Raw genomic sequence first — 127,123 nt, forward strand, 5'->3', positions numbered from 1 at the left:
CGACCGACGGACGGACGGCCCACCAGCGGGCGCGCACACGCGCGTGCGCGAGGTAAACACACCCACCCGCGCCGGCGAGAGCGGAAGGCGCGCGCACGCCGGAGCGGGGTGGTGCGCGCGCGCTCTCCAGGTGCGAGGAGAGGCTGCGCGGCACTCCGATGGCGCTATAGGAACTTTGCTGCTGATGGCTCTCCGCCCGGAGTAAACCCTCGCCCTCCGAGGCGGTGCATGGACCTCCCGCGTCCCGAACCAAAGATCATGATCTTTGCCCCCGAAGTGTCAGGGATTAACACTCCCTCTCCTGACCTACCTCGGACCAAAGATCTTATAGCGGGTTTAAGAAGGAACTGCAGATGCTGGAAAATCGAAGGTACACAAAAATGCTGGAGAAACTCAGCGGGTGCAGCAGCATCTATGGAGCGAAGGAAATAGGCAACGTTTCGGGCCGAAACCCTTCTTCAGACTTATAGCGGGCTCCGCTATAAGATCTTTGCCTCGGACGGCGCTCGCATCTCTCTGCGAAAAGCCATCACTATATGGTTAATAAAAATGCCACAAGAAAGAAGGTTTGACTTCCAGTTCATTGGTTTTAGTTTAGGCCGCCTAGGACCAAGGAACACACAGCGAATTGGTGATATTTTAAAGGTTTGTTGCAGGTTTAAAATGGCCTATGTGTTGGGATTTTTTTTTAATCGAATGGGCTCATTAAACTACAACAGCACCTGAAATCCGTAACTCATTCATGCAGAGCAACGTTTACAACGCGATAATTATGAGATAATGTGTTTTAATTACAACCACGAGAACCTAGTATAAATTTGGGCAACATGGATAATTCCTTTATTCATTTTAAAATGAGGAATGGGATTTCTATGCACATTTGAAAGTTATCATTTATGCCATCATCAGCAATGTTTGAAACTGGAAGAGCAGTCGTATTCCGCATGGTTAGCCTACAACCCAGCGGTATTTACATTGAATTCTCTATAATTGGAAGCAAACCCCTATTCCACCATCTCACCTACCCACTCACCCACCTCTCCGGCCCCGCACTGCTTCCATTCTCCTGCCCTCATTATCCAGTTATTTCCCCCTTCATTCATTTCCCAATGTTCTGTCGACTCTGGATCTGTGCCTGTGGACTGGAGGGTAGCCAATGTAACCCACTTTTTAAGAAAGGAGGGAGAAAGAAAACTGAATTATAGACCAGTTAGCCTTATATCAGAAGTGAGGAAGATGCTTGAGTAGGATATTAAAGATGTAATAGTAGCGCATTTGGAAAGCAGTTACAGGATCAGTCAGCATGGATTTATGAAATCATGCTTGACTAATCTTCTGCAATTTTTTTGAAGATGTAACAAGTAGAATGGATAAGGGAGAGCCAGTGGATGAGGTGTATCTGGACTTTCAAAAAGCCTTTGACATGGTCCCACACAAGAGATTATTATGCAAAATTAGAGCACATGGTATTGGGGTTAGGGTATAGGGTGATTTCACGAAAGGTCACTGGAGCGTAGATCCGCACCCACGTGACCGAAAATTTTAACTGGGGGACAAGCGTCACTTCCGGTACATGTTAGTGAATGGGAAAACACGCACTTTCACACCCGTTAAAAACATCGAAAACGGCCCGTTTTTGAGCTGCAATTAACTGTACTAGTCGGGGTGACCGTGAGGAACAGCTACCTAAATTTACAGTTAAAAAAAATGATAGAAACTAAGGTAAATTCAAAAGGGCGCTGAAGGTGTAAATACAGCGGAAGTGCTTAGCGGACATTTGCCGTGGAGATTTAAAGATCCAAAATATCGGGAATTATCGCGTTTGCTCGCTGCATTTCATCAAAAGTAAGGCATTATTGACTTTTTATCTTTATTCATTTGTTATATGAAAAGTATTAAAAGTTAAAAATCCGTCAGTAAAATTGCAAAATCTCCCCTAGTCCCATACACCTGCGTTCAGACCATAACCCTCCATTCCTTTCCCGTCCATATAACTATCCAATTTATTTTTAAATGATAAAAACGAACCTGCCTCCACCACCTTCACTGGAAGCTCATTCCACACAGCCACCACTCTCTGAGTAAAGAAGTTCCCTCTCATGTTACCCCTAAACTTCTGTCCCTTAATTCTCAAGTCATGTCCCCTTGTTTGAATCTTCCCTACTCTCAGTGGGAAAAGCTTATCCACGTCAACTCTGTCTATCCCTCTCATCATTTTAAAGACCTCTATCAAGTCCCCCCCTAACCTTCTGCGCTCCAAAGAATAAAGCCCTAACTTGTTCAACCTTTCTCTGTAACTTAGTTGCTGAAACCCAGGCAACATTCTAGTAAATCTCCTCTGTAATCTCTCTATTTTGTTGACATCCTTCCTATAATTAGGCGACCAAAATTGTACCCCACACTCCAGAATTGGCCTCACCAATGCCTTGTACAATTTTAACATTACATCCCAACTTCTATACTCAATGCTCTGATTTATAAAGGCCAGCACACCAAAAGCTTTCTTTACCACCCTATCTACATGAGATTCCACTTTCAGGGAACTGTGCAGTTATTCCCAGAACCCTCTGTTCACCTGCATTCTTCAATTCCCTACCATTTACCATGTACGTCCTATTTTGATTTGTCCTGCCAAGATGTAGCACCTCACACTTATCAGCATTAAACTCCATCTGCCATCTTTCAGCCCACTCTTCCAACTGGCATAAATCTCTCTGTAGACTTTGAAAATCTACTTCATTATCCACAACCCCACCTATCTTAGTATCATCTGCATACTTACTAATCCAATTTACCACACCATCATCCAGATAATTGATGTACATGACAAACAACAGTGGACCCAACACAGATCCCTGTGGCACCCCACTAGTCACTGGCCTCCAACCTGACAAACAACCATCCACCATTACTCTCTGGCATCTCCCATTCAGCCACTGTTGAATCCATCTTGCTACTCCACCATTAATACCCAACCATTGAACCTTCTTAACCAACCTTCCGTGAGGAACCTTGTCAAAGGCCTTACTGAAGTCCATATATACAACATCCACTGCTTTACCCCCATCAATTTCCCGAGTAACCTCTTCAAAAAATTCAAGAAGATTAGTCAAACATGACCTTCCAGGCACAAATCCATGTTGACTGTTCCTAATCAGACCCTGTTTATCCAGATGCTTATATATATAATCTCTAAGTATCCTTTCCATTAATTTGCCCACCACTGACGTCAAACTAACAGGTCTATAATTGCTAGGTTTACTCTTAGACCCCTTTTTAAACAATGGAACAACATGCGCAGTACGCCAATCCTCCGGCACTATTCACGTTTTTAATGACATTTGAAATATTTCTGTCATAGCCCCTGTTATTTCTACACTAACTTCCCTCAATGTCCTAGGGAATATCCTGTCCGGACCTGGAGACTTATCCACTTTTATATTTCTCAAAAGTGTCAGTACTTCCTCTTCTTTGATCCTCATAGTTTCCATAGCTACTCTACTTGTTTCCCTTACCTCACATAATTCAATATCCTTCTCCTTGGTGAATACCGAAGAAAAGAAATTGTTCAATATCTCCCCCATCTCTTTTGGCTCTGCAGATAGCTGTCCACTCGGACTCTCTAATGGACCAATTTTATCCCTCGTTATCCTTTTGCTATTAATATAGCTGTAGAAACCCTTTGGATTTACTTTCACCTTACTTGCCAAAGCAACCTCATATCTTCTTTTAGCTTTTCTAATTTATTTCTTAAGATTCTTTTTACATTCTTTATACTCCTCCAGCACCTCATTTACTCCATGCTGCCTATAATTATTGTAGATCTCTCTCTTTTTCCGAACCGTGTCTAATTTCCCTTGAAAACCATGGCTCTTTCCAATTTTTACTATTTCCTTTCAACCGAACAGGGATATAAAGATTCTGCACTCTTAAAATTTCACCTTTAAATGTCCTCCATTTCTCTTCCACATCTTTCCCATAAAACAAACTGTCCCAATTTACTCCTTTTAAATCCTTTCGCATCTCCTCAAAGTTAGCCTTTCTCCAATCAAAAATCTCAACCCTAGGTCCAGTTCTGACCCTCTCCATAATTATATTGAAACTAATGGTATTGTGATCACTGGTCCCGAACTGTTCCCCAACGCATACCTCTGCCACCTGACCCGTCTCATTTCCTAACAGGAGGTCCAGCACCGCCCCATCTCTAGTAGGTACTTCTATGTATTGCTGCAAAAAACTATCCTGCACACATTTTACAAACTCCAACCCATCCAGCCCATTTACAGAATGTGTTTCCCAGTCTATGTGTGGAAAATTGAAATCTCCCACAATCACTACCTTGTGCTTACTACTAATATCTGCAATCTCCTTACATATTTGCTCTTCCAATTCTCGCTCCCCATTTGGCGGTCTATAATACACCCCTATAAGTGTTGCTACCCCTTTCCCATTTCTCAGTTCCACCCAAATGGCCTCCCTAGACGAGCCCTCTAATCTATCCTGCCAAAGCACTGCTGTAATATCTTCCCTGATAAGCAATGCAACACCTCCACCTCTTGCCCCTCCAATTCTATCACACCTGAAGCAACGAAATCCTGGAATATTTAGTTTCCAATCACAGCCCTCCTGCAACCATGTTTCACTGATCGCCACAACATCATACTTCCAGGTGTCAATCCAGGCTCTAAGTTCATCCACCTTTCTTACAATGCTCCTAGCATTAAAATATACACATTTAAGAAACCCACCATCTCTTATTCTCTGTTTATTGTCTTTTTCTTCTCTCTCCCCTACATTTTGGGTCAGAGTGCTACCATTCTCTGCCTCCTGCCTTACACACTGACTGCTAGCTTTCCCAATTTGAGTCCCTCCCCCCAGCCATACTAGTTTAAAGTCTCCCCAGTAGCCTTTGCAAATCTCCCCGCCAGGATATTGGTCCCCCTCGAGTTCAAGTGCAACCCGTCCTTTCTGTACAGGTCGCACCTTCCCCAAAAGAGGTCCCAATGATCCAGAAACTTGAATCCATACCCACTGCACCAGTCCCTCATCCACGCATTTATTCTCCACCTCGCTCCATTCCTACTCTCACTGTCGCGTGGCACAGGCAGTAATCCTGAGATTGTTACCTTTGCAGTCCTTCTCCTTAACTCTCTACCTAACTCCCTAAATTCTTCTTTCAGGACCTCTTCTCTTTTTTTACCGATGTCGTTGGTACCTATATGTACCACAACCTCAGGCTCCTCTCCCTCCCATTTCAGGATTTCTTGGACACGTTCAGACACATCCCTGACCCTGGCACCAGGGAGGCAAACTACCATCCGGGTCTCCTGTCTACGTCCACAGAATCGCCTATCCGACCCCCTGACTATAGAGTCCCCTATTACAATTGCCCTCCTCTTCTTTTCCTTACCCTTCTGAGCAACAGGACCGGTCTTTGTGCCAGAGGCCCGGCCGCTGTCGCTGCCCCCAGGTAGGCTGTCTCCCCCACCCTTACTCAAACATGAGTACTTATTTTCAAGGTGTACAGCCACCGGGGTACTCACCAGTCCCTGCCTCTGCCCATTGCCCTTCCTAACTGTGACCCAGTTTTCTGTCTCCCGTGGTCTTGGAGTGACCACCTCCCTGTAACTCCTTTCTATGACCTCCTCGCTCTCCCTGAGCAGACAGAGGTCATCGAGTTGCTGCTCCAGGTTCCTAACACGGTCCCTTAGGAGCCCCATCTCGACGCACCTGGCGCAGATGTGGACGTCTGGAGAGCACTCAGACTCCATGACCTCCCACATCTGACATCCAGAACAGTAAACTGCCCTGGCCCTCATTCTCCCCCTTATCCGAATACAATAAAGCCTTACCCGGGATACAAGCCAATCCCGGGCTAATTAACGGGTCATTTTCAGAATGGCAGGCAGTGACTAGTGGGGTGCCACACAAGGCTCAGTGCTGGGACCCCAGTTACTTACAATATATATTAACGATTTAGATGAGGGAATTAAATGTGACATCTCCAAGACACAAAGCTGGGTGGCAGTGTGAGCTGCAATGAGGATGCGATGAGGCTGCAGGATGACTTGGATAGGTTGGGTGAGTGGGCAGACACATGGAGCATGCAGTATAATGTGGATAAATGTGAGGTTATCCACTTTGGTGGCAATAACAGGAAGGCAGATTATTATCGGAATGGTGTCAGATTAGGAAAAGGGGAGGTGCAACGAGACCAGGGTGTGCTTGTAAGCATGCAGGTACAACAGGCAGTGAAGAATGCTAATGGCATGTTGGCCTTCATTGCGAGAGGATTTGAGTTTAGGAGCAAGGAGGTCCTACTGCAGTTGTACAGGGCCCTGGTGAGACCGCACCTGGAGTGTTGTGTGCAATTTTGGTCTCCTAATTTGAGGAAGGACATTATTGCTATTGAGGGAGTGCAGCGTAGGTTCACCAGGTTAATTCCAGGTAGGGTGGACCGACATATTAAAGAATGGTTCAACCAGGCTTGCATTCACATGAATTTAGAAGGATGAGATCTTATAGAAACATATAAAATTCTTAAAGGATTGGACAGGCTAAATGCAGGAAAAATGTTTCCAATGTTGGGGCGGGGCGGGTGGGAGTCCAGAACCAGGGGGTCACAATTTAAGACTAAGGGGTGGACCATTTAGGACTGAGATAAGGAAAAACCTTTTCACCCAGTTGTGAATCTGCGGAATTCTCTGCCACAGAATGCAGTGGAGGCCAATTCACTGGATGTTTAAGAGTTTGATTTAGCTCTTAATGCTAAAGGAATCAAGGGATATGGGGGAAAAGCAGGAATGGGGTACAGATTTTATATGATCAGCCACGATCATAATGAATGGCCGTGCTCGAAAGGTCGAATGGCCTACTCCTGCACCTGTTTCTCCATCCACCCTTATCCTACTCTCTATCCCGAGATCCCCATTTTTCTTTTCTCACTGTTTCCTTCTATCCACCATCCCTCCTTCCTATTTCACTCCCCATCTTCCTTATCAGATTCTATATCTGTATCATTTTGTCCCCAGCTTTGGTTGCTATCTCTACCTATCTGCCAATTACTCCTACTCACCTGAAGGCACCTATCACTTGCCAGTTCTTGCATCAACTGTTTCCCTCGACTCCCTCCAGGCTTTCCCCCTCCATCAGTCTGAAGCGTCCAGATCTGTAATATTTTGCTGTCTTTTTCCCCTCGCAGATGCTGTCAGCCCCACCAAATTGCTCCAACATTGTTCTTTCTTGAGCACACCTGTGAGTAGTGCTACATTTTGAATAAAATTAAACTAAGCGATGAGTCAAGTGAACGGAAAAAAACCCTACGCATATCTTTCCAAATGTGAGCAGAAAGGTTGTTTCTGGAACCTGGCTAACATTCTTCACTCATTGACCATTAGTAAAATGGATATGTTTATTGTCACAAAGCTTTTTGTGGGAATGAGGTGCATAAATTGGCTGCCATATCAGTGACACATCAGCGATTTATCTACAAAACACTCAGTCAGTAAAGCAGTTCATGATGTCCTGAGATTAAAAAACACTGCATAAACCAATCCCTTTTGTGTTGGGAATTTTTGTTCAGTTTGCCATAATCCTTAATATGGCATTATCAGCAAAATTCATAATCACTTGTGTTATGCTAATATCCAAATCCATCGATTAGGTTCGATAATTTGAATGCTCGAAAACGAAGGAGGCTGCAGAAAGTGGTGGACATTGCCTGGTCCATCACAGATACTGATCCCCCCCCACTATGGAAAGGATCTAGAAGTGCTGACTCAAGAAGGCAGCTAATATCAACAAAAGCCCACACCTCCTTGGCCACATTCCTTCTCATTGCTACTATCGGGAAGAAGATACATGAGCTAGAGAAGTTAACTCAAGGTTCCAGAACAGCTTTTTCCTTTCAACCATCAGGTTCTTGAACCATCCAAACACAACCCTACCTCAGCAACAAACTAGACTTTCCACGAGTGGTTGCTCTTCGTACGTTGGTTTCTGCACTATCATTATCTAGTTTACTTTCAATCATTGTAAATATACAATATTATTTTGGTTTCTCTTAATATCTTGAAAACTTTAAATAACTCACCTCTTTCTAAATTCTAGGGATTTCAATCTGAGTTTGTAATCTTTCTGTGTAAACCCATGGAATTCAAATAAAGTTCTGCAAGATCTACATTACACTTTTCCCTAAAGATATACCAATGAAAAGAATAGCAAAAGTTATGGTCCTTTTCAGCTTGAGAAGGGAGAAATTATGTTACGGAATAAGTCAGAGCTACACCGAATGGAAACAGCCCCTTCCACCCACCTTGTCCATGTTGATTGAGTTTGCATTATGGGCTAAATCCCATATCCGTATAAAACTTCCCATCCATATCTGACCAAATGTCTTGAAAATCTTAATTATATCTGCTTTCATAGCTTCCTCTGGCAGCTCCTTCCAGATATGACTACCCACAGAGTAAAAAAGTTGCTGCAGAGGCTTTCCTTAAATCTCTCACCTTAAGCCTATGCCCTCTAGTTTTTAAATTATTCTACGTCTAGTTTAGATACAGCGCGGAAACATGCCCTTCGGTCCGCACCAACCAGCATCCCCGTATATTAACACTATCCTACACACACTAGGGACAATTTACATTTTTATAGAAAGCCAATTAACCTGCAAACCTGTACACCTTTGGAGCGTGGGAGGAAGCCGAAGATCTTGGAGAAAATCCATGTAGTCACGCGGAGAACATTCAAACTCTGTACAGACAGCAGACGTAGTGCTGATAATGATGTAAGGCAGCAACTCTGCTGCTGCGCCACCGTGCCACCCCTACTCTGGGGGGGTGGGGGAGGGAGACTGGACATTCACTTTATTTATCCATGACCCTCAGGATTTTATACACATTGGCAAAGTCACCCCTCGGCCTATGTTCCAAAGAAAAAGCTTCCCACCTGTCCAGCCTCTCCCTATATCTGAAGCCTGCAAGTCCCAGTAACATCCTGGTGAGTCTCCTCTGCATCCTTTCCAGCTACTCACATAATTCCTGTACCCAAGTGGCCAGAACTACACACTATAATTCAAGTGTGGTGTCGCCAACAACGTACAGATGTAACATAATGTCCCATCTTTTGTACTCAATACCCTTACCAATAAAGGCAAGCATGCCAAATGCCTTTTCCACCACCATGTCCACCTCAACCATTCACCTGTACTCACACATCTATCTGTTCCAAAACACTCTATAGGGCTGTACCATTTATTATGCAAGTCCAGCCCTGATTTAACATACCAAAGTGCACTACTTCACACATAAAAATTAAATATAATTTGCTATTTTTGGCCCATTCCAACTGATCTGGATCCTGCAGTAGACTTGGATAACCTTTCTCTGTCTGCTTTACCATCAATTTTGGGGTCATCTGCAAATTTACCAATGTTAATTTTCAATACCTAATCATGGAATTTGCATAAGGTCTAAGACATCGCAACTCATATGCCTCAATTCCTTAGCTTCCATGATTTTCTCTAAAAACAGATGAGATCTCCCCACCCCCCACCCATCACTTGTGATACACAAAGACTGTCATGCTAGTCTTTATGGGGATATATTCTTCCCCGAGCTACCCTTTTAACCTTGATATACCTGTAGATCTTGGGGTTTTCTCATAGCTTACCTACCAGATCCATTTCATGTCCTCTTCTTGCCCTCTTGATTAACATCTTGAATGTACTCCTTATACTCGCAGAGATGTGATTGCTTCCAACATCCTTAAACTGACCCATGCCTCTTCAACATCTCTTATCAACCGGGGCTTCCTAAACTAGCCAGCCATAGCCTTCACCCGAATAGGAATACAATGCCCTGTACTCTTTTTGTTATTTCACTTTTCAAAGTCTCCCACTTGATGGCTATCCTTTCAAATGAAAAATGGCACGAAAACATGGCGACTCTTGTATACTGTCTCAGTTTACTATTCCTATACACTTGTACTTAACGATGATTGTGCTTAAGCATAGTAACACTTTTACTGAATGATATGCAAAAAAGTTATTTCACTGTAACTAGGTACATGTGACAAAGTACCATTGGACCAAGTCCACACTGGCCATCGATCACCCGTTTCACTAGTTCAATGTTATCCCACTTTCACATTCATTCCCTGTACACCAGGGGCGATTTACATGAGCCAATTAGCCTACAACCCACGAGTCTTTGGGATGTTAGAAAAAAACGAGACCACCCAGAGGAAACCCATGCATGGAGAACATGCAAACTCCACATTCACCAGAGGTCAAGATCGAACCCAGTTTCAGCCCTGAGGTAGCAGCTCTACAAGCTGCACTACTGGACCACCCACTTGGGTCTTGCCCCAATTTAATACCATAAGTAGTCCTATCCTTCTCCATATTACTTGAAAACAAATAGTATTATGGTCATTGGTCCCAAGGTGCTACTATTGTCTTTGTAGGCCCATTATTTCTGCCTGCTCTTGCCCAATGAATTTCTCTAATTGCCCTGCATTAAATGTTGTCCTTGCCAATACCAATAGACTGCATATGAATAGTTAAAACCGACATATCTAGAGGCTCTTAAGACCAACATGATGGACCAAAGAACCCATTTCTGTGTTGTACAACTCTATCCAATCTGATTTGTCTGCCAATTTTAAATCTTTGCCCTCTGGTAACCAAACATTCCATCAAGTGAAATTTGTCTCAATTTATTCAAGCATATTTTTTAAAACTTGAGATTAACTCAGCTTCTCCAACCTTTCTGCATACAATGAATACTCTTCATACTGATAGGGAGGGAGAAGCAGAATTATCTGAACTTCAACATGAAGTCACAATGTTGCAGTTAAGCTTTTAAAAGATTTACAACCACATACTGTTGTTACCTTGTGAGCAGATGCCAAACCATTGCGATTTCCACATTGCCCGATAGTTGATTATTGGAATTTTACTGTATTAGATTATCACCAAGTTTTACCCCCAAAACCACTTGATTTGTCAATGTCACCATTACTCACTGCCAACCAGATTGTGGACCAACAGCAGAGGCCAGGTTTTGTGCTTTGATGTGTACCTCACAATATTAAATGAATCGAAGTGAATAATTTTGTACAGAAATCATTTGATACATAAAAATGCCTCTAAAATGGCTCCGAGTCAGGTGAAGTGATGGAAACACAAGTTTGGGAATGATCTACTGTCAATTTTCAGAGTGGAGGTTTACAGAACACCACTTTGCACATGATCTACTCTTCAAGACCTGAGGTCTACCCTACCACACTGGTGTTAAGATTTTTGTACGCATCAGCAAAATTATAAGCCCAGCCAAAATTAGGATCATGTCAAGGGAAATTGCATTGAGGCAAATCATACTCATTTCAAATAGGAACGTCACCGCCAGTGGCAATTTATTCACCAGACAGAACTAGATTAAATTCAAGTACCTGGAGACAAGCCAGGTGTTAAGTATTTTTTTTAGTGCTTAAAAATAAAGATGCCAATATTGTGTTCAGACAAAAAAAAATTACGATAATAAAGCTTTGTAAAAAGCCTTTATTGTAGTTAACACTGAAACATTATGAATCCCAGGAACATTCAGCAAATCAGCTCTATGTCAAAGGTACCTGATGCAAGACTGGGGCTTACAATTCATTTTGACTCAAAGTGATACAAGGGAAACTTGAGTCATAGGCTGTAAATAAGAGGTCAATTGCAAAGGTTACCAGTGTAAAATATGAATTGTGGTTATACACTGGTTCTATAGTGAATTAATAGAACAGAAAGAGAACAACATGATAAACCCCAGCTGATTGGCAGAGGGGAATGAGCAATAGTCTTGTCAATTACACTGCAACCCGTCTCGGGCTGTGCTGCTCTCCAAAACTGGTTTTATTTTTCTTGGAACAAATTAGCTCAGGAGTTGAAGGAACAGAGCAAGACACAAGAAGAGGTAGTGATACATCCCCTTGGGTCTCACAAACAGTGAACCAGCACAAGATCTGCACCACCAGATCCGTGGACAGGAGGGTGCAGAAGGAAACAGCACCAGTATCCAATAGATGAACCTTCCCACACACCCCTCCTGAAGCCACATTTCTAATTATTTTTTTAAGTCGTAGCTTCTGATTTGGAATCAACACATGGCACACTGGAGGAATTTAAAAGGCCTTGAAAAGTGAACAGAACTGAGCCTCATTGTTCTCAGTTTTGGTTTATTTGATACTATATTCCCAGATCCGTTTCTGCCAGCAAAGATATTTTAGGGAAATGGGCAAAAGACACCAGCAATTATTGATAGTTCGTTTCCAGACAGGCTGTGCTGAGAGTAAAACTGAGCTGTGAACCACTCTTCATTATACCACTGCCCTCTCTGCCTATTTCAACTCGACAGCACAAAAGAAATCCACCAGAAAAACAAAAAGAAAAATCAATTGGGCATGAACCGTTTCTGATCTCTTCCATGTTAAAATATAAACAACATGTGCAGAATAGGCGACTGCTTTTGCCCTACTGAAAGTACTGAGGCCAATTATGAATTCCAAACAGTAACCTTCTATTCCTCAAACACAATTTTCCACCCTGCCATTTCTCCAGCTTTGGAGGATGAACACTAATTGATCATTAAATGGTGACCACTGGCTAGCTCTGAAGCTTCCAAGCAAAATTCCTCCTTTAATTGTTAACCAATCAGGCAACTGGCTGTTTCAGGTCCAACAACCTCAACAATGCAAGGCTCTCCAAACTGAAAATTGCACTGCATTTTTAAAATATTGTTTGATGCAGACTTCATATAGAAAATAAAATCAACTTTAGTGCTCAAAATATTCTGTTTTCTTACTTCTGAATTCCTGAGGCACAAGTCAAATAAAAACAGTGAGATGGCAAGGGAAATTATAAATCACCTACCAGACGAGATGCAATGACATTTTTACTTCCGCCTCAATCTGCCAATATTATTTGAAGACAACTGAAATCAACAGTGCCTCGTGAAATTCTGCACAAATAACTGTGTCAATGATTCAAATTGTGAGTGTTAACATTCAGCTACCACATTCAGTGGGAAAAGATGCAGATGTGGTGACACATGGCTGCTCAGGACGGTGCTAAGCACAGCAACTGTTTAGGGATGCAGAAATAAAATCTACTTTTCAGAAGAACCTAAAAGCTACATTTTTCAAATGATCATACATTGCAAATTGGAAATTAATACGATGAAAACATTTCCAGTTGTATTGTATTTTGCAGTGAATAACTAATGGTATTGTTTTTAGGCTCCTCAGACCTCAGTGTTATAATCTTTCACCAGATTAAGAATAAGCAAAGCATACATCATGCATGAACCACAGGACCGTAGAAAAAAATACATCAAAATATTCATCCCCTGAACCAAATTATGACCAACCCTTCTGTATCTGCTCAGAAATGGTGACTCATGGTGGCAAAGGTCCTTCAGCACATCTTGAAAATAGCTATTCAACATTTCCAAGCAGTTTAAAATGATACTTAACATCTATTCAGGACAAGTACAGATTAATTTTCCACATCTCATCTTGGGGACAGCCAGTCTCTTCCTCTCACATTACCTACCCACATTAATTTAACAGCTGAAATTGAATATGTTAATCTGTGGGATGCATCAGTACCATGTAGGCTCAGTTTCTGAACATCTTTTCATGCCTATTGCCATGAAATAACTGTCCTTGGTCAAGCCTGTGGATGCTCCATTTGACTCTCTAAACTGGGGCCAGTTAGCACTATTAATAATATCGATGCCAAGGTAGTATAATATTAAGAAACAGTGGCGTGCTGTACTCGAGAGTGAGGTTAACTAACAAACTTAAACTGCTGCTACTTATTCAGACAAGATAAAGATTCCTGCAGTGATTGCAAGCTGCTGTTTAATATCGTGCTTCAATTTTGTTTTAAATAAAGATACAGATCGCAATACACTTCCTAAACAGCAATGCAAGACAGGCGGCTTTTTTAAAATACAGCAGTTTTCAACATGGGAAACTTTAGATTTTATTTAAAATAAAATATTTTGCTGCCTTACTATGGGTATGGTTGCATTTCCAGTAGTTGGCAGAGACAATTCAAACAATATCTTATTGGGCATTACATCTGCTGCCAGCTTCATTCCAGAATGGCAATCTCACATCTGCTATTACTACTTAAATGATTGTACATTTCTTTCCAATAGCCCATCTTCCCCCCACCCACCATAAACAGAAAAAAAAAAACTACTGAAAGTTCTGATTATAGGCAAGTTTGAAACATTATGCTGCAAAGTACTTTGACCTTCGGTTTCTCCCACCACATCCACGCCCATATTCACAAAAGGCACAAATGCAAAACTGTTTTCTCTAATATTTAGGGGCTAGGAAATCTTTGATGCACACTGCATAAACTTTTGTGAATACAGGCTCCTCTCCCACCCATCACCAAGGTTCCCCCCCCCCCCCTCCCCCAACCCCACCATTGGCTACTTGTCATGAACTGTCAAATGTCACCTAGTATAGACAGACCAAAGGAATACGGCTTCTGATTGTTTAAATGTGCTTTCCAGTGCTGCACCTCAATGTTGATACAGCCAGGTAACCCCACTTTGCCTGGCCTTACCAAAACATCCAATTATATAGAAAGTGAACCGTTTTGTTAAAAAGAATGAGGGGGGTGGGATGCAGAGGAAGAAAGGGAGGGAGGGAAGAAAGGAGGGAAAGAAAAATCATTCATCATCAAAGTTCTGCTGGAGAAGAAAGTTTGCGGCGAGATTTTCATTCTTCTCGCAGGCGAAGTAGGCTTGAATGACCAGTCCCTCAGGGAAGCCCAACGCCTTTAACTGAAACAAAACAAAAATTAAATTGAGTTATTGGTCTTTTTCCCCCACTTTGCTTCTGATACATATCTAGAATTAAGCACCCACTGGAATGAGAGCATAAACGAGCAATACATTTGAAAAACAGATACATCATGAAAAGTGGAGGGGTTTGGAAGTTCCGCTAAAAGTCAAATAGTTTGCTATGTTATTAGAGAGAAATTAGATGAATTTGTTTAAAAATTCATTTTGGAATACAGCATACAAATAATCTTGCAAATGGAGTATGTGATGAAAATGTCAGTGCTTTTGGCAGAAAATTGCATATTATCTAAATGGTGAGAGACTGCAGAATACATTTGTCATCGTGTCAGAGCAATACAGCACAGAATCAGGCCCGTCAGCCCATCTTGTCCAAGATGGCAAACTAGGATAACCCCATTTCAAAAAGGCTACTATTCAGTATGATTTTTTTCCTTTACAAATCTCAAATTGTGGAATACAGAGGCAAAAAAAATAAATGATGGGCCTGGTCCCAAACATTATGGAGGGCACTGTAGTTAGGTCAAAATGTATGACCCGAACAATCTGCCAAGAATTGAATTCTCCTCTCTTTTTCCAATTTGCTAGGATACACAGGGTCTGAGTGGGACAGTATTTCAGCACGTCACCAACTGCAAGGGCTTTCAATAGCTTTGGAATATTTTGGAAAACAGTCCTTCCCTGCTGAAGATCAGGTAAATTCTGCTCCGCAACTTCACATCAGGGAACAAGTGAAGGCAAATAATGGATTGCTTTTGTAAGACTTGCATGACAGAGTTCCTTGCCACAATTAGTTAATTCTGGGTTTATTATATGATAATAATAATAATAATGCATTTTATTTGCTGGCGCCTTTCTGGACACCCAAGGACACCTTACAGGACATAAAATCACAATACATTTATCAATATTAAAATCAAGTTGATTAAACACAACAAAAAAACAACAACAAAAAAATACACAAAACATTTTAAGTCATTAAAATCAGGGTGAACATGGTGGAAGTTATGTCGGGTATGCTAATCTAAACAGGTGTGTTTTGAGTTGTGATTTGAATTGATCGATAGTGTCCAGGTGACGGATGGGAGGTGGGAGAGTGTTCCAGAGACGTGAGGCAGAGCAGCTGAAGACTCTGGCACCCATGGTGCTGAGTCTAAATGTGGGGACAGTTAAAATTGCAGCTGAGGAGGAACGAAGTGTATGGTAGCAGCTGGTCAGAGAGGTATTGGGGAGCAAGGTGGTGTAGGGCTTTGAAGGTCAGCAGTAAAATCTTGTAGTTAATCCGGTAGTGCACAGGGAGCCAGTGGAGCTGAGTGAGGATGGGTGTGATGTGGTCCGATGATCTGGTGCGGGTGATGATCCGGGCTGCAGAGTTCTGAATGCATTGGAGGCGATGAAGAAGTTTATTGGAGGTGCAAGTGAGGAGGGCGTTGCAGTAATCGATGCGGGATGTGACCAGAGCGTGGATGAGGACTTTTGTATTGTCTTTGGCGAGGGAGGGGCGGAGTCTGGAGATGTTGCGGAGATTAAAGTATGCAGAGCGTGTGATATTGCTGATGTGGGGGCCAAAGGAAAGTGTACTGTCCAGAATGACGCCGAGGCTTTTGACATGGGAGGAGGTGGGTATGGGTGAGCCATCAACTGAAATGGTGAACGGGTGGGTTTTGGAGAGTATGGACTTTGAGCCAATTAGCATGATTTCTGTTTTATTTCCATTGAGTTTTAGAAGGTTGAGTGACATCCAGTTGCTGATAGCTTGAAGACAGGTGGTGAGGGCAGTTGGGGGAATGGAGGTGTTTGGTTTTGTGGAGAGGTAAAGTTGTGTATCATCAGCGTAGCAGTGAAAATTGATTCCAAAATGACAGAGAATATTGCCAAGAGGTTGAATATAGATGATAAAAAGCAGTGGCCCCAGCACCGATCCCTGAGGAACACCATGGGTGACTGTGGCAGTTGTGGATGTGACTTTATTTCCCTGGATGAACTGTTTTCTGTCGTGTAGATAGGACCTGAACCAAAGTAGTGCATTGTTGTTGATGCCGGTGGCAGATAGACGTTCCAGAAGAATTGGGTGGGAGATGGTGTCAAAGGCTGCTGTGAGGTCGAGGAGGATCAGAATGGATAAGTGTCAGCTGCGAGAAGGAGATCATTTGTAATTTTTACCAAGGCTGTTTCAGTGCTGTGATTGTGGCGAAAACCAGACTGAAATGGTTCATAGAGGTTATTGTTTTGAAGGTGGACTTGAAGTTGTGTCGCTACTGTCCTTTCCAGAAGTTTAGTGATGTATGGGAGGTTGGAGATGGGGCGGTAGTTATTTGGATTGTTTGGATCAGAACCTGGTTTTTATATGATAGATATTTATGTTTTAAAACTATAAACTCTAGTACCGGAGTGAAAGGAAAAGTAATGGATTTTATACAAGCTAAAAGTAATAATTATTTTAGTATTACAGTAAACGTTGACCTGAAAACAAATTTATTCTTTTCATAAATTCTGCCCGATTCAGTGATTGCAACATTTTGTTTTTATTCTTCAATATTTATATTCTCAATCCCCATGAACATTTCAAAGTGTGCATGATGGACAGAAAAGTCAATATACTGAAAACAAAAAGTAAAAAGCAGAGTAAGCAAAACTATAGTAACTACTTATAAGCTGAGATAGGCACAAAGTGATGAAGTAACTCACAGCGGGACAGGCAGATCTCTGGAGAGAAGCAATGGGTGACATTTTGGGAAGAGATCCTCCGTCTGAAGAAGGGTCTCGACCCGAAACGTCACCCATTTCTTCTCTCCAGAGATGCTGCCTGTCCCGTTGAGTTACTCCAGCATTTTGGGTCTATCTTCGGTTTAAACCAGCACCTGCAGTTCCTTCCTACACTTAAAAGCGGAGGATCATTTCCAGAGGAAAAAAAATCAAGGATGGTTGCATATGAAGTATGTGTATAAAATCAATCATAATTACTAACAACAGTGTGGTCACCAAGCTGGATGAACTGGGAATTACCCGTTCAGCTTCACTCTGGGTGGCCAAATGTGGTCACAAAAGCAACTCAAATTGGCCAGTCATTGCCTTATGCCTACTCCCACTTCATTTTTTAAGATTATGAAATGGTGAAATTAAGGGACTTCATAACCATTAGGATATTAGTAGTTATCTTTCTTAGGCATATATGCCCTTGTCAAGCCACGTATGTTCTTGTCATATGTACCCAGAATGGGACAATGAAATTCTTACTTGCTGTAACTTTACAGGTCCATTCACACAAATAATACCTCAAATAAATATATGATAATCACTAACACAATATATTAATATTCAGTTTAACTAGGTAACCAGACCAAGCCAAGGTACATAGTGCAACCACACAAAGTCCATTGTAGATCACTGCTGAGATAGGGTTGTGCAGTGTGGCTGAAAAGCCTGATGGTAGCTGGGAAGCAGCTATTCTTGAACATGGGGTTCTCAGATTCCTGTACCACCTTCTTGGTGGTAGAAACCAGATCAGAGTATGGCCTGGGCAACATGAGTCTTTGATGATATCAGCTGCTTTTGAGGAGGACTATTAAAATTCAATTTGATCCTTTTACTAGATTGCTAAACTGTCTGCTCCATGTTATTCTTGCTTTTCAGCATTCACATATACACATAGCAGCGTTACAAGAATGGCACATTATTTTACTATACCTACTCTCAGGATGCCTTTTTGTATTATACTAAACCTTGCACGTTGAGTGTACCTGCCTCCACATCTTGTCAGGAAAGGGATTTAAAAAAAAGAGTAAGCATTCCAATGGCTGCCTCGCCAACAGTCTGTCCGTCCTTTCTTCTGTTTTTGATATTTTAAGTACATGTTAAAGAGTATGTTTTAGTGTTCCTTGGCTTGTTTTATGTGGGGGGGGAGGGGGGTGGCTGGTGGAAACTTTTTTTAATCTCTTACCTCGACAGAATTGCAATTTTTTCCCGTATCATATCTCCGTCCCCACTGCGGCCTAACATCGCGGAGACCTAACATTTCCTGGAGACCGACCCGGCGCTTCAACTACGGGTCGGACTTACCATCGTGGAGCTTGCAATCCCTTTGCCAGGGATCGACTGGAGAGCTCCAACCGCAGGCCTGTGGACTTTAACATCGTGGAGGCCGCAGTCCCTGGTTGGAGACCGATTCGGGAGCTCCAAGCCATGGCGAGTTTCAACCGTCCCGACGAGGGAGTTTCAATCACCTCGATGCAAGGGCTTTGGATCACCAGCTGTGGGAGCTTTGATGGCCCCGACTGCGGATGGTTCGACAGCCCCATTCCGCGGGAGAATAAAGAGGGAGAAGATTGAACTTTATTACCTTCTATCACAGTGAGGAATGTGGGGAGCCGCTATGGTGGATGTTTATGTTAACTTTTATTTTATGTGGCTGTGTGTCATGTTGCTTTTCACTTAGCATGGTTGTATGGCAACTCAAATTTCACTGTACCTTAATTGGTACATGTGACAATAAACTGACCTTGCACCTTGAAGGAACTGCACATGCTGGTTTAAATGAAGATTTACATAAAATGCTGGAGTAACTCAGGAAGGCAGGCAGCATCTCTGGAGAGAAGGAATTATCTCCAGAGATGCTGCCTGCCACTGAATTACTCCAGCATTTTGTGTCTATCTAGGATATCATAGTCCACAGATAGCTGAGAAATACACTGGAAGTTGATAATACATTTTTAGTAATACATTTTCCACCTAAACAAATCCATTATATTAATTGACAAATATCCTTGGATGAACAAAATGGTATTACCCTCTCTATTGCCTCTTTCTCCTGGGGTGTAACCTGGATGTAGTTAGTGTGTGGTGACCCTTGACCTTCTGCTCCTTCACTTCCAGCCTCTCCCAAAGGATCATTCAGCATTTGAACAAATTGCTCCTGGTGCTGAGTTATTTGCTGAAAGATAATCAAACACAAAATGGATATCAGAGGAAATGTGCAAGAAGGAACCGCAGATGTTGGTTTAAACCGAAGATAGACACAAAAAGCTGGAGTAGGCATCTCAAGACAATGTTCCAAACAATGAGTAACTCCTTAGCCTTGGAGGTTCTGTACAGGAGACATAGTATCTAAAGAACACAATCTAATAATTTAAAACATTTCAACAATGTTAAGAACATCCTACTATCTGACACTTTTGTTGTATTCATCATGGTGACAGATGTTGGTACTAGGAAACAAGTCCAAGCACTATTGGTCAGCATCAAGCATTCTTGCTCTGATATAGCGCGAATGGGTGGTAGGTAAACTACCTTTGATGTGCTGCAGAACCAACCACAAAGCACATCCCTTTTCGAACATTCAGATTCTGAAACTTTATGTGAACCAATTCACACTAAACAAGCAACATCACCGGAGAGTGGAATTAACAAAAAGTCCGTTTTTGGGCAGCATGGACCAAGATCTTTGGCATGGACATGGGCAGAGTGGATGTGTAGAATACACTGCCTTAGGCAGATAGGATAATGGCTTTTAAAGAGAGAAACATGAATATGCATGGAATGGGGAATATGGATCACATACAAAGCAGATTAGCTTAATTTAGCATCATGTTCAGTATAGACACGGTGGGAGAAAGGGCCTGTTCCTCTCTGTATTGTTGCAGTCCCTCTGCAGGATGTTGGCTGGCCTACCCAGTGTTTTTACCATTTTGTAATGTTGCTTCAGATTTTTAGCATCTACAAGGTTTTTTGTTCTTCAATAGTTGACCAGTTCTGATGTAGCTCAGTTTCTCTATCCAGTTACACTGCCCAACTAGTTGAGCTTTCCCAGCATTTTCCTTTATTTCAAATTTCCAGCATCTGCCATGGCCGATACTTCAGTTTCACTTTATTGGTTTCTCTCTTCCCCCTCTATTTACACCTTCTCCAAACACATTAACTTTCATTAACAAGTTTTCACTTTTCAGTTGACACTTTTCTTCTGGTAACATTACCATTTGTTGCCCCAAGCCTACCCCATCTCTGCTTCTTGAATTTGCGTGCTTTCTACAATGACCCCTTTCTAGAGTGTTTGCCATTCCTCTTCATATATGCTGGTACTGTCCACTACTTCCAGCATTTTGTGTTTTTATATCAGAAATAAACCCATTCTACTCGGTAAAATTTATAACTTAATATTAGAAACGGAAGAAAGAAAACACCACTGGATAAGCATATTTCTATCTCTTATAACCACCAATTTAGGTCACTTTCATGTTTTCATTACCTAGAAGGTTTAAGGTACCTAATTTTAGATTTAAATGAAATTTGCTTGAACGATGGCATTTAAAAAAAATAATAGAATAGCATGGTGTACAAATAACTCATTTGGTTAAAATAATCCCCACCCTTTATAGCCTTTTAAATTGTTTATACTCTTTTCCCATTTAGTGTCACTACAGCTGAACGGACATCCTAATCCTACTACAGGTGCACAACCTTTTATCCGAAAGCCTTGGGACCAGACACTTTTCGTAATTCGGAATTTGTCGGCCTTCGGAATGGAAATTTTTTAGCGTAGATTTTAATGGCTGGCTCAGTGGTAGAGTGCTCGGCTCATATCCGCAAGGTCGCGAGTTTGCGCCTCGATCCCGGCAGTTCCTCGGTCGCGAGTTTGAGTCTTCAATGTAGTTTTTTCTTGCAGAATAAATGTCTGTATGAATTCCTGAATTTGTAAATGTGACCGCAGCATTGAATCACCTCTCGCACTCATGTCACCCTGAATGGGGATTTAGTTCCCCTTTCTTCGAAGACCGACCGGAGGTTCCGCTGTCACCTCTGCGGGCCACCCTCGGTGAACGCTCACTCAACTTTGTCTTGGGATTCCTACTCTCCCGCGCAATGTACCCTCACCTTCTCTTTTATGAATGGGGATTTAGTTCCCCTTTCTTCGAAGACCGACCGGAGGTTCCGCTGTCACCTCTGCGGGCCGCCCTCGGTGAACGTCCTGTCTCCCTGTCCCTGGGATAGTAGGGGGCGATCAAACAGCACAATGCCCCCCTCCCCCTCCAACTCCAGAGGAATCCGCTCCCCGATGAGCCGCTACGGCGACAAGTGGCTGTTCGTCCACAGCCCGAGCTGCGCGACCCCAAGAACAAGACGTCCCTTGCACACCATCAGCTTCTGCCCGTGTTCCTCTGGAGTTGGAACGGGGCTGGGCTGGAGTTGCTGATCTGGGATCTCCGTGCTTGCAGTGGGCCTGGGGGTCGGTGTCCCGATGAGGGGGCACAGCTCGGGCTGTGGGCGAACTGCCACTTGTCGTCGTAGCGGCCCATCGGGGAACGGCTTCTGGTGGTCCTGACGTCTCCGGCCAGTTTGCTGTTTTCCTCTGGAGTTGGAACGGGGCTGGGCTGCTGCTGGCTGTGGGTCTCTGGGATCTCCGTGCTTGCAGTGGGCCTGGGGGTCGGTGTCCCGTTGGTCCTGACGTCTCCGGTGACTGGCACTGACCTGCTGGCATCGCCGACATGAAGACAGTGCAAAGCCCCCGCGCCGGTGCAATGGGCGGGGAGCTGGAGAGGGGAGGGAAGGGGTCACACACATGGCCGGGAAGCAGAGGGGTGTAGGTGGGGTGAAACTGAAGAGAGCGACAATCTGCTGCTGCCTGCCCGCTGAGTTAAAAAGTTCCCACGCAAGACTCACGATGCACTGTGTATCGTGACCGTGGGAACTTTTTAACTCAGCGGGCAGGCAGCAGCATATTGTCAATTATTAACCCTCCCGCGCAATATACCCTCACCTTCTCTTTTATGAATGGGGATTTAGTTCCCCTTTCTTCGAGGACCGACCGGAGGTTCCGCTGTCACCTCTGCGGGCCGCCCTCGGTGAACGTTTTCAAGGACCTTTCTTCAAGGACCGAAAAAATGTCCGCTATTCGGAGGTTTTCGTTATTTGGATCTTCGGATAAAAGGTTGTGCACCTGTATTGGGATGTCCTTAATAATAGTAACTTTCCAAGGCTTTTGGAGGAACTATAAATGCAGTTAGTAATCAGAAACTACAACCATGTCAGATTAATCAGCCATGCAGAAGACAACAGAATAAGCAGACTTTTGCAGATGGTTGTGGTTAGACAAATACTAGATGGGCAGCACAAGGTTGTCACACCTGTAGGAGTGTTGGGTTGTCTCTACCAAGTTGCTGGAGAAGGGCCGGCAGTAACGCTGGGTTCTGTTGTATTATCTGACGCATTTGCTGAAACTGGGGTTGAGTTCGCAGAAATTCCAGAGGATTACCTGGAACAGACATAAAATGTTATAACAATTGTAAGTAATTGCCTACCATTCCACTCAAACTATTAATTTGACAGCTCAAAACTACCTGCTACATTCCCCATATTAACAAGTTCCCAATTATTTTGATATACACACAAATTAATTGAACTCACTGGTTGGTGTGGACTGTGATGATGGCTGTGACGGTGGTTGCGTTGTGACTCGAGGTTGTGGCTCCTCTGGGACTTCTGGCTCTGCTGGGATTCCCTAATTGTAAAGCAAAACATACCTATTACACACTTTCCTTTGTATTCTTGTTGATGGAGGCAGAGAATGTAGGCAAAATTCTTATTGAAAGAGCACAGCTGGTGGAGCTGCTACCTCGCATCAGAAACTCAGGTTCAATCCTGAGCTCAGCTGCTGTGTGGAGTTTGCACATTCTTCCAACTACATGGTTTCAGGCAGGTGTCCTCTCACCCAAAGACAAGCATTGGTTGGCTAATTGGTCAATGTAAATTGCCCCTTGCATGCAAGTCAGTGGTACAATCTGATGAGTGAAGAGAACGTGGGGGATAATAATAAAAAAATAACAGGATTAGTACAAAACGGAGCATTGATGATCGGTGCCAATTCAATGGACTAAATGACCCATCTCCATGTGTGTCTATCTATGACAATGAATCCTATTGAATATTTTACCAACCATCTTCGCAAAAGAGCTGGATGATGCACACAAAGAGAATGAGAAATATTGATGGAGTAAACAGTGAAAAACATTTAAATATGCATATATAGCAAGGTGCAGGTGAAAGATATCCCAAAGCCATTAAACAAAACAAGGCAATTGCATATACTCTGATTACAGTTCCTCAATCCTCATTGACTACAGCAGGGGTGGAAGATTGCAACCTTCACGTGGTCTACCCTGTTTCGACGAATGCAATCAACCCGGCATGCACAATCAAATAAGATCAAATAGAACAAGTTGTCCTACAACTTTAGGCTGTGCACGCCATATGCAAGAAGAAGAAGATTGACTACAGCAGACATATTGGAGATTTGGAGATAGACACAAAATGGTGGAGTAACTCAGCGGGTCAGGCAGCATCTCTGCAGAAAAAGAACAGGTGACGTTTCGGGTCGAGACCTTCATCAGACTGAGGGTCTTGACCTGAAATATCACATATTCCCCACAGAGATGCTGCCTGACCCACTGAGTACTCCACCAGTTTGTCTATCTTCAGTATAAAGCAGCAATTGCAGTTCCTTTCTACACTGGTAAATTGGAGAACAGCTAACCCGCTTCTCTTTAAAAAGGAGAGTTGGGAATAAACAAATAATTATAGGCCATTTCATTTAACAACACAGATATGGAAGCAGAGAAATTTTTGGACATCAGGATGCTTTTCTGAACTCTGCTTGCCAAATGGTCAACCGCTACATTAATTATCCTTTCCATTATTGCATCTGTTGACAGATGAGTGGAGAACAGCTCAAATTGTGTTATTGTTAAAAAGGAAGGAAACTAGTAAACAATGTGCAGTCCAGTTAGTTTAACTTTGGTGGGAGAAAATCTATTAGAATCCATTCTAAGCATTGGAATGCATTCCAAGGGGCAGTACAAACTCTCATTTGAAAGGTATAGGCAAAAACTTGATATTGATATTGCAAACAGTATTTAGATATGCACCCAGGCATGGAGGGCTATGAACCAGTGGTGGGATTAAACCCATGCAATCTTTTTCAACCAGTCAAAAAATGCCAAATGGCATCCTCTCCTGTCAGTTTCCATGATTCTATGTTTAATTATGCAGATTTAAAAAAGCAATATAACACAACCCAAAATGTTGGGGTTAGAGGGAGAGAATGTTTTGCAAAACTAGGCATTCCCACTTCCTACTGAATGGTGAAAGTCAGAAACGGAAAAAATATCTCCAAAATATAAGCATTCATTTAAATGTAATCAAATCAAAACAAAATCTATTTGGCTAAATGCAATACATGCTTCACTCTAGACCAAGTGACTATACAATACAATGTTTTATTCGTGGGATTGTTGTTCCATGGCCCAGGCATAAAGATATACGCACGGATAATCTCTTAATTTTAGCACTGGATAATCTTAGCACTGGAATAGTTCTAAGATAGTTAAACTTGAATAAACCCAAATTCCAAAGTCAGTTTGCCATCGAGAAACCAGACAGAAATGTACATGTTGTTATTATTCAGTTTGCAGCAAGAAATCTCAATACCCGGCATTGCTCAGATACTGATTAATACCTTGGTAACAGTCAAACAGCAAATAATCTGGTGTGTAATTTATGACCATGCTGTGTAGTTCTGGAATTTACCTTGTCTACTTGTAATATTCAAGAAAGTGGTGGCATAGCGGGCAGTGAAGAAAGATGTTTAAGGTTAAAACAGGATATGTCAATTGATAAAAGTGGGCAACGGAAAGGGAGTTGCTGGAATTTAATTTGGACTAGTGTAGCACAAAATGTGCATTTTGAGAAGTTAAACCAGGGCAGGACATACATAGTGAATGATAAATTCCTGGGGCGTGTTTTTGAACAGAGATCTTAGGATACAAGTACATAGTTCCCCGAATGTGGGTGGTCAAGGCAGCACAGGGCACTTTTGCCCTATGTGCCAAGATGGTACATTATAATATAATTGTAAAGCTGATTAAGCCACATTTGAGAGTTGGCCACAGCAAAATGTGATTAAGCTAAAGGTGCAGAAAAGGTTCACAAGAAAGTTGCCTGAATTAACGGGTTAGAGTTATATGGAGCAATTAAATAGACTGAGATTGTTCTCACATGGTCAAGGAAGTGTCCTTGCAGAAGTTTATAAAATTCTGAGGAGCATAGATAATGCAGGCAAGTGGACAGGGATAGTGTTTAGCATAGATATGGTGATGTGAAGAACCCATTTCTATGCTGTACAAATGTGATTCTAAAGTCACGTTCCAAGATATGCACACTGTAGATGGAAAATAAGTCATTATCACTGCATGGCATACTGCATAGGCCAGTTCCACAACATTTTATTTGAATTGCTTTTCCTTTTACCAATCCCTCCTATGTGTGGTGTGGAGTTCAAAACATAATACCATGGACACCAGAAGAGGCCAAAGCTCAGTAAATGGAGCATTTCACTTGGCAACCAGAGATGCAAACACATAAGATTCATTTGGTCGTAATTACCAATAATAAACAATTTATTCGTGCATGCACAAACAAAGCATCTTTAGAAGTACACTGCAGCAAAGTTTGGCAGCAACATAAAAACGTAAATATACATTGTACAACTAATACCATCATCGAGAAGGGAGATTATCCTTGCTCTGATATTCACATCATGATAACATCAGATACATTGGAACTAAGCTACGTCTTCCATCCAAGAAGAGCATGGAAACTATAATACCCAGAATCCATTTGAAACTCACCGTGAGAAGATATTCCACGGCCCTGTCTGGGTTATTAAAGCTTGCTCGTAGTGCTGCAAGAACCTGCTCTCGATCATAGCCCATTGACATGATCTCTGCCACCAGGTTTTCATAAGCTTGTCCTGTAACTGAATGCATTGAAGATATTCAGCTAAACACAGGTAATGAAATTACTGACAAATTTTAGCAGACAAAACTAGCAAGTTGTTTTAACCAAAATGTAGGCAATTCCATTTAACATTTGGATAAATCAGTTAAGAATGATGGTAAATTCCAGTTTTTTTTTTGGGTCATAAACCTGTTTCTTTTTTCTTCATTCTGCAGCCAATACCAAGTAGACTTGATAGAATGAGTTAAAGTAGACTACTTTGTTTTTCAATAAGTTTGTTCCAGAGATCCAGAATTTTCTACTGTAAATTACAAAAAAACTGTCTACAACATGTAGACATCAGGATATTGAGAAAAATAAATTGGAAACATGATGAAAACTGTTAATTCTACAGTGATATGCAAAGATTTTCTTTCTCGCTATAGACCCACACAGGATCCACATTCCCAACTCAATCCATTGCATGTTCTCTATGGAGACACAAGAGACTGCAATTGCTGGAATCATGAACAATTAATAGCTGAGGAACTGAGCATCCGCGGTGCTCCTATGCTGAGCGTTTGCGGGTCCGAGATGTGCTTTCCCAGCCTTACATGCTGCTTCCTGTCTGTCAGGACGCTGGTGATCCACTGACAGAGGGGTTACGGCAGTCAACTCGGAAAGATTGGAGCGTAGTAGCTCTGGCACAATGGATTAGTTGAATGCAGAACTAAAATCAACAAACAGGATCCTCGCATGGGTCCCCTGGCAGTCTAGGTGCTGTAGGATGAAGTGGAGGCCCAGGTTGACTGCATCATCCACAGATCTATTGGCCTGATATGCAAACTGCAGAGGGTCCAGCAGGATAGTTTTCAGCTTGGCCAGCACAAGGGAAGGGGGGGGGGGGGGGGGGGGAGAGAGATAGGGGGAGAGAAAGAGAGGTAGGGGAGAGAAAGAGAAGGGGGGGGGGGAGAGAGGGAGGTGAGGGAGAGAGAGAGGGAGAGAGAGGGTGAGAGAGGGAGAGAGAGGGAGAGAGGGAGAGAGAGAGGGAGAGGGGGGGAGAGATGGGGAGAGCGGGGGAGAGGGGAGAGGGGGGAGGGGGAGGGGAGGGGGGGGGGGGGGAGGAGGGGAGGGGGGGAGGGGGAGAGAGGAAGAGAGAAAGGGAGAGGAGGAGAGAGAGGGGGGGGAGGGGGGGGGAGGGAGGGGGGAGAGAGAGGAGGAGAGGGAGAGGGAGAGGGGGAGGGAGAGGGGGAGAGGGAGAGATGGAGTGGGAGAGAGAGAGGGGGGAGAGAGAGGGAGAGATAGGGAGTGAGAGACGGAGAGAGAGAGGGAGAAGGAGAGGGAGTGAGGGAGAGGGAGAGGGAGAGAGAGAGGGAGGGAGAGGGAGAGGGAGAGAGGGAGGGAGGGAGAGAGAGAGAGAGAGAGAGAGAGGGAGGGAGGGGGGGGGGGGGGGGGGGGTCCGCAAGGTTTTTTTCAAAGCTCGCTTGCCTGCTCACAGGGTTTTTTAGCAGCGCGACTGACAGCGCGTTCGGTTTGCAACGGGAGGGAGGGGCGTGATTTCACTCGCTGCACCGGGAGCAGGTTTCCCAGAGGGAGTAATGGCCGCGAGGGCCACCTTCCCATCGTATGCCCCGCACGACGATAACAGTCGCCGCCATGTTCTACCATCGGGCGGGAGAGACGGAGAGGATTCAGAAACAAGCCAGTGGCCTCCGGTGACCTGCTGTGACCTCCGGATCTGCAGACCGCTCGTTATTTCTGCGCATTTTGAAGAACGGGGGGAGAGAGTGGTAACGTACCTCGTGGAAAACTGCGCATGCGCGTTGACAGCAGCTGCATTCATCCAGAGCCGGGGGGGGCATTAACAAGGGCATTGTGAGGTCAGCAGCTGGGCAACTGTTATGTTTTTTTTTTAAATTTCAGTCTGGTGATAAATTTTAGTAAATATCTCGGGAAATAATTGACCAAATTTATAGAGGATTGGATTTTTGAAATCATAAGGACAATTTCTACCAGAAGATGTACAATTTTCACTGTTATTGTAACGTCAGTAGCTGGGCAGCGGTCAGATTTTAAAAACAAGTCAGATTGGTCAACAATTTTAATTAAAAAGTCGGGAAAATAATGTACCAAATGTACAGGAGTGGATTTCTAAAATCACAAGGAAAATCTCTACTGAAATATGTAACAATTTCCCTGTTTCGGCGTCTGGTTTTCGAGGAGATACGTTTCAAAGGCAAAATTACACACACACACACGAGTTTTAAAAATATATAGATCCTAAGAAATCATATGAATAAATTCATTTGTAGGATAACTGACTATAAAAAAGTAATTATCATGGTCAAACATAAGGTTTAGCGCTACACACTACGAATCCCAGTTGTGGAGCGACAGGTAGCGTCGTTGTAGGACACTGATCTTTCTTTTTATTCTGGATTTTAAATCGTGTATTGTGTTTTTGTTTTGCATATAATTTATGATGTTTATGAAAGTAATATACTAAGCTTTTGTATGTATTTTATGGTGTTTTATTATGCAGTGTATTTTATGTAATGTCGTCTCTTAAAAGTCTACACCTCGAGTCTGAAATAAAGTTTAATAATAATATAGAAAATCTTTCCCCAAGTACACAATTCCAAGTGCATAACCATCAAGCCATCATGGTTAATATCATGCATGCAAAACATTGTAACCAAATGCCTACTATACATAAATAGAATGCTCAATAAAGCAGAACAATGCACTTATTATTTACATATTAAGCCTGATGACAAATACAAATGATCCCTATCCAATTAGATCAAACTTACCTAACGTAGATGACGCGGTTTCTACCAGATTCAAGTCGATTTCTTCAGCCAAAGATCTACAATAACATCACAATTTGGCAATGAAACAATTCATCATACTGGTACATTAGTATAGACATCAGACCACAGCGTTGTTCCAATATTACACCTTACTCACAATACTCAGAGATATTCTAGAAGGATCAGTCAATGAGGCCAAATGGCTCGAGCGTAGAGGATCAATCACTTGAGGTTATACTTGAGGCCTCAATAACGCGGAGAAGTAGTGGAACAAATGTCAGCAAATCAGACATACGAATAATATAATTGTGGTGGGCTTTCACTATTGTACTATTGCTTTAGTGCAAGGGGCTAAGATAGGGGGGAATTTGCTTAGAGCATCCATGAGTACTTAACGTTATTGTAGGAAAGGAAACTGGGCGGTAGTGGAAGTGTGGGTGAGGGAAACACTCAGAACACTGACCATAATTCTGTAAGCACCGAGGTGGTTGTGGAAAGGGATAAAAATGGTCCTGGGTCAAGGCTGATGGAGGACCCGACAATAGTAGACCAGGAGTGGACAGTTGCAGGTAAAACAACTGCCATCAATTGAGTCTTTTAAGCATTCAGGATCAGCATGTTCCAGTAAAATGGCAAGATTAGGAAACCTTGAATGACAATGGACATGAAATGTTTGGTCAGGAAAATAGAGATATATGACAGGGAAGCAAGAGAGGAGAAAGTTGGGGCCTTCAAGATTTTTGAATCTTTGTTATCCACAAGCAAGGTGCCAGAAGACTAGGGGAGAGCAAATGTCTTTTTTTTTTTTTTTTTTTAATTTTTTTTTTTTAAAGAGCTAGATGATACAAGCCTTATTAAAAATACTGGAGAAAATCTTAAAGGATATGATTTATGTATATTTGAAAGCTAAGTTAATGATCAGGGATAGTCAGTGTTGCTTTGTTCTGGGGAAATCTTGTCTCAGTAATTTAATTAGATGCCTTTCACATGGCAATAAAGAAAACTGAAGGCAGCAGGGCAGAAGATATTGTCTACTTCTATCTAATAATTTGGCATGGCCTTACAAAGCAGGTTGGCCCAGGGGTTACAGAACACAGGACCCATGGCAAACTGGTTAATTGGATCCAAAATTAGCCTGGTGAAAGGATAGGTGATAGCTAGAGGACAGTGGTGGAAGAAAGTTATTCTGATTGGAAGTTTGTGACACGTGGCATTTGTAATATATTAACAACTCATGTGAACATAAGAGAGATGATTAGTGAGCTTGCAGATGGCACGACGTTGGCGGACAGCAAAGAAAGTTGTCCAAAGCTGCAGGATGTAAATGAGATGGAAAAATTGGGCAAAGCTTTGGCAAATGAAATTTAATCCAGCTAATGTGAGTAGATGCAGTTCAGGAAGTCAAATAGGGGTAGGACATGTTCAGAAAATGAAACAGCACAAAGAATTAAAATTCACAGTCCTGAAAGAGGCAACACAGGTTGATAAGGCAATAAAGGAGATACATGGTATGCTTCCCTTCACACGTCAGGGCATACAAGGTAAAAGTCATGACATTAGGTTGCAACTCTACTAAACACTTGTTAGAAAGTACTTGTAATATTCGGTGCAGGTCTGGTCATCACATTAAAAGGAAGGATGTTACATTGGAGAGACTGCCTGGATGGAGAGACTGAAGTCATAGGGAATGACTGAACAAGCTGGGTCTGTTTCCTCTGGAGCAAATGAGGCTGAGGGGTGATCAGATCAAGGTATATAAAATTGTAAGAGGCACAGATAAATCAGAATATTTTTTACAGGAGTATCAAAAACAAGAGAGCATAGGTTTAAGTTAAGAGGTTGGGGTTTAAGGGGATTCGAGGGGAAAGGTTTGTTTAAAAAACAGAACGACTGGAACCTATTGCCCAAGTTGTCGGAATCATTATTTTACAGCCGCAAATGTTAGTGTATGTGTTCAATAATGAAGGAAAACTTATTAGTTGCTTCTAGTGGACGCACCCTGTAATATTTGTAATATAGACAGGAATTACTGAAAATTGAGCAAAATATTTTAAATTACCACCAATATAAAATATTAATATCTAAAATGCTCATGCAATACATTTTATTTCTTCACTACATGCAAAATTTATGGCAGAACAGCCTGTTCCTCAGCTGCTGCCATGTATTGACTTCAGATTTTGCATTTGAGTAACGCAGAGAAGCTGACAGCATTTTCCACCTTCCTGGATGTAACTTGAAAAAGTTACCCAATGTTTTCACCTGATAGCATAGTTGGCATGAAGAATTAAAGGAACAACACACTGGTTTAGCCATGACTGTACTTTTTTTAAACTGACTTCTGGAAAACAACAAGCTTGATAATGATAAGCTATTTAGTTTTAGGTGTTTCTGTAAATACAGCACTCAGTAGTGAAACTGAAGGTTTCTAAACTTCCAGGTTATTTTCCTGTTTTTATGTAATATTCCCATTGTTTCATATCCTGCATTTTAAGTAGTATAGATCATGGTGTATAGCTAAAATAATGAGATGAAGCAAAAATAAATATATCTATTTTTACAAAGACAAATATCAGATATGTCCCTGTGTTTTCATGCCTTTTTTTTGGTTACATTTTTCAAGCAGGATTTCATCAAATCATTAGGCTAATTTATACCAGAAAGATGATATTAATTTTGCAATTAAATATTGCAATTAAATAACCCTGTACAAGCCAAATTCTGATTTATGCTTATGATTTATATCATTTATCACCCAATAAGATGGTTTTCTGCCCCATGTTTTTGCAGCAGAACATGTGTAGCAGTGCCCCTTTGGTCACGTTGTGAAATGTGTGATTTATAAGCAGAGTAACCATTTTTATATTTGTTTCTTTTTTTATTGTTTATATTTTGTGTTTAAACTTTCCATTGAAATACTTAATGAATAGAACTTAAAATCATGAAATAAAAATCTAGTCTGCTCACCTATTTTAGCGATGTCTCATTCTGTAGTCCCTCCCATTGTCTAAGATTGTCAACGATATTTATACAGCCATAACTATTTTTTTTGCACTCGACGCGCTTTAAAAAAAATTTAAAACAACGCGATCATAATTACCCTGGAGTGAACTACGGGCGTCGTGGTGGATTATGTGCCAGCATTTTGTAAGGGAGCTTAGAAATCAGTAAGTATCCCTTATGTCTTATACATTTTTTTTAAATCTCGTCTTTTCCCTTCAAATGTTGAAAGTATTAAATTTAGGTCAAATTTTGGTCGGTTTTGATCACAAATTAGCTAAAAAATGATCATAAGTAGGCTCATTTTTAATGCTGTGGTATTTCATTATGATTTAATAACTTTCAAATTTGGCCCCCCATGTCACAGGTTGGTCCCTTATTTACGGAAACACCCACATATCAAAACCTCTTGACAGCAACATTAAGCAAATTCTAATGGTATTGATCATTGGGATAGTAAGAACATCGACTGAAAACTAAAGGCACAGGTGTTTAAGCTCCTCCACAGAATTGCCATGGGCTGCGAGTCCCCATGTACCTTTCCAATGAAATGGTAGATTAAGGACTAATTGCTCAGAACACTTAAGAATCAGAGTGATACAACGTGGAAACGGGCCCTTCGGCCCAACTTGCCCACACTGGCCAACATGTCATAGCTACATTAGTTTCACCTGCCTGTGTTTGGTCCATATCCCTCCACACCTGTCCTGTCCATGTACCTGTCTAACTGTTTCTTAAATGTTGGGATAGTCCAAACCTCACCTACCTCTGGCAGCTTGTTCCATACACCCACCACTCTTTGGTGTGAAAATGTTAGCCCCGGGTTTCCTATTAAATCTTTCCCCTTTCACCTTAAACCTATGCCCTCTGGTCCTCGATTCACCTACTTTGGCCAAAAGACTCTGTGCATTTACCTGATCTATTCCTCTCACGATTTTATACGCCTCCAAAAGATCACTCCTCATCTTCCTGCGCTCCAAGGAATAGAGTCCCAGCCTACCCAACCTCTCCCTATAGCTCAGATCCTCTAGTCCTAGCAACATCCACGTAAAATTTGACGTTCCCAATTTCCGCTATATCATTCTCTGATGAGCAGAGGCTGAAGAGCAGGCTACCTGTTGACCAGCACAGCTTTAAGTAACGTGAAAAGAAATTGTAGGATTAGTGCTACGAATAAAACGTAGTGGAATGCTGCACCTTCACTGAGAATACAAAATCCTAACCAAAAAACCTTTATCAAAAGTGTAGCCAAAAATGCTGGAGAAACTCAGCGGGTGAGGCAGTATCTATGGAGCAAAGGAAATAGGCGACGTTTCGGGTCAAGACCCTTCTTCACACTGATGTGAGGGTGGGGGGGGCAGGTAGACGAAAGGAAGAGGCGAAAACAGTGGGCTGTGTTCAATCTTTGTTCGAGGCGTGCCATGGCCCTATCCCCGAACTCTACCTCCGCTACCTCCTGCACCCATACAGAACTCACTCACTTCATCCATTTCACCACTAACTTCCATCCGGCACTCAAATAACCTGGACCATTTCCGACATCTCCCTACCGTTTCTAGACCTCACTATCTCCATCGCAGGTAACAGACTACTGGCCGACATCTACTATAAACCCACTGACTCCCATGGCTATCTGGACCATCCTGCTTCCTGTAAGGACTCCATCTCCTACTCCAAATTCCTCTGTCTACGCCGCATCTTCACCCAGGATGAGGTGTTCCAAACCAGAGCATCGGTGATGTCCCCATTCTTCAGGGTCGCTTCTAAATCCCGTAACTCTGCTCTCACTCCCCATCTCCCCCCCCCCCCCCCCCCCTCGTAACAAGGGCAGAGTCCCCCCAACCTTCCACCCTACCAGCTGTCAAATATGGTCAATTTGTCCCTTCCCACCCAAACCACCCCCTCTCCTGGCACTTTCCCTTGCAACTGCAGGAAATGCTACACTTGTTGCCTTACCTCCCCCCTTGATTCTATTCAAGGACCCAAGCAGTCTTTCCAGGTGCGGCAGAGGTTCACCTGCACCTCCTCCAACCTCATCTATTGCATCCACTACTCTAGGTGTCAGCTGCTCTACATCGGTGAGACCAAGCGTAGGCTTGGCAATCGCTTCGCTCAACACCTCCGCTCGGTTCGCAATAACCAACCTGATCTCCCAGTGGCTCAGCACTTCAACTACCCCTCCCATTCCGAAACCGATCATTCTGTCCTGGGCCTCCTCCATGGCCAGAGTGAGGCCCACTGTAAATTGGAGGAGCAGCCCCTCATATTTCGCTTGGGTAGTTTACACCCCAGCGGTATGAACACTGACTTCTCCAATTTCAGGTAGACCCTGCTTTCTCCTTCTTTCCCCTCCTTTTCCCAGCTCTCCCACAGCCCACTATTTCCGCCTCTTCCTTTCTTCTTGCCTCCCCACCCCACCCTCACATCAGTCTGAAGGGTCTCGACCCGAAACTTCACCTATTTCCTTCGCTCCATAGATGCTGCCTCACCCGCCGAGTTTCTCCAGCATTTTTGACTACCTTTGATTTTCCAGCATCTGCAGTTCCTTCTTAAACATTTTACCAAAAGTGTGGTAACTTTGAGTTCTGAAACGTGAATAACGAATTCAAATAATATATAAAGCGCAACTGTACATTCACATTCTGCAATTTAAAAGTAATTGTGAGGTTCGCAGTAGACTACCCAAAATATCTTAATGGAGTTGATCGAGTCTTTTGAAAAAAAAAATCAGATGCGTGAGAAAAATTGGAGCATTCGCTGGGTGCAGTCATTCTCTGATGAGCAGAGGCAGAAGAGCAGGCTACCTGTTGACCGGCATAGGTGGAAAGTCCCAGCGGGACTTTTTCTTCATCATGCCCAACTTCAGCAGTACAATTATCTTTGCAAAGTTCAGGCTCTACCCTACTCAACTTTATTATACCTTGGGTTTTGTCCTTCTGAAGCACCACTGGTGTCTTCTTTTGATTCTTCCTCCTTTGGCTTTTCCTCCGTGACTGTGCTAGTAGGATCAGATGCTGGAACTATAGCAGGTGGAGAGGCTGGGACAAGAGCGGTCACAGCTGAGGTTGGAGCGGGATTAGGAGTAGAAGCTTGATTTGAAGGAGAAATTGAATCTGCAATTAAGGTTGGAAACGAAGCTGGAATCGTTGAAGCTGGAGTTGCTGTTGTGGAGGCAGCTGCTGTGGTACTCACTGAAGCAGGTTGTGTTGTTTGTTGTGTTGATGCCGGAGCAGCTTTAGGCTGTTTTTAAAAATAAAGTATTAATAATTAGGTCAGCTGTACAGAATAATATGTAGACAATTAGCCAAGCACCTCTGCACATTCAATCAACTTAATCCTTGTATTAAATTAAACATGTTTTCAGCCATCCGAACGTACAGAATAGTGAAAGGCTTAGAGAGAGTGGATGTGAAGAGGGTTTCCACTAGTGGGAGAGTCTAGGACCAGCAGCGTCACAGGGGAGGGCTGGTCCCCGAATGCAATACTCCCACTACTCCACCACTCACCCATAGGTCCCAATACTTAGCACTCCCTAGAGAGGGAGGGGGGGCAGAGAGGGAGCAGGGTAGCGTGGAGAGGGGGGAAATTAGAGAGGGGGAGGGGTAGAGGAAGGGGGTGGAGGGGAGAGAGAGAGGGGGAGGGGGTTGTAGAGCAGCGCCAAGGCCTGGAACCCGGCCTGGTTCTCGTACTCAGCCCAGCCCTGGCCGTAGACTGCAGCCCTTAGCTCGGCCGCCGCATAGGCTCCAGTCCAGGCCCCGGCTTCATCTTCCGGCTCATCCCTGACCCCGGCTCATCCTTAGTTCCACCGGCGGCTTCTTTCTCAGCCTCAGTCACAGCCCCATCCCGAGAACCCGAGCGAGGCCGCAGGTGGACGTGGACCCGAGCTAGACCGCGGGCGGGCGTGGACCCGAGGACCCCGGGCGACGCTGCGGGCGGGCTTGTGCGAAATGGGCGCCGACCTGAGCCATGATGTCTGCCCACCTCATTGTGACGTTATATCTTTAAAGATCGAAGTCAGAATGAAGCATGAAGGAGTGCATCAAGCAGTGAGAATGAACCAGGTCGACCGTTGGGTAGGTGGTGAAGCGTTTGAGGAATGTTCTGGAAATGCGGCCCTCCCTGACTTCACTCGAAGCTCGTGGAATATTCTGTGTGTGAAATGGGCTCCATGTCACCCGAGCCATTGTGCCCACCCGCCTCATTGTGACGTCATCAGTGGAAGCTGGTCGTTTTAAAAGGACGTTTTGTTTTAACTTTAATCAGCAATAAGTCGTGAAATAAAGCATAAAATCTTCAATAAAGCTGTCACTGCTTAGTGGGGGAACACGTGTCAGAATATGTAAAAATGTTACTGTTACCTCGTTGTGTTTTTGCACACACACGCACACACGATGAGAGTTTTAAAGTTAGAGATTCTTTTAGGAAGGAATTTTAGTCAGAGAGTGGTGAATCTGTGGAATTATTTGCCACAGAAGGCTGTGGAGGCCAACTTAGTGGATATACTTAAAAGCAGAGATCGATAGATTCTTGATTAGTACAGGCGTCAGAGGTTATGGGGAGAAGGCAGGAGAATGGGGTTTGTAGGGAGAGATAGATCAGCCATGATTGAATGGTGGAGTAGACTTGATGGGCCGAATGGCCTAATTCTGCTCCTATCACATGATCTTCAGGATTCATATTTTCATATTTCATCCACTGTGTAAAGGGAATCTTCTAGCATAGTCATAGAGTCACGGCAAAATACAGACCATTCTGCCACCTTGTCCATGCTGACCAAGATGCCCTATCTAATCTAGTCCCATTTGCCACATATCTCTATAATCCTTTCCTCCCACTGTACCTGTCGAAGTGTCTTTTAAATCTTTCTCTTAAATGTTATTCTACATAACTCAACTACTTCTGCTGGCAGCGTTTTTTTATATACCTACTGTCCTCTGTGTGGAAAACGTCACCCTTCATGTTCCTATTAAATTTTTCTCTTTGTATCTTAAACTTGTGCCTCCCAGATCCCGATTTCCCTGCCCTGGGAAAAAGACTGTGCATTCACTCTATCTATTCCTTTCATACACATCTACAAGATAACTCCCCCTCCTCCACATTCTAGTACTTTCAAAACATGCACATTAAGCTCAAGGCGAGGCCATTTGACACCTTGACTCCAGTTCACCGCGTGACTGATCCAACTGCAATCTCATCTCTGCATTCCTGACTCATAAGCAATCTATCTGTTGCTACCTTAAATATATTCAATGACTTCCACTACCTCTTAAGGCCCAAAGATTCATCCCAGGAAAAAAAAACCCACGTTCCAAATAGTTGACCCCTAATTTTAAACAGTGACATTTAGTTCCAGATTCCATCACAGAAAATCCTTGAATAAGGAGAGTATTGTAAAATATTCCATTATCTCATCAACGCGCTATAGAACAAAACCTTGTAATTTTGATATTCAATTCCCAAAGCAATAAATTATATTATCAGTTTTTCTAATTATATGCTGCACCTGTATCAGAAACAAAAGGCAGCTGCCTTTCAATTGCTATCCATTTACTATCTAACACACCACAGATTAAGTTGAAACTCTTCATCAGGAACTCAAAATAAAATATGTTAATTTACATCCTTGCAATTTGAATGCAATTTACATCACTGATTCTGTGATTTTGCCCACTGAACCTCAAGGCTCTACCCAATGATTGACCCAAACTGGGTTGCAGCTGTGATCATCCACATATACAAATTACTAAACATACTACTGTGGTTTATGATGAGGGACTTATGAGATGCTACCCTCATCAAATTGCTTACCTTTGTTACCATAACCACCACAAAGTTCTTCTCATCTATTTTGTAATCTTTTAGTTGTGTGTCATCATTGAGGATTTTACCTGCAACAATCAGTCAAGTGAGCTTAAATATTAATTGACACAATATACAACCAAGACAGATTCATACATGCACAAACATACCACAATGTATGGTGTAGCTAAGTATAACTAAAGAGAGCAGAGACCTCAAAAGTAATGTAATGCACAGCAAAGAGTTCAAATCCCACCAATTTAATTTTAAATTAATTATATACTTGTAACATATCAGCATGGAAACATTAAAAAGACAAAACTGCTGGGTGGTCATAAACTTCAAAATGATTCATTGATGACCTCGTGTTATGGGATAAATATAATTTTTTGTGAAGCCTAGGACTAAACCCAAGTAAATGTAGTTTGGCTACAATCAGTATTGGGACTGAAGACAAAATGTAGAAACACTTAAAACATCACCAAAAGTCAAGAGAGATATTTCCTCTGAAGGCAAGCGTTTATCTACTTTACATAATTTGTTTTTGTTTCATATTCCTTACAATATGAAAATGCAACATTCAGCCCATCATGTCTGAGAGCAATATCATTGCCCCACTTTGTTCTAACTTTTTCTGTCATACATGTTTATTAAAAACAAACCCTGGCACCAATCACTTTTCCTACCATCATCTATAGAAGGGGTAACTTTAACATAATCCAAAAACTAGGGCATCTTCAAGAGGAAAGTGACCAGAGACACACCCACACAGTCAGTGAGAACAATCAAACTCTGCATAGTCAGCACCGGAGGTCAGAATTGAATTGGAGCTATGAGACAGTTGCACTACTAAAGAGGCACTGGATCTCCGTGCAACTCCCCTGCACTGTCCTTCCTTTTCCTGTTGTGAATCTATTGCTGTCAAGTAAATGTACACTACATGCAGTGTCATTTTATCTTGGCGACATTGTGCCAACTTGAAACTAAACGTGTTCCCAAAGCAACCACGGTATTCTGAGAGATTTCCAGACTGCCAAGATTCTCATGTCGAAATAGACATGTCAGTACAGAATGTGCAATCATTCACAAGCACCTTGTATTTAGTACCTCAGCCCCACATCTAGTTTTTCATCAATGTGAATACATTCTAAATAGCTAAGCATGTGAACACCCAGCCTTTTCAGGAACTAGAGAAGGTGCATCTTACCTGCATATATTAGCTTTTGCCCAGTAGCTGGGAAAGCATCATTTCCCTTCTCTGCTTCAATTTTTTCTTTCAGTGCCTTTACCTGAAGAAAAAATAGAAAAGGCGGTAAGAGATTGCTATGCAAGTTTCTTTGCCATTCATTATTGTCACTTTCAGCAAACCAAAACTAAAGACTGGCCTTCTCCAGTGCCAGAGTGAACCCATATACAAACTGGAGAAGCACCTCATTGTTCCTGGGTAGTTTACAACCTAACGGTATGAACATTGAATTCTCCAAGTTTAGGTAGCTACATAACACTCCTCCTCTTTCCTCATATATTGCCCCCTTCTCCCCTGCACCCCAGCTGGACTCACAACTATTTCTCCCTGCCCCTTCCCTTCCACCTACATTCCTTCTTCTAGCTTCACAACTTTTTATCTCATACCTATTTTCAGCTCTGGCCTTTGTCCAACCATCTAAATATCAAAAATCCCTCCTTACCCCTATTACCTGCCAGTAGGTATGTTACAATACTTACCTTCAGCAGCGCTGCAATTCTGCCACTGGCCGTGTGCGCGCTTTTGGCGCCTTTGAGGGGGGGGGGAGGAGGAGAGGGGGGGGAGGAGAGGAGAGGGGGGGGCTGCGACAGGAGAGGAGAGGGGGGGGGGGAGGAGAGGGGCGGAGAGAGAGGGGGGGGGGGAGGGGGGGGGGGGGAAGAGGGGAGAGAGGGGGAGGGGGGAGGGGGGGGAGGGGGGCGGGGGGGGGGGGGGGGGGGGGGGGGGAGGGAGGGAGGGGGGGAGGGGGGGGGGGGGGGAGGGGAGGGGAGGAGAGGGGGGGGGGGGAGAGGAGAGGGGGGGGAGGAGAGGGGGGGGAGGCGGGAGAGGATGAGGGAGGGGGGGGGGAGGAGAGGGGGAGGAGAGATGGGGGGGGTAGGAGAGAGGTGGGGAGGGGAGAGGTGGGGAGGGTGAGGGGGAGGGGGCAGGGGAGGGGGGGGAGGGAGAGGTGGGGAGGGGAGAGGTGGGGAGGGGAGAGAGGTGGGAGGGGAGAGGTGGGGAGGGGAGAGGGGGAGGGGAGAGGTGTGGGAGGGGGAGGTGGGGAGGGGAGGGGGGGAAGGAGAGGGGGGGAGGAGAGGGGGGGAGGAGAGGGGGGGCGGAGAGGAGCGGCGGGGGGGAGGAGAGGGGGCGGGGGGAGAGAGGTGGGGGGAGGAGGAGAGGTCTGGAGAGAGGAGGAAGAGGGGGGGAGGGGAGAGGGGGGGAGGGAGGCCGGGGGGGAGGGGAGAGGGAGATGGGGGGGGAGGGGGATTGGGGAGGAGGGGGGAGGGGAGAGGTGGGGGAGGGGAAGGAGAGGTGGGGTAGGGGAGAGGTGGGGAGGGGAGAGGGGGGAGGGAGAGGGGGGGAGGGGAGGGGGGGAGGAGAGGGGGGGAGGAGAGGGGGGAGGAGAGGGGGGGAGGAGAGGGGGGGAGGAGAGGGGGGAGGAGAGGGGGGGAGGGAGAGGGGGGGGAGGAGAGGGGGGGAGGGGAGGGCGGAGAGGAGGAGAGGAGAGGGGAGGAGGGGAGGAGGGGGAGAGAGGAGGGGAGGGGGGAGGGGAGGAGAGGAGAGGAGAGGGGGGGGAGAGGAGAGGAGAGGGGAGGGGGGGAGAGGAGAGGAGAGGGGGGGGAGAGGAGAGGGGAGAGGAGAGGGGGGGGAGAGGAGAGGGGGGGAGAGGAGAGGGGGGGGAGAGGAGAGGGGGGGGGAGAGGAGAGGGGGGGAGAGGAGAGGGGGGGAGAGGAGAGGGGGGGGAGAGGAGAGGGGGGGGAGAGGAGAGGGGGGGGAGAGGAGAGGGGGGGGGGGGAGAGGAGAGGGGGGGGGGAGAGGAGAGGGGGGGGGAGAGGAGAGGGGGGGGGAGGAGAGGGGGGGGGGAGAGGAGAGGGGGGGGGGAGAGGAGAGGGGGGGGGAGAGGAGAGGGGGGGGAGAGGAGAGGGGGGGGAGAGGAGAGGGGGGGGAGAGGAGAGGGGGGTGAGAGGAGAGGGGGGAGAGGAGAGGGGGGGAGAGGAGAGGGGGGGAGAGGAGAGGGGGGGAGAGGAGAGGGGGGGAGAGGAGAGGGGGGGGAGAGGAGAGGGGGAGAGGAGAGCGGGGGAGACAAGGGAGGGGGAGAGGAGAGAGGGGTGAGATGAGAGAGGGGGGAGCGGGGAGGAGAGAGGGGCAGATGAGAGAGGGGGAGAGGAGAGGGAGGGGAGGAGAGGGGGGGGAGGAGGAGAGGAAGGGGAGGAGGAGAGGGGGGGAGGAGAGGGGGGGGCAAGCTTTTGGTTGGAGTGCAAGCTTTTGCTGAAGAATCGTTCGGACGGTCGTTCTGTGTTTTTTTTTTTTTTTTTTTTTTTTTAAATAAATCGCCCGACAATTGCAGCGCTGGAGTAATTTTAAAATCAGCTTCTAAAGCCGTCAACGCCGACGGATTTCAGGTACGGGACAGGTAAAAGAAAGCCGTTTATTTTATGTATAAAAGTGGTCCTTAAAATGCCTGTAATTACAATTAAGCTGCGGAAACGGTGATTTAGTCCCCATACGAACCGGAGAGGAGAGGGGGGGGGGGGGGAGAGGAGTAGGAGAGGAGAGAGGAGGGGGGGGGGGGGAGAGGAGAGGGGGGGGGGAGGAGAGGGAGAGGGGGGGGAGAGGCGTGAGGGGGGGGAGAGAGGAGGGGGGAGAGGAGGGGGGGAGAGGAGGGGGGAGAGGAGGGGGGAGAGAGGAGAGGGGAGAGGAGAGGGGGGGGGAGAGGACGAGGGAGAGGGGAGGAGAGGGGGGGGAGGAGGAGAGAGGAGAGGAGAGGGGAGGGGGGGGAGAGAGGGGGGGAGAGGAGGAGGGAGGGGGGAGGGAAGGGGGGAGAGGGGAGGGGAAAGGGGGGGGGGGGGGGGGGGGGGGGGGGGGGAGGGGGGGAGGGGGAGGGAGGGAGGGGGAGGGGGGGAGGGGGGGGGGGACGAGGGGGGAGGAGAGGGGGCGAATGGAGAGGGGGGAGGAGAGGTGGGGGGGAGAGGAGGGGGGGGAGAGGGGGGGGGAGAGGGGGGGGGGAGAGGGGGGGGAGGAGGGGGGGGGGGGGTGGGGGAGGGGGGGGAGAGGGGGGGCGGAGAGGGGGGGGGAAGGGGGGGGGAGAAGCGAGGGGGGGGAGAGGGGGGGGGAGAGGGCGGGGGGGAGAGAGGGGGGGCGAGAGGGGGGGGAGAGGGGGGGGAGAGAGGGGGGGGGTGAGATGGGGGGGGAGAGAGGGGGGGGGAGGAGAGGGGGGGGAGTTAAGGAGGGGGGGGGAGGAAGAGGGGGGCGGGGAGGAGGGGGGGGAGGAGAGGGGGGAGGAGAGGGGGGAGGAGAGGGGGGGAGGAGAGGGTGGGGGGGGAGGAAGAGGGGGGGCGGGGGAGGGGGGGGGGAGGGGGGGGGGAGGGGGGGGGAGGCAGGGGGCGGGGGGGGAGGAGAGGGGGGGGGAGGAGAGGGGGGGGTGGGGAGAGGGGGGGGGAGAAGGGGGGGGGGGGAGAGGGGGGGAGGAGAGGGGGGGGGGGGGGGAGGGGGGGGGGAGGAGAGGGGGGGGGGGGGGAGAGGGGGGGGGGAGGAGAGGGGGGGAGGAGAGGGGGGGGGAGGAGGGGGGGGGGGGGGGAGAGGGGAGGGGGGGAGGAGAGGGGAGGGGGGGGGAGGAGAGGGGGGGGGAGGAAGAGGGGGGGAGGAGAGAGGGGGGGAGGGGAGAGGGGGGTGAGGAGGAGAGGGGAGAGGATGCGGGGGGAGAGGAGGGGAGGGGAGAGGAGGGGAGGGGAGAGTAGGAAGAGGGAGAGGGGGGAGGAGGCGAGAGGGGGGGAGGAGAGGGGGGGGGAGGAGGGGGGGGGGGGGGAGGGGGAGGGGAGAGGGGGGGGGAGGGGGAGAGAGAGAGGGGGAGAGAGAGGGAGGGGAGAGAGGAGGGAGGAGGGGAGAGAGGAGAGGGGGGGGGAGGAGAGGGGGGGAGGAGAGGGGGGGGAGGAGAGGGGGGGGAGGAGAGGGGGGGAGGAGAGGGAAGGGGGGAAGGAGAGGGAAGGGGGGAAGGAGAGGGAAGGGGGGAAGGAGAGGGAAGGGGGGGAGGAGAGGGAAGAGGGGGGGGAGGAGAGGGAGGGGGGGGAGGAGGAGGGCGGGGCGGGGGGGAGGAGAAGGGAGGGGGGAGGAGAGGGAGGAGAGGGAGGGGGGGAGGAGAGGGAGGGGGGGAGGAGAGGGAGGGGGGAGGAGAGGGAGGGGGGGAGGAGAGGGAGGAGGGGAGGAAGGGGGGAGGAGAGGGAGGAGAGGGAGGGGGGGAGGAGGAGGGAGGGGGGGAGGGAGGGGGGGGGGGAGGAAGAGGGGGGGGGAAATGGGGGGGGGAGGAGAGGGGGGGAGGAGAGAGGGGGGGGAGGAGAGGAGGGGGGGGAGGAGGAGGGGGGGGAGGAGAGGGGGGGGAGGAGGAGGGGGGGGGGAGGAGAGGGGGGGGAGGAGAGGGGGGGAGGGAGGAGAGGGGGGGAGGAGAGGGGGGGGAGGAGGAGGGGGGGGAGGAGAGGGGGGGAGGAAGAGGAGGGGGGGGGAGGGGGAGGGGGGGAGGGAGGGGGGGGAGAGGAGAGGGGGGAGAGGAGAGGGGGGGGAGAGGAGAGGGGTGGGGAGAGGATGAGGGGGGGAGAGGAGAGGGGGGAGGAGAGGGGGGGGGGAGGAGAGGGGGGAGAGGGGGGAGAGAGGGGGGGGGAGGGGGAGGGGGGGGGAGAGGGGGGGGGGAGAGGGGGGGGGGAGAGGGGGGGGGAGGAGAGGGGGGGGGGAGAGAGGGGGGGGGGAGGAGGAGGCGAGGGAAGGGGAGGAGGGGGGGAGGAGAGGGAGGGGAGAGAGAGAGGGGGGGGAGGGGAGGGGGGAGGGGGGAGAGAGGGGAGGGGGAGAGGGGAGGGGGGAGAGGGGGGAGAGGGGGGAGGGGGGAGGAGGGGGGAAGGGGGGGAGGGGGAGAGGGGGAGGGGGGAGGGGGGAGGGGGGGGGGGGAGGGGGAGGGGGGAGGGGGGAGGGGGAGGGGGGAGGGGGGAGGGGGGGAGGGGGAGGGGGAGGGGGGAGGGGGGGAGGGGGGGGGGGGGGGGGAGAGGGGGGGAGGGGGGGGGAGGGGAGAGGAAGGGGGGGGGGGGGAGGGGAGGGGGGGGAGGGGAGAGGAGAGAAGGGGGGTGGGGGGGAGAGGAGAGGGGGGGGGGGAGAGGAGAGGGGGGGGGGGGAGAGGAGAGGGGGGGGGAGAGGAGAGGGGGGGGGAGAGGAGAGGGGGGGGAGAGGAGAGGGGGGGTGAGGAGAGGGGGGTGAGAGGAGGGGGGGAGAGGAGAGGGGGGGAGAGGAGAGGGGGGAGGGGAGAGGGGGGGAGAGGAGAGGGGGGGAGAGGAGAGGGGGGAGAGGAGAGGGGGGGAGAGGAGAGGGGGGAGAGGAGAGGGGGGGAGAGGAGAGGGGGGAGAGGAGAGGGGGGAGAGGAGAGGGGGGAGAGGAGAGGGGGGAGAGGAGAGGGGGGAGAGGAGAGGGGGGGAGAGGAGAGGGGGGGGGGAGAGGAGAGGGGGGGGGGAGAGGAGAGGGGGGGGGGGAGAGAGAGTGCCTTTTTACTTCAACCCAAACCCAAACAACCATTTGCAGGTAGTGCTTTTTTACTTCCAACTAACCATATATTCATTTTGGTGCTGTACCATCGAGAGCATCCTGACCACCTGCTTCACGGTATGGTACAGCAGCTGCACTGTGGCGGACAGGAAGGCACTACAACGGGTGGTGAAAACCGCGCAGCACATCATCGGTGCCCCGCTCCCTGCCATGGATGCCCTCCACCGAAAACGGTGTCTGAGACGGGCTGGGAAGATCATTAAAGGCCCCTCCCACCCCAACCATGGACTGTTTGCCCTCCTCCCATCAGGGAGGCGGTACAGGAGCCTCAGGTCTCGTACCAGTAGGATGAGGAACAGCTTCTACAATTATACCATCACATTGCTGAACTCGGAGTCCCGCCGATAGATTTCTCCGGTCCCTCCGTCCCCATTGTTTAATTATTCTGTATTTTTGATTATTCTGTATCTTTTTTTTTTTTTTTTTTTATATATGCACTACTACTACTACTGCTACTACGGACTGACGCAAAACTGCATTTCGTTGTACCCATACTTAGTATTTGTGCAATGACATTAAAGTTGAATTGAATTGAATTGAATTGAATTTTCAAACTACATTATGGGTACTCACAGCTGTGGAGACATTTGTTCAGTGTCATTCAGAGCTCTGATTGAGGCACACCACTTGCAGAGACTGATTGAGGCACACCACTTCCTGGTTTTATAGTCCCTGTCCCTCCCCCTCCCTCCAGCAGGGGCAGCAGAGAGAATGGGGAATTTTGTAAAAACATTAATATCTCTGTCATATTTCATCGATCGGAAAAATCCTCAGCACACATGCAGCGGAGGGGGGCTCTGAGCGATGTGGCCAAAAATGACGGCCGTAGGTGGCGGCGTTCTCTCGGAAATCGCAGCACAGATGGCCAGAACCGGTCAAGAACAGACTTTTAGTAATATAGATTGTGAATTCTTGTGTGAATGTTATTTGGACACTTAGGCTATTTAAAAATGTTAATCTATTCTTAAGAAATTGATAGATGTTTAGATCTAGTAATTGAATTTTGTAATTAGCTACAATTAGGTAACTAACTAATTATATGCTTTAATTTCAAGTTATCCAAGTAAGATTGTTTCATATTTGTTTCAGAATACTTCAATCTATAATAACTGAACATTTCTTTCAGTTCTCTTAATTTTTAAGAAAGTTATGGGCTTTTGACTGTCCTCGATCACAGCTTTTGTGTTAAGTCAATGGAAAAGCAATAGGGAACAAGATGCTAATTTCCGAGTATGAAAATGGCCATAACTTTTTTAATACTGAAGATAAGAAAGTGAATTAGGTGTCAAATTAAACTTATTTTTATGCTTTATCAGATGGGATAAATTAGAGACTAGATTTTTTTAATCTCAAAATTTTGTAACAAGGCTTTGTCCTGCCCCTCCCCTTTTCCAGCTTTTTCTCCCTCTCCCCTCCCTCCACGATGAGTCTGCAGAAAGGCCCAGGCCTGAAACGTCACCTACCAGTGTTCTCTGGAGATGCTGCCCGATCCACTGAGTTGCTCAAGCACTTTATGTCTGTTGTAAACCAGCACCTGCAGTCCCTTATTTCCACAAATCTATAGACTTGCCTTGTAAAGAGAGGATGAAATTGTGCCACAGCAACCACAACACACACTTGCTTTTGGTCTTTTGCCAACTACCCAGAAGATTTGAAACTTTTCATAAATGGATATAAAACTGGCATCAACACAATCATAACTGCTCAGATTAAACCACCCACGAGACAGCATTTCATCAGTCAACAATATTCTGCAAAATGTATCTCTTTTTTCCGGTGCTACTGACAGTTTAGCTTCATGCACAGGATAAATTAACTGCATCACTTGACCCATGATTACTAGCATATCTAGCAGTTCCACTCGCCTCTGAACCAATCAGTTCCCTACCAACACTGCAATTGAGGGTCACATGACAAACTGCAATAAAGAGGAAATAACTGAAGTGGCTCCTAGAGAAACATATTCTTACCCCTTTCATTCTGCTCCAACAGAAAATTTATAATTGCACAAAATTATGCAAAATATAGTTTTCAGCAATGGAGTGCACAGTTCCTGAAACAAAGTCCAATATCTGCTAAAGTAACAACTGTATTGTCCTAGCAGAAACATAGAAAAATAGGCACAGGAGGAGGCCATTCGGCCCTTCAAGCCAGCACCACCATTCAATATGATCATGACTGATGTAACCAATGGGGTTAAATCCTTTCTTCATTGTACGAGGAAGATATACGGTTGATGGCAAGACCCTTAACAGCATTAATGTGCAGAGGGATCTTGGGGTCCAGCTCCATAGCTCCCTGAAAGTGGCAACACAAGTAGGTTGAGTGATAAAGATGGATTGCCTTCATTGGTTGGGAATTGAGTAAGAGTCAGGACATCATGATGTAGCTCTAGAAGACTTTGGTTAGGTCGCAATTGGAACGTTCCATGGAGTTTGGTCACCCAATTACAGAAACGATATGGAGGTTTTGGAGAGGGTGCAGAAGAGATTTACTAGAATGCTGCCTGGATTAAGGGGTATTAGCTGCGAGGAGCAGCTGAACAAACTTGGATTATTTTGCTTGAAACCTCAGAGGTTGAAGGGAGACCTGATAGAAGTATATAAAATTATGAGAAGCACAGCTAGGGTAGTCAGTCAGAATCTTTTCCCCCAGGGTTAAAATGTCAAAGACGACAGGGCATACCTTTAGTGTAATCGAGGAAAAGAATAAAAGATGTGCGCAGTGTTTGTTTCTTGGGATAGTGATAGTGGCATTTAAGAGGCTTTTCGATAGACACAGATGTGCAGGAAATAGAGGTATATGGATCATGTGCATGCAGATGAAATTACATTACAGCACCGACATTGTGTGCAGATGGGTCTCTTCCCGAGTTGTACAGTCCTACGTGCTATGCTGTGCTAAATTGAATAGACTCAAGAACAGACATGTCAACTCAAAGATGGACACAAAAAGCTGGAGTAACTCCGCAGGACAGGCAGCATCCCTGGAGAGAAGGAATGGGTGACATTTTCGGTCGAGACCCCTCCTCAGGTCCAATTAGGGATAAGGGAAATGAGAGATATAGACGGTGATGTGGAGAGATAAAGAACAATGTTCTGAGTATATACAAGGACCAGCATGGAAGCATTAGAGACAATGGTGAAGCATTCGCAAGCACATTCAGGCAAAAATGCTCAAAAGATGAGCCAGCTCCACTTCCTCCTGAGATTGTAATCATCACAGAAACCAGCCAGGCCTATGCATTTCACTAACACCAAGAAGTAAAGGCAGACCACAATGGCACAGTATAGAACATGACATCCCAGCTGCAGTGTCCAAGATCCAAGTTCTAGAATGATCTGCCTCTCCGACTCGTTAAGGTACAACATATGAAAAATGTGGAACAGTATAGATCATGCATTTCAAGTGTAGATATTAGATGAGAACCAAGATTATCAACATAGGTGATAAACATTATCGTCCCAAAGTAATGATTGATTGCTTTCTCTACATACCCACTAGTCTTAAAAGGTGTTTCAAGTTAGTGAGTACATAATAATAATAATAATAAATTTTATATTTAATGGGCGCCTTTCATACAAAATCTCAAGGACACCTTACATAGTAATCGGAATAAAGACATATAATCGGAGTAAAACAAGTAATTAAAGACATCACAATGACACAAATTAAAAACAGAATTCAATCCAAAAACAGAAAATCAAAAACACAGTGTGAAGAGAGAGCAGCGGCAACCAATTCGTGCCAGCGTCCACTCTCCCTTCACGGCAGCCATCTTGGACACAGACCTACAAGACTAGTTAGACAAAAAAAATCATCCCCCCACAGTGGATAGCACTGTGGAGGAAGGCACAATGTCCAGTCCCCACCCCATGTTCACCCCAAAGTCAGGCCTATTGGGGCCACCGCAATTGCCTCTACGGAGGCCCGATGTCCCTGGCCGTTCTCACCGGGTGGTCTTGCCCCGGCGTCGGGAGAGTCCTTTCGGCGGCTGGGCCACTTGGAACGGCCGCTTCTTGGTTGGAGCCCGCGGCTGCCGAAGCCGACAAGGCCGCGCCGGTTTGGAGCTCCCAGGCTCCAGATGAAAAAGTCGGCGCCCCGTTCTCGTCACTGCCGCCTTGCCGCCTCTACGCACGCCGCCTCTCCGCTCCGCAAACCCGCAGCCCGGAGATGTTGCTCACGGCGGTCCAGCTCGCCAGAGCTCCAGCGCGACGACCCAGGCAAGGCATCGCCCGCTCCGCTCCGCTCCAGCGCTCCAATGCAGTGCCGCCACGCAGGCCGAGGTGCTGGGTGGTTCCCGCCAAGAAACGGCGCTCCAAGCCCGCTGGTAGGCCACGCCGACGGGTCGACGGGCAGCCCGGAAAAAAGGCTGCCACACCGACCAGGTAGGGACCTATAAATAGAGTAACACCTACCCCCCCACATTAAAAGACCATATCCCCTACAAACAAAAAAACAGGACTCACTAAAAACTAAAAAAAAACGAATTTAAGACGGACGGCTGCTGGCTAGCAGCCGTTCACCAAGATGGCTCCTCCTCCAGTGTGATCAGGTACATAGAGATCAGGTTTTCAATATCTGCAGTAAACTTACAGGGAAAAAGTCAAAGTCGGTGGGGGAGGAGCCATCTTGGTGAACGGCTGCTAGCCAGCAGCCGTCCATTTTAAATTCGTTTTTTTTTATAGTTTTTAGTGAGTCCTGTTTTTTGTTTGTAGGGGATATGGTCTTTTTAATGTGGGGGGTAGGTGTAAACTTTATTTCTAGGTCCCTACCTGGTCGGCGAGGCAGCCTTTTCTCCGGGCAGCCCGTCGACCCGTCCTCGTGGCCTACCAGCGGGCTTGGAGCGCCGTTTCCTGGCGGGGACCACCCAGCGCCTCGGCCTCGGCACAGCGCTGGAGCGCCACAGCGGAGCGGAGTGGAGCGGGCGATGCCTTGCCTGGGTCGCCACGCTGGAGCTCTGGCGAGCTGGACCGCCGAGAGCAACATCTCCGGGCTGCGGAGCGGAGAGGCGGCAGTGCGGAGAGGCGGCAGTGCGGAGAGGCGGCGCCGACTTTATCATCGGGAGCCTGGGAGCTCCAAACCGGCGCGGCCTTGTCGGCTTCGGCAGCCGCGGGCTCCAACCAGGAAGCGGCCGTTCCAGGTGACCCAGCCGCCGAAAGGACTCTCCCGACGCCGGGGCAAAACCACCCGGTGAGAACGGCCAGGGACATCGGGCCTCCGTAGAGGCAATTGCGGTGGCCTCAATAGGCCTGACTTTGGGGCGAACATGGGGCGGGGACTGGACATTGTGCCTTCCTCCACAGTGCTATCCACTGTGGGGGGATGATTTTTTTGTCTAATTGTAATCCTGTAAGTCTGTGTACAAGATGGCTGCCGTGAAGAGAGAGTGGACGCTGGCGCGCTTTGGCTGCCGCTGCTCTCTCTTCACACTGTGTTTTTGATTTTCTGTTTTTGGATTGAATTCTGTTTTTAATTTGTGTCTCTGATGTCTTTATTACTTATTTTATTCCGATTATATGTTTTTATTCCGATTACTATGTAAGGTGTCCTTGAGATGTCTGAAAGGCGCCCATTAAATAAAATTTATTATTATTATTATTAAAGTTAAAGCAACTGTTACGACATTTCCTTTTCACTTAAAAACTTTTCACTTAATTTTCAAACAAATGTTTGATTTGAACACGTCTGAATTTAAGAAGAAATATCAAACCATTATGGCAACTTTGTGGTGCAACATGAACTGGTCTGCTTTTTAAAACAAGCTTCCATGATTTTTCTAATGTCTGTCCCCAAAATTAACAGATTTACCAAATCTTCTCAGTGGTGTTAGTTTGAAATCACTTGTTTCTAGATCCGTACAAATATCAAATTAATTACGAAATTATTATTTGACTGGCCAAACACTTCATACTTGGTTGTTCCTACTGATGGTACATGATGGACCACGATATCAATAAATGCAAACCCCCGGTTTTGTCAAATTAGTGTATTTGATTCAACCACTCCTTGATAAAGTTAGATTTATTCAGCCAGTTTTTGTACTGCTTCTAGCTTAGATTCAATAAAATGGGTGCCACAATTGGAGTTTCATATCATCCAATGTAATTTGAATACCATCAGGCTACTTTTCCAATGGAAGTACTTGCTGTTTGCTTTAAATGTCTTGATTTAAAGAAATCAAGTAAATGTTCACATAATCTTTAACAAAACTCTGAACACGATAAATAGAAATACAAAATGATTCTGAACACAATTGGACAATTAGACTGGTCCAAATAATATACATGTAAAAACAAGCACAGAAATTTAAATAAGTCTAAAAAGTTGATCATCTGAGAGGTGCTGATTTATTTTATTTGTAAGATATGTATAGGTCATAGCACTATTTAACCACAACGTTCGGGTAGCAAATCCGTGTTCTAATGATGAATTGACAAATGCTGTACATCTACTCCCCGAAAAGCTATGGCACAACAAAAAACTTGACCAAAAAAGCACCAAGGAACACTCCACTTTCTGTATTCCTTTTCGTCTTCATCCCTCCTGCTGCAAAATTCCTGACATTTATCGATCACATCTCACAAATAGTTCTACCCTGACCAGACAGTCAACCAAACAAAGAGGGCTGTCACATATCAAGTCTGGTGTAACAGGGAAAGCAGCTGCAGTCAGATCACTAGGACAGCAGCTGATCCTAGTTTGTTCCTCAATGCACAGCAATTCTCACTCAAGAAAACTGGAGTGAAAGCATGCCGTCATCTATTGTATTCAACATGTACAAAAACATCTCTGTGGGAAAGTTCCTCATTAATGCCAAGATGACCCCAGCCCTTCTCTATTGCAAAACCACATCCCAAAGACATAGAAATTTGGTGCAGGAGGCGGCCATTCGAGACAGCACCGCCATTCATTGTGATCCTGGCTGATCGTCCCCATTCAATAACCAGTGCCTGCCTTCTCCCCATATCCCTTGATTCCACTTAGCCCCTAGAGCTCTATCTAACTCTCTCCTAAATCCATCCAGTGATTTGTCCTCCACTGCCCTCTGTAGCAGGGAATTCCACAAATTCACAACTCTGGGTGAAAAAGTTTCTCACCTCAGTCTTAAATGTGACAATAAATGAACCTTTGAAATGGCCTCCTCTTTAATCTAAGACTGTGGCCCCTGGTTCTGGACTCGCCCAACATTGGGAACATTTTTCCTGCATCTAGCTTGTCCAGTCCTTTTATAATTTTACATGTTTCTATAAGATCCCCTCATCCTTCTAAACTCCAGTGAATACAAGCATAGTCTTTTCAATCTTTCCTCATACGAGTCCTGCCATCCCAGGGATCAATCTCGTGAACCTACGCTACACTGCCTCAATCACAAGGATGCCCTTCCTCAAATTAGGAGACCAAAACTGTACACAATACTCCAGATGTGATCTTACCAGAGCCCAAAACAACTGCAGAAGAACCTCTTTACTCCTATACTGAAATCCTCTTGTTATGAAGGCCAACATTCCATTAACTTTCTTCACTGCCTGCTGTACCTGCATGCCAACTTTCAGTGACTGGTGTACAAGGACACCCAGGTCTCGCTGCACCTCCCCCTTACCTAATCTAACCCCATTGAGATAATAATCTGCTCCCTTGTTTTTGCCGCCAAAGTAACATGTTTTTTCATGTGTAGGAAGGAACAGCAGATACTGGTTTAAAAACATAGACACAAAATGGTGGAGTAACTCAGCAGGACAGGTAGCATCTCGGGAGAGACAGAATGGGTGACGTTACGGGTCAAGATCTTTCTTCAGTCTGAATAAGGGTTTCGACCCGAAACAGTCACCCATTCCTTCTATCCAGAGATGCTGCCTGTCCCGCTGAGTCACTCCAGCATTTTGTGTCCATGTTTTTTTCCATAGTGGACATTGGCTATTCAACAATAAGATTTTACCATTCAAAATACAATGCCTACAGCAGGTAAATTATTAATCAAATTAATGGGAAGTCAATATCTTACATTTATATATCACGTCTAACCAAGAAATGCTGCTCATAATTTAGGAATATCAGACATATGACTAAACTTGGTTGAAACGAAAAAAGGATGGTGTTTGATGATGGGAATAGAGATAGAAAAATCTGGTAATAAAAATGGAACACAGCATAAACCAAGTTATAACATTCAAAGGTACAGGTAAAGGAAGGGACAAATTTAGAAACAGTATAGGCAGAGATCAAGTCAATTTAATTTTTCATGAAGAGCAAGAGGTTGAAAACAATGGCATGTGTGTAAAACCTTTGGCAGTGGCCAAAGTGGGTTTAATCTATTACTTAACATATTCTGATCTTTCTCGGACATTTCCACAGTTACAACGCAATTTTACCACCTGTCACATCTACCCCTTCCCCAACTTTCTACCTTCTTCAGGAACCACTCTCCCCATGACTCCGATTCTTTCATTCCTCCTCACCCATCTCTCTGCCACCTCATGCAATCATAGGGAATGGAACGTTTGTCCCTACACCTTCACCCTCACTGCATTTCAGGGGACTAAACACCCCTTCTAAATGATGCAGAGATTCACATGCATCGCCATCCATCTCAGCCAATGTTTTAAGTGCTCTCGTTGTGGCCTCAACATTGGCAAGACCAAGCGCAGACTAGGCAACCTGTCCTCTTTCTGCCACGGTCACTTGGAGCTCCCGGTTGGTACCAATGTCAATTCTCATTGCATTCCCACCTATCTGCTCACTGCTTCCTCCAGTGCCAGATTGAGGCCAAATTCAAATTAGAAACAACACCTCATTATTCCAACATATAACTTGACAGCATGAACATTACATCCTCTAATTACAGATAACCTGCTCAGTCTCAGACCCTCGATCCAATTAGATCCACCCACTCACATCACCCCTCTCCCTTTCACTCACCCGAAAAAGGTTGGGAACGCCTGCACTAATGGGAGAGTCTAGGACTAGCAGTCATAGCTTCAGAATTAAAGGACGTTCTTTTAGGAAGGAGATGAGGAGGAATTTCTTTAATCAGAAGGTGGTGAGTATGTGGAATTATTTGCCACAGACGGCTGTGGAGGTAATGTCAATGGATATATTTAAGGCAGAAATAGATAAATTCTTGATTAGTACAGGTGTCAGAGGTTATGGGGAGAAGGCAGGAATGGGGTTCGGAGGGAGAGATAGGTCAGCCATGATTGAATGGCGGAGTAGGCTTGATGGACCAATGGCCTAATTCTACTCAATCACATGATCTTATGATAGGCAAATTGAAGCAGATCAGGGTCATTTTGGGGACAAGAGTTGATTCACATCATAACTAATCTCTTGAAGCACTCCCTTACAGCGAATGCAAGTGTTACTGGATGGTAGTCATTGATGGAGGTTATCTGACTTTTCTTGGGCACCAATACAAGTACAATCGATGCCCTCTTGAATCAGGTGAATTCTCAAATCACAAAAATGAGAAATTGAAGATTTCCATGAATCCAGTTGATCCGGACAGATCTTTAGCACTCGGTCGGGTATGCCATTTGTGCCAGATACTTTGCATGGAGGCATCCTCTTGAAAGGACTTGTAGAATTAGGGACATGCTTTTGCCATCATATTTATATAACTAACTCAAAAATCTGTTTCAATTTCACACGATATACTACAGATCTGAAGTTGAATATCTGGACTTTATCAAAAAGAGAAACAAATTGGCTACACCAGTGAACCACCTCTGCAGCAAGCCTTTATAGGATGTGTATATATTAAAAACAAGAACATAGTAGGAGGTCAACAGGAAGCCTTTCACATCTGTTAAATTCACACCAAGTACTATCTTCCTCTGGGGTCACTGAAATATTATGTACTTGAAGCTAATCTGACTGCACAGTTGAAACCAAGTTTAAATCTCAATGCTTTGGACAGTGAAGACTTATAAATTCTAAGACGAGAACTCACTAACCACCCACAAAATATAATCTAATTAATTTGCTTCATGCTCGCATTTAGTCATTCTTATTGGAGAAGAATTATTCAATTGCCCACTCTCAAAATTCACAATGAACTACATGCGCATCCTCTAGTAAGCACCGATAAGAAATAGCATTAACCCAGACATTTGAGCTTTCATAACCATTCCATAAGATAATGGCTAAAATTTTCCTTTAATGCAATTTTCATGTCTTATTCTCAACTCACATAATATCAAAAAATCTATTGCATCCCATCTTAAATATACTCAACAACATAGCCTCCACGGCCGTTTAATAGAGAATTCCAAAGATTCATCACCCTCTCAGAAGTTTCTTTACATCTCAGTGCTGAACTGCCTACCCTGAATATTGTGATTGTGACCCTTCTCTAGATAGCCAGGCAGGGGAAACAGCCCAAGCTAACTTTGTCAAGACCCATTAAAGTTTAGCATATTACAGTGAAATCATTTATCATTCTTGTAAACCCAAGGGAGTAAGCCCAGGCTGCTTTGTCACTCCCAACCGCCCTCTGAAATTCCAGGAACAAATCTGGTTAAATTTTCTCACTGTCACGTATATCTTTAGGTGAGGAACCAGACCTGCATACAATATTCTCGGTGTGATCTCATCAGGGACCCGTAAAATTACAGCAAGACATCTTTACCACGTTCACAATCCCCTTGCAATAAAGACCAATATAAAATTTGCCTTCCTAATTGTTTGCTGTATCTGCATTTCAATGATCTAAGAACACCTAGAAACCTCTAAATAGCACTTTTCAATCTGCCACTATTTAAAATTTACTCTGAGTGATCCACAAAGGGAGGTACATATGAAATACTCACCCCTCTCTACCTGCTAACCTTACGATTTATAAAGTTTAGAATGACATTCAAAATAGAAAGAATTCACACAAATGATAACAAGAGCGAGCTGAAGGTGTAAAAAAGGCGGAAGTGCTAGCGGACTTTTTTTCTTGGAGATTTAAAGATCCAAAATATCGGGAATTATCGCGTTTGCTCGCTGCATTTCATCAAAAGTGGCATTATTGACTTTTTATCTTTATTCATTTATTATATGAAAAGTATTAAAAGTTAGAAACCCGTCAGTAAAATTACAAAGGTACACAAAATTGCTGGAGGAACTCAGTGGGTGCAGCAGCATCTATGGAGCGAAGGAAATAGGCGACGTTTCGGGCCGAAACCCTTCTCGGGTTTCGGCCCGAAACGTCGCCTATTTCCTTCGCTCCATAGATGCTGCTGCACCCGCTGAGTTCCTCCAGCAATTTTGTGTACCTTCGATATTCCAGCATCTGCAGTTCCCTTTTGAACACAGTAAAATTACAAAATCGCCCATGGTTCTCGGGTGGGTTTTAACATGCAAAATGAACACGCTTCTGAAGCTCCATTTACCATTTAAATAATCGTAAACTCTCAATGCGTTTGGAAATCAATTTTACTGAGATGCAAGTTTACGATTATTTAAATGGTAAATGGAGCTTCAGAAGCGTGTTCATTTTGCATGTTAAAACCCACCCGAGAACCATGGGCGATTTTGTAATTTTACTGACGGGTTTCTAACTTTTAATACTTTTCATATAGTAAATGAATAAAGATAAAAAGTCAATAATGCCACTTTTGATGAAATGCAGCGAGCAAACGCGATAATTCCCAATATTTTGGATCTTTAAATCTCCAAGAAAAAAGTCCGCTAGCACTTCCGCCTTTTTTACACCTTCAGCTCGCTCTTGTATTTACCTTAGTTTCTATCTTTTTTTTGGACTGTAAATTTAGGTAGCTGTTCCTCACGATCACCCCGACTGGCACAGTTAATTGCAGCTCAAAACCTGGCCGTTTTCGATGTTTTTAACGGGTGTGAAATTGCGTGTTTTCCCATCCACTAACATGTACCGGAAGTGACGCTTGTCCCCCAGTTAAAATTTTCGGTCACGTGAGTGGGGATTTACGCTCCAGTGACCTTTCGTGAAATCACCCTATAGGTAACTATTCCAAAAACAATTCTCCAAGTTCAAGGAAAAACAGAAATAGTGTCTGAACAATATTATCAACTTGAGAAACGTATGATTCTGCATTTGGTAGAATTCTAGCCATCAACTATTCAAGTACCTGCTAATTCAAGTGCCATGATATCTAAACAAAAGGCAGGATCAATAGGCAAAGAACAACACAAGTACAATAAGGTAACATTAAAGTCAGTTTTTGTAAGAGTAATTTGATCAGAGTGAAAGAACCAACTCTCGCTGATATATGAACCTTTACCATATTAAAATGGTAATTCTCCATCACATGAGCCTCTATGGTGAAAGGCTGTGCCTATATCCTGTTGCCAGAGGCATAGTTTCCAGCAGGGGTCACTGGAGAGTAATAGAGAAGTGCTGCCTCAGATCTTCCCTTCCTATTTCTGATATCAATTGCAGGACTCCAAATGCTACACAAGTTGAGATAAGATACACCATAACCCGGGAATTGAACCATAAAGTGCTCCCTACTCAAAATGCTTTAATACAGCCACTGATCCAAATTATATTTTTTCAAACCACTTCAAAAAAGCTGTTTCTCAGGGAATGCAAATCAATAAAAGCCATTTACGCACAATGTATGGTCCAAGTCCTGCTCTTCCCTCCTTTAAAACCCACCTTCCTGACCAAGCCATTGGTAATCTGTCCTTGCATTTCATCTGGCTCAATAACAACATTTGCTGATTACATTCCTGTGAAGCATTATCACATTCTCACACAGAGCAGTGAATAAATGCAAGTTGTTATAAGAGCCAAGTTGAATGTATTAATAGGCCATTAGTAGAAACATAGATATGTTACTTCAAAGTTTGGTTTGACTTCAAATTTTTTTTAACGAGTTTTGAATTCACCTTTCCCCCAAACTCATTCATTCAGGCTTTATTATTTTCTCTTTCCTGATTAATATGGTTTCATACATGCCTCAAACAACTTCAATACTCATTTTGAAACACAACTTCCGTACTATACTTGTTCTGAACAATATGTTTATTCTGGGATCAGACTACCGACATTTAATCCCCACACAACCCTAATATTTTAAATACTGTAACATTGCATTAAAAAAACTTGCATGCTCTCAATAACGCCAAATATTTTAAGATAAAAAATGTGTTTTCAGTGGCAATAAACAAACAAAGCCTAAATTTAGTTCATTACATGTCTTTCAAACTGAAAGATTAACTATTTTATTTCCACTGATGCTGCCTGACCCACTGAGTATTTCCTGTTCTCCGTTATTATATTTGCAGTTCAGAAGACTAGGTTGGAGGTAGCAACAACTGTTTTTAGTAAGAATTCCCCATGTTTATTGTCAATGCAGTTATGTTGGCTTCAGATTCTGCTGGCCCCGCATACTTAACACCAAACCTGTGTCATTGCTGTGTCATGGTTGTTTCGGATCTGCTGCCAGTGTACGTTTAACGTTAGTCTTTCTAATTTGATGCATCATACAATCCCCCTATCCTTCACCTTCCGTGCTGAGCGCCAGACCGTCAAAAAGAGGTGTATTAACCCGCCAAAGCTGGAAAGTTTCTCCCCTCTACTCATGTTAAAGACTACTCGTATATCCATCACCACTCAGCAGATATATTGTCCCTGCAGCGAGGAAACAGACATTTTGTTGGCCGCATGGGCACGAGTATGTTGTCTGTTCTCAGAAAGCATCGCGGGGTAGGAAAGGGAGACTCGCATGGACCCATTAATGTTTGTGGCAGGGGGTGAAACAGTCTGCTTGACTTTCGAAGGCCTGGTGCCCCCAGAATCACCGAGGTTTCCTATGGATGCACGCGCCCCGAACCCCTGGTGAACGAAAGGTCCGATTTCAGCCAGCCGCTCCCACGGGCTGTAAGCCAGTCCAAGGCTTGCAGTCTTCTCCTCACTCCATCAATAGACTGGCCATTTTTGATCCAGGCCGAGGCCTACACCGCCGCTCTCCTATCTGCTACCGCGGCCTGGTCCGAATGCGCCGCGTCTCTTCTTGCACCCGCCCTCTACTCCGACTTCACGCGTCTTGAGGCCGAGAGGCAGGGCCTAGTGCAGACCACATGGACTCACCGTCTGCTCAGAGTCGATGTCTATGCGAAAGGTTTGCTGCTGGAGGGTCTTCAGCGTGATCTGCATCGTCTCCCTCTCCCGCTCTCGGTCCGTCTAACCCCTTGCAGCCGCTCAGTCACTCAGAGTGTCAACGTGCGCGCTCCCGATGCCACCACGCGTCCTCGCGCCCAAAATTCTGCGTCATCACGCTGGAACCGAGCGAGGGGGGGTAAGTGTCCTCGCGCCGCGGTGTGCGCGCCTCCGCCGCCACGAGAGCCGCACGTCGTCGGCGGGGAGCGAGCACGCACAGCGTCCAACGCGCTCTCAGCGCAACGTCACCTGTGACTCGCTGCTCCGCGGTCCGGACACAGCACGTGATCGACACACCGCCGCCATCTTGGAGACGGAGACCGTTAGTGCTTGGATAAGTATCTAGTCTTTCGGTCTTCCTGGCGCGGGACCGTAACGAGGTGTTTGTAAACCTTTCCTTGGCGTGTTGAAAAATTAAGCAAAAGTCTCCCATTCAACCGCCGAAACGAGAAGCTTTTACTTTTGGATAAACAGCCAGCACTCGGCCATTTTCTAGTTGTATTTTCGCGGCCGCCTGCCGGCAGATACCGGCATGACGTCACAAGTGGCTGGCGCTCTGGCGTCACCGAAGCGGGAAGGGAGGGGTTCCAGCGTGACGTCAGCAGCAGCCGGTGGTGCGAGGCCCCCTTGGATCAGCTATGATCCAACCTTATCTCCTTTCCTGCATTCAACCATTCTAACAGGAACTATTCGTGTCAATGACTACTTAAGACCTGCCAACATTGGGTGAGAGTTGAGAGTGAGAAATCTGGACCGACCCCACGACAATGTCTACGACATGCTACCACTTAGTCGACATCAAGCTACGACAAGCTACGTCGACCGGCGACACAATTCCTCGCGAATTGGGACGTCCACCTACGACCACACAGGCGACAACTTACTACCACGCAGGAGACAACCTACGACAATTGAAGTAAACTTATGTCCACCCGCGACAAGATACGACAAGCTACAACGTTTAACTTAAGCTTAGAAGTTGGGAATCTAACTTGATACTTCTTTAGTTTGTTTCTGCCCATTTAAAACTTAATTCCCGAAAATAAAGTTAATACACGCTCACTTCACAGATAAATAAACAAAGTAATCATACACAAAATACGTACCGTGCAAAGTCACTGTCAGTGAAGCCGTGGAACTTCTAAATTCACCAAAGTCCAATGATGAGCCCAATGAGGCCTAACATCTAGGACGGGTCGGCAACATAACCCGAAATACGCACATGCGTGTTTTTTTTAAATTAGTTTTCGCGACCTGGAAACTGCAGCCAATCCCGGGGCACACAGGCAATCTGGGTGCTAAAGCCAGTCCCGGGACAGGCAAGCCGACCTGGGAACTGCAGCTAGTCCTGGGAGATTCTAGGAGCTGGCGGCCTCCAACTGGAATTGACCTTGAGGGCTCCGGTCGCAGAGCCTGTGGACTTACCATCACAGTGCTGGCGGACTTTGGAGGCTGTGGTGGCATTGCGGCTGTGACTCGACTTAGGAGGCTTCGGTTTTGCTGGAACATGTTACACAAAACATGGGGGGGTTTGTCCCCCACCTCTCAAAACATCCCCGACAGGATTTCCGCCCATGATTAGTGTGCGATGGGCTTAAGCCAATCAAATTGCTCGTTCTTTACGGGAAACCCGCCGACAGAAAACTATTCTCATTGGTGAGTCACTCAGAGCGTGAAGTAGTTCTGGAAGCGTGAGAAATTCTGTGATCAATGTGAGAGCGTGAGAATTGCATGAAATGCGTGATTCTCACGCTCAATGCGTGAGAGTTGGCAGCACGGCTACTTGAAGTAAATGTCACCAAAATAACAGTTTTGCTATCCTTAAATTCTGCAATTATATCGTAAATAGATTTAAATGTTTGAAATTCCATGCCCCATTATAAAATTGTTCGGCCAAGCGAATTGAGAGAAATTTTATTATTTGTTCAGCTCCAGAGACACGCGTTCAATCCTGACCTCAGATTCTCTGGGTGTAGGATGTGCACCTTCTCCCTGTGACCTAATTGGTTTCGCCCTGTATTTCTGCCCAAATCACAGAATCGTGGTTGTGTGTTACTTGGTGTATGAAGTTGTGGAAATAACTACAAGTTGTTTAACTTCATATAAAGTTTCATGACCACGAGGCATACATACTACTGACAAAGCCCCTGCATTCCACCTCGGTGCTCCCCGTCAGAACCTCTCCTAGTTGGCACGCATGCGCCAGATAACATACTTCAGGAACGGTCTGTACGAACACCTGACATGGGATACAAATACAGTGACTGATCTACATCCTCTTTCTTTAGCTCATGCTGCATGAATTAAAGCAAACATATAATTCTAGCGAAGCTTATATAAAATGATGTGCTATCTAATAACTACGGCAAAGTGACGCTTATACCAATTAATCAATTTCGTAAAGAAAATATTCAGTCTTTGTATTTAGGATTTGGCTAGCTGACACGACCTGAGCATGTCCTGTAAATCCCCTCAGTGGCATTCAAAGGTGATTTAACCACCGGCACAGGCACCTGAACCTGAGGCCGCTCAAAGTCCATTGTTTCTTGTCCATCCCTTGTGAGAACATTCTCGCCTTCTGACCCCATTCCAGTATCCGGGTAATCAATGGCAACATCGCATGGACTTTGCTATGTTGGTGCAGGCTCGTCGACAGGCAAAATGTGTCTGCAATTCCTCCTGTATAACTTTTCTTCTGAGTGAACAATATAAGATCTAGGCTCCTGGCATATCTCCTTTACCATGCCCGTTCGGTTGTAGCCTTGTGGGGTCTGTAACTGGACAACCTGTCCTTCCATCAAAGGCTGAAATGTTCGACTTGATTGATCATAACACGCTTTCTGTGACAGCCTTTTGTTGAGAAGTTGGGCGTGAACCGCCTGAATGTTACACATGTGAGGTTCAAGCAGTTTCCTCGAGACTGGGAGGGTAGTACGTGTTTGCCTTGACATTAGTCTTTGTGCTGGAGATCCAAGCATTGTGTCACGTCGCACAATACTGAGATTGAGATTTAAGAAAACATCCGATCGGTCTCTAAGATTTCTCCATGACTTGTTTCGCGCTGCGGACGGCTCGTTCAGCTAACCCATTAGATTGGGGATACTCAGGGCTGCTGGTAACATGAGTGAAGTCCCACTGTATGGCGAAGTCTTTAAAGCGCTGGCGTGAACTGCCCAGCATTGTCTGATATGAGAGTATGTGGTGCTCCATGAACTGAAAAGTGCCTGTTTAGTTTTAAATTGACAGCTGCTGAAGTAGTAGTGCGAAGCAGGTCAATCTCATACCAGCCGGAATATGAGTCTACTAACACCAAGTATTATTGATTATGCCATTCAAAGATGTCTGTTACCACCATGGACCACGGTCCCTCAGATCCACATCAGCCGGTCTCCTCTCCATCCACAAGTCCAACCTCCGCAGTTTTGGGGACAGAGCCTTCTCCAGGGCAGCTCCCAGGCTCTGGAACTCCCTCCCCCAACTGATCCGCAATTCCGTGTCCCTCACCATCGCCCAGTCCCGCCTCAAGACCCATCTCTTCACCTCTGCCTATCCTTAGCCCCACATCCCCATCCCTTTTCATCTGTGCATTAATTGCCTCATATTGTGTTTTGAATTGTATTCTGTCTTTACTTTGTGTACTAGTCATGTCTCTACTATTTATTTCATTTCCCTTACATGTTTTTCCTCTACCTGCTAAATTTTTGTAAGGTGTCCTTGAGACTCTTGAAAGGCGCCCATAAATAAAATGTATTATTATTATTATTAATTCTGGAACTGGATGCAGCAGAAGTGGTACCCTCTGCTTGTGTGACTTTGTACTGTTGCACAAGGACATGTGTACCTCCTGGTTGATATCATCCGTCATTGCAGGCCAGAAAACAATGCCCCTTGCTCTTCTTACCGTGGCCTCTGCCCCAGGATGCCCTCTGTGCATGATGCCAACATACTCCTTTTGTAGTGAGACAGGGATAACTGCTTTGTGGCCTTTCATGATGACCCCCATCTTCAATGTTTAATTCATCTCTGAAAGGAAAATAAGGGCGAATAGCATGCGGAAGCATGCATTGTTTGCTGGGCCATCCATGTTTGATGATAGTGGTAAGTGTCTGCAAAGTCGCGCCTTTCGCTGTGTGTAACACCAATTCCTCTAAGCGAGAAGAGGAAATGTGATTGACCACCATGACATCAAAACTGTCTTTCCCGGCTGCATGCTGGGCTGTGGATCTCCTGGGAGCCCGAGACAGAGTGTTCGCCAGGTACATTTGTTTTCCACATTTGTAAATGAGGGTAATGCTGTACTTCTAAAGTCTTAACATCATCCTTTGAAGTCTTGCTGGTGCCGTATGTATGGGCTCTTTCAGTATAGTGACCAGTGGTTGGTGGTCCGTTTCTATGGTCACTGGCTTGCCATAGGTACACGCAAAAACCACCACCAACAGCTCTTTTTCATTTTGAGCTTATCTAGTTTCAGTGTCCGTCATTGTCCGTGAAGCATACGCAACAAGCTTTACTTCCTGCAAACATGCTGCACCAAGGCCATACTGTGCAGCATCACAGGTAAGTATGACTGGCTTATTGATATAGTAAGACTGAACAGGTGGGGAAGACATATGCCATTTGCTGCTCGTGCCTCGTCCAAGCAGTGTCTTTGTGCGAGTTGGCGCAGGGGAGCCAACAGCAGACTGAAATTGGAAATAAATTTTCCAATGTAGTTGACCATCCCCAGAAACCGTTGCAGAGCGGGGACATCTGCTGGTGCCATTATCTCACTGATTGCCATCATTTTGGATGGGTCGGCTTTAAGGCCTTCGCTTGTAAAAATGTGTCCAACATTGCTGACCTGGTTCACTCGGAACTTGCACTTGAGTGGATTAAGCTTCAAGTGCACCTTTCTGGCACGATTAAGCACTTTTCTTAAGTTAGCGTCGTGTTCTTCAAAGGTAGACAAAAATGCTGGAGAAACTCAGCGGGTGAGGCAGCATCTATGGAGCGAAGGAATAGGTGACGTTTCGGGTCGAGACCCTTCTTCAGTCATGTTCTTCAATGTCTTTACCTGCAATTATGATGTCGTTGTCGATGATAACCTTCGAAAATCTGTTCCATGGAACACCTCACTGGCAGAGTTGAGTCCGAACAGCATCCGTAAGAACCTGTGGCGGCCAAAAGAAGCGCTGAAAGTGGTTAGCATTGAAGGCTTATAATCAAGCAAAATCTGCCAGAAGGAACTCTTAGCATCTAACACAGAAAATGTCATTGCGTTTGCCATGTGTGCAGCCACTTCTTCCACCGTGCGCATGGGGTGGTGTGACCTTTTCAGAGCAGCGTTCAGGTGTCTTGGATTGACGCATATTCGATTTCTTGTTTGTTTTTGTTGGTGGCAACCATTGATGACACGCAATCGGTTGGCTCCGTCACAGGCATGATGACACCCAATGCCTGCATTCTGTCTAGTTCAGCTTTGTCTCTGTCCTGCATTGCCATAGGAATGTGATGTGCAGGACGAACAACAGGTCTCACATCCGAGTTAAGTGTCATCGAGTAGGATACTGGTAGCTTTCCAAGCTCGTCAGTAAAGAGACTGCTGTATTCCGCAAAATATCGGTGTGATAGATCATCTTTAGCGGGGGTCAACTGGTGAACATCCTTGCTGAACAAGACCAGCCCCATTTGCTTGCATGCACTAGCCCTAGCAGTGACACAGCACCCTCTTTAACAACATAAAATGGTAGTGTGTATAACTGTCCTTCTAGGTGGCACTGCAACTTTACCATTCCAACAGGTATGATTTTATGCCACCATACGCAATTAGGGTAGTGGCTTTACTGCATGCTTTTAATTGTTCGCTATCCTGTAGATGCATAAATTACTTTTTCCGCATCACATTAAACTTACCACCAGTGTCTACTTTCATTTCAACTGAACTTATTAACCTGCACCGTGACCAAAGCTTTGTCATTTTTTACTCTCTGTGCATCAAAATAATCCATTTGCAGTATTACATCAATGCAGACAGGTTCCTCAGCACTGCTGTCAGTTTGATCTGATTCCAGCTGGTGAACAGGCTGCTTAGGTCTCTGCCTGTTGTGAATTTGTTGTGTGGACTTGCAGCATCTCTTGAAATGATCAGGTTTTTTTACAGGCAAAGCACTGTTGTCCAAAAGCTGGACATTTTTCTTTTTGCTGCATGACTACCTCCACAGTTGTTGCAGTCAGCAATAAACTGTGTCTGAGACTTTTCTGACTGGATTCTTCTCCCTCTCCCTCTCCCTCTGCAGGATATCTCACCTCCTCCGCATACACAAAAGACCTTTCACGTTCGATAGCCTCCTGTCCCGCAAGATTGAGAATAATGTACGCTTGAGTGTGGGGTGGCTTATCAGAGTGTGCGGCTGCAATGAAAATGTCATATTCTTGCTCAAAGATGCGCAATCTCTCGCCGATGTTGCTGTCAAAGACGAGTGGATCCTGTCTCCGGAATGCATCAGCCATGTTCGATTAGCAGACAAACTTTTCGATCTCTCTAGTTGAGAAATAGAGAGAGAAAAACTCAAAGCTCAAGCCGATGAAGAACCGGAATAAAACTTCTGACACCATGTATGAAGTTGTGGAAATAACGACAAGTTGTTTAATTTCATATAAAACGTTTAATGACCACGAGGCATACATACCACTGACAGCCCCTGCATTCCACCTCGGTGCTCCCCATCAGAACCTCTCCTAGGTGGCACACATGCGCCAGATAACATACTAGAGGAACAGTCTGTGCGAACACCCGACATGGACTAGGAATAGTGACTGATCTACACTGGGCAGCTGTAAATTTCTTATTTTTGGAGGCAACTACTAAAATAACCTTAGAGGAGTCGATTGACATATGGGTGGGGTTACAAGCATTAAATAAAAGATAATGTGACTATCAAGATACTCCACTGAGAACCAGCATTGACCAGATGGCTCCTTCTGTACCTTAAGCCCGTCAGCACCCTACTGTTTTTACTTTAAGAAAAGTAAAATTGCATTTAGTTTGCTGATTGTTTTATTCATATTTCTGTTAAAATGCACACCAGACAACTTATCTTTCTAATTGGAAAGCTTGAAGAATGGACCCGACTCAAAACATCACCTATCCATTTTCTCCAGGGATGCTGCCTGACCCGATGCATTACTCCAACATTTTGTATCCATTTGAGTCGGGTCCATCTGCAGTTTCTTGTGGTTCCATTCTCTTTCTAATTATTTTGTTGGCTTATATAATTGGTAGTTTGTTGCCTCACCATGGTCCATAAATGTCATTACATCTCTTCTCAATTAAACAATCCTTGACCTAATCCAACTTTGTAAACTAGTGTCCTATTTCCAATCTTGAGTTTTTCTTCCTGAACATGTTGCCTTCTGAATCTACCATTTTCCACTGTTCTCCATGTTTGGGTTCAAATTAGACCTCCACCTCTGCCACAATACAGAAACGGCTCAGCTAAGCCAAAAAGTGTAATTCGGTATTAAAAGTTATACTGCCCCCTTCTTGACCTTTTGTAACCTTTGACATCACAAATCCTCCTCAAATTATTTTCCACTGACTTAGAACTGGGAGGGGTGTTGCCTGGACAATCACTTTCTATCCAGTTGTGGTCAGAGAATCATGTGGTCACAAAGACGTGCTCCCATATGTTTCTGATGTGCACATTGTTTTTGATATTATTTAGGTACAATGTATGCTAATAACACTAGGGTGAGGAAAAATATTCATCAGGAAGTCCAAAACATATTTGATTATATCTCATAAACTGCTTTTCTAGAAAATATAACTATCAGCCGTCTGTGGCTGAACTAGGCTGCAAAACACAAACTGTTGAATGGGGGTCAAGCAGCATCTGTGGAGAATGCAGGGTTCTCAACCTGAAACAATGACAATTCCCTCCCCCTCACCGCTTTACCTTAGAATACTTTAGAATTGACTGTTCTAATGTATTCCCGGCCAGACTCCTTGTTCCAACATTAATTACCTGGAAGTCTCTGCTCTAATTCACACGGAGACCCATTCACCCTTAACCCACATTAGCTTCTAGCTAAGAAACACATTTGATTTAAAAATTATATCCATGTTTTAATTTCCCTTCCATGGCCTCACTCTCAATCTGTTAATTCCTGTAGCTCTGACAACAATGTAATAATTTGAAATCCTTTGGAGAAGTGTGCAGCATTAAATATATGTTTTACTTATTGCCTCATAAAATAGCTTGGATATTTGAGCTACCACCATTGATCTTCACGTATACAGTGCTTTGGATGTGTGTGGTATTAAATCATGATGATTGCTCAGCTTTTATGAATTGCTAAATTCAGCTTCCTCTTCCATTATCTGTTATTTTCATTTTTCTCCCAACACTGCTAACTTTCATACGGCCTCCAGCATCCTGAGAGACAACACATCATCTTTTCCAAAACATTCATCGAAAATGCTACATTTCCCATTTCTACTCTGCAAAAATCACAATGGATCTTCCTATTTGTGTGCATTCCACACTTTGTTTCCCCAGAATCTATTAAAATATCAGTTCTGCTAAATGAATACCATCTGGATTCAAGCAACTTGAGCACAATATCAAAGTTGACTCCAATGTAATACTTAAGCAGTTGAAAGCATTGTTTGAGAGATCAAACATAAAACAAGACCATATCTGCATATTTGACTTTAAAAAAAAATCATATTTCTTTATATAATTGGGGTCTGTACATTGCAATGTTTCCTGTGTTGCAATGATGACTACACTAAAAGTGATTCAAGTTTCAATGAATAGTTATCAACCAAAATGTTGACTTTATTTTTCTCCACAGATGATTCCCCACATTGCAAGTATTTTCCTTTTAGAGATAATCCCCTTGACTTATCTATCACTCTCCCACCCTCCTGCAACTTAAAACTAACTTGTTTTCTCTCTTTTCCAGTTCTTACAGAGGGTCCCAGACTTGGAACGTGTAGATCAGTGCATGTTCCTTTAACATAGTGACCTCACCACTACTAACCACTCCCCATTATCTTCAGTATAATTGTAACCTCCCCACCTCCAGCTCTCTCTCTAGCTCCAGTGACAGACCACGGACAGCTAGGGCACAAATGTGTATCAATATAAATGTTAGTAATAAAACCAGTTGTGAAGACATTGTGTGTTACAACTACTCTTTACATGGTGTCATAGTTGAACTTTGCGCCTCCTGTTTATCGGGTTTTTATTTGCTTTTCTCCCTGTTCCACACCTTTCGTTGTTTTTAACCCTTGCCTTGCAATGTCAAACTCTTGTCGTAAACCTGATGTTCTGGTGTTTGACTCCGACATCGTCCATCGGTGGACTGTCTTCCGGTGCGACTTCGAGCATTACATTGCGATTGCTCATCCTGCTGCCACCCCTGCGGTGGAGGCCCACCTGCTCCTCAACCTGGCTGGCCCGGAGGCCATGGAACGTTATGAATCGTTCGAGTACGGCGTTGGTGAAGAGGCTCGGGACCCGGTATGTCTTATGGCTAAGTTCACTGCACTTTGTGACATTCCTACCAACTGCATCCTAGAACGGTTTAAGTTTTTCACCAGGCGCCAGAGCCCTGGGGAGCACATTGACACCTACATTGCCTCGTTGCGTCACCTAGCACGGCGTTGCCGCCTCGACGCGGTGACCCCCGATCAAATGACCCGGGATGTCCTGGTTTACGGTCTCCTGGACGAGAAACTAAGGGCTGAGCTTTTGAGGAAGCCCGATCTGACTTTGAATGAGGCTTTGCACGCCTCTCGCATGGCTGCTGCTGTCGCCTCCGTGGCATCACCTGCGGCTCAGGACATTAACTATGCCGGTGCATGTTATGTCAGTGAGCCTCTTCAAGCAGATAAGGTCTGGGGAGAAGGTCACTCCCAACGACTCCCGTCTTCATGCCTATGGGGGAGGCGTGCTCATACCAGTCGGGAAGGCTACTCTTATCTGCACGGTCCTGGAGACCTCTCGGCCCCTCACTTTTCACCTGCTGCAATCTGAGAATGTCACACTGTTGGGCGCCCGTGCGTGCCAGGAACTCAGTTTGGTTTCCTTCCACCGCGGTATCCACCTGGTGCAAACCCCCCTGGACCCCATGAGTGAGTACCCTGATCATTTTGATCACGAGCTGGGCAAGCTGCCCTGCAATTACAAGATCGCTGTGGACCCAGGTGTCGATCCGGTGATCCGCCCACCTCACCGTGTCTCCTTTGCCATGAAGGACAAGGTGGAGTCGACTCTGCGCCACATGGTGGCCGTGGGCATCCTCAAGGAGGTGAGTGATCCCACCCGGTGGGTCTCCACCATGGTTGTCGCTGCAAAGAAAGACAAGAGTGAGATTCGAATCTGTATAAACCCCAAGGACCTGAACCTTGCCATCAAGCGCCCGCACTACCCCATGCGAACGGTGGAGGACGTCGCTGCACAGGTTGGCCCGGCCACTGTCTTCTCGGTCCTCAATGCCAAGAGCTCTTTCTGGCAGATTCCGCTGGATGAACGTTCCTCCTTCCTGACCACCTTCAGCACACCCTTCGGCAGGTTCCGTTTCCTTCGCATGCCATTCGGAATCAATTCTGCCAGCGAGGTTTTCCAGCGCACCATGGAGCAGCTGTTTGCCGGTCTGCCGTGTGCTATCATTGTCGACGACATCCTGGTGTACGGAAGGGACGTCGCTGAGCACGACCTCCACCTCCGCCAAGTCCTGGACAGGGCTCGTGAGATCAACCTCAAACTTAACTCCAAGAAGTGCCGTTTCCGCGTCCCGGAGGTCGCGTACGTAGGCCACATCTTCACGGCTGAGGATCTGAAGCCAGACCCGCAGAAGACAGCTGCGGCCTCTGAGATGTCCGCACCCGCCGACGTGCCCAGCCTGCAGCGCTTTCTGGGCATGGTGAACTACCTAAGGAAGTTCATTCCCGACCTCAGCGAGCTGAGTGCGCCCCTGAGGGAACTGATCAAGAAGGACACTGCCTGGGCTTGGTTCCAGAAGCACCAGACGGCTTTCGATGTCCTGAAGTCCAGACTGGTTCGCACCCCCACCCTCAAGTTCTTCGACTTGAAGCGTCCCATCGTCCTCACCTGCGACGCCTCAAAGTTCGGTCTTGGTGCCGCCTGCCTGCAGCTCTACGATGGCCTGCAGCTGCCTGTCTCCTACGCTTCTCGCACCATGACCCCCGCTGAGCAGCGTTATGCTCAGATCGAGAAGGAGCTCCTCGCCGTGGTGTTTGCCTGCTCGAAGTTTAAAGATTACATCCTGGGCAACACCTTCACTGTCGAAACCGATCACCAGCCGCTGGTCACTATCCTGAATAGACCGATCCACGTTGCCTCTTCCCGTTTGCAGCGAATGATGCTACAGCTCCAGCGCTTCACGTTTCGAATCGTGTACCGCAAGGGCAAGGACATGTTCGTGGCCGACACACTGTCCCGCGCACCGCTGGCGTCCACTGCCCGACACCCGTACGAATCGTCTGACCTGATGGTGTTAAACGTTAATATTGTGCCTTCACAGCAGATGCAGTCCCTGGTCCAGCACACTGCCAAAGATCCTGCCCTGCAGCAGCTTGCCAACGTCATCCGCCGTGGCTGGCCTGACCGTCGCTCATCCTTGCCGGCTGGTGCCGCGCCCTACTTCCTGGTCCGGGACGAGCTTGTGCTGCACAACGGAGTGGTGGTGAAGGGCCACAAGGTTGTGGTTCCTACTGCGCTGCGGGACCACTACTTCCAAACCGCCCACAGCGGCCACCCCGGGGCGGAGGCCACTCTGTCCCAGGCCCAGAGCCAGTTCTATTGGCCCGGCATGGCACAGGACATCCGGGAGAGGGTCTCCACCTGCTCTGCCTGCAATAGCCTCTCTCCCCATCAGCAGCGCCAGCTGCTCCTGCAGCAGCCTGCCCCCGAACTGCCGTGGATGGCAGTCGCCACTGACATCTTTGAGTGGCGTGGCGTGGCAAGCATTTCCTGGTCCTTGTGGACTCCTACTCCAGCTGGTTCGAGGTGGATCAGCTGCCCTCCCTCACATCTGCTGCTGTCATTGGGAAGCTGCGCCGCCACTTTGCAACCTTTGGCTCTCCTGCGAGTCTGCAGTCTGACAACGGCAGCCAATTTTCGAGCGCGGAGTTCCGCGCTTTCGCTGCCACCTGGAACTTCCGTCACCACACCAGCAGCCCCGAGTACCCGCTGAGCAACGGCCTTGCTGAGCGTGCCGTCCGCAGTGCCAAGGAGCTGCTGGGGCATTGTAGACTTTCTCGGTCGGATTTTTACTTGTCCCTCCTCAACCTCCGCAATATTTCCCGTGACCCTGCCTTGGGCTCGCCTGCTCAGCGGCTCATGTCCCGCACCACGCGCCCTCCGATCCCAGTATCCCAGCAGTCCCTGAAGCCTGCGGTCCTCAGCCCTGCTGCCGTCCAGGAGCGCATTGCCCAAAAGCAAGATATCCAGAAGCGTTCGCATGACAAGTCCTGCCTGTCCCCTTCCACGTCTATTCCCTGGCCAGGTGGTCCGGATGCAGTCCCCCTCCAGGCACTCCCGGCTGGCTGTTGTCGTCAGCTCTGCCGGCTCTCCGCGGTCTTACCACGTTGACTACGAGGGTACCATCTACCGCCGATCCCGCCAGCATTTGCTGCTGGTCAACGAGCCCGCTCCGCCTCCTGCAGCCCCTTTTGCCCCGCTGGTTTCTTCCTCGCTGCCCAGGACTCTGCCTTCTCAGCTCTTTGTGCCCCGGTCTCCTGTTGCTCTTCCGCCCTCGCCTGCCTTGCCCGCTCGCTTGCCCGCTGCTGTCCCCGTTTCCCGTCCCCGGTCACCTCATCCTCCCTCTCCTGCACATTCTCCGGGTCGTTCACCTGTCTCCGCTCCTGCTCCTGTCCCTGCTGTTCCTGCGGAGGAGGGGGAGGGCGGGCTGCGTACCCGGTCCGGGCGGTTGGTCAAGCCGCCTGTACGTTACGGGGAATTTGCTTAGCTGTTTTAACTGTTTCCTGCCGGTGTACGCGTTTGTCTGTTCCTAGCGTATGAGTCGTGGTCGCACTGTCATTATTGTAATGCTTTGTTTTCCAAGGGGAAGGATGTAGATCAGTGCATGTTCCTTTAACATAGTGACCTCACCACTACTAACCACTCCCCATTATCTTCAGTATAATTGTAACCTCCCCACCTCCAGCTCTCTCTCTAGCTCCAGTGACAGACCACAGACAGCTAGGGCACAAATGTGTATCAATATAAATGTTAGTAATAAAACCAGTTGTGAAGACATCGTGTGTTACAACTCCTCTTTACAGAACGTTAATTGTTTCTCACTCCACAGATGCTACCTGGTCTGCTGAGTTTCCCTCATTTTGTCTCTTTATTCATGGATTTCTGCTATTTCATATTTTTGATACAGAAGAATATTGTTAGTTATAAACATTTAGGGAGGCAAGTGCTCCTTTCTTTTAGTTAAGGAAAGATGAACATTGTACCATGGCAATTATGATAGTTTGAGAAAGATAGGCCACTATTTGTAGACATAAACTACAGATGCTAGAATCCTAAGCAAAAAACCTACAATACAGAGGGTGAATAAGAAGGGATGAGACAAAGATTTAAGACAGTCAGTCCACCACAGTGAGGAGGTGCCTGGTGAACTCACTGTGGTGGATGTTTAGTTGTGTTTATTGTGTGTTTTTGTCATTTTTACTATATGTAGGACTGCAAGGCAACAAAATTTGCTGAGAATTTTCACCCTTGTTATCATATCAGATTTCTAGCTTATTCCTTTTTGGTGAATGTTAAGTAACCTGTGCTGTATTGATGTAATCTGTGCTGTACTGAAGCCCACGTACCACTGCAGGGAGAACAGAATCCACCATAATTCTATTGCCCATTTTTGTACAGGTTTATTAAAATGAACTGTCTCTCTGGAAATACATTCAGATTCTACAAAATCATTTAAAGACAAACTTCATTTTTCAATATAAAAATGTACCAAATTAAAAGGCCTCAACTAAATAAAGAGGGGACCTCAGATTGCAATTATTTACACCAAGTCCTGACAATATTTTGACAGTAGAATGTATCATCAGGCACTGATGTTAAATGCAGTTCAGATGTGATGGTTTATTTATTCATCAGTTCTCATTAAAATGAAACATACTCCTGATTTTCTGAATCAATCCAATAAAAATGTCTTCTTGATTTTGGTTTCCAGTATCCTTTACGTACAACTAAACTTTTTAATTAAAAGGTCATTTTTTACACACCACATAATGTCATTGACAATATTGGTTAGTCACACCTTATTAAAAAAAAAAGGTCACTGTTTCACCCTTGGTCTTTGGAAGCGAGACAGCATTAATGTTCCAATCTATTGGGTCAAGCACAGACTGTTTAATTCAAGGTGATACATTCACCATGTCTGACAAGACATGCAGCAGCACTGGAAAAAATAAAATAATGTTTTAAATGTTGCAGAACATTCTCCCCACCCATAGTAGCAACACAAACTATCTGCTGTGGAGATTCTTCTGGTCTGCAATTTTGATGGCTACAGGATGAAAACTTTGGTTTTCCCCAACCAAATGAAACCTTAGATGCTGGGATGTTTTATTTTAAATGATGGATGGACAGGGTCAAAGGAGGAGGATGGGGCATGCTTGGGAAATAATAAGGAACACCCACCAAGCCAAATCGTAGCCACAGTTGCACATGTTTAGATCATGTATATCAGCAGGTTAAACTGTAACCAATTCAAGGTTTCATTAAATACGATGGCATAAAAAGTAGTTGTGATTCTCAAACAGAGGGCTCAGTTTTCTATTTGGAATCTCCCAGGGCACCAACAACACAATGATATTGTGTTGAAGTTGTTCTAAGACAAGACAATTCTGTAGTATAATGGCTGGTAGTTTCAAGATTGTAACAAAGAAGCTTTTAAACTGCAGGAAATAATTCAGTTTGAAATTTTGTATGGGAATGCACTGTTGAAAAGGTTAAATTGTAGGGAGAAAATAAAAATCAGTGATGACTAGGGAGGTCTGGAAGTACGTCGATCTCACAATTCATCTTTTTTCAGAGTTTTATCTTCTGATTCATTGTCTTGTTCTTCTTCTTCTTCTTCTTCTTCTTCTACTTCTTCTACTTCTTCTTCCTCCTCATCTTTGCTTTCTTTATCCTCCTCTTCCTCACCATCATTCTTTTTCTCCTCCTCAGCATGGCGTTTCATTTCTTCTTCATCCTGGCTTTTCTTCATTTTCTCCTCAGAGTCCTAAATGAAACCATCAAGAAGCTTGAATGACACTGTACTCAAAGCCAGATCTAAATTCAGTTAACACTTGAACAAAACACACATTTTCGTCATGTACAGATAAAAATTACCCAATTAAAGTGAGTATCTCAGTTCATTGAGTAAAACCTGCAAAAACCTCTGGAAAGTTAGCAGATTAAGCTATTTTATTTCAACAAGATACTATACAGATTTGACAGTAATTCATTTGTGATGTTGTGAAACCTCTCACTCATCAGATACAACTCTAAATAATCCTGACCATTTGCCACAAAGCAAGTGAAGTCCCAGCTGAATCAGGCAGTGGCGGTGCTGTCCATTTTAGTAAATTACATTTTATTCCCTGTCAGAATTAAATTCTCTGCCCTGACTACTTCCAGTGTTTGTTCCAAGTATTGTTCAAATGAAGGATAACAGATTCAGCAGCTGACAGAGCCAGGTGGTAATCAGCAGGACATTTCCTCTTTTAACCTGGTATAACTCCATCTAGACTGTGGTTAGTGACAAAGACTTCCAGGAACACTTTTATATAGTTGCAGACCATGAAATTAACTCTGCTCTGGTGCTGGGTTTGTCCATCATTCAGACCAGGTGATTAAGATGCAAATGTTGTAATATTGTCCAAAAAAAAACTGCCAGGGGAAGATACGATTTATACAACAACAAAAAATCTGATAACGTTGATAAGACGGGGCAGGGATTTCTACCATTAACACCTTTCTTTTGCTCCTTTTTTTTTTTTTTTTTTTTTTTAAATATAAAAGAGCCCATTACTTAAATAAATATCCACGATTGAGTACTCTAGTTATGATTGACATCAGTTGGCTCTTAAGAAAAGGTGACCGAGATCTAATCATTATTTCCAAATATCAAGTTAGTACACTTGCAAAGTCTCAGAGCACCATTTACACCCTGGTCATTCCCTCTTCTCCCCACTCCCATCAGCAGAAGATACCAAAGCTTGAAAGCATATACAACCAGATTCAGGAACATCTTCTTTTCTGCTGTTCAGTTGGCTGAACGATTTTCCTTTGGCTAAGGGAATAGTGCCGATCTCCCAACGTGCCTCATTTTGGATCTTACATTTACAGATAATGTACAAATTAAAAGTAACACTTAAGCACAGTAACACTATACTCTGTATCCTGGTATTTTTCTCTTTGCACTACCTTGCACGTGTATGGTTTGATTGTACATGTTATATAATAACATTCTTTTCTGTGCCATCTCAGTATGTGTCAATAATAAAGCCATACCAATGGAGTTCACAGTTGTATGGGGCCGGGATATAAAGCAATACCAATGGAGTTGTATGTGGCCGGGGAATAAATTTTATGACAAAATGTGCCACAGAACCAACGTGTCAATAAAATTAATTAACTAATTGTGTGAACATTACTCATTCCAACTTCAACCAACAGATACCTCACCTTGGTCTTTTGCCAGGTCTCATTGCCAAACTCTTCTGCATACTTTTCATCATCAGTAATCAGAAAGTTATCGAAAATTGTTCCTGATTTTACCTATATAAAAAAACGAATGGAGTAAAATCATTGGCTGCAGTTGTGAGCATGAACTTGCTGTATGCCAATCTTCATGCACTTCAATTTCATTTTGTATTGCAGATTTCAAAGTTGGTACTTGGCCAGTTTTCAAGGAGGCACATCATAAGCCAGACAATCCAAAATTCAGCATTATCATAATATATAGTGACGATTATAAAAAGGTGCTGGGAATAGACAGAAGATTCTACTTTTAATATTCTAGTCTATCAGAACTACTGCAGATGTCAACATCTGAAAGATGCTACCTCGGTGCAGACCCTCAATACTTGTACATTATATAGAGTGCATCCAAAACCATCCAACTGTGCAGGCGCCAATACTGAGACAAGGATGACTGCCCAAGGTAAAGAATCGACAGGGAAGTGCTCTCCTCAATGCACTTGGGAGGCTTTCTTTTCTGAAAATAAAATGTCAGCTTTGGAATAACAGACCAAACTTAATCTGAAAAACTTCAGGGCAGCACAGTGGTGCAGTTGGAAGAGCCGCGGTGGTGACTACACATTCTCCCTGTGACAGCATGGATTTCATCCAGCTACTCCGGTTCTTTCCACATTCCAAAGACATGCGGGCTTGTAGGTTTATTGGCTCTAAAATTGCTCTCCATGTGTAGACAGTGGGATAAAATACAACTAGTGTTGAAGAGTGATCGAAAGTCGGCATGGACTCAGAGGGCTGAAGGCCTGTTTGTGTGGTATATCTCTAAAAACTATAACTAGACTCAATACAAAAGTGAGATTTGTTTTCCACATCATATGTCAATTGTTCTTTTAACTTTGAAATATAGTTGTTAACCTTTGAATAGTTATGATCAACTGAACAATTATGATCAAGTCTCTCCGAGGACCAGTGGAATTAGGAATAGGAATACTTTGTTGTCACATGTGACTAGGCACAGTGAGATTATTTGCTTGCGTACACAATGTAAACAAATAGCAGCCACCTACGGCGCTGACAAAGTTACAAAGCACGGCAGCTCCCCCTTTTGTCCCCCCCCCCCAGCAGTTCCCCCACGCCGGGTCCCCTGTATTGTCCATTGTTCTCCCCCTACCTCCCTCACGGCGGTTCCCTCACCCCGGGTCCTTCATTGTTCTTCCCCTCCCCCCTCACAGCGGTCCCATGACCTAAGCCTTGATTCCAGAGGCTTTACAAACGAGTAGTGAACATATCACACTAATCAAACTTAACAGAAGAAACAGAGAAGGAGAACTATGGAGTTGCCAGAGGGGTGTGATATGCTCGGAACAAAAGAAGGAATATGTGAGGGGGAAAAAACACATTAAACACTGTAGGACCAGACAAAAAAAAACAATAAATGTTTAATATTGCACAATCCACAATACTGCTATTTAGGCAAAGCTTTGGTCATGCTTTCATTCAATGAAAGAGCAGGTTGAAGGAGCTATTGGGTAGCTTAACCTGCTACCCAATTTTCATCCTGCCCTTTTTGTAGCATAAGACAGAGTTGGAACTAATCGGTCTGTTTGCATCATAGTTAACCAGAGCCATCAAGAATACTGAATCTGATGACTTTTTTCCCCCTATCAGATAGCAACAGAATCCTGACTGCTGCATTAAATTAAACAAATGTACAGTTTACTCAAAGTAAATTAATCTCTCCCCTTCATGGTAATGAGAACGACTCCAAGACACCTATTGAGATTAGGTTATCAGCACTTCACATTCAAACTAGATTAGGTAAAGAAGGATGTCAATTGCTACATTCTTTCCTGAATTAGTTAGCAACACCCGCAATTACCGACCTGCCACAAGTCCAAGCCAATCACACCAATGTTTTGAAATTTATACATGATGTCATCAGGAGCATATTCGGGGTTGTCGATCTCTGGATGAACCCAGGCACCTTTGAAGTCGGGATTTTTTAATTGTCCTGGTTTCCATTCACCCTAGGGCAATAATAAATCAATGAAATTATTATTGCAACAACCAACCAACCTGCCATTCTTTAATGCAATATGCAAGTTTGGAAGTGTTTAAAGTAGAACATTAATACACGTTATGACAAGCAGTAGCTGGCTTTTCAATGCATTCAGTTTTTAAACAGTTTTGGTCAGTTGCTATTCTGCTCTAAGTAGCTGTGAAAAACAACCATCTTTAATAAGTCAAAATAGTGAATTCTGCTTATTTCTAGCGTTCCTTTCTACATTTTGGTTTCACCATGTAGAAATTACAGCAGTGTTTATACATACTCGTCCCCTCCCCCCCCCATTTTAGGGCACCATAATGTTTTCGATACAGCAATGTCATGTAAATGAAAGTAGTCATGTTTAGTATTTTGTTGCATATCCTTTGCGTGCAATGACTGCTTGAAGTCTGCGATTCATGGACATCATCAGTTGCTGGGTGCCTTCTCTGGTGATGCTTTGCCAGGCCTGTATTGCAGCTATTGTTAGTCCCTTTCAGTTTTCTCTTCAGAATATAAACAGCATGTTCAGTTGGGTTCAGATCGGGTGATTGACTTGGCCACTCAAGAATTGACCATTTATTAGCTTTGAAAAACTCCTTTGTTGCTTTTGCAGTATGTCTGGGATCATTGTCTTGCTGTAGAATGAACCGCCGGCAAGCATTTTGAGGCATTTGTTTGAACTTGAGCAGATAGGATGCATCTACACACTTCAGAATTCCACCATCAGCAGTTATATCATCAATGAAGATATGTGAACCAGTACCTTCATCAGCCATACATTCCCAGGCCATAACACCCCCACCAAAGTGTTTCACTGATGAGGTGGTATGCTTTGGATCTTGGGCAGTTCCATCTCTCCTCTATACTTTGCTCTTGCCATCACTCTGATATAAGCTAATCTTCATCTCATTTGTCCACAAGACCTCTTTCCTGAACTGTGGTTGCTCTTTTAAGTACTGAAGACGAATGTCCTGGGGCAGGATACTAAGGCACCGCCTGTAATCACCATCAACGACTACGAACTCGATGCCGTCCATCAGTTCATGTACCTAGGCTCCACTATCACTGACTACCTCTCTTTGGACACAGAGATTGACAAGAGGATCGGGAAGGCAGCTACAACTCTCGCTTGCCTCACAACTCGAGTGTGGACCAACCCAAAGCTGACAGTGAAGACTAAGATAGCAGTCTACAACGCCCGTGTCAACAGCACGCTGCTGTACGGCAGTGAGACATGGACTACATATGCCAGACAGGAGAGAAGATGCAACACCTTCCACCGTAGAAGCATCTGCTGTATCCTGGGCATATCGTACCGAGTTCCTGTCTCGCACTGGCCTTCTCAGTATGTACACTCTACTCAGGTAGCGCAGACTGCGGTGGCTGGGCCATTGCCACCACATGGAGGATGGCTGTATTCCAAAAGATATTCTCTATGGAGAGCTGTCATCTGGGAGGAGAACCATTGGCCACCACCAGCTTCATTACAAGGATGTCTGCAAGAAAGATATGAAGGTGCTCGACAGTCCTGGGAGAGCCTTGCAGCTGACCGCACAAGGTGGAGAGGTACCCGGAACCAACATATCAAAACGGGGGAAGAGAAACTGATGAACACGGCGGCAGACAATTGGGCAGGCAGAAAGGAACGCAGCAACTTCAACAAACCAGAGACCACACACAAATGTGACCTCTGCCACAGAGACTGTCACTCCTGCATTGGTCTCATCAGCCACAAGCGATGCTGCTCTAGCCGATGTTTCGAGCAAGCAGCCAACAACTAGGATTCATCACCCATGGTCATCATGACCGAGGGGGGCCTACGACGGGTTGCTCTTTTAAGTACTTCTTGGAAAACTGTAAGCTGGCCATCCTATTTTTGCAGCTAACCAGTGGTTTGCATCTTGCAGTGTAGTCTCTGTATTTCTGTTCATGAAGTCTTCTGCAGATGGTGGCCATTGACAAATCCACACCTGACTCCTGAAGAGTGTTTTTGATCTGTCGGACAGGTGTTTTGGGATTTTTCTTTATTATAGAGATAATTCTACTGTCATCAGCTGTGGAGGTCTTCCTTGGCCTGCCAGTCCCTTTGCAATTAGTAAGCTCACCAGTGCTTTATTTCTTCTTAATGATGTTCCAAACAGTTGATTTTGGTAAGCCTGAGGTTTGGCTGATGTCTCTAACAGTTTTATTCTTGTTTCTCAGTCTCATAATGGCTTCTTTGACTTTCATTGGCACAACTTTGGTCCTCGTGTTGATAAACAGCAATAAAAGTTTCCAAAGGTGATAGAAAAACTGGAGGAAAGACTAGGAGCTGCGAGCTCTCTTATACCTGCATTAAGGAGCCAATTAAACACACCTGAGCAATTACAAACATCTGTGAAGCCATGTGTCCCAAACAGAAAAGTGTCCTGAAATGGGGGGGACTATGTATAAACACAGCTGTAATTTCTACATGATGAAACCAAAATGTATAAAAATAACCTTTATTAAAATCTGACAATGTGCACTTTAACCACATGTGATGTTTTCTATTACAAATCTCAAATTGTGGCGTATAGAGACAAATAAATAAATGGTGGGTCTTTGTCACAAACATTATGGAGGGCACTGTGCTATGACTGTGGAGTAACAATAAAACCCTTTAGGTAAAAGGAAAAGGAACAAAAAGTACAAGTTGCACCACTCTATTTACATGATTTGGAGAGGAGATGGTGCCTTTGATTTCTGGTCAAAGTGGAGGGTGTCTACATAATTCTCATCTCCAAATTTATAAAATGTATATAAAGACACTAATGAATGGACATAAGACTAACAAGTATTATGTCAGATTTGAGTTTATAATACAGTAGGAAAGACAAAATGGACCAGATTATTTCTTCTAGAAAAGTAAAGGAATAACCTGGACACGCAAGAGACTGCAGATGCTGGAATCATGAGAAAAACCCCCCCATAAATTACTGAGAAAGGATCCCAACCTGAAATGTCATCTGTCCATTACTACCTGACCTGCTGAGCTCTTCCAGCAGTTTGTTTTATATGAGCTTGTTTGTTTTAGATGGTGTTTTCACTTGGCTATCTCACTGCATCACTAGGTCAGCATTTTTTTTTTACTTTCCCTTATAATTTGTGAATGGTTTGATAGGATAGACCCATAGATGGTTGTCCACAATGAAAAGCCAGAAATATAGTCATCAATAAATGCAATAAGATAATCAGAAAAAATGCCTTAAATGTGTTTTCTGAAACAGAACAATACTACTCTTAGACAGCACATTTTCACTTGCATCTACCCAGTCCAATTCAGTTGTTACACTCTCCTGCTACATCCTCATTTAAAAAGTATTTATCCAATTACTTGTTGGATAAGATCGAATCCTACGCCTCATCGGGCAGTGCATTTCAAACACTAATCACTTGTTTCAACAAATATGTTTTCCTCATGCCATCCATTCACTTGCCTGAGACTTTAAATTTGTGCCCCCTGGTTTCTGAGCCTAACAACTTTCTTTTCATTTATGCTTTCTAAATCCTTCACCTTTTATCAGTTTTTAAAATCTCGTCCAGGTAAAATAGTCAGTCTATCCACATAACTGTAACTTATTTTCCTTGGAAGCATTCTAGGAACTCCATTGTGCAGCCTCAAAGCTTTTGCACCCTGCTTGAAGTATGGTATGCAGGGTAAGTCAGCCAGCCAGACATGACAAATGTAAATGAAGGTTAACAAAATATCCTGGATTTTGTATTCAATGCCAGATGTTAGTATGTGTGACATGTTATCACATGGAATTGCTTAGGGAATCTATAAATGGATTTCAGGAAAAGCTAAGTACTTCAGGGAAACATAATAAAATAATATGTTGATACAGTTAAAGGATGCAAAATAAATGTGTCTGGAATACAGACAGCATAGTAGCACATCTGGGTTGTATGGTCTACATACGAGCTGTAGATTTTACATAATGATAACACTCATCAAAAGGTTTAGCTGCCATACCTTGTATTCTTCGTTGGGGATCATTGGAGGCTCCCACTCACCATCCATTTCCTCATCCCAGTCTTCTGGCTTTTGAGCCTCCGGATCAGGTATATTCTCTGGCTTATCCCAATCCTGCATTTATTAAGAGAGAGGTGCTTTGATCAGATAACACCCTCTGAACTGGCATTCCTTATAAATACCTTTTGCAACTCTAGAAACCTTGCTTTTTCACTTCGTCACTAGGTCAGGGATTTTTTAACTTCCCCTTATCAAGTCAAGTAGTCAAGTATTCAGACTTTTCAATCTGAACGAAATTTTGTTCCTTGCAGTCATAACATAGAACAAAAATAACAAAACACACAAGAAACACAGATTTAACATCCACCACAGTGAGTCCACCAGGCCCACCTCACTGTGATGGAAGTCAAAAGTCTTAAAGTCCTTGTCTCTTCCCTCCTTGTTCTCCCTCTGCGTTGAGGCAATCCAGGCTTCCGATGTTGTGACCCCGCCGGGTGATGGTAAGTAAGTCCCTCAGCTGAATCCGAGCTCCGCGAACAGGCTGGTTCAAATTCCGCGGCCCGGAGCGGTCGAAGCTGCCACCCTCCAGTCCAGCGGACGAAGCTGTTGCGGGAGCTCCGGAGAAACAGGTTACCATCCTGGGACCTGCGAGCTCCCGACGATGTCGTCCACTGGGCCCGCGACCGAGCCTCCGAAGTCGGGTCACCACCGTCGCAACAGCCCTGAAGTCGGGTCACCGCCACCGCCGCAACGCCACCACAGCCCCGAAGTCGGCCAGCCTCGCGTTGGTAAGTCCTGGCTGGCTCTGCCTCCGGAGCCTCGAGGTCGGTCCCAGTTGGTGGCCGCCAGCTCCGCAAGAGACTAAAACAAGTTTCTCCCACCCCCCCCCCCCCCACACATACACAACTGAAATAAACCGAAATAAACTGTAACAACGGGACAAAAAGAAAACAAAAAAAAGACAAACAGACTGCAGGCGAGCCACAGCTGCTAGGGCAGCGCCGCCACTCTAAATAATATTACAGTAAATCCTCCAAGAGAAAGTTAAGGAGACCGGATAATGTAAAGTATATCCAAGTAAAGCAGTTTTACAGTAACTAGCTAAGTCATACTTAAATTTTGCCAGAAAACAAGCACACCTTCTACCTCCATGTTCAATGGAAGATCTTAGCAAGCTGTACATTTGTCACCTGCAGGACAGGAACAATAGTTATCGGATCTTACCTCTGGCTTTTTATCATTTTCATCATCTATTGTCTCTCTGTCATCCCAGTCCTCTGGTTTCTTAGCTTCAGGATCTTTGATCTTCTTTGCTGGCAGGAAATCCCAGTCTTCCTCTAAAGTACCTGACTCCACCTTTACATTGTTAATTTTAACTTCATACGTCTGATCAGGTTTGAGGATTAATGTATAGAGGTGGGTTAACTCATCGTCCTGCCAAGAACAATAAATAGTGTTTGCGTGGTGACTCAAGCAAATCTTTCCAAAATCCAGTTCTGGATCAATACTAATTTAGTGCCCGAGTGCCAATTTATGCCTGCATTCTTCTTTTATAGAAGGATCTGTCAAGTCGCAGCCAGATCTGTCTAGTTAAGAACTAGGTAGAATACCGTAACAAATATGGGCAAAATTGTCACTGACAGACGGCAGCAGATGAGAAAATATTATGTTCTCTAATGAACACAGTTTGTGATATAGCACCCTTGTCTCATTTGTCCTTCAACTGGCCTCTGTCTGTTCAATCTAAATTGGAAATTAAACTGGGATTCATCCCCATTCATGTAACTTCCTTTTAATATTTCTCACTTGTGGGTTTTCTGGATCACATAAGGTTCTTTAACCAGATACCAGCTACACAGGCCAATTCCCATACTTCATTAAAATTGCTGTGAGGCTGACCACTACCTAATGAAAATGTAAAGAGAATTTGCACACCCCAAACCTCAGAATAAAAGCTTTACATGTCTGCTAGTGACCCCCACCCTTCTACTAACAAATACCGAACACAGACCAGAATTGTTTGACACATATTTAAAAGTCTTTAAAGAACTAATTCTGGTGGTTTGTTAAAACCTGCATTATCCTTTCAATAATCATTTTAAGTTAAATTTCTAAAATATAAAAATTATGACATAAAGCTTTCTCTAACACTTAATGGTATTAGGAGCAGCACAGTGATGGAGCAAGTAGAGCCACTGCCAACGCCAGAGTCCCAGGTTCAATCATGACCTCTAATGTTGTCTGTATGAAGTTTGTACATTCTCTCCATGACCATGTAGGCGTCCCCTGGGTGCTCCTGCTCCCTCCCACATCCTAATGCCACGCAGGCTACTGGATTAATTGACCACCAAGTGTGTAGGTGAGTGGTAGAAACTCGAGGGAGCTGGCGAGAACGTGGGCAGAATATAAAATGGAATTAATGAAGGATTAGTGAAATTGGCATTGATGTTTGGCACAAACTAGGTGGGTTGAAGGGCTAATTTCTGGGCTGCATCTCTCTAATTCTATACACTTGTAAATATTCCATATGATCTCTAGCTTCTTGTACATTTCACCACTTTAATTTTCAGACACATCTTCAAGATCCGAAGTACCATCTCAGAATTCCATCCTCGTTCATAAAATTTGCTTCCTTGATCAAGCATTGGGTTAACCTTTGTAATCCTTTTACAGTCAGTTTCTCTCAAATGACTGTAAAATGCACTGTTATGGTAAAATGATAGAACATAACAAATTTAATTACTCACCTTGCATGTAATCTCTTTCTTGATGAGATGATTTTTGCTCTTGTAGTTCAAAATTACATGTACTTTCTTTGTTATATATCCGCAGATATCAGGACCTAGGACACCACGTAAATAGTCAAATTCAGGTTCAATTTCACTATTGCTTAAAAAAGATTTGAACATGCTTCATTTACATTTATTAGAACATCTGTTGTTTATGAAAACTTACTGTCTATAAATATGCTCATGCACTAGTAATTACGAAAGTAGTTTATTAGATTCCAAGTGCTTTTGAAATGTTCAGGTTGCCCAAAGAATGCCGTGCCTTCAATATACTGTATGGTGTGGCACAAAGAGTGCTGTACCCACATTGTCCATTGGACAGCAATGCACTGTGGGTCTACAGTTCTCCAACAGAAAGTGCAGGTAAAAGGAGCTTGTAGGCGTTTCCTGGATGCAATGCAAGTGATTGGGTATCTCCTGGATTTTGTGGGGATATATCAAACTAAGACAGATGATTAAGGCTTTATGGGAGAGCTTATCTAGTTGCACACATTTCTGGCCAGTTACCTAACTCAAGCATGATTTATAGACAGCTTTTCATTCTAATCTATTTGATTATGATACAATCAGTTTATAGTTAACTTACTTCGTCACAAAAGTAAAACACTACAAATGCTGATGACACTCGGGTCAGGCACTGTTCAATGAGAGAAACCAAAGATCATCACTCTGCAATCCCTCCCTCCCCCCACTCCCTTTATCTCCAGATCCTGCCTATCCAACATTTTCTGTTTTCATCTCCACTAAATGTTTCGTCTTTGCCAATAGGCTCAGTGAACTCACCAAACATGACATAGTATTCAGTTTCTCCGTGAATGGCTTCCTGATCCACATCTGCTGGAAAAAGCTTAATGTAACCTCCACCGCAGTCAATCTTCTGCTCGTGTTTCACCGTGAACTGTATGATAAGGGTTTTCCCCTCATTGCTAAATGGTTGAAATTTTGCAGACCTAGCATAAAATTTAGCATCTTGACTGGTCTGAATACCTGCAAGGAATTGAAACAAAATGAATTTAAGTTCATAGCCAATTCTAAAACATCAGAAACACAATTCAGGAATAAAATGACACGAACGCACCAATGAAAAATGACAGAAATTATGATGTGGAATGATATCAGTGCACACTACAACCTAATGACAGTTTGTGATCAATCACACAAAGGCTGATTCTGAGAAACTTTGTGAAAAGATGGCCTCTGTGAATTTCCTCCTGATATTTTACAAGTTAAGGGAGGTTACATGCATATTCATGTGTAGCAGTTTGGTAGATAGTCTGGCCCTATGAATAAGGAATCAAGCGATCTCGGTGTCATCAGCTTTTAAACAATGTCAACTTAATCTCAAAATTTATCAAGATAATGCAAGAATGTAAGCAACACATGAACAGAACTACACCAGGTGAAGGCCAAGTACATATCCCACACACCAATAGCATGAGGTTTGTTGCAGAGATCGAGGTGAAGATGGGGGGGGGGGGGGGGAGAGATGAGGTTGGTTCCCATCTGATATATTACTGCACAAAGTAAGACTTCATGATATTGGAGGTACTACATTACATGGGTGCAAGATTGCCTCGGAAAACAGGCCAAATAATATTTCAGATTGGAAAACTGCAACTTTTGGGTGCCACAAAAAAGTCTGGCACTACGAAATTTATATGTTAATGGATAAGATGCTGCAAACAAGCACATTGGAGTTACATTTACTTATGACACACAGAAAACCAAATGAGGAGAATGCAGTGTACACAAAGAGATATAGACTGACTATGTGTTTGAGCAAAAATTTGAAGGATGGTGTATACTAGATAAAACTGGACGTTGTCCACTTGGTAGATAGGTAGGTAATTGTTTAAATAGGGAGAAACTACAGAACGCTGTGATAACGAGGGATCTGAGTGTCTTGGAACATTAAACCTTTTAACAAGTATGTACAACAATTAGAAAGGCAAGTGGAATGCTGGCCTCCATTACAAAGAGAAATAATTTTAAAAGTTGGAGAGTCTTGTTACAGAACTATAGAAAATTCCTGAAATTGATTACTATGTTAGTGGCGTTGGCTTATAAGGCAAGATTGAACCTATATTCATTGCAATTTAAAAGAATGAGGAGTGAAACGTAAGGTCCTGAAGGGGCTTATAAAAGTGGCTGCCAAGAGGATGTTTCCCCCCCAGAGGAAATCTAGAAATCCAGGACAGACTCAGAATAGTCAAGGCCAAGGCAGGCAGACTTTCATTCTGCAAGGAAAGAAGAGTTCTGGAGAGAAGGAAGCAAAGGGAAACTTAAACCATGAACAGTTCAATAGATTTTACAGAATTATAGTGCCGGCAAGAAGGGCTTGGTATGGCCAATTCCGTTTCCGTCATATGGTTTTACGATAACTCACCTTTATTTTCTTCTGAATCCCCATAAAATTTTCCAGCTGTCAATTTGAATTTACCGTAGTCCGATTTATGTTTGGATTCAATCCATCGGCTCTCCCAGGCATCTGAAATTAGATATAACAAGGGGTGAATCATCAATTATCTAATTAATTCACCAGGTGTTGATTCAGCACCATATAAAATCTCAGGACACCGCAAAGTGGTTTAAAGAACTGTCACTGTTGGAATGCAAAAACGTGGCAGTATTTTTCATTCAGCATAGTCCAATAAATAGTAATGAGATAATGACCAAAAAGTCACCTTTTACTTCAGAATTGAGAAATATCTATTGTTCCGGTTACTGGAGAGAAACTGTTCTTCAAATAGATTTATGGGACATTTTATTTCTGCAAGTAATGAAAATTGCATAGGCAGTAATCGCAGGAAAGGGTTTCCTACTTAGAAGATTATTTTTTAACCTTTAGCCACAAGCTCTGGAATTTTATGCCTCTTTCTACTTCTTAAAATCTCTCTTTAACGAAACCCCTCTCCTTACACCTATTTCCATAGTGTAAAAATAACTTTTTTTTTCTGTACAAAAAAAATAAATCATAGTAAGCAATTTTGAAATGTTTCCTTTCAGTCCAAGCACAAGTACATATTATATTGCACTTCTACTTTGTAAAATGATTATTCCTATAATCAGAAGCTAATTAAATAACACCACATTGTTTAAAGGAGAAACATCTTCCCCCAGTAAGCTTACTAAGAAAATGAAAGGCCAAGTATTGGAAGATTATAGATTTTGGAAAGCACTTTTCCACGATGTATCGCTTTCAGCTTGGGTGTAATCCTGCAATTAAGTTGTAACTAGAAATTTCTCAACCTACTCCGGAGGCGTTTCCTCTGGCACCCTCATAAGATCTACACCCAACCTATTCCTCAACTACCAAAACTAAAATTAAATTTAAAACTATTCATCCCTTGTAGATATCATTCAATAAAATCACAATAGATTCACCTACATTTTTGATACTCAAATTTATTTCATCATTCTCTATTAGATATCCATGCTGTCCCTAAATAAAGTACCAGTACTACTACAAGAACAAAATATTTCTACAACTAAATGTTGGGATAACCAGAATCCACTGTATTAAAGTCCACTAGAAATTCCATTCCTAAATCAACCTATTCCTGAGGTTAAACCAGACATTTTGCAAACTGCTACTGACCCAAGATTAGTTTCTGGTCAAACACCCACAGTATCAATATGACCATTTTCTACCTCAACCCTATTAAACCAGCTGCACCACTGCCTCATCTGTGCCTTTGTTACCTCTACACTTACTTACTACAGTACTCTATTGACCAGACACCTATTTTTCCATCTTTCATATATTTGTATTCACCAAAAATTGTGATCCTCATATTAGGTCCTATTCTCCAATTACAGTTGTGGCCCCAACTTACGCTGGATCCTACATCATCAGCCTTATTTTAAGATATCATCCTCAACTCAAAATCCTCCCACATTATTTTTTTTTTTTTAAATCAGCAAACCTCAGGAATTCCTACAGTGAATCAATTTTCACTTCTGCTCAGAAATAATTGGCCACCACTGACAGATATGCATTCAGCAGACTGGGTCGTAATTTCTGAAATTCCCTTCTAAGCCTCTATCTCTCTTTTTGACATTTCTTTAACCTATTTTCTATTGATTTTGGAACCACAGGGATTGAAAGCATATGGCAAACAACATGGAAGTGTGAATACAGTAAATGCAAGAGTCGATAATGGTCAAAGACCTACAATGGCTTTACTGATTGGAGCTGCTTGCTTGAATAGGTACTTTCAATGTAAGTCTTTAGCCAACTTTGTTAGCTGTACATATATATGTTTTCAAATCAAGTTATTTTTATTAATGCCCCTTGGACATTATCAAATACATTGGAATCTGAGTTACTGCATCACTCCGTGTTTAGTTTCCGGCATCTGCTGTTCCTTGTGTCTCCACCTTGGAATGTTCTACTGTTTATCTTCTTGTGTTTTTCAGACCTCAGGATATTATAAGAGGCTTTACAACCAATCACATATAAAGCCTGGAGAAACTCAGCGGGTGAGGCAGCATCTATGGAGCAAAGGAAATAGGCAACTTTTCGGGTCGAGAGCCTTCTGCTGTCTGAAGAAGGGTTTCGACTTGAAACGTTGCCTATTTCCTTCGCTCCATAGATGCTGCCTTACCCGCTGAGTTTCTCCAGCATTTTTGTCTACCTTCGATTTTCCAGCATCTGCAGTTCCTTCTTAAGCATATAAAGCCTTGTCACTACTGCACTATAGGAGGCACTAATGCAGGAGTTATTAAGAGGGTGTGAAAGGGGAAGACTGTAGATGAACAGATTAAGATTCTTCAAATGGTTTGACTCAACAAAATTAAAGTCATTTTAATAGGCAGTGTGATTGGGAAATCATCTAACTATTGCCCACAAATGATTGCCTGTGCTTTAAAGATAGACAAAAATGCTGGAGAAACTCAGCGGGTGAGGCATCTATGGAGCGAAGGAAATAGGCAACGTTTCGGGTTGAGACCCTTCTGTGAGGGTGGGGCGGGAAGAAGAAAGGAAGAGGTGGAGACAGTGGGCTGAGGGAGAGCTGAGAAGGGGAGGAGAAAGCAGGGACTACCTGAGATTAGAGAAGTCAATGTTCATACCGCTGGGGTGTAAACTGCCCAAGCGAAATATGAGGTGCTGCTCCTCCAATTTACGGTGGGCCTCACTCTGGCCATGGAGGAGGCCCAGGACAGAAAGGTCAGATTTGGAATGGGAGGGGTAGTTGAAGTGCTGAGCCACCGGGAGATCAGGTTGGTTATTGCAAACTGAGTGGAGGTGTTGGGTGAAGCGATCGCCAAGCCTACGCTTGGTCCCGCCGATGTAGAGCAGCTGACACCTAGAGCAGCGGATGCAATAGATGAGGTTGGAGGAGGTGCAGGTGATCCTCTGCCACACCTGGAAAGACTGCTTGGGTCCTTGAATGGAGTTAAGAGGGGAGGTAAAGCGACAAGTGTAGCATTTCCTGCAGTTGCAAGGGGAAGTTCCAAGAGAAGGGGTGGTTTGGGTGGGAAGGAACAAATTGACCAGGGAGTTACGGAGGGAGCGGTCTCTGCGGAAAGCAGACAGGGGAGGAGATGGGAAGATGTGGCCAGTGGTGGGATTCCGTTGGAGGTGGCGAAAATGTTGGAGGATTATTTGTTGTATGTGATGGCTGATAGGGTGGAAGGCGAATACAAGGGAGACTCTGCCCTTGTTAGGAGTGGGGGGGATGGGGAGTGAGAGCAGAGTTACGGGGTATAGAAGAGACCCTGGTGAGAGCCTCATGTATAGTACAAGAGGGGAACCCCCGTTCCCTGAAGAATGAGGACATCTCCGATGCCCTGGTGTGGAACACCTCATCCTGGGTGCAGATGCGGCGTATGCGGAGGAATTGGGAGTAGGGTATGGAGTCCTTACAGGAAGCAGGGTGGGAAGAAGTGTAGTCCAGATAGCCAGGGTGGGAAGAAGTGTAGTCCAGATAGCCTGTGCTTCAAAGGCACTTATTCCACCATCCAATATTGTGGCACTTCCTGAGGTTATGAGATGGAACATAGATAACGTTTTTTTTCCCTTTTCATGAGTAGAAGCAAGAAAGATTTCCAGTTCATTACTCGAAAGAACTGTACACATGAACTAAACAGGTCTGTGAAACAGTCATGTCAGTGCAGTCCACTGGCGATTAGTATTGTGCCCGATGACAATGCAAAATCCCACAACCAATCATGCCGAGCCCGCAACAGAAACATTGGTTCGGATATTAACATTACTGAGCAGTTTTTGTTTTGCATGTTCACTTCATAAAATAGAAACACATGAGTAAATGATGGGTTAAATTAACCAGAAAATGGTGTCACCATGAGATTCAGCTACCTACGCGATTTAGAAAGGAAAGCAAAACGTAAATCGCCACAAAAAGTAATGACAGTGCAAGTTTCACCCTCGCAGAAGTAATAAAATAACATAAACTAAATTCTTAGGACAGGACTAGGTTCGTCGAAGTTCAAACAACCGATCTGGCAGAGCGATTTCAGTGGACAACAACTTCTACTGGTTGAGGAGAATCAGTAAAGTTAGTCTTTTAAAACCAACATGAGCTAGTTAGCTAACTAACCAGTTTAAAAAAACACACAAATTGTTGGAGTAAATCAGGTCAGGCAGCATCTCTGAAGTTTCACGTCGGGACCCCGTCACGACCACAAATATCGCTTATATCCATGTGCAGTTTCAGTCTGAAGAAGGGTTCCGACCCGAAATGTCACCTATCCATGCTCCCCAAAGATGCTGCCTGACACGCTGAGTTACTCCGGCACTTCGTGTCTTTTTTTGTAAGCCAGCTTATGCAGTTCCTTGCATCTAGATGGCAAGTTAGTTGCCAACAGTCAGTTAGCTAGTTAGTTAGTTGGGGTCAGTCAGTTATCTTACTAATTAGTCAGCAATGCTAACGAGTGCATTAGGCAAATCAAGGTTCTGTAAACCCGGGAAGTTAGCGAAAGGTCTGAATTTTGACAATCTCACCTCCGTCCTTAAACTGTTCAGTGAAATAGACTGCAGGCTGTGTGGAGCCGAACGCCGAGCAGAGCAGCAAGAGCGGAAGCAGCATTTCCATTTACACCAGGCCGGAGGTTCCTGTGATCGTGCTGAGCAATCGGCAGGGAAACAGCGGTGTACGAGCAGCAGCAACCAAAGATCCTACAGCAGCAACACGATGATTCTTGGCTGGGGACGGTCCCTTCTCTACACACGGCCTTAACCCATTGGCCGCAGTCAGCAACCGCCCCGCAAATCAGCTCCAACCACGTTTTTCCGTTCTGAATGATCCCATGTAGTTACGCTCAAATATCTCTCGATTCAACCAGCCTCTCCTACACACAATATATGTTATCTTCTTTTATGGTATAAAAACCTGATCATTCACTTGATAATGTCATACCAACCTATCAAAATCAACAAATAGTGAATTGGGATAATTATCAGGGTGGCAGAATTTCGTTCTATACATTCAGTGATATTTGAATTAAAGTATAATCCGCTAGAGTTGCGTTATTGGCTACTAGCCTGTTTAACTCAGAGTTGGACAGAGTATACATTACAAAGATATGTAGTGCATAAGCAAAATTATTAGGCAACGTGGATTTAATCCAGCACACAGACGAATACTACAGATATACCACAAAATATGACATAAATGATAAGAAAATAAAAAGGAAAGCCTGCAGTAACTTTTGGTAGAAAGGAGATATATTAAATACAGACGTTTCTAGATATATTTATAAACACCAGCATAGAAATAAATAAATCCTAATTAGAAGAAGCCAATTTTGAAAAGGTCGTTTGGGAATTTAGGCTAAAACTATTTAACTTGCGTCGCTGGGAATTTGCCATTCATTAATGTGTGCGATTCCGCCAACAGTAACTCATTGCTTGTGAATGGTTTGAACCATCCCGAGATTGTAAAACGTAATTTTTGAAAACAAAAGTTTTTATTGTAGGCTCCCACACATCATCAAAATGAAAATCCGAATTAAATAAAAGATTATATATTGAATTGATAGACTATGATTATCGGATGGTTGGACCAAATGTTTTTTCTTGCCTACAATCATCTTGTGATCACGGTCGCCTATGCATGCATCCTTTTTTTTAAAAGATATAAACTCCTGCCAACGACCGACAATATTTGATTTGATGTTCACTGACAACAGAGCAGATCCTTCCATATCTCGTCTCCCCCTCCCCCAAAGATACTAGAGGAGCTCCTCTATAATCTTTGCCCTCCCCTGACCCTCAGTCTGAAGAAGGGGCTCGACCCGAAACGTCACCCATTCCTTTTCCCCAGAGATGCTGCCTGTCCCGCTGAGTTACTCCGGCATTTTGTGTTTATATAGCAGATCCTAATTTCGATTCTCTCAGGGATCGCACTTGGTACCATCAGACTATAAACCATTTCATAACGTGTTCACACTGGCGGCGAACAGCCCGGAAACAAATCCATGTAACACCGGGACGCGGAGGAATTACCGCGTAACACTGGTCGCTAAGCAACACCGGAAACGGGACCCAGAGTGTAAGGTAGGTAACTGTCAAACTGTGCCCTACTCTTTTGTTCAGTTTGTTCGATCAAAAACCCTATGTCTATGTAAAATATTAATTTCTCCATCTGTGTAGCAGAAATACACACAGCTGCGGAGGGAGCAGATGAGGTAAAGTTCGGTTATTGCTGCTCACGTTCAGACCAATGAAGGTCTGAAGAAGAGTCTCGACCCCAAACGTCACTCATTCCTTCTCTCCAGAGATGCTGCCTGTCCCGCTGAGTTACTCCAGCTTTCGGTTGATGGAGTAGGGACGAGAAAGCTAGAAACGAGAGACGGGGTTGGGGTAAAGCCTGGAAGTGATAGGAAAGAACTACAGATGCTGGTTTAAATCGAAGATAGACCCAAAATGCTGGAGTAACTCAGCGGGACAGGCAGCATCTCTGGAGAGAAGGAATGGGTGACGTTTCAGGTCGACACCTTTCTCCAGTTTCGGCCCGAAACGTCACCCATTTCTTCTCTCCAGAGATGCTGCCTGTCCCGCTGAGTTACTCCAGCATTTTGTATCTATCCTGGAAAGTGATATGCAGATAAAATAGGATGTTATTGGTAGATAAGTGGAGATAGTGACAAAGGCTAGAGGTGCAAAAGATCAAAAGGGGCATCAGATAAGTGATGCGAAATGTAAAGCCAGGTGGAGGGACATGGGAAGGGTGGGAAATAAGCCTAAAGAGGAAGGGAAAAGAACAGGGTGATGCAGAGGGTACACAAAATTGCTGGGGAAACTCAGCGGGTGCAGCAGCATCTATGGAGCGAAGGAAATAGGCGACGTTTCGGGCCGAAACCCTTCTTCAGACTGATGGGGGGTGGGGAAAGAAAGAAGGCCCCCTTCTTTCTTTCCTCACCCCCCATCAGTCTGAAGAAGGAGGCCTTCTTTCTTTCCCCACCCCCCATCAGTCTGAAGAAGGGTTTCGGCCCGAAACGTCGCCTATTTCCTTCGCTCCATAGATGCTGCTGCACCCGCTGAGTTTCCCCAGCAATTTTGTGTACCTTCGATATTCCAGCATCTGCAGTTCCCTTTTGAACAGGGTGATGCAGAGGTTGGTTTAAGAAATATGTATGCAATGGAGAGTTGGGAAGAGAAGGATGAGTGTGCGGCATTACTTGAAATTGGAGAAATCAGTGTTCATACCCGTGGCTTGAATGCCATCCAAGCAGAATATGAGGTGGTGTTCTTCCAGTTTGTATATGGCCTCACTCTGGCAGTGGAATGGCCAAGGACAGAATGATTGGTATCGAAATGCGTAGTTAAAATGGCTAGCAACCGGGTACTCCAGCAGACCTTGGCAGAGAGTGCAAGTGTTTTACGAAACTGTCAGGTTGCCTACACTTAGTCTTGCCTGTGTAGACCAACTCTTTAAACTGTCTATCTTCAAACTGTAAACTGCTCTTTGTTGACGTGTTGTTAAATAAGGTTTGTATTTTCAATTTTTATATTTTGGTCACCTAAAATTGTCTTTCATCAAATTGTGTTTAGGATGGGTTTATTATTGGTCTTTTTTATTACAAAAATTACAGAGAATGCTTAATGCTTATCAGGATCCATTCTCTACTGCTCAACGTCACTGAGAATTGTTCCAATAAGTGCTGGCACCTAATAGCCACTTTTCTGTTTGCTTATGTAGAAGGCTTTATCTGGAGTACTTGTCTGAAAGGTCATTATGGCTGATCAACTTCTTGAAGTTCTGACCTATCCAAACAGTACAGGTGCAGCTTGCAGCAGCTCCCAGTGGAAGAGGATTAGCAGAGAATACAGTTTGAAGGAGGATATATCCAATTTGCACAGTTTACTTGCAAAAGATAAGCTTCCTCAACATGTTGTTTAAGAAGGAACTGCAGATGCTGGAAAATCGAAGGTACACAAAAATGCTGGAGAAACTCAGCTGAGTTTCTCCAGCATTTTTGTGTAGCTTCCTCAACATGTCAGAGTCAAGTGTCTCAGATTCTTACATCAGGTAGTTGCAAACATTTCCTGCCTGCTGAAACAGCTGCTGAATGGATCAGCTAGCCAAAATTTAATAATTAACTACCAAAGTCATAAATGCCTTCAGCTTTTGGTTATAGAAAGGGTTTGCCACAGGCATTAAAAGGATCTGAATGATAGGATCAGTCAGCAGCCCACAGATTAAGCAACCCGGGTGATGGATGTTTTGTTTATCAGAAGGGCCATTCGGGTCTATGTTTCCTGCAATAAGTTGTACCTGGTTTGCAACTCTGGTCATCAGGAATTATGTTTTCAAATATACTGTCAGTGTAGATTAGTTTAGTTTAGTTGAGTTTAGAGATACAGCGTGGCCACAGGCCCTTCAGCCCACCAAGTCAGTGCCGACCATTGATCACCGCATTCTAACACTATCCTACACACACAACGGACAATTTACAATTTCACCAAGCCAATTAAGCTACAAATCTTTAATGTCTTTGGGGTGTGGGAGGAAACCAGTGCACCAGGAGAAAACCCACGCAGATTACGGGGAGAACGTACAAAGTCCGTACAGACAGCACCCATAGTCAGGATCGAACCCGGATCTCTGGCACTGTAAGTAGCAATTCTACTTCTGCGCCACCGTGTCGCCCTAGATGAGAAATTGGAGATGGCCAAGGATAGGTCCAAGGGCAACACTAGATGTCATGGTGTGGACTGGAGACTGAAAAGGACCGGTTACAATTGTACTATCTATTGCTAGCAGCCAACCATTTAAAACTGGAAGAGATGCTAGAGGTGGCTCTTTTGGGGGCAGAGATGGGAATATGTTTGCAAACATTCATTTATTTATTTATTGTTGAAAGAATGTCTGTCATTAATCCTCTTTCCTGACCAGGTATTGTGCCTTTGTTAGGATGTTCAGTAGAAGTGGACTTGAAGGTTCTGCCCTAGCAAGAGCCAAGGCCCAGCTCTCTGGGCGAAGAATGGTAGAAAGTTTAAATGTCTATGGAGATGAACTTCAGGTAATGAAAATGATTTTTTTTTATAACAATATCTTCAGTTTCTGGAATTTTTCCTTTTATTTTGTTTTCTTCCCATTTTGCATTGATTCTGACCTCCTAAGTATTTCAGGCAATGCCTATCACGGGAATAACTTTGATTTCCCCTCAAGGCTCTTCCCCTTCATTCAAATGATATTGAAAATTTGAATGTGTTAGGTTCTACTACTGGAGTTGCATGAATCTATGTGCTTTCTCTTTGAAATGATAACTGTAATAGTGTTTTAATCTTTTAATATCTTGATTTGCAGGACTATATGACTGGCTGCAAGAAAAACAGTGCCCTGATGGTTAGCCCTTTCAACAATGAAATTAGTGACCTAAGTGATCTTTCAATAGAGGACACAGTTGAAAGAGAATGGAAAGGAAAACAATCTGCAATAACTGCAGCCACTATCAGGCCAGCAGAAGGCATCAGTGAGCATTTATTGACTTACGATCAGTTCTTGAAGAAAGGAGACAAATTGGGAGTAACACAGAATCTGAAAGTGAGCAATTGTGCATTGAAAAAAGTCGATGAAGCAAACACAAAAAACCTTAAAGCTGCACCAGCAAGGGCTGGGTCCTCCAATACTGTGCTGGCCAGACTGGCACAAATAGAAAACAAAATCATGAACAGAAGGCTGAATAAACATCAAATCAATCCAGATGAAAATTTACAGATGTATGATGATGAAGAAATTTCCCCTAAGTCAAGTACTGAGCTGAGTGGAAAAGGGAGCAGGTTCCTGAAGAGAACAATGAATACTGTGGCGAAACAGGATTTAAAAGCTGAGTTTCAGAATAACGAAGCTTCAAAAAAAGATCTGCCTCATGCATATCTTCAGACTCCATTTGAAGTGGCCATTATTGATAGTGATGAGGAAGAAATGAAAAAGATGTTAGGAGGCTCCCTAGAACTCTCTGATGAAAGTGAACTTCTTAAAAGATCACAAGGGAGCCCACAACACGGCTCCAAATTGCACAGAAAGGTACTATTATTATTTCAATGCCAATGTACATTTGTAACTTGTTTTTAATGCAGTAATGCACCTTAAAACCCATTGCAAGAGCCTTGTCAGACAAAGTTTGAAACCAAACTACATAAGGAAATATTAGGAGGTATGAACTAATATTAGGACATATAACCACAAGCTTGCTGAAAGAAATAGGATTTAAGGAGAGTAATGAAAGACACTTTAGGTGGGAATTCTAGGTTGGGCTAGATAAGTAAAAGCAAAGCCACCAATGGTAGAGCAAAAGAGGTTTAGAGATGCACAGTAATGGTTAATGGGGGGTGGAAAATGGAAAGCTGTACAAAACCAATTTGAAGAGTCAGTACACAGAATATTTTTACCTTATTTGAATTAATAATTTTGTTAAGTTAATAAAAAATCAGATTCTGCAGATTATGAACATGTGTTAAGCATGTTAATCAGGAATTTACCAAAGGCTGATCCTTATCAAAGGCACAAGTTATACAGGAATATTGAAGAGGATGAGGCGAGAGTTGGTGTTGAGTGAATGGACACATATTTGGCACTCTTGGCAATTGAGGTAACGGCTGGATCCCAAAGGCTTAAAAGTTTACAGCATGTACGGGATGAGCCTCGAGGAAATTGGCCCATGACTTCCTTAGTATGGATTTGAATGTTGATGAAATGGAGTCATAGAGCTATACAGCACGGAAATGTGTCAAGCACTTTTCCCATCACTAAATCCAGGGGCCCCTTCAACAATGACTGACTCCAGCAGGAGAGATTCTGACTATCCCTGATGTTCAATGGCATTTCTATCTTCAGCCCCCGACCATCTATATCTCACAGGTTACCTTTGACCAGAAACACAAATGGATAATATTGTACTATAAGAGCTTTATATCCTGTGATGAATTAAGTATCTTTTTGACATTCCAAGCCTAACCACCGTCATTAAGGCATAAAACAAAAGCGTGATAGGTAAGTGCAGCCGAAGTATACAATAATACTCAACACCACCCAGGATAAAGCAACCCACTTATTTAACACTGTATCCACCACCCAAAACATTAATGCCCTTCACCATTGGTGCACTGTGGCTGTAGTATGTACCATCTACAAATTGCGCTGCAGTTTTTCATGCAATCTACTCTGATAGCATCCTGCACGGCCCACCCCCACCCACTCCTACCATCATCTCACCAAATCTGTGACCTCGAACACCATGCAGGACAAGCTGGGAGAGGGGATGCAGTTCATGGGGAACTTCATCACCAGCCACTTTCCCTTCAAATCATGTAATATGCTGACTTGGAAAAATATAATCAGTCCTTCATTACCGCTGGATCTGAATCCAGGGGCCCCTTACTTGAGATTATTGTGGTTGTACCTTTACCAGCAGGTCAATGGAGCAAGCACCTCAAACACTGCATAAACCAAAAAATATTTCACAGTATAAATCCACTCTTAGTATAACCATGGTTTCCTATCACTGACATTAACTTGATTAAATTACATTGTACTCGGCCTGTAACTTTGCTATAATTTTGTGCCCACCACTTACAATCTAATTAATATTGTATACACGTTTGTTTCTTTTATGCATGTACACTGTGCTCCAATGGATTAAACCCACACTGCCATTGATTTTCTTTTTTTACAGACTTGTACACCTGCATTTACACTTCCTTGAAATTATATTTTTGAACTCTTTCAGAATTCTTTCATTGATTGTATACACAAAGGGTTAGAAAATGGGTTTAATCACTTGCACTAACCCATTGCCATAGTAACAGCTGCACTTTGTACTTTGCTTCAGAAATTCAATTCTGTTGATGGCAAAGGAACTGAATTTTGGTAGTGCAGTACAATGCACAGCTCCTAGTTTGTTCCGCGTTTAATAGGGCCAAGGATGAATTTAAACCCCTTCTTATTTCATTTTCCCCCTCCCGACATTTATTGCTTCTCACTTAACTATCAATTAATCTGTTGCTTTTTGCATATTCCACTTTCTCCATCTTTGACATCTTTCACAGACCTTCTCACTGGTTGTGAAACACTTTTGTGTAATTAACAAATTGTAAGATTGTGCTCAATATCCCTAATTTGTGCAGTTCTATATCAAGAGTCAGTATCACGCCATCACCCCTGAGATGCCCGACTTCAGATTTATTTGTATCACTAATAGTGACCATGAAATTATCAGATTGTCTTATAAATAATAACCGTCTAATTAATTTACTTCCTTTGGGAAAGGAAATATGTTATCTGACCTATCAGTCATGATTCACAAACGTACCCTCCATAATGTTTGGGACAAAGACCTATCATTTATTTATTTTCCTCTGTACTCCACAATATGAGATTTGTAATAGAAAAAAATCACATGTGGTTAAGGTGCACATTGTCAGATTTTATTAAAGGGTATATTTATACATTTTGGTTTCACCATGTAGAAATTACAGCTGTGTTTATACATAGTCCCCCCATTTCAGGGCACCATAATGTTTGGGACACAGCAATGTCATGTAAATGAAAGTAGTCATGTTTAGTATTTTGTTACATATCCTTTGCTTGCAATGACTGCTTGAAGTCTGCGATTCAAGCATAAGCTAAAGATGGCTGCATACAGGCCCGGCAGAGCATCACCAGTTGCTGGGTGTCTTCTCTGGTGATGCTCTGCCAGGTCTGTATGGCAGCCATCTTTAGCTTATGCTTGTTTTGGGGGCTAGTCCCCTTCAGTTTTCTCTTCAACATATAAAAGGCATGCTCAATTGGGTTCAGATCAGGTGATTGACGGCCACTCAAGAATTGACCATGTAGAATGATCAATAGACCAGTAGAATGAATTGCGGCCAATGAGTTTTGAGACATTTGTTTGAACTAGGACAGATAGGATGTGCCTATACACTTCAGAATTAATTATGCTACTACCATCAGCAGTTGTATCATCAATGAAGATAAGTGAGTCAGTACCTTCAGCAGCCATACATGACCAGGCCATAACACCCCCACCACCATGTTTCACAGATGACGTGGTATGCTTTGGTTCTTGGGCAGTTCCTTCTCTCCTCCATACTTTGCTTATGCTATCACTCTGAAATGTTAATCTTCATCTCATCTGTCCACGAGACCTTTTTCCAGTCCCGCGATAAGTAAGCTCACCAGTGCTCTCTTTCTTCTTAATGATGTTCCAAACAGTTGATTTTGGTAAGCCTAAGGTTTGGCTGACGTCTTTAACAGTTTTATTATTGTTTCTCAGTCTTATAATGGCTTCTTTGACTTTCATTGGCACAACTTTGGTCCACATGTTGATAAACAGCAATAAAAGTTTCTAAAAGTGATGGAAAGACTGGGTTCTGAGAGCTCTATTATACTTGCATTAAGGAGGCAATTAAACACACCTCAGCAATTACAAATGCATGTGAAGCCAAATTGTTGAGTACAGAGGCAAATAAATAAATGATGGGTCTTTGTCCCAAACATTATCGAGAGTACTGTATCTTCTCTGAAACTGCCACTTTGTTCCTTTTTAGAGATGGATGATAAATGCTGACCTTGCCACCAACAGTAAATGGAAGGAAGGGATGAAACATCATTGCCTTTCTGAACAACATCCATTTACTCGTTTGCTTTCCATCAGTCAGCTAATGTTCTGTCTATGGGGCGTCACTTCCTGGTATTATGTTTCTAAATTTTGTAACAATCTTCATTCAGTACCATATTCAATAATTCCTTCAAGTGTATTTAGCATAAATAAACCAGGCTTTAGTCAATTCAATTCATGCCAAATTATATTTATATAATGGCTGAGAGCACTGGATATAGATAAATGTACAAGACCAGACAACATCCTGACTGTGGTACTGAAAGTTTGTACTTGAGAGCAGCCATGCCTCTACTCCCAGCATTTCAAGACTGTCATTCACCTGGTAAAATTGCCCAGAAAGGTCAAACCAACAAATTGCAGGACAGATCCAATCCAGCTGGTTATCACTACTCACATCATCTATGCCATCAACAGTCCTATCAAACAGCACTTATTCACCAATAACATCTTACCAAAGGCTCGGTTTGGATTTTACCAGGATCATTCAGCTCCAGATTTAATTACAGCCTGGATGAAAGAACTGACTTCCTGAGATAAAGTGAAAGCGACCGCCATTGACATCATAGCAGTATTTTACCATGTGTGGCATAAAGGAACACTGGTGAAATTAGAATAATAAGAACCATTATAGGACCGGGGTTTTCAATTACTGAGATTTAATTCAATTCAACATACTCCTTGGTCTAGGTGAAAGCACATAAATAATAACCAAATCGAGAAGCTTATCATCTTATTTGTAGCAAATATTTAAATATTTGGTCATACTGGTCTCATTTTGACTGCTGCTCCATTTTAATTGTAGCCTGTCTTGAGAAACTATCCAAGGGGCCACCTAAGAATGCCTTCTCCACCCAGTGTCGGCTCCCCTCAACTGAGTCTGTCTCCAAGAATGAAATTTGTTAAACGTATCCCAACTTCCTCAACTGAACAAAGTGAGATTAAATCTCTGGACGAGTTATTTACTGAAACCTCTATTACTGATGATGTCAAAAGTCTTGACGAGACCATTGAAGGTAAGTACCTATTTGCATCCTGATTTGAATTGGTCAAACATAAAATTGGATACTTTTATAAAGAACCTGCTCTTCACCTTTTTCTTATGATGATCCCCACTTTCAATTTGTATCTATCCCTGCTATGTAACAATATGATAACTACAGTTACATTGAAAATGGTAGCAATAGGAAAGGGTCTTTTGGAGCAATAAATGTGTCCCCTTTTTTTTATAATGATCTCTGCTGCACATTTACCTCACCATTTTCATCTATCCACTCCTTCTTGAAATATCTAATTGTTTCTTGAACTCATCCCAAGCTGGTAAATTAGATTCCTGGAGTTCTATCATGTCACCTTTTCAGCCAGGCCTTTGACAATTTCCAGTTCCTTGCGGTCCCAAAAAGCTTGTCTTTACTATGGGCATGACCACATCAGAATGGTTTGAGTGCCCTCCACTCCTTTCTAGATCAAGACCTAACGAGTTCCCCTCCACCAACACAATAATTCTTCTGGCTGAACTTGTCCACATATTGAACTACTTCAATTCCAATCATTTTCTCCAGATCAAAAGTGTAGTTATGGGCCCAAGCTATACCTTTTCTTTTGTGGGATATGTGCAATCGTCTTTCTTTCAGTCCTACCCGGGCCCACTCAAATCTTTTTCTGGTACATCGATGACTGCATTGTGGCTCTCTCCTGGACTCAAGAGAACTTGACGATTTCATTACCGTTTGCTGTTATTAATTTCCACCCTGCCCTTACCTTCACGGTCAATCACCGACTCTTCCACTTCCTTTTCTGGATATCACTATCTCTATCTCAGCAGATAGGCTAGCTACTAACATCCATTACAACTCTATATCTTTCATTCACTTGTTGAATACCAGTTGCTAATTCCCATGCCCCTTTAACGCTTGGGACCTATGCTTTAACACATTGGGGCTCCAATTCCCAATCTCACTTCAAGCCTTTTGGGGCCCATGTTCCTTATAAAAAACACTGGACCTCTGCTTACCACATTCCATTTAAATTTACCTAGTTCTATTTCCTGTGTACCCCTTAATCTCACCGGGCTATGTTTCCCATGCTGTAATTGGGAGGTGTTATTTCAGTAGCTGCATTTTATAACTGGATTGTACAATAGCTATTTGTACAATAGTAATTTAAATACGGTGTTACGTTCTAATATATTCTTTGTTTGTTTCAGACTTCAAACTAAATATTTTGACTCTGGAGGATTTGGTTCCATTTGTGGAACAAAAATGTATGAACAAATCACTGACTTTGGAGGTAACTGGTTCTAACATTTTTCACAGTCTAACTATTGAACTATGTCGTGTCAAATCCAATTCAGCATTAGCCCCTGGAAGTGGCTACAAGGTTTAAAATTTGTTAAATAACTTGCACTTTCTTATCTTCAAATGGGTGATCTGCCAATCTAATATTTTAAAAGCTCACTTAAATGTCACAATGAAGCTTAAGCCAGTCGTAGTGACAGGGTCAGCAATCAGAATTTTGCACCAATACGAGTTCTGCACTGGCTTTTTTCTAGTCTGATTGGATCTTTCCTGATCGGTTCAGAAATAATAAACAGACAATACATGTAGCTAACAAGTAGCACATTGATAATCATAAGAAGGATAATACAGTAGCTGTTTGAAAATTATTAAGAAATCAAAGTTGGTGAGTGGCTTGTTATTCTGGTTTGAGCTGGAAAATGGCAAGTTCAAGGCTGCACACCAATGTTGGACCCCCACCCTGCCCCAGACTGTCATGTGGCAGAGCACAACCTTCTGAAATGTGACCACTGAGCCTGCAACAGTTTAGACTTGGTGCGGGAACTGCAATCCTATTCATTTGATTGGAGATGAATGGCTGCAAGGTGGAAGGGTAATTAGAAGGATTCCTTTTTGAATTATTTGAATTAGGCTTCATGTTTTTAGTTATTTAAACATAGAAACTTAGAAAGTAGGTGCAGGAGTAGGCCATTCGGCCTTTCGAGCCAGCACCACAATTTAATATGATCATGGCTGATCATCCAGAATCAGTACCCTGTTCCTGCTTTTTCCCCATATCCCTTGATTCCATTAGCCCTAAGAGCTATATCTAACTCTCTCTTGAATACATTTAACAATATTACACAGTGTTAAGTGGACTGGAGTTTTTTTTACTACATGTACTACCATTCATCTCTTTCTCAAAATCAGAAAGAGATGAATGGGTAATTCTGCAGTCAATCACGCTTGGTGACCACACCGTTGGAAATGACTAGTGTAATTACCGGACTCGATTGGATATTTACACATAATTCATATCAACACTACATTTTCTGAGGATGTTGTAATTTTTGTTTCTCTACCTTTAAACTAACTTTAATTTTCTGAGTAAAAATAGAAAATGCTGGAAACACACAAAAGGTCTGGTAGCATTAGTAGAATGAGAAACAGTTAACTTTGTAGGTCAAAAACCCTTGGTCAGAATTGAGAATGAGGGAAAGCATGTTGGTTTTAAGTTGCAGAAAACATGGTGCAGGTGTGGACAGGAGAAATGTAGTATAATACGATTGCAAGGGGATAACCTATAACTCTGGTTGATGGATTAATGGGGATGGTTAGAGAGAGAGAGAATCTGAACAAAGGACCATAAAATCTGTGATATATGAGCAATATGAGAGTGAGAAAACAAACAAAGGGATGTAAAAGTTGCCTATTTAAATGTAGTGTTCTAGTCTGGCAGTGCTATTAGGGAGAGAAAACGGAGCCATTATCACAGATGGACTTACAGTTCTGGTAAATTTGAGAAACCATAAAGGAAATTGAGACAAGTAAATTGACTTAGTTTGCTATGGATCTTTTGGCTGATCAAGGAGATATAGTATATGCTATTAATGTTTAAGCAACTAATTGAGTAATATGTTTATATCACTAGTTACTTATATGTACTTCAGTGTTTAGGAATGTTTTATAAAGACAGTTTATTGATCTGTTTTTTTTAAAGAATGAAGAGAGTCAGCACTCGGGTGATCAAAGTAAACAGTCAGTTTCCTACAATTCAAGGTTAAACATGACAAATGAGGTCATCAGTTCATGTCCCCAACCCACTAAACTTTCAAGAGAGAAAAATGCAAATAACTTGGAAAATGAGATCTGGGCAGATTTTGATGCAACCGGAAGTGAAATCTCTGAATGTTTAAATGAAGATTCCAATGTATCAAAGAAGGGAAGAAAATCTCCAGGGAATGTGCCAGACCAATTAGAAGTAGATGATCAGAGCACCCTGTGTTCCAAATACTCAGAAGACTTTGAAACTTCTAACTGTGAAGTGCCATCGGTAAAAATGGATCAGGATGAATCACATTTTCAGCAGTCATCTGAAGAGGAGTCAAGAACTGATTATTCTGATAACACTTTCTACTCAACATCCTCATCCCCAACACCAGACCAATCCAATCTAGCAACTTGCACAGAGTCCTCCTATTCAGTGAGATATATGAAGTTAAAACTATCCAAAGTGGCTGTAAAAGATACAGCAATACAGACACAACCATCTGGATTTCACTACACGTGGCACAGAGGTTAGTCTATGAATATTTTTATTTTCATTTACAGAAAGCTGGAAAAGAGGTGGGGGCAGGGCAAAGCCTGGCAATTGATATATGGATAGAGCTGAGGGGAACGTGGAAGGGGAGATAGATCTTGGGCATCTGGACACAGTAATCCACCAGAGCTTATTTTTTCAAAAGCAAGGCTTCATTGCTGATGAACACAGTTTTACGCAGGGTCTTTGCAGGTGATCTTCTCATTTAAATCCAGGATTTGATTCAGCCACATTGGTGGTAGCTCTCAAAGGTTTAATTTGTTATGGGTAGATGGTTCAAGTTTCTCTGCAGCAAAATAGTCAGTCCGCATCAAACTCGTATAAACCAAGACCTTCATTGACTCTCAAAGATGTACATTTTTGAAGACATTTGACACAGCTTGTTGAAAGCAGCACCAGTACAGTTGACCCAATACTAGAATTTTTAATTGTTGCCAGTCTAGGGAGCAGTGCCTGTTGAGGTACAGAAAGTGTTCCACATCTTCCAGATCCATCTCTTTAGATGACACAATATATTTCATTTTGCCTAGAGGATGTTATTGTAAGACCTTTGTCTTGTTGACATTCAATGACAGAAGTTCTTTATCAGAAACGTTGAAGGAATTTACAACCCTTTGCAAACTAAGCAAATGTACAAACCTGAGGGTTGAGAATAACCTTGGTCATGAGTTTTTTTTAAGCCCAGAAACAACAAAGATTAGATTTATTGCCCACACAATGCTTATATCCGAGGGTATCTCAGGAGAAGTGTATGATGGCAGCCAGATATACAGAAAGCAACATGAAGATGAGCATACTGCCTTTCTAGGAGGATCTACTAGTGATGGTTAGAAGGCTGTTCAAAAAGATGCAGACCATACATTACATGGAATAAAAGAATAAAAGAATAAAAAAACCTTCTGTGGTTGCCAAAGTCAGATTTGTCTCCTGGTTTATGGTTGGCCACAATGGTCATTTTCTTGAGATTGTCAGGAATGGCCATTCTTTTCAGAGGTGAGCGATCAGTTTTTAAGGACTCAGATTTTTTTTTTCACCAATATTTTCACAATTCGTTAGATTTCTCTTCTCTGTGAAGACTTGGTTATTGAGTATATTCAATACAGAATTCGGAATATTGTTCCTTTATTTAAGAAGGGAAGAGGGGAGAATCCAGGGATTATAGGCCAGTGAGCCTCACGTCACTGGCAGGGAAACTATTCGGGAGGATTGCATTAGAAGGAACTGCAGATGCTGGTTTACACCGTAGATAGTTATGAAATGCTGGAGTAACTCACTGGGTCAGGCAGCATCTCTGGAGCAAAGAAATAGGTGACGTTTCATCAGACTGAGAATCAGGGAGGAGGAAACTAGTGGTGTCTCATGCCTTTTGGATAGGCCTATAGATATGCAGGGAATGGACGGATATGGGTTATGTGCAGATAGATGTGATGATTTTGGCATCATGTCTGACACAGACATTGTGGGCCAAATGACCTGTTCATGTACTGTACTGTTCTATGTTCTATGATAATGATAGATTTGTGTCTCTTAAATTCATTACTCTTTTCACAGATGAAGGGCTGGCAGTACTTGGAACATCTCTTGGAGCTGCATATGTGGATCCTACCCCTATTGCCAGTCACGTTATCAGCCCTGACGCAATGGAAGGTAAATATTTTGCATGTAACTTTATGTAAGAATACTAAACAGAAGTGTGCAACATCTAGCAAATCTGGAATGGAAAATGATGCTTAGTAATGGTGTGTAAAATTGCAAAGGTGTATTGAAATAACCTATGCACCTGAAGCTGATCGGATGAAGTATATTACTTTCTTAAAATAGAATCTGAGTAGGTAGATTAATCATCGAAAAATTATGCTAACTAAGAAACAGGAAGCTGAATAATGATGTAGAATAGTAGAATTAATGAGGTACAAAACAATTATGATCAAATCTGTACTCATTTGAGCAAGTTGATGTGAAAAAAGGATGAAAGCTGTGGTTGGGAAGTTAGAAATCTAATATGTGGGACAATAGACAATAGGTGCAGGAGTAGGCCAGTCGGCCATTCGAGCCAGCACCGCCATTCAATGTGATCATGGCTGATCATCCACAATCAGTACCCCATTCCCCATATCCCCTGACTCTGCTATCTTTAAGAGCTCTATCTAACTCTCTCTTGAAAGCATCCAGAGAACCGGCCTCCACCGCCTTCTGAGGCAGAGAATTCCACAGACTCACAACTCACAACTCTGTGTGAAAGTTTTTCCTTATCTCCATTCTAAATGGCTTACCCCTTATTCTTAAACTGTGGCCCCTGGTTCTGGACTCCCCAACATCGGGAACATGTTTCCTGCCTCTAGCGTGTCCAAACATTTAATAATCTTGTTTGTTTCAATAAGATCCCCTCTCTTCCTTCTAAATTCCAGAGTATACAAGCCCAGCCCTCCATTCTATCAACATATGACAGTCCCGCCATCCCGGGAATTAACCTGGTGAATCTACACTGCACTCCCTCAATAGCAAGAATGTCCTTCTTCAAATTTGGAGACCAATACTGCACACAATACTCCAGGTGTGGTCTCACTAGGGCCCTGTGCACTGCAGAAGGACCTCTTTGCTCCTATACTTAACTCCTCGTGTTAAAAAGGCCAACATGCCATTCGCTTTCTTCACTGCCTGCTGTATCTGCATGCTTACTTTCAATGACTGATGAACAAGGACCCCCAGATCCCGTTGTACTTCCCCTTTTCCCAACCTGACACCATTTAGATAATTTCCTTCCTGTCTTTGCCACCAAAGTGGATAATCTCACATTTATCCACATTAAACTGCAGTATTCTCAAATTGAGGCTCTTGATGTAAACTGCTTATATTTTTCAGCAGTGCAGTTGTGTGGGAGACTAATGTAGTCATACAGCATGGAACCAGGCCATTCAGCCCCATTTGCCATGCTGACCAAGATGCCCCATCTGCACTAATCCCACCAACCTATGTTTGGCCGATATCCCTCAAATCCTTTCATATCCATGTCCTGCCCACATGTCTGTTAAAGACAAATTAATAAATAATTAATATAGTGCCTTATCTGTAACTTTGCATCTTAAATATACGGTTTTCTCGATGATTTCAATCACAATTCCTCTATCCATCAAGAAACGTGTAACAAGCTATTTGTTGTAATATCAGATGATACTTCAGATTGCTATGAAGACCAGGCACATTGTATTTAAAATGTGGAATTATATTGTGCAGCATGCAAATCTACCTCTGGGAATCTAAAAATTCAAGTTTGATTCGCTCATTGTTTTTAAACACAAAAATTTAAATAAAAAGATAGCTGAAAATGCCGCAGGTGGCACCATCACACATCCTGCAATCTAGTAGATTGGGTAGCATGATAAATCAAAGGGACGGATGAAGAGGCTAAAGTTGATTTGGGAATTTGAAACTCTGTGATGCATTTCGTGGCTGATCACTGGTACTTTAATTTTAATCCGTGACTTGATAATCAGTTAATCAGTGACTCGATAATCCGATGAACTACATTTTGGGCAACAAGTTGGAACACAGCATCATATTTTTTTTAAATAATAAAATGAGTTGTGCTGGAAATGAAACCTACCTGTCCTGTGGTGACTGCATGATTATGGATTATTGCACTTCAGTATAATGTGCCACTTACCGCTGCATCTGCTTGTCAAATCCACAGCACTGACTGCATACAGTCCTGCCACTTTAGCGCTGAATGACTTGCTGAAACAGCAGCTCTCTTTCACTCGCCAGTTTCTGCAAGTCAATCGACATCTCTACTTGTCCATTATTGCTTCAATAGAACAGGATAAATATCATTACACGACTTTGGAAGAAACTAAAGAGGTAAGCAAGCAGACCACCCTCCTCCTCTCAATCAGTCAGAATCATTTCTGCTTAATTTGAAGGAGAGATGGATTATACAATATAGACTAATTTTAAGTCTGATAATTTTGTCTTACATTTGTTTAGTACCTTTGATTTGGAAATAATATATTTCAGCCACAATCTTAAGTGCACCGAAAAAAATCAAAGGAAATAAATTAGGAAGAGGATTCGGAGAGTTGGATGTTAAAGAAAGAGGGAAAAGCAGAATGGGAAATACATTCCAAAATCTGGTATCCAGGCAGATAATGTGGCTTGTCTGCAAGGCATCACTGATGGGAAATGTTGGGATCTAAAGGCTGAGCAGTAGTTTGAGAAAAGGACTTGCATTTATATAGCATCTTATATATGACGTCAATACATCCACAAATATATGTACATATTTAGATACTTATGTAGTCACTGTTGTAATGCAAAAAATACAACTGCTATCTTGATCACAGGAACATGTTCAGAGACATTCATTAAAAAATAACCAACTTGGAGAAGGTGGTACAGGCAGGGGAAATATTTTTATTTATTTACTCTTTAACTTACTATGTCGCCAATTATTAAACCTATGCCATCTTAACTTGTTGTACCAATCCTTGCATAGTATGTCAGAAATCATAGATCACCACCACTGACCTTGGACCAGGCCCTGAAAGAAGTGCAAGAGGAAATGCAGCAATATCACGTCATTTGACTGCCTGATTTTACACTGCCAGCGATGGAGAAAAGAGCAACTGCTGCCAAGATTGGTACTCGTAACAATGTTATCCAGTAAAGCAATCAATCTCTTGCTGCTGATCTGGTAAAGCAAATTTTCAAACTCTGGTTCTATGTATATCCCAATTTTTAAATCCTGAGTAAGCATATTTCTAATCTTGACACAAATTACAAGCAGATATGGATGAAAAATGTGTAGAATAACTCACACACTTTGTGCAAAAAGAACAATTATCTCTGTAGAATTTGCTAAATTTTTCGTGTTTTGTAGCAATAATCGTCAATATGTGAACAACATTCACTCATTAAATGTTTTATATTTGATCACAGTCCAAGACCACATGAAGTTTGTGAGAAGAACGTCTATAGGCCTCTAAATACTTTGCACTCAATTAATGATTTTCAAAACAATATGAAATTAGTAATTTGTTCAGTGTCCTACACCCATCAAATTAGATAATTAACTTGTTAATTTATTTCAGGGGGTTGAAAGAGTAATATCAGCAAGGAGATCCAGTTCCATTGGTGGTGTGTGCTCAATAGTAAAAGTATCCAGCTAGTGCATGATGAGTAACAGCATCACTGGAGAACTGCAGCATCAACTATTTCTAATATGGCCAATTTAATGAACCAAAAAGTTACACTTTTTGGAGAGATAAACAGAAGAGGAACACTGTTTTATGAAGTTACTTTTGCCATCAAGAATGAGCTAGTTCAGGAACCACCCCTCTCCACCTATATCTGATGGCCTTTTACTCATTCTAACATTGAACCAATATTATATGGTCATTGGTGCTCACACCTGAATCCTAGAAGCTTTGGATGATACCTAAGAGGATTCCTACTCTCACGCTGAAAAAAACCTGGACCATATCATGAAACAAACTGATTCTCCAGAGTGGCTTCAATGACAGGATTAGATGTGCTGCAACCCACAGCAAGAAAGGAGTAGGGAAGGCTAACTCCAATGGAGTTCCTATCTTGAAAGGATTGAAGCAAGTCCTTGTCACAAGGCAAACCCTTTCTGGTCAGAGGGACAACTATATGACATCATGGGACCTGTTGTCTTATATCTTTGTCCCGGCAAGGATTAAATGTCAGCATCACTTTTGCCATGACAGGCTCTGATGACTGCTGGACTGACAACCACCTACTCTCCTCTAATTTGTCCTATCAATGTTACCGTTGCCAGAAGTGCACCCCAAAGAACTTCAGTGTCAACGTTTTTAAACACCCCACCATGCTGGATGTTCTAATACAACATCTCAGTCTGTCAATTCCCAGCCTACAGAAACCACAGAATGTTCACAGCTTGTGACTTGCCCTGATGTTTCCAGTACTCGAAAGCATGAGCCATATGTTGGGCAGGCTAAGACTTTATTTCTTGTAGCGCAATAGGCTGAGGGGTGATTTAATAAAGGTGCATAAAATCACAAGAGGAATAGATAGGGTGAATAAGCATTTTTCCTGGGGTAGGGAAATCAAGATCAAGATGGCAGAGGTTGAACGAGAGAGTAGAATTATATAATAGGAACGTGAGGGGCAAAGTTTTCCACACAGAGGGTGGTTTCTAAATGGAACGAGTTACCAGAGGACGAAGTTGATGCAGGTACAATAACAACATTTAAAAGATATTTGGGTAAATGTCATCAGCATCTTGTTTGGCATGGACAAGTTGATGTGAAGGGCCCGTTTTGTGCTACATTGCACTTTGATTCTATATAACTGAACAGTGCTAATCAGGGGTATTCCCATGAAGTCTTGTGCTTTTCCATCTTGTGAAAAAGTAGCTTGTTATGACAAAACTAGGCATTTCTTAAGGCGAAAACCTGTTAGTGTTAACTTTCCATGCTTACTCTTTATTAACCATGCCCTACTGAAAGATTTATGTTGTTTCCAGCCCTGGCATTGAAGCTATCTGGAGGGTCAATTTGTGTCCTTCTGCAGACAAGATTGCAGTAGAAGTCCCCATGGACTCATGTGTAGTTTCTAGGGTTGGGGTACATGCTGATGTTCATAGCAAATAGGTACAATGCTGGTATTTTATTGGGTGAGCCAAAGGCTCATGAACTGTTCACTCAACAGGAAAAGTCACTCATTTAATCCAATGTGCCTGCATTCGGTCCTTACCCTTCGAAACCCGTCCGATCCATATATCTATCCAGATGTATTTTTAAAGTTGTGATTGGATTTTTTTTTCTGTAGCTTCCTCAGTCAGCTCATTCCAGACACAATCTACTCTCTGCATGAAAAAGTTGCCCTCAAGGTCCCTCTGAAATATTTTGCCTCTTCCCTTAAGCCTATGCTTAAATCCAGCCTCTCTATTCCCAGTAAATATAAGACCTTCAGTTCAGGCAAAGTTCTTGTGAACCTTTTTTGCATTCTCTCTGTTGCTGCCACATTCTTCCTGTTGTGTAGCAATAAGAATTGTACATGAAACTCCAAGTGTAATCTAACCAATGTTTTGTACAACTGCAACATGATGTTCCAACTATTATACTCAAAGCTTCAGCCTATGAAGGCAAACTTATTAAATGCCTTCTTGATTACATCATCCACGTGTGTCACTACTTTCAGCAAGCTATAAACTTGCACCCCAAGTTCCCTCCAAACATAAATGCTCTTGTCCCTGCGATTTATTCCACATGTCCCACCAGAATTTGACTTCTCAAACTGTGATACCTCACATTGGTCTGTATTAATTTCCACGTGCCACCCATCTACCCAACTCTCCAGCTGATCTATGTCCTGCTGTATCTTTAAATAATCTTCTTCATCATCTATGACTATACCAATTTCCACGTTGCCTCCAAACTTACTAATCAGACCACCTACACTCTACTTATTACAGACCCAGTACAAACAACGCCCATCCACTATTACCCTCTTCCTCTGATCTCCGGTCACTGAGTATGGATGAGCAATGGATGTTTGGACACGGGAAGTCTGAAGGCAAAGGTTTATCTAGGTAAAGATCAGCCAGGTTTTGTGCAAGGGTAGGGCAGGGCAGATATGTGGCCTATTGCTGTTTCTATTTTGTATTTTCTTATGTTTCAGTCATTCTTCCTTTACATCTAAAGTATTATCATTGCTGAGATTATTACTTAAGAGTGCACAGTGCCAGGGAGGTGGTGAAATCGGCCACTCCCAGTGCTGGGTGGAGGGGTTTAGTGAACGCTTGCTGCCGAAAGGTGTGTAACAGAGATAATTGCTTGTCCACTACACTGTAAAAGGAAATAATTCCAGCTTCAAAGTCCACAAATACACCCACCCTACTGGGCAGGGGAACAGTCAGCCTGGTAACGTTGTCATCGTACAAGGCTGCAAGACTACCAGGTTCAGAGTACAGGCACCATGATTCCTTGTTCTGTCCCAGAGAACATTCTTTCCCCTCTCCCTTCCGGCTCAGGCTCTCGTAACACACTCCGATGTCCCAGCGGCGGCGCTCTCCGCCCACCTCCACCTCCCAGTAGCAGCGGCCACAGCTTACTCTCTCCGTACACATAACCTGCCACCAGTAGTCAAACCTCTTGGGGCTGTCCGGGTAAGGCTGCCGGTGTTTGGAACCCGACACAGAGAGGTTGCCAGTGGACAGGATCAGGTGTGGAAATGCCGTGCGGGGATCCATACTCGGCGTTTGTCCATCTGTGAAGCAAAGGAGTATCTGAATGAGCTCCAGCTGTCTGCCTCTGTCAGAGTGAGGGAGAGGCTGCTTAGGACAAAATCAGAGTATCTACATTGCAGAGACCAGATAGCAGCTCTCTGGGCACCTCATCATGCCTACCCCTGGACCATGGCTCCACCAATGAAAACTAGGCATTGTCACAGGCCTCATCACATCAGGGGATCTCCCCACCACTGCCTGTAATCTGATAATTAGCCCATACTATCCCTTCTATCACTTACAAGGTCTATAATTGGGACTTTCCTAGCAGACTCACTGTTTCTGCCTGCTGTTGCCCTTCTGAACATATGAACATCTCTTCATATCTTGATTCTATCCTATCTCCCCTTGTCTAGTCCCTTACAAACTGCGTGAAGGAGACCTTGCATGGCTTCCACCATTTTCACAACTTCTGATTCCCGGCCCACATAGCCTCACCTTTGCTGTGGACGGCCAGTCTTTCTACACCCCATCCACAAGGTCCTAAAGCCCTCCACTTTACTGCGACAAAAGATACAGCCAGCTCCACTCCACCAACACTCTCATCCTCTTGGCTGAACTTATTCTTACCCTGAACAACATCTCTTTTGACTCCTCTCACTTCCTACAAATCGAAGGTGTAGCCATGGGCATTCACATAGGTCTGAGCTACACCTGTCTTTTCAGTGTCTTTCAACCATCAGAGCCCTTCCTGGCCCGCGTTCACCCTTCCACTGCTATCGTGTCACCGGCTTCAAGAGATGGCTAACTCTCCCCTTGGCCCCACATAACACATCAACGTGTATCAAGAAACTCTGTTTTAAAGCAACTGCTCCATTAAAATATCAAAACATGCCGAGATCACATGACACATTGCGAATCAGATTCATGTAGGTTCAGGTCAGGGAGGCAGGCTTCTTGGTGACTACGCTCAAAGACATTGCTCCGACTGCTCGTTGGGAATATCATGAATTTACAGGAACAGGCCCATTTATTGCCTGTATTTCTACTCCCCATACTTCCATCCATCTTATACCCCATCATTTACTTGACCGGAGGTAGAGTCAGGTTGACAGGACTCCGCTAACAGGATCAATTTATGCACAGAATCACAGCATGGAAGGTGTTTTAGCTCGTCATGCCTTCAGCCCCTCCATGTCATAACAATCTACCCTCTCCTCCCACAATGGGTAGGAAGGGTGTAGAGGGATATGGGCCAAATATAAGCTGCCATCTTTTGAGACAATAGGGATCACAGCTCTGAGAACATCCTAAAATTCAACTCACATCACTGTATAGAAACCCATCCCAAGGAATACTTAAAATAGGAATTGCAAAATTTACTGATTCTTGAAATATTTCTCCCAAAGCAGTTAAAGTCTGGCCTTTTGAAATTTGGCCCTATGTAGGGAATTGAATATTCAGTACTTCGGACATGATGGCAGAAGAATGAAATGTACATGTTGGAGTGTGTCATGCTCTTTGCACATGATAAAATCATTTTATTTGCCTAACATTTCCAATTAGAGTTTTCCCACTGTCAACATGCAGTGCATCAGAAACCTCACATCCTCTCTGCTGCTTACTATATGAATATAATGCTACACAGGTGTGCAAGTCCCTATAATCCATTGTTCCAGGCATAGTGCAAGTGGGCAGGACTGTGAGTGCTCTCTATCCAAATATTTCTATAGGTACTTACACATACTGACCAGGAAGTTACTCCCCAGAGTTGGTGGAGGTGCTGCCACATACTGTCCCTGGACCCAGTCTGCAAGCCTTTCCACAACAGTTTTACCCAGATCAAAGGTAGGAGTCTCTGCCACGAACGGTTCAGAAGCTTCCTTCAATCTAAAGATAAACAACTTGTTTCATAACATTCCAAACTACTTCACAGCTGATGAATTATATAATAATAATAATAAACTTTATATCGGACTCAAGGTCCAGATAAGGGACAACATTACATAAGAATGTATTGCATATTAAAAACATCATAAAGTACATATAAAATCTTAGTACATTACTTATAAAAGCATCATAAATTATATACTTTAAAAAAAAAACAATACATGAATTAAAATCCAGAATAAAAAGAATGATAAATGTCCTATAACGAGACAACGATACCCGTGTCTCCACAACTGGGATTCGTAGCGTGTAGTGCTAAACCTTATGTTTGACAGGGCCACAATAATCACATTTTTATAGTCATTTATCCTGCAGATGCATTCATACATATGATTTCTTAGGATAGCTTCTAAAGTACTGACTCCTGCAGCCACAAACATGTTACTACATTTGAATTATGATTTGTTTTTGTAATTTGGAAGATCTAACTGCCAAGATGCACCCAAGCTTTCCAACTACAAGATAATCTTCCCCAGTTGTATTGATCAAGGGACAAACAATGGCTTACATTTTAGAATATGTTTAGTCTTTGAATAAACCCCCGAGATGTTTTCAGTCTGAAAAAGGGTCCCGACCCAAAACGTCACCTATCCATGTTCTCCAGACATGCTGCCTGACCTGCTGAGTTAAGGGGCTGTCCCACTTGGGCGACCTAATTGGCGAGTTTAGAAGAGTTTGAAAAAAATAACATGTTGAAGACCTCCTTCGACTTTGTAGAAGACCTCCTTCGACTATGTCGAAGACCACCTTCGACTAGCTATGACTAACTTAGGGAAAACTGGACACCGAATAATGGATAGTGAAGACGACCTACTTCGATCTCCCTTCGACTATGATGAAGACTACCTTCGACTACCCTCGATTACCTACAACTAACAGGTCGACCTACTACGACCAAACCTACGAGTAAAAAAAGTATTGATTTTTCCATGGCGACCTTTTTTTACTCACGGGCATTTTTTAACATATTGAAAAAAACGCCGCGACCTAGCTGAGGCCGCGAGTACGCGGAGACCACTCTCGAGCATGAAGGAGAGTTACGTAGACCTCCTACGACCTCGTGTCGACCATGCTGTGAGTATGAGTCGAGGGCAAACTTGCCAGGACTCGCGGATTAGGTCGCCCAAGTGGGACAGCCCCTTTACTCCAGCACTTTGTGTCCTGAGATGTTTTGTCGATCAAAGGAGAGAAGAAATCTTGGTCTGATGTCTCATACAAAAGGGCCCTCCTGGAACAGGGCAGCACTAACCTTGTATTTTGTATAGAGGGTAGAAGCCCGTATCCTCAAGTCTCAGGAGAGAGACCCACGCACTTAGCTTTGGCTGACATATTCTGGCCTGCCAGTCCAATTTCAGCCTGTAGTTGCTACATTGCCCTTAATGTCACTTGTCTAGTGTCTACAGACAAAATGCTATTTGGAAATGCTTTGATGTAAGTGACCATGTTACTTTAGTGAGCACAATACTAATCTTAATTTAATTATTTGCATTTTAAAGCGATTACTGGATACTCATCGATACTCAACCACAAACAAACAAATGTCGATAAGTACTAAATTACAAGCACAAGAAATGCAGAATTACACGATTTCAGGATTATTAAGAGAGATAATTTCAGGAGAATTGTCATAGTGAAGTACATAATGTTTCTGCCTGTTACCTGTCTGCCATCGAATTCAGTTGCTGAAAGGAAACACACATTGAAAATGGTGTAAATAAATGTATCAGAACCATGTGTTTTATAAAATATCCTGTCTGGCGATTTAAATACTGAACATTTAAGGTGATTTCCTGCTGTTTGTTATTCTTGTTTATTTAAGGCAAAAATGACAACTCTGCACTGAAGCAAGATATTTATTGATTTTCTAACATTTCTCAATTCTTCCAATGTCACAACATTTGTGTGCAATTGACTAACCCAAAGAAAGAGACTTGCAGGCTGCATGTTGTCATTTACCGCTTTCCCATATTTCCCTTTTCCTTACAATGTAAGGAAATTAATTCTATCAGGTTTATGCCAACTCTCAGTGCAATCCCATCTCCCTACTTATTTATTGTATCTCTCGCTATCGTCCACAAATTTGCTTCCCCCGCCCCACCCCGCCCACCCAATTCCCCTACCACCCGAGGGGTAATTTGCAGGTCAATTAACCTACCAGCACATCTTCGGGATATGCGAGGAACCTAGAGTATCTGGAGGAAACCTATATGGTCACAGACAAAACGTGCAAACTCCACACAGACTGTACTGGAGGTTAGGATTGAACTTGGGTCTCTAGAGCTGCAAGTTAACAGGTGATTTTATTTTTTTGTTGCCACTTTGCCCTCTTCTCAGAGTTGCAAGATGCATTTAGACCTTTATCTTTTTCATTAAACATTTTTAATTTCTAGGCAGTTTATTGAGTGGGTTAAACTACCAGATGCCCATGTTATTTTATAAATCATTAATGATTTGGAAACATAAGTATCTATAATCTGTTAAATGTATGAATTTAACATCTTTCTTTACAGAAACTCCAGAAACGTGTGAACCAATGATTTTGGCCTTCCTAAATTCATAAACTCTTATCCTTTGGTCAAATATCTATCAACTCCTGTGAAGAGATTAGACTGGTAGGACATTACCTGGATAAATGAAAGCTCCTCATTGTGCTTCAGAAGTTCACCGAGATCAGAAAACGACTTTTCAAAGTCTTTCACTTTCCCTTCCAGCTCAATGATTTCGCCATCAATCTCCGTAGCGAAGCAATTATGTTCACTTTCCAGGAACCGCAGTACTCTCCTCTCCTCCTTGTCGATGTGCTTCCTCAGGGTCTCATATTTTGCTTTAATTTTCACTTGTACATTTCTTTTTATGCTCTTAAAAAATGCAGAATACATTTTTAATCACCCATTGTTGAAAACTTCCTCAGAATAATTGTTGAAAATAGATGAGTATTGCAGGTGAGAGAGTTGTGCAGTCCTGCTACAAGTGAACATCTCTTGATTATCCATAGCAGCTCACCAAAGGTTTTGGTGCCGAGTGGCACGTTGTTCTCAACTATTTTTTTTCACTATGCAGCCCGTCTTGAAAAACAACAATGTTATTTACTTAGGTAAACACAAAATGCGAGAGTAACTCAGCAGGACTGGCAGCAACCCGAAACGTCACCCATTCCCTCTCTCCAGAGATGCTGCCTGTCCCGCTGAGTTACTCCAGCATTTTATGTCTTCCTTCGATTTAAACCAGCATCTGCAGTTCTTTCCTACACAGTTATTTACTTGTGATTCTATGGAAAAATGCTCACGTATCTCATTTGAGTGTCATTTGGCAACTCAATGCCAATATGGGCCAAGTCCACTGTTCACTTACAAATGCCATCCTCTTTATGGATATTGGATACAGATGGAGAGACACCAACTGATTCAGATGAATTACGGCTTATTCTTGGTTCCCCCAACCAATTAGCTCAGCACAATGCATACACAATACTTGGGACCTGAAGTCTAATATGGCTTCATCATGCACAGCACGAGTTTGCTGAGTAATCAGGGAAGATTTAGTACTTGCTATGACTGGATAGGATCCTACCTGTGCATTCTTCTTCTCTTTGTGAAGGTTGCTCAGAACTAATTGAACAGCTTCAACATTATTTCGGATCTTCTGGAGCTGATGTTGCAAATGATTCTAAAGTGAGGCATTGAAAACACAATGAGAGTCAACTTTATAGGCATAGGATTCTTGTTAGCAATTTCACACACACACACACACACACACACACACACACACAAAATATGTATTTAACCAAAGCAAATGGAGGAAAACATAACATTGTCACTGACATTGCTCACCACTGAGCAGAAACAATGTCTGGCATCGAATCTGCAGGTGAGAGGAGCAGTATGCCCAGGCAATTCAATTAGTTCACAAAATGAGCAACCAAGTCATTTGGCTATGACACACCACCCGAACCATTCAGAAAAAGAGGACCACGGTCCCTGATGAAAGTGACTTCCAGGAGGACACATGCATACTTGCAGCAAAAACATCATGCAATCTAGTCTTCAATGGTGGTGGAAAATTAAACAGCTCACAAGAAGAGGAAGCTTCTGAAAACACCCCCATTCTCAACAATGGCAAGACGGTGTGTGTCTGCTAAAGACAAGATCAAAGCATTTGAAAGACTTCCTTCCGAGATCCACATGAAAAGAAAACCTAATCTCCAATCAATTCAATGTAAAAAGTAGCTGAGACCACTGAACATAGATTCTGGAGTAGTTCCTGAGGATTGGAGGGTAGCTAATGTAATCCCACTTTTTAAAAAGGGAGGGAGAGAGAAAACGGGGAATTACAGACCAGTTAGTCTAACATCGGTAGTGGGGGAAATGCTAGAGTCAGTTATTAAAGATGGGATAGCAGCACATTTGGAAAGTGGTGAAATCATTGGACAAAGTCAGCATGGATTCATCAAGACTACTGGCTCCAGGCGATTACAGCTCTGCTTAAAATATGGACCTAGACATTGAATTGCAGAGATGTGATGAAAATTACATCAAGACAACATTTGACTGAGTCTGACATCAAGGCATTTGGTGAAACAAGTCAATACAGGAAACGCATGGAAATACGCCGGCAGTTGGAGTCATACCCTGCAGAAGATGGCTGTGGTTGGTGGAAGCCAATCAACACATTCCCAGGACATCAATGCAGTTCATACATTTCTGGTAGTGGCTTTGCCCCCGTGCTAAAGGTGCTAATCAGCGCCTGTAAATTGCCCCCTGGTGAAGCAGGAAATATTTGGGGGGTCGTGGGGAAGGGGTAGTTAGTTAAAAAGCACGTGGAAATTGGGATTGGATTTAACGTAGAAAGATGCTTGGGGTCAGTGCGGACATGTGGCTTGAATGCTTTGTTTTCGAGGTGTGCAAATATCCACAACAAAGCAATCTGCACAACTGGCACCCCATCGACCCCCCCTAACGCCGATTGAGGCAAATGTCTGCAGGCACAGAGATGAAGTAGCAGGTGTGAAACCCCCTCGTTATCTGGGACACATCCTTACCCTCAGCTCCTTCTCTCCCTCACCGATGCTCTCGCAGCTGTGGTCCTTGTGTTTGCCGATTAAAGTGCACAGGGTGCAGACACACACTTGGTCATCTTTACAGTAAATCTTCAGTAGCTCCTGGTGCTCCGTGCACTTCCACCGGGATACGTCGGCAGTGGGGTCGACGAGGAGATGGTTCTTGAAGACCGCACTCTCGGTGTGATGCCTTAGATGCTCGGCACACATCGAGGCTTCGCACTTGAGGCAGGTTTTTACAGCCGGTCGCCGTTTTTGAGTGCAGTAGTTGCATAAAATCGCATTCCGGGAGACCTCCAGAGCCAGGTATCTTTGAACAATATTTGCCAGTTTGAAGTTCCTCTCCAGCACTGGCCTCTCGCTGTATTCCGCCCTGCATTCGGGACACGAGTAGCTGACTATGTTCGTCTCATTCCAAGTTTCCTCGATGCAGGCACAACAGAAGCTGTGTTTGCAGTCGAGTACCACAGGGTCCGTGTAGATCTCCAAACAGATCGCACAAGTTAATTCTTCCCCTAAAGCGTCCTGGGCTAAGCCGGTTGCCATCTTCAAGGCGGAGATCTGTGAAGTGTTGAACGCGATTGTGTTTTTGGCATTTGTTCGAATAACAGCAGATCAGCAAAACACCCAGTGATTGTACCCCGGGGGGATAAGGGCGTGTAAAGCGCAGCTGGTGACACCGCTCCTGGGTTGACTAGAGTTTTGTGTGCTTACGCCCAGATCTGAAAACAAAATACTCACAAATTGACACATGTTAAACAATTAAATTATGTACCATTTTATTGACGAACCGTCAAGTTTAATTGTTCAGATGCAAATACAGTCAGAACTGGAAAATAATCAAATCAAACACCTATTGAGGAAAAAAAGTTAATTATTCGAGCGTACACATTGATCAAACTGTAAACTGATGGACAGCCGTTTGCAATGGCAGGAATAACGGCGAGATTCCGAATCATTGTGAAAATGGAGGATTGTGTCCGTCTAAATGTTCATCTCAATAAATTGCATCGACATAGGTTGTGATTTTAGCGTTCGTGCTGATGCGACCACTACAGAATGGATCATTTTATGAACACCAGATTTTTTCCCTTAAAACATCAAATTCATACGCTTGGAAACTAATAATTTGACATGAACATGGTGTCCAGTTTTTGAAGAGGCAATAACCATCGTTTACAAGAGGATAACCACCTATCTTTGTTTGGTATCCAAGACATGGTCATCCCCCAGTCCTCTACCACCTTCTTCTTTCGTGTGGCGTGCACAGCCTAAAGTTGTTGGACAACTTGTTCTATTTGATCCTCCGTTCAATGTCCTGGGAGTCACTGATGACAGAAACTCAACTGGATCAGCGATATAAATACCATGACTACAAGATCAGGCGGGGCTGGGTATGACCCACCTCCCGACTAACGAAAGACTCCACCATCCTAACACTAAAAAGTGATGCTCCAACAACACTCAAGAAGTTTGACACCATCCTGCACAAAGCAGCCCACTTGATTGCCATCCTACCCACCACCCTAAACACATACCCCCTCGACCATGAAGGCTCGGTGGCCTAAATGTTTTGGGTCAGGACTCTTCAAATTGATGGAGAGGGGAAGGGCTGGGGCAACATGTGCAGCATTACTCAGCCAGACTACTCCTGCACCCATCAAACCCACACTCCTCATCAATACATGGGCAAATGGGTCAAGAGATTTACAGGTTCACCTGCAAGTTGCCCGCTATCTTGACGTGGAAATGCATCATGTATTCATTTTCCTCCTGGCACTCTCTTCCCAGCAGGACTTTGGGGATACTATCGCCAGGATTGTCGGGGTACAAGGTGGCCATTCATCAGTTTGTTAAAACAGTACATAAATATAGCTGCTAACATTATTCCAGAGCTGGGGTAAAGAACAGCAAAGGAAGGCCCATAAATGCTGGCAGATTCCTCAAAACAAGAACAGAAAACACTGCTGGAGAAACCCAGAAGGCCAGGCAGCGTCTGTGGAGGGAAATGGGCAATGTTTTGGGTCGAGACCCTTCTTCAGATCGATGGAGAGGGAAAGGTGGGTGGGAGAATGAGGTCCGAAAAAGGAGTGCGCAAAAGCTGACAATAGGAGTATCCAGGTGGGTTGTGAAATGTAGAACCAAAGGGAGGATGATGGGTAGAAGGGAATGGGGGGGGGGGGGGGAAATGGTTGGTTAAACGGTGGGGTGGCTGGAGTAGGGAGATGTGGGTGATGAGTGGGTGGAGACAGGAAAAGGAATTGTGTTGGAAGATGAACAGGGAAACAAACTGGGTTGGAGGATATAGGAAAGAACTTTCCTATTTCCTCCCCCCATGTTCCCTTCGACCTATCATTCTTCCCTCAGGTCCCACATTTCATTTGGTGCACGGAAGAGAGCATTCTGACAGGTTGCGTCGTGGCCTGGTTCGGCAACTTGAACGTCCAGAAGCGAAAAATACTACAAAAAGTTGTGACCACTGCCCAGTCCATCACCGGCTTTGACCTCCCCACCGTCGAAGGGATCTATCGTAGTCGCTGCCTCAAAAGGCAGCCAAAATCATCAAGGACCCACACAATCCTGGCCACTCACTCATCTCACCATTGCCATCAGGAAGAAGGTACAGGAGTCTGAAAACTGTAACGTCCAGGTTCAGGAACAGCTTCTTCCCCATAGCCATCAGGCTATTAAACACAACAAATAAGCTCTGAGCTCTGAACTGCAAAAGACTATATTATTATTTGTTATTTGCACTATATTTGTATTTATTGAACTTTTTCTTTTTTTTCCCTGTTATATACAATGTTTACATATTCACATATTCTGTTGTGCTGCAGCAAGTAAGAATTTCATTGACCCGTCCAGGACATATGACACTCTTGACATTTCATTCTCCACCTTATTTTCTCATTACAATCCACCATTTACACCCTTTGTCTTTCCACCTTCACCACTTTTCCCCTCCAGCCTTGATCATTATCCCCACCCCTCTTCCTCACCTGACACATCTGCCAATCAAGCCTCCTTACCTGGATCCACCTATCACTTCCACCTCTTACTCCACCTTTTCCCATCACCTCCATATGCTTTCTCTCCTTTACCCCGTCTGAAGAAAGGTCCTGATGAAAAACATCAGGCAGGTGGTACTGTTGCAGCTGGGACATATTGGCCAGCGTGGGCAAGTTGGGCCGAAGGGCCTGTTTCCACACTGTATTACTCGATCTGCCATTTCTCTTAACAAACACTGCCTGACCTAATGAGTTCCTCTAGCAAATAGTTTTTTTCATTGCTCAAGATTCCAGCATCTGCATCTTGTGTCCCCCGAAGAAGAATTATAAGAAAATAATTTAAACATTTATGTTATAGCCTCTATCCTAATTCCATATCATTATTCCACAATCTTTAAAATGTACAATGTACAATTTTTTTTTTTAAACTTCAGTTGCAGTTCGATGTGATGACCTGCTGCCCGACACTGCAGAACCCTGAAACTGGTGGCCAACCATCAGTGGGGAATGACACACTCCAGAAATCACAAAAAATGTCTGTGCAGTTTCCAGATCTGGAATAAGAGCCAGTGGTTTGGTCCAAACTGTAACATTGTAAATTTTCTAAATGAGGTAAAGAAGCTTGAATGACAATTATACAAAGTGTGGGATTCAATATTGCAGGAAACATGTTCCCAATGTTGGGTGAATCCAGAACCAGGGGCCACAGTTTAAGAATAAGGGCTAAGCCGTTTAGAACAGAGATGAGTAAACACTTTTTCCACACAGAGGGTTGTGAGTCTGTGGAATTCTTTGCCTCAGTGGAGGTCGATTCTCTGGAAACTTTCAAGAGAGCTAGATAGGGCTCTTAAAGATAGCGGAGTCGGGATATGGGGAGAAGGCAGGAACGGGGTACTGATTGTGGATGATCAGCCATGATCACATTGAATGGCGGTGTTGGCTTGAAGGGCGTATGGCCTACTCCTGCACCTATTGTCTATTGTTCTGCTGCTGATATTTGACGATAGCAAGTTGAATTGTCTCCTGTTGGAGTCATTGGCCATCACAATTGTTATATGTCCATGTTCAGCCTGATCACAAATGCCTTCCAGATTTGAGAAGCTGCAAATAAAACTGAAGGCTATGCAATTATTTGCACACATTACTTCTTTTGATTTGTGATGGAAGGAAGATCTTCAAAGAACCAACTGAAGATGGCCAGACCTAGGACACTGACGATAAAATAAGTGCAATATCCCGAGGCCAAGATAACTTAGAAGCCTCGAACAGTAATACCCATCTTCCTTTGAGTTAGCAAAACGTCCAGGCAATAGAATTTGCTTTCTGTCTGACATTTATTGACTTTGTTTTAAAATCAGTTTTTCTTGAGGATGTTGAGGAGTCAGTCTTGTCTCTGGAATTTGACTGTTTTGTCCACACTCAACCATGTTTTTTTAATGGTACAACCCAACCGAGCATTGGTGAATAAGTTATTGGTAAGTGCTGCTTCATAACACCATTGATAATTCTCGGGATGGTAAATGATCGGAATATATTGGGATTTTTTGTACATAGTTCTTCATTTGAGTGAATGATGTAGCATATCAGATTTAGTTGCCATCTCTTAATCATAAGAGATCAAATGGGCTGCCCACCACGTTTTGCCCTTTTGAAATATTAAATGTCCTAATTATATACCAATGTAATACAATACGATTTTAAATATAGTTAAATTACACAGAACTAAAATGTATTAACACAATAGTTAATCTGATAGGAATGTTTGGTGAGATATTCTTTACTGCACCTTCACAATATGAATGGAGATGACTGACACTAATCTTCTGGAATACAAATCATAGGCTAACTTTAAACTTTACTTTCAAACAGTAAAATCACAGAGAAAAGCTGGCAATCATTTCTATACAAAAGCACACATTTCCAGCTTTGAAAAATTATTCAACCTGTAAACAGATCTTAATTTCAAGTTACTGTGCTTCTGTCCACAATAGTGGGAGAAGATGAGACCCTCTTGATGGCAATGAATAACCCATTACCTGGAGGCTGGGGCAGCAGCAGATACTCCTGCATAGACGCGTGTTGTCGAACTGTTGAGATTCAGTATTTCATCCATTTCCTAGACTCACTGAGCCTTGTTGACAATCACCGGAAATATTGATGTAGACACAAAAAGCTGGAGTAACTCAGTGGGATAGGCAGCATCTCTGGAGAGAAGGAATGGGTGATGTTTCGGGTCGAGACTCTTCAGATGTTGTGGCTCATGAACACTCATACATTTAATACTGTTGATGTGTACAAATCAGTCCATTGTCAATGCCAAAATCCAGATTAGCACGGTTCCATCAACTGCTTGCTGGAGGTTTAGCCTCCAATGCCAAACTCACTCCTCCCAAAATGGCGAGTCATACTTTAATGATCTCCCAATAGTCTAGCCAAATTGGAGGAATCTTTTAATAAGCTTTTAATTCACAGCAGGCGCACAATAGATGGTACCATTTATATGTAGCCCTGAAAACTCGGGGTTGAGGTTTAATTACCTTCAATTATCAAAGGAATGGCTCCTCTCAAGTCTGCCGTATCTTCAGAGCAAGAGGAAAATACATTTGCTGTCAGCACCATGGCTGCAGACTTCAACATACAAATAGTTACAATGGAATGACAGTTCACTTTACTGTTGTTCACCTCACAAAACATGGATACTGGCTAAAATCCACATTTTATAACCCCACTGGCAATACATTGCTTTGTGATTACCTGTAGTCATTTAAAATTCACCAGTCTAATTAAGGCTAGCTTTCCCATCCCATTGATAAGAGCTATAAAAGTTCTAAAACCCTTAAGGGAAGTCAGACGTTTGCATCACGGTGGGACTACAGAACAACCCAGGTGTCTCAAGAGTCTGGTCAGTGTCCAAATCGGTCGACCTTTAGATTCAAAGCACCTTTCAAGAGAGCACATTCCCTCAAGGACCCACCCAAATTCTTCAGAACAATTTCAAACCACAACAACTAATGTTATGTTCATGAATTATCTTTGGTTAATAGAGTGCCCTCCATAATGTTTGGGACAGAGACCCATCATGTATATATTCAGGGATTAATTGTGGATTTCAACTGGCTCAAATTGGAACATCCAATCAGGTGGATGAGAATGTGATACGGATGATTATCCCAGCCTCCTCTCCCTGCTGTAATGATGTCTAAACTCATCCCCTCGCAATGCCAATGTCAGGCTGAATGATTAAGAGCTCATTTAATGATATTCCAAATATTGAGTTGGCTTCAAACTCAAGAATGCCACTGTACAGACCACACCATGCCTCTCTTTCAAGGTGATTTGTGATCGCGAAGTATACGCAGTTTTTGACAGAACTCTCCGGAACCCAAGATGGTTTTATGTGAAAGTCACTAATAAGGAAATCAGCCAAACTAAATGTTACAAATATGTTTAAAATAAGGCTTGATCAAAACACAAAGGTAAACAGAATGATATGGCATGTGGAGT

The 127,123-nt window shown here is 43.9% G+C and overlaps 5 protein-coding genes and 2 long non-coding RNA genes across 17 annotated transcripts in view; 2 read left to right on the top strand and 5 right to left on the bottom strand.

Annotated features, from left to right (window-relative positions):
* Positions 1-141, bottom strand: part of eps15l1 (epidermal growth factor receptor pathway substrate 15 like 1) — a 249,606-nt gene extending 249,465 nt beyond the window's left edge. For 3 of the 8 annotated variants that reach the window (XM_033046720.1, XM_033046719.1, XM_033046724.1), the window contains exon 1: positions 1-59. This exon is cut by the window's left edge and continues 62 nt beyond it. The gene's annotated coding sequence lies outside the window, so the exon portion shown is untranslated. The other 5 variants (XM_033046718.1, XM_033046717.1, XM_033046723.1 and 2 more) reach the window with 4 other exon arrangements.
* Positions 142-11,542: 11,401 nt separating this feature from the next.
* On the bottom strand, positions 11,543-59,273 carry rad23b (RAD23 homolog B, nucleotide excision repair protein). 2 transcript variants are annotated; one of them, XM_033046725.1, is made up of 10 exons: positions 59,095-59,273; positions 39,447-39,528; positions 38,249-38,328; positions 35,361-35,680; positions 29,441-29,496; positions 26,540-26,667; positions 23,262-23,355; positions 22,982-23,109; positions 19,651-19,794; positions 11,543-14,846 (listed from the first exon to the last, which is right to left on the bottom strand). In XM_033046725.1, exons 1-10 carry the CDS (start codon positions 59,158-59,160, stop codon positions 14,733-14,735), a joined length of 1,212 nt encoding a protein of 403 aa, XP_032902616.1. In that variant the 5' UTR covers positions 59,161-59,273; the 3' UTR covers positions 11,543-14,732. The 2 variants fall into 2 exon arrangements, with proteins under 2 accessions (XP_032902616.1, XP_032902617.1); XM_033046726.1 differs by having other exon boundaries at positions 26,540-26,661; positions 59,095-59,248.
* Positions 59,274-59,361: 88 nt separating this feature from the next.
* Positions 59,362-65,758, top strand: LOC116989390. Its single transcript, XR_004416233.1, has 2 exons — positions 59,362-59,501; positions 65,439-65,758. It is a non-coding gene; the product is annotated as an uncharacterized LOC116989390 (long non-coding RNA).
* LOC116989391 lies at positions 61,255-67,348 on the bottom strand. The gene is made up of 2 exons (XR_004416234.1): positions 65,936-67,348; positions 61,255-61,402 (listed from the first exon to the last, which is right to left on the bottom strand). It is a non-coding gene; the product is annotated as an uncharacterized LOC116989391 (long non-coding RNA).
* Positions 67,349-73,034: 5,686 nt separating this feature from the next.
* Positions 73,035-93,146, bottom strand: calr3 (calreticulin 3). The gene is made up of 9 exons (XM_033046732.1): positions 91,679-93,146; positions 87,098-87,199; positions 85,495-85,698; positions 84,670-84,764; positions 83,147-83,356; positions 81,923-82,036; positions 77,765-77,908; positions 75,870-75,962; positions 73,035-74,421 (listed from the first exon to the last, which is right to left on the bottom strand). Exons 1-9 carry the CDS (start codon positions 91,767-91,769, stop codon positions 74,209-74,211), a joined length of 1,266 nt encoding a protein of 421 aa, XP_032902623.1. The 5' UTR covers positions 91,770-93,146; the 3' UTR covers positions 73,035-74,208.
* A 30-nt stretch (positions 93,147-93,176) lies between these two features.
* c29h19orf44 (chromosome 29 C19orf44 homolog) lies at positions 93,177-110,330 on the top strand. 3 transcript variants are annotated; one of them, XM_033046729.1, is made up of 9 exons: positions 93,177-93,232; positions 96,075-96,201; positions 96,489-97,208; positions 101,606-101,816; positions 103,007-103,089; positions 104,797-105,373; positions 106,948-107,043; positions 109,088-109,254; positions 109,889-110,330. In XM_033046729.1, the coding sequence occupies exons 2-9, from the start codon at positions 96,094-96,096 to the stop codon at positions 109,976-109,978; spliced, it is 2,052 nt and encodes a 683-aa protein (XP_032902620.1). In that variant the 5' UTR covers positions 93,177-93,232; positions 96,075-96,093; the 3' UTR covers positions 109,979-110,330. The 3 variants fall into 3 exon arrangements, with proteins under 3 accessions (XP_032902620.1, XP_032902621.1, XP_032902619.1); XM_033046730.1 differs by having other exon boundaries at positions 93,178-93,232; positions 96,093-96,201; XM_033046728.1 differs by lacking the exon at positions 93,177-93,232 and adding an exon at positions 93,244-93,363.
* A 96-nt stretch (positions 110,331-110,426) lies between these two features.
* On the bottom strand, positions 110,427-121,838 carry LOC116989393 (E3 ubiquitin/ISG15 ligase TRIM25-like). Its single transcript, XM_033046731.1, has 6 exons — positions 120,594-121,838; positions 119,126-119,221; positions 118,180-118,413; positions 117,215-117,237; positions 115,347-115,495; positions 110,427-113,646 (listed from the first exon to the last, which is right to left on the bottom strand). The coding sequence occupies exons 1-6, from the start codon at positions 121,155-121,157 to the stop codon at positions 113,102-113,104; spliced, it is 1,611 nt and encodes a 536-aa protein (XP_032902622.1). The 5' UTR covers positions 121,158-121,838; the 3' UTR covers positions 110,427-113,101.
* Between the last annotated feature and the right edge of the window lie 5,285 nt (positions 121,839-127,123).

Source organism: Amblyraja radiata, chromosome 29 (genome assembly GCF_010909765.2).
Source record: "Amblyraja radiata isolate CabotCenter1 chromosome 29, sAmbRad1.1.pri, whole genome shotgun sequence".
Classification (NCBI taxonomy): domain Eukaryota; kingdom Metazoa; phylum Chordata; class Chondrichthyes; order Rajiformes; family Rajidae; genus Amblyraja; species Amblyraja radiata.

Bases quoted from the DNA above. Each gene is read 5' to 3' on its own strand.
- c29h19orf44 (XM_033046728.1), top strand. The intron at 96,202-96,488 runs GTAATGAAAATG...CTTGATTTGCAG, and splicing joins TCTATGGAGATGAACTTCAG to GACTATATGACTGGCTGCAA. The intron at 97,209-101,605 runs GTACTATTATTA...TTTTAATTGTAG, and splicing joins GCTCCAAATTGCACAGAAAG to CCTGTCTTGAGAAACTATCC.
- LOC116989393 (XM_033046731.1), bottom strand. From the start codon at position 121,157: ATGGCAACCGGCTTAGCCCAGGACGCTTTAGGGGAAGAATTAACTTGT. The intron at 118,414-119,125 runs GTAGGATCCTAT...GCATTTTTTAAG, and splicing joins AAGAGAAGAAGAATGCACAG to AGCATAAAAAGAAATGTACA. The intron at 113,647-115,346 runs GTAAGTACCTAT...TTTGCTTCACAG, and splicing joins TAACTTCCTGGTCAGTATGT to ATGGACAAACGCCGAGTATG.
- rad23b (XM_033046725.1), bottom strand. From the start codon at position 59,160: ATGCAGATCACGCTGAAGACCCTCCAGCAGCAAACCTTTCGCATAGAC. The intron at 35,681-38,248 runs GTAAGCAATTTG...TTTTAAAAACAG, and splicing joins TGGTGGTTATGGTAACAAAG to CCTAAAGCTGCTCCGGCATC. The intron at 23,356-26,539 runs GTGAGTTTCAAA...CTTTACAATTAG, and splicing joins CCGTGGAATATCTTCTCACG to GGAATCCCAGCAGAGCCAGA.
- calr3 (XM_033046732.1), bottom strand. From the start codon at position 91,769: ATGGAAATGCTGCTTCCGCTCTTGCTGCTCTGCTCGGCGTTCGGCTCC. The intron at 87,200-91,678 runs GTGAGATTGTCA...ATCTAATTTCAG, and splicing joins TGAACAGTTTAAGGACGGAG to ATGCCTGGGAGAGCCGATGG. The intron at 83,357-84,669 runs GTGAGTAATTAA...TGTTCTTGGCAG, and splicing joins AGAAAGAGATTACATGCAAG to GACGATGAGTTAACCCACCT.